The 143,442-nt window shown below is 44.3% G+C and overlaps 7 protein-coding genes across 9 annotated transcripts; 6 read left to right on the top strand and 1 right to left on the bottom strand.

Moving 5' to 3' along the window:
- Positions 1-1,318: 1,318 nt before the first annotated feature.
- On the top strand, positions 1,319-16,361 carry LOC311123425 (FYVE, RhoGEF and PH domain-containing protein 5-like; the record flags this gene model as incomplete). Its single annotated transcript, XM_084197692.1, has 14 exons — positions 1,319-1,409; positions 1,971-2,021; positions 3,345-3,403; positions 3,625-3,696; positions 4,029-4,097; positions 11,817-11,900; positions 12,201-12,280; positions 12,565-12,661; positions 12,892-13,029; positions 13,196-13,298; positions 13,465-13,601; positions 13,876-14,001; positions 14,370-14,524; positions 14,766-16,361. Coding segments are annotated over 14 exons (1,299 nt in total), but the record flags the coding sequence as incomplete, so codon positions are not given.
- An 11,662-nt stretch (positions 16,362-28,023) lies between these two features.
- On the top strand, positions 28,024-56,797 carry LOC311123427 (protein kinase C delta type-like). Its single transcript, XM_084197693.1, has 18 exons — positions 28,024-28,156; positions 46,050-46,185; positions 46,459-46,658; positions 46,750-46,819; positions 47,483-47,639; positions 48,176-48,207; positions 48,409-48,494; positions 48,970-49,099; positions 49,178-49,278; positions 50,094-50,193; positions 50,377-50,507; positions 50,760-50,933; positions 51,172-51,263; positions 53,468-53,530; positions 53,815-53,953; positions 54,845-55,033; positions 55,154-55,282; positions 55,546-56,797. The coding sequence occupies exons 2-18, from the start codon at positions 46,071-46,073 to the stop codon at positions 55,702-55,704; spliced, it is 2,067 nt and encodes a 688-aa protein (XP_084053819.1). The 5' UTR covers positions 28,024-28,156; positions 46,050-46,070; the 3' UTR covers positions 55,705-56,797.
- Positions 56,798-62,026: 5,229 nt separating this feature from the next.
- Positions 62,027-69,009, top strand: LOC311123430 (man(5)GlcNAc(2)-PP-dolichol translocation protein RFT1-like). The gene is made up of 10 exons (XM_084197697.1): positions 62,027-62,312; positions 62,661-62,746; positions 63,179-63,295; positions 63,424-63,715; positions 64,075-64,209; positions 64,420-64,680; positions 64,819-64,963; positions 65,157-65,262; positions 65,345-65,594; positions 67,647-69,009. The coding sequence occupies exons 1-10, from the start codon at positions 62,250-62,252 to the stop codon at positions 67,809-67,811; spliced, it is 1,620 nt and encodes a 539-aa protein (XP_084053823.1). The 5' UTR covers positions 62,027-62,249; the 3' UTR covers positions 67,812-69,009.
- Positions 69,010-69,740: 731 nt separating this feature from the next.
- Positions 69,741-80,044, top strand: LOC311123429 (scm-like with four MBT domains protein 1). 2 transcript variants are annotated; one of them, XM_084197696.1, is made up of 21 exons: positions 69,741-69,830; positions 70,913-71,008; positions 71,092-71,183; positions 71,311-71,554; positions 71,722-71,810; positions 71,965-72,208; positions 72,441-72,535; positions 72,617-72,718; positions 72,848-73,007; positions 73,099-73,181; positions 73,475-73,601; positions 73,819-73,932; positions 74,918-74,960; positions 75,099-75,163; positions 75,252-75,385; positions 75,570-75,679; positions 77,426-77,601; positions 77,874-78,034; positions 78,232-78,465; positions 78,558-78,686; positions 78,799-80,044. In XM_084197696.1, the coding sequence occupies exons 2-21, from the start codon at positions 70,984-70,986 to the stop codon at positions 78,937-78,939; spliced, it is 2,568 nt and encodes an 855-aa protein (XP_084053822.1). In that variant the 5' UTR covers positions 69,741-69,830; positions 70,913-70,983; the 3' UTR covers positions 78,940-80,044. The 2 variants fall into 2 exon arrangements, with proteins under 2 accessions (XP_084053822.1, XP_084053821.1); XM_084197695.1 differs by having other exon boundaries at positions 69,753-69,830; positions 75,249-75,385.
- Positions 80,045-82,825: 2,781 nt separating this feature from the next.
- Positions 82,826-84,680, top strand: LOC311123431 (musculoskeletal embryonic nuclear protein 1-like). The gene is made up of 3 exons (XM_084197698.1): positions 82,826-83,139; positions 83,318-83,447; positions 84,486-84,680. Exons 1-3 carry the CDS (start codon positions 83,131-83,133, stop codon positions 84,581-84,583), a joined length of 237 nt encoding a protein of 78 aa, XP_084053824.1. The 5' UTR covers positions 82,826-83,130; the 3' UTR covers positions 84,584-84,680.
- An 816-nt stretch (positions 84,681-85,496) lies between these two features.
- On the bottom strand, positions 85,497-104,203 carry LOC311123428 (ruvB-like 1). 2 transcript variants are annotated; one of them, XR_014612587.1, is made up of 12 exons: positions 103,912-104,203; positions 103,641-103,727; positions 103,344-103,476; positions 100,633-100,784; positions 100,458-100,547; positions 99,327-99,476; positions 99,155-99,218; positions 98,744-98,942; positions 98,008-98,624; positions 97,760-97,862; positions 97,535-97,626; positions 85,497-85,984 (listed from the first exon to the last, which is right to left on the bottom strand). XR_014612587.1 is itself a non-coding variant. In XM_084197694.1 (11 exons), the coding sequence occupies exons 1-11, from the start codon at positions 104,050-104,052 to the stop codon at positions 85,825-85,827; spliced, it is 1,371 nt and encodes a 456-aa protein (XP_084053820.1). In that variant the 5' UTR covers positions 104,053-104,203; the 3' UTR covers positions 85,497-85,824. The 2 variants fall into 2 exon arrangements, 1 of the variants encoding a protein (XP_084053820.1); XM_084197694.1 differs by lacking the exon at positions 98,008-98,624.
- A 126-nt stretch (positions 104,204-104,329) lies between these two features.
- LOC311123424 (selenocysteine-specific elongation factor-like) lies at positions 104,330-126,283 on the top strand. The gene is made up of 7 exons (XM_084197691.1): positions 104,330-105,146; positions 106,529-106,736; positions 108,503-108,599; positions 109,590-109,754; positions 111,771-112,442; positions 114,271-114,427; positions 125,424-126,283. Exons 1-7 carry the CDS (start codon positions 104,843-104,845, stop codon positions 125,603-125,605), a joined length of 1,785 nt encoding a protein of 594 aa, XP_084053817.1. The 5' UTR covers positions 104,330-104,842; the 3' UTR covers positions 125,606-126,283.
- The last annotated feature ends 17,159 nt before the right edge of the window (positions 126,284-143,442 follow it).

The following is a 143,442-nucleotide window of genomic DNA, read 5'->3' as shown; positions in this document are numbered from 1 at the left end:
CATCTCCCTTATCAAATCAACATATTACTCTGCCAGGACTTGATTTGTGATCCATGCAATATGTGTGGGTAGTATGAAATAGTGTGTGCGTGTTTTTGTGTGTTTGTGTGTGTGTGTACATGCTTGTTTGTGTGTGTAAGAGTACAAGTGTACAGGGATGTTTCTGCAGGGGACTGTGAACGCTGAACGCTGAACGACGACAAAGCCTATTCCCCCTCAGGAGACTAAAAAGATTTGGCATGGGTCCTCAGATCCTCAAAAAATTCTACAGCTGCACCATCGAGAGCATCCTGACTGGTTGCATCACCGCCTGGTATGGCAACTGCTTGGCCTCTGACCGCAAGGCACTACAGAGGGTAGTGCGTACGGCCCAGTACATCACTGGGGCAAAGCTCCCTGCCATTCAGGACCTCTATACCAGGCGGTGTCAGAGGAAGGCCCTCAAAATTGTCAAAGACTCCAGCCACCCTAGTCATAGACTGTTCTCTCTGCTACCGCACGGCAAGCGGTACCGGAGTGCCAAGTCTAGGTCCAAAAGACTTCTCAACAGCTTCTACCCCCAAGCCATAAGACTCCTGAACAGCTAATCATGGCTACCCGGACTATTTGCACTGCCCCCCCACCCCATCCTTTTTACGCTGCTGCTACTCTGTTAAGTATTTATGCATAGTCACTTTAACTCTACCCACATGTACATATTACCTCAACTACCTCAACTAGCCGGTGCCCCCGCACATTGACTCTGCAACGGTACCCCCCTGTATATATAGCCTCCCTACTGTCACTTTATTTTACTGTATATATAGCCTCCCTACTGTCACTTTATTTTACTTCTGCTCTTTTTTTCTCAACACTTTTTTTGTTGTTGTTTTATTCTTACTTTTTTTGTTTAAAATAAATGCACTGTTGGTTAAGGGCTGTAAGTAAGCATTTCACTGTAATGTCTGCACCTGTTGTATTCGGCGCATGTGACCAATAAAATTTGATTTGATTTGATTTGATTTGACAAGCACTCTTGAGCACTCTGTTGAGCACTCTGTTGAGTTATTGGTCCTGGCTCGCCACTTAAGTGGCTTTGGATTCTGCTGAAATATCTCCTCCCACCCTCTCTTTTCTCTGTTTTTCTTTCTTTTCTCTGTCTCTATACTTTGTCTGTCAGTGCAAAAGCTCATAATTTGGTCAATGTTTCTCTTAGTGTAGCAGTGAAGACATTTCGGGATGATATGGACATAGGAAAGAGTTTTGTGTGATGTGTAGGTTATCAGTAATGTGAGTGAAGTGAGGCCCATTACTGAGTGTGTCTGTCTGTCTTTCCCAGCAGCAGAGTCCAGCAGGGGACAATGTCTCTCTCAAACACCAGCTTCTGCAGGTCATCGTACGGGTGGCTCAATACCGCTTGCTCCTCACTGGTAAGTGTTTGTGTGTGTGTGTGTGTGTGTGTGTGAGTGGGTGGGTGGGTGTGTGCGTGCGTGCATGGGTGTTTGTGTGTGTGTGTGTGTGTGTGTGTGTGTGCGTGAGTGTCTCCCGAGTGGCGCAGTGGTCTAAGGCACTGCATCGCAGTGCTAGCTGTGCCACTAGAGATCCTGGTTCGAATCCAGGCTCTGTCGTAGCCGGCCGCGACCGGGAGACCCATGGGGCGGCGCACAATTGGCCCAGCGTCGTCCAGGGTAGGGGAGGGAATGGCCGGCAGGGGATGTAGCTCAGTTGGTAGAGCATGGCGTTTGCAACGCCAGGGTTGTGGGTTCGATAAAATAATGTATGTGCTAACTGTAAGTCGCTCTGGATAAGAGCGTCTGCTAAATGACTAAAATGTGGGTGTGGGTGGGTGTGGGTGTGTAATAGTATGTCAAGACTTACACATTTATACATCAGACATTATGTCTGATCTTACCGTGGTTCAATCAATGGTCATGTGTCTTTCACTTTGAGTCTTTTCTCAGTTGCTGCTGTTTGTTTTCCTCCTCCTCCAGATTACCTCAACAACCTCTCCCCAGACTCCAAAGAATATGAAGACACACTGGGTACAGTAGAGCTCTGCTATAAGCACTAGTACCTATTTGCTCTGTATTGTGTTATTCACCAGAGGGCCATGTCAGTTATGTTTGTATGTGTTTATAAGGAATGTATTTGACATTCTGAGTAGTTGACTAGGGACCCATTCTGTCTCGGTTTTTCTGTGTGTTTGTGGGTAAATCACTAGGGAAGCCACTTCCAGCCCAGATGGTGAGTGAGTGAGTGAGTGAGTGAGTGAGTGAGTGAGTGAGTGAGTGAGTGAGTGAGTGAGTGAGTGAGTGAGTGAGTGAGTGAGTGAGTGAGTGAGTGAGTGAGTGAGTGAGTGAGTGAGTGAGTGAGTGAGTGAGTGAGTGAGTGAGTGAGTGAGTGAGTGAGTGAGTGAGTGAGTGAGTGAGTGAGTGAGTGAGTGAACTAGAATGCTATTTGGCCCTAAACAGAGAGTACACAGTGGCAGAATACCTGACCACTGTGACTGACCCAAACTTAAGGAAAGCTTTGACTATGTACAGACTCAGTGACCATAGCCTTGCTATTGAGAAAGGCCACCGTAGGCAGACCTGGCTCTCAAGAGAAGACAGGCTATGTGCACACTGCCCACAAAATGAGGTGGAAACTGAGCAAAAACAATTTTGATAAACTCCCTTATCTACTGGGTGAAAAACCACAGTGTGCCATCACAGCTGCAAGATTTGTGACCTGTTGCCACAAGAAAAGGGCAACCAGTGAAGAACAAACACCATTGTAAATACAACCCATATTTATGTTTATTTATTTTCCCATTTGTACTTTAACTATTTGCACATTGTTACAACACTGTATATATACACATAATGTGACATTTGAAATGTCTTTATTCTTTTGGAACTTCTGAGTGTAATGTTTACTGTTAATATTTATTATTTATTTCACTTTTGTTTACTATCTACTTCACTTGCTTTGGCAATGTTAACATACGTTTCCCATGCCAATAAAGCCCTTAAATTGAATTGAATTGAATTGAGAGAGAGAGAAAGAGAGAGAGAGAGAGAGAGAGAGAGAGAGAGAGAGAGAGAGAGAGAGAGAGAGAGAGAGAGAGATGGAGAGAGAGATGGAGAGAGAGAAGGAGAGAGAGAGAGAGCGAGAGAGAGAGAGAGAGAAAGAGAGAGAGAGGAGGAAAATTGTAGGGGATGTTATCTCTCTGTGTGTATATGGGGGACAAGGCTGGAATGAACACCTCATGAAGGATGAGAATAGTCTCTGGTGAACTCTGGTTCTCTGTGTGTCTGATGTTTTTTATTTTGCTTTAACGACAACTCTTTACTTCTCTCATGTCACTGTCTCCTTGCTCTCAGCTGCTCTGGTGGTAGTGTCAGACATTGCAGATCAAGCCAATGACAGTTTGAAACATGGGGTGAGTTTCAAGAGTGAAGACGAGTGTTTTCCAACATAGTGTGTGCCTGCCTTTGTGTGTTTGTTGTGTGTGTGTGTGTGTGTGTGTGTGTGTGAGTGCTTGTAAGAGAGGCAGAGTGCACACACGCAGTGTTGTTGTGGGATGCACAACCGTTTATTTGGTAGCCATTGTAATTTCTCAACATGGCATGTCTCCCCCCTCTCTCTCTCTCTCTCTCTCAGGAGAACCTGCTACATCTTGTCAACATAGAGTACAGTGTTGGAGGCCAGAGGGATCTGCTCCAGCCTGGCAGGGTAAGCGCCGTCCTGCCTGCCTGCCTGATAACACCATTGTTTCTGCCCAGTGCCCCGGGCAAGGGTACACCCTCTCCCCCCTCCCCCCTCCACCTCTCCATCCCGCCTGTGTCGCCCTTTATATAACCAGTCAGCTGGGAATCCCCTGGTCCTCTCTCTGTGTCTGGGTGGAGTGGAGAAGAGCGGGCACACACACTCTTAAAGGACCCTTTAAAGCCCTCTCTCCAACTCTCTTGCTTCTCATATGTGGCACGCTGTCCTCAATTGCCATTTAATCTACTTTATGTCTGACCCTGTGTGTGTGTGTGTGTGTGTGTGTGTTTTGTTCTCAGGTGTTTGTGAAGGAGGGTACTCTGATGAAGGTCAGCAGGAAGTGCAGACAGCCACGCCACCTGTTTCTGGTAAATGTCACTTCCTGTTTGGAGGGAGGGTAGGACACTCACCGCCACAAACCTATAGATAACGGACAGAACAAGCAATGGCTAAAAATAAAAAAAAGCATTCACAATTTTCTCAAATTTGAACATGGTCACCGGGCTTGTCATTATGACTACACAACTATGCATCATCTTCAAATCAAATCAAATCAAATTGTATTTGTCACATACACGTGTTTAGCAGATGTTATTGCGGCTGTAGCGAAATGCTTGTGCCTCTAGCTCCGACAGTGCAGTAATATCTAACAAGTAATATCTAACAATTTCACAACATGTACCCAATACACACAAATCTAAGTAAGGAATGGAATTAAGAATATATAAATATATGGATGAGCAATGACAGAGCGGCATGGACTAAGATACAGTAGAATATTATAGAATACAGTATATACGTATGAGATGAGTAATGCAAGATATTTAAACAGTATTAAAGTGACTAGTGTTCCATTTCTTAAAGTGGCCAGTGATTTCAATAGGCAGCAGCAGCCTCTAATGTGCTAGTGATGGCTATTTAACAGTCTGATGGCGTTGAGATAAAAGCTGTTTTTCAGTCTCTCGGTCCCAGCTTTGATGCACCTGTACTGACCTTGCCTTCTGGATGATAGAGGGGTGAACAGGCAGTGGCTCGGGTGGTTGATGTCCTTGATGATCTTTTTGGCCTTCCTGTGACATCGGGTGCTGTAGGTGTCCTGGAGGGTGGGTAGTTTGCCCCCGGTAATGCGTTCGGCAGACCGCACCACCCTCTGGAGAGCCCTGCGGTTGCGGGCGGTGCAGTTGCCGTACCAGGTGGTGATACAGCCTGACAGGATGCTCTCAATTGTGCATCTGTAAAAGTTTGTGAGGGTTTTAGGTGTCAAGACAAATTTCTTCAGCCTCCTGAGGTTGAAGAGGCTCTGTTGCACCTTCTTCACCACACTGTCTGTGTGGGTGGACCATTTCAGTTTGTCAGTGATGTGTACGCCAAGGAACTTGAAGCTTTCCACCTTCTCCACTGCGGTCCCGTCGATGTGGATAGGGGGTGCACCCTCTGCTGTTTCCTGAAGTCCACGATCATCTCCTTTGTTTTGTTGACGTTGAGTGAGAGGTTATTTTCCTGGCACCACACTCCCAGAGCCCTCACCTCCTCCCTGTAGGCTGTCTCGTCATTCTTGGTAATCAAGCCTACTACTGTTGTGTCGTCTGCAAACTTGATGATTGAGTTGGTGGCGTGCTTGGCCACGCAGTCATGGGTGAACAAGGGAGTACAGGAGGGGGCTGAGCACACACCCTTGAGGGGCCCCAGTGTTGAGGATCAGCGAAGTGGAGATGTTGTTTCCTACCTTCACCACCTGGGGGCGGCCCGCCAGGAAGTCCAGGACCCAGTTGCACAGGGCGGGGTTCAGACCCAGGGCCTCAAGCTTAATGATGAGCTTGGAGGGTACTATGGTGTTGAATGCTGAGCTATAGTCAATTAACAGCATTCTTACATACGTATTCCTCTTGTCCAGATGGGATAGGGCAGTGTGCAGTGTGATGGCGATTGCATCGTCTATGGATCTATTGGGGCGGTAAGCAAATTGAAGTGGGTCTAGGGTGACAGGTAAGGTAGAGGTGATATGATCCTTGACAAGTCTCTCAAAGCACTTCATGATGACAGAGGTGAGTGCTACGGGGCGATAGTCATTTAGTTCAGTTACCTTTGCTTTTCTTGGGTACAGGAACAATGGTGGCCATCTTGAAGCATGTGGGGACAGCAGACTGGGATAGGGAGAGATTGAATATGTCCGTAAACACACCAGCCAGCTGGTCTGCGCATGCTCTGAGGACGCAGCTTGGGATGCCCTCTGGGCCGGCAGCCTTGCGGGGGTTAACATGCTTAAATGTCTTACTCACGTCGGCCATGGAGAAGGAGAAGGAGAAGGAGAAGGAGAAGGAGAAAGAGAAGGAGAAGGAGAAGGAAAGCCCACATTCCTTGTTCTCTTGCTGCAATGTAAATTACATGTAAATGTAATTTGAAAAGGAGAAGCAGCAGGTCTGTTCTATGGCTATATCTATGGCCCTCCCAGACCCTGCTATTGAGAGCAGGGTTTCCTGGCAGGATGTTTCTGAATGGCAGCTTCCTGAGCTGCTCTTTACTGACTGAACGGGGAAGGTCAGGAACGCTCCTCATACACCCCCCCACACACTACACCTGGTTCTCTCTCTGTTGAATACAGCCACACACACTACACCTGGTTCTCCCTCTGTTGAATACAGCCACACACACTAGACCTGGTTCTCTCTGTTGAATACAGCCACACACACTAGACCTGGTTCCCTTTCTGTTGAATACAGTCACACACACTAGACCTGGTTCCTTTTCTGTTGAATACAGCCACACACACTAGACCTGGTTCTCTCTCTGTTGAATACAGCCACAGACACTAGACCTGGTTCCCTTTCTGTTGAATACAGCCACACACACTAGACCTGGTTCTCTCTCTGTTGAATACAGCCACACACACTAGACCTGGTTCTCTCTCTGTTGAATACAGCCACACACACTAGACCTGGTTCCCTTTCTGTTGAATACAGCCACACACACTAGACCTGGTTCCCTTTCTGTTGAATACAGCCACAGACACTAGACCTGGTTCTCTCTCTGTTGAATACAGCCACAGACACTAGACCTGGTACCCTTTCTGTTGAATACAGCCACACACACTAGACCTGGTTCTCTCTCTGTTGAATACAGCCACACACACTAGACCTGGTTCTCTCTGTTGAATACAGTCACACACACTAGACCTGGTTCCTTTTCTGTTGAATACAGCCACACACACTAGACCTGGTTCTCTCTCTGTTGAATACAGCCACACACACTAGACCTGGTTCTCTCTGTTGAATACAGCCACACACACTAGACCTGGTTCCCTTTCTGTTGAATACAGTCACACACACTAGACCTGGTTCCTTTTCTGTTGAATACAGCCACACACACTAGACCTGGTTCTCTCTCTGTTGAATACAGCCACACACACTAGACCTGGTTCTCTCTCTGTTGAATACAGCCACACACACTAGACCTGGTTCCCTTTCTGTTGAATACAGTCACACACACTAGACCTGGTTCCTTTTCTGTTGAATACAGCCACACACACTAGACCTGGTTCTCTCTCTGTTGAATACAGCCACACACACTAGACCTGGTTCCCTTTCTGTTGAATACAGCCACACACACTAGACCTGGTTCTCTCTCTGTTGAATACAGCCACACACACTAGACCTGGTTCCCTTTCTGTTGAATACAGCCACACACACTAGACCTGGTTCCCTTTCTGTTGAATACAGCCACAGACACTAGACCTGGTTCTCTCTCTGTTGAATACAGCCACAGACACTAGACCTGGTACCCTTTCTGTTGAATACAGCCACACACACTAGACCTGGTTCTCTCTCTGTTGAATACAGCCACACACACTAGACCTGGTTCTCTCTCTGTTGAATACAGCCACACACACTAGACCTGGTTCTCTCTCTGTTGAATACAGCCACACACACTAGACCTGGTTCTATCTCTGTTGAATACAGCCACACACACTAGACCTGGTTCTCTCTCTGTTGAATACAGCCACACACACTAGACCTGGTTCTCTCTCTGTTGAATACAGCCACACACACTAGACCTGGTTATTAATAACTCTAAATTAAGCATATAGGAGTACCTATTTCTTTATTAACCGCTCAACACAAAATAGCCGCATGTGCGCACTCACTCAAATCGTTTGGAGAAAATATCCTTTCTATATTATTCAGCTTTGTTCAATTGTATTCTTCATACTATAAAATAATATAAAATAATGGCAAGGAATTCTAAGCAAATCTTTTCTGCTAAATAAACTAGGGTAGCCCACAGCCATATGGCATAGCCAGATCAGGACCTAAGAAATGGACAACTCAGAGTATGCTACTCTGTTCTTCTGAAATAGACTACATTTTCTTCATATCATGTTTCTTTACACCTGTCTAAATAAATAATGGATTTATTGTGATGGTTTAGGCTATATTACATGGATTTATTAGACTTTCTTAAATGTAGATGTTCCAAAGGTCTGCATCAGTGGCTTGTAGGCTACAGTATGTGTGGAAGCCAGGAGATGCTAAATGTGTTTATGTTAATTAATGGTCAATTAGACCAACAGTTATTTGCTTGACAATCACCGGCTGATGAAATGTCATGACCGCCACAGCCCTATGTGTGAGCAAATGAAGTGTGTGTGTGTGTGTGTGTGTGTGTGTGTTTGTGTGTCTATGTTGGAGTGTGTTGGAGTGTCAGTGTGAGTGTGTGTAGAGTCCTGTAAGTGTGCATAGAGTCAGTCCAAAAATACAAATAAAATAGAAGGGTCAATGCAGATAGCCCGTATAGCCATTTTGTTAGCTATTTAGCAGTCTTATGGCTTGGGGATAGAAGCTGTTCAGGAGCCTGTTGGTGTCAGACTCGTTGCTCCGGTACCACTTACCGTGCAGAAGCAGAGAGAACAGTCTATGGCTTGTGTGGCTGGAGTCTTGAAAAAAAATGTTGGGCCAATTTTACGGGCCGCCTGATATAGAGGTACTGGATGGCAGGGAGCTCGGCCCCAGTGATGTACTGGGCTGTCCGTACCACTCTCTGTAGCACCATGCGATCGAGGGCGGTGCAGTTGCCATACCAAGCAGTGATGCAGCCAGTCAAGATGCTCTCAATGGTGCAGCTGTAGAACCTTTTGAGGATTTGATGGCCCATGTCAAATCTTTTCAACCTCCTAAGGGGGGGAAGAGGCGCTGTCGTGCCTTCTTCACGACTGTGTGCGTGTGTGTGGACCATTTGAAGTCCTTAGTGATTTGGACACCGAGGAACTTGAAGCTCTCGACCCGCTCCACTGCAGCCCCGTCGATGTGGATGGGGGCGTCCTCGACCCCCCGTTTCCTGTAGTCCACGATCAGCTCCTTGGTCTTACTGGTGTCGCCGGTGATCAGGCCTACCACTGTCGGGTCATCAGCAAACTTGATGATGGTGTTGGAGTCATGCGTGGCCACGCAGTTGTGGGTGATCAGGGAGTATAGGAGGGTACTAAGCACATACCCCTGTGGGGCTCCCGTGTTGAGGGTCAGCGTGGCAGAGGTGATGTTGCCTACCCTCACCACCTGGGGTCGGCCCATCAGGAAGTCCAATATCCAGTTGCAGAGGGAGGTGTTCAGTCCCAGGGTCCCAAGCTTGGTGATGAGCTTGGAGGGGACTATGGTGTTGAACACTGAGCTGTAGTCAATGAACAGCATTCTCACATAGGTATTCCTCTTATCTAGGTGGGTGAGGGCAGTGTGGAGTGCAATTGAGATTGCGTCGTCTATGGATCTGTTGGGGCGGTATGCAAATTGGAGTGCGTCTAGGGTGTCTGGGATGATGGAGTTGATGTGTGCCATAACCAGCCTTTCAAAGCACTTCATGATTACAGATGTGAGTGCTACAGGGCGGTAGTCATTGTGAGGATTACAGACTGGGAGAAGGAGAGGTTGGAAATGACCGTGAATATGCCTGCCAGCTGTTCTGCGCATGCTCTGAGAACGTGCCCTGGAATACTGTCCGGCCCCGCGGCGGTTCCCTTTCTGTTGAATACAGCCACAGACACTAGACCTGGTTCTCTCTCTGTTGAATACAGCCACAGACACTAGACCTGGTACCCTTTCTGTTGAATACAGCCACACACACTAGACCTGGTTCTCTCTCTGTTGAATACAGCCACACACACTAGACCTGGTTCTCTCTCTGTTGAATACAGCCACAGACACTACACCTGGTACTCTCTCTGTTGAATACAGCCACACACACTAGACCTGGTTCTCTCTCTGTTGAATACCGTCACACACACTAGACCTGGTTCCCTTTCTGTTGAATACAGCCACAGACACTACACCTGGTACTCTCTCTGTTGAATACAGCCACACACACTAGACCTGGTTCTCTCTCTGTTGAATACAGCCACACACACTAGACCTGGTTCTCTCTGTTGAATACAGCCACACACACTAGACCTGGTGAAAACTCTGTTTAAACCTCATGTTAGTTTGTCCAATCATAACTGTATTTAGAGAGATATTTTGTATGTAGATCAGTAGATATTCACCTGGATGTCCTACTATTGTTTTACCATGCCATGTTAATCTAAAATTGTTTCATTACTAATTTCTAAAATTAAACCAACCTCCCCCACCTAGATTCTGTCATCTTTTAAAAAAAAGAACATACCCGTCTTTAGCAACCCCACAAACACACTCAGGATATGGTGGTAGGGGTGACATGTCTGAGGAGGGAGAGGGAGAGGAGGAGGAGGGGGGTGTAATTTATAAAGCCATAAGTCTAGACAGAGTAACGACTTCAGACAGGCCATTCTTTAGCGGCCTGGCAGTGAAAGCCCCCTCTGTAACTATGCCAACAGAACACTCTGACACACTCTGCCATCTCAAAGTGAGAGAGAGGGATGTAGGCAGAAGAGGAAGAGAAAGAGCATAAAACAAGGAATGGGTTAATATGATGGAAAATTACAGAATTAAAGGGGACTTCCTTATTTTTGAAATGTTCAGCCCTCTCAGTGATGGTGAACGAAGATCGACAAAAGAGTTAAAGAAAGACAAATCTGTTATCTGAAAATGAAAAGATAATCCCATTGGCCTATTCTTGAACGACCAATGACCTTTGTTTACATCTACCCAGAATTCAACTTTAAGGTTTTCTAGGTCACTGTTGTCCAACTACAGGGATTTGCACTAAGACGAGTCACTTAATCATATTTTGGAAATATTATCCAACCGGATAAAACGTAATTTAAAATATTATTCGAAAAGCTATAGGAACGGCTTGTAGGAAATCACTTTAACATTTAAGAATAAAACACTGAGGCTATATGCAGTCAGTCCACTCATGATCACACACAACTATAATCCATTTAGTTTTTTTCTCTCACTCTCTCCAGGAGGTGGAGTTACGGTATGTTTAGGGCCCCAGTGGAATGATGAGTAGGGCCCAGAGTTTTTCCTGGTCAAGTCATGCAGTCAGAAAAACAGGGAGAAATCTTGATTTGTGACATTGAGACACATTTAACTGTCAAATCTGATGAAATTATGATCACCAAAACAGCCCAACTCCTCCTTGAGGAACTGATAGTTTCCTCTTCGTTTAGGGCACCACCATGTGGTCATTTAGCATGCAGGAATAATGTCAAATGTATTTTTTATCAAATCAAATTTTATTTGTCACATGCGCATTTACCTTACAGTAAAAAGCTTACTTACGAGCCCTTTCCCAATGATGCAGAGTTAAATAAGACAAAATTAAAACACACAAGAATGAAGCTATATACAAGGAGTACCATAACCATATCAATGTGCAAGGATATGTGGTAATAGAGGTAGATACAGTATGTACATGTCGGCAGAGGTGAACTGACTAGGCATCAAGATATATAACACTAAGTAGCATGCTACTTGGATTGGAGAGTACTGAGAATAAGTATATGTATGCATTTCACATTGTTTCATTTCTCCATGCACTTGTTCTATCCGACAGCTGAATCAGTGAAATGTTTGTATACAGTATTATCTTGTTCATTGGTTCTGAGGATACAGAATGAAAGTATGTGTGATTCTGAGGTTTGTTAGTGAATTCTGAGTGTGATTGTGTCTTAACAGATGAATGATGTGCTGCTGTACACCTACCCTCAGCAGGATGGGAAATACAGACTGAAGAACAGCCTCCCACTCACTGGGATGAAGGTCAGAGTCCTCCCTCTCCTGTTTTTTTTTCATCACCATTTACCAAATTTCTCTCTTCTCTTTGTCTATATCACTCACCCCCCCCCCTCCCTTCTCCATCCCCCCTCCCTCTCCCTTGTCCTCTCTATAACTGTGTCTTTATCTCTATCTTACTCCCTCACTTTTATATCTCTCATTCTTTTCCTCTCTCTCCCTTTCTCCATCCTCTCGTTCTCTCTTTCCCCTTCTCAAACCTATCTGTCCTCTCTCTCACTTTCCTGATGGGTCTGTGTAATGTGCTATTGATGATTGATGTTCCAGGTCAGTAAACCCGTCATAGAGAATGTGCAGAATGCTCTGAGGATCGAGGGAGCAGACATCTCCATCACCTTGGCAGCCAGGTGGGTCACACTAACACACCTTGGGTGGCATGGTCGGTATAATGATCGTAGTTCATAGTTCCCATGGTTACCAATTGCGCTGTTTCAACAGTGAATGAGGTATAGTAAAGCTTCTCGTGCCAGGCTTTTTGGACCTTTTATAAGTAGTGTCAGTGTTGTTTTCCTGACCATGTATCTAGACCACTCTGGGCCATTTATAGCCCTAAAAGTAGTGTAGTCAAACAGGTATATGAAAAGTATGATGAGAGGGCTTAATGACCTGTGCTCTGTGTGTCCCTGTGCAGCTCCTGTAGTGAGAGGGAGGACTGGTTCCACACTCTGAGTCGGACAGTGTCTGACCACGCCAGAGGACCTGCGACATTCAGCAGCTGCTCTGGAGAGGTGAAGAGGACTTTGACTGGGAGACAGAGCATACATAAAATCAATGTTAGCAATAACATAACAATGCTCCCCACTCAATGACAATAGCAAACCAATACTCATACATTTACTGAGCTTATATTAACATTGCAGAGGGTGTATTTTCTCTTTTAAGTTGAGTATGAGTCACTGAGTATTACTGTGAAGTCTAGTGCCGTAGCCGTAGCTATATTGTCCTGTCTCTCTTCCAGGCCAGAGAACGTCTGTGGCTGTCCCTGGGGGAGAAGGCTCCTACTCTGGTGCCTGTGTCCCATGTGATGATGTGTATGAACTGCACCTCAGACTTCAGCCTCACACTGCGCAGACATCACTGCCACGCCTGCGGGAGGGTGAGTCTCTCTCTCACACACATGTGCTTCTAGGTGACAATGCATGGCTCTGTCACCTAGAAGCATAGTTTTGTGCAGTATGATGTGGCTGGAGTCTGTTTTCCATAGTCAGGCCTGACCTGTGTGTGTTGGGTGTTCTGACGTGTCCTGGTCCTGCTGTACTCAGATTGTGTGTCGGAGCTGCTCCAGGAACAGATACCCTCTGAAGTACCTGAAGGACCACATGGCCAAAGTGTGTGACCACTGTTACAGTGAGCTCAAGAAGAGAGGTGCATAACTCCTCCTCCTTTCCTTTCTTGTACTGTATTGTATTGTACTAAACTGTACTATACTATATTGTATTGTACTGTACTGTATATGCCGCTCTTGACTACTGGAGCATATTGAATGTGTGTGAGTCCAGGTGTTAAGGTCAGGTGTTCTCTGTCTCCATAGGAGGGAATGTGTCTGGGGCGAGTGGTACTGACAGTCCTCGTTCTAACCGCCGCTCCATCCGCCCGCTCTCTGCCGTCTTCCAGAACATTCACCCTCCCAGCCTGTGGAGACGCAAGGGCACTGCCTCTCTGACCCAGGTAATCACACACACACACATACACACACACACACACACACACACACACAAAACACTAATCTTATTTTAATGGTAAAAGCTATTGTCCAAAAACTAAACTTACATTTTAATGGAAACATACATTTTCCTCCAAAAGTGGCTCTTAGACGTTTTGTTCTTCAGCTTGATCTTCAATTGATGCAACTTGGTTGTACTGAGGTAGTGACAGTATACATTTCCCTTTGCACTGTTATGTATCTAACTAATCTCTCTGTGTGTTCCTGTGTTGTCTCTAGGTGGGTGTGTCAGAGGAGGGCTCTATGAGTGGGACTCTGCAGCGCAGTAAGAGGAGCAAGAGGAACTGGAAGAGGCTGTGGTTCCTCCTCAAAGACAAGGTGCTTTACACCTACCAGGCCCGCGAGGTGAGGGGGAACACACGCTCCCCTTAAACCTGAACCCTCACACACACCTCTACCCAAAACACCTATCCCTGTAACTCTGAGCATAGAGTTTCCCTAGTAAAGCTAATTCACCCTCTCTACTTTTTTAGTCAGCAAAACCTCCACAAACTGCATCCTTAAAACTATGCAGGTCAATGATCACTGTGTATTTCTCTCTCTGTGTCTGTCTCTCTTCCTCCTCTCTCTCTCCCTCTCTCTCTCTCTCTCTCTGTATGTGTCTCTCTCTGTCTCTCTCTCATCCTCCTTCTCTCTCTCTCTGTCTCTCCTCCTCATTTCCCTCTATTTCTCTCTCTCTATCTCTCTCTCTCCTTGTCTCTCTCTGTCTCCAGGAGAAAGTGGCGTCTGAGAGTTTGCCTCTGTTGGGCTTCACAGTGAAGCTGCCTGATAGGCCAGATGGAGAGGAGACTACCAACGTCTTTGAGCTGTACCACAAGAAGACCCTGTACTACACCTTTAAGGCTGAGGACAATCACACTGCTAAGAGGTGAGCCCTGCACTGCACCTTTAAAAAATATATATCACCACATGATCTGACCAAGACTAACTCTGGGCCCTAGTTGTAGCCTTTAGCCTTTTACGTGGTGAGGTAAAACTCCTGGCCCCACTTACAGGCCTCATTAAGCCACCTCATAGGCATGACTCACATTGACAACAGCGTCAACACAACAATCAGATTGTTATTATAATGTATTACAATTACAGTCAGCACTTTTCTTTCTACCCAGATGGGTGAACGCCATGGAGGAAGCCACAGTTTTATAGCAGTGGCCATCTTGGGTGGGTTGTTGAGACTGTATCTTTGGATGTGCATCATTCACCTTTCAGACTTACCCTGGGGACCTCGCTGCCACTCTCCTGCTACACATAGCCGCCCTCAGAATGCCTGAATATAAAACAAAAAGGGAAGAGGAAGAAGATGTTAATTTTGCCTTTAGTCAGCTGTGACGGTTGTGTCTTACTGTGTGTGGACCGAGAGAGGAGGGAAGGAAACATGGTGTTCTTAAAGGAGGGGACACGCTCGCCTACTTTGTCACCCTTCAATGTCTCCGTCCCGCTGCTACAGCAGGTGTGACGCCCAGAGCCAAGAGAAGAGCTGGCCCAGATATGTACCATTCTGGAAAATTCCACCAAGGCTACCTATGACTCCCCCTCCAATTTTTCATGGAATGAATTACTCTGGATTACTTCTAAAAATGGAAGGAAAATGACATGCAAAATAAATACTGGATTTTATTAAAGCAAAGAAGAATATGGTAATTGATATCAAGCTATCACTACATTTACATGTTTTTGACACTAAGAGTCCTGACAAGGGGACACATTTGGGGATAAAGAAGATAAAACAGAAAAGGAACAATAGCAGTAAATGTGTTTAAACTGCATGTCCTACTAGTGTGTAACCTACATCCAGAGGTTATGAAAATGATGAATCTGTTATTAATACATGTTCACCACATGCCAACGTGACTGTAGTCTTAATGTGATGTCAGAAGCATGAGAGTGGATCTCCATGTATTATTACACCATCCACCAAGGTCTGAGGTGGTGGGTTCATTCACCCCCTCCCATTAGACCTAATATGTGCTGTCATGTTCACAGTACAATACAGCCTTTCTAAACCAATATGACGGTACTTTAAAAGATCTCCCTATATTTACTGAATGAACTCTCTATTTCTTTCGTTTTATCAGAACACGTTCCTGCACTGGACTTAGCCAGCTTCACGTGCCTGACATTTTGAAGCACAGGTTCTGCTCAAAGTATGACTATTGTCTTGTATTGTTTTGCATTTAATGTGTTTCTTAGCTACGTATTTTCATCATGTACCGTATTTTCTGAAATGGCCTTGCATACAGCAACTAGTTAATGTAAATACATATGTAGAGATTTTGATAGGCAAAAATAATTTTGCTTTATTTTGCACTGATAAAAAGAGAAAGGAATTGAAAGAGTAATGTAGTCAAGTGCACTCTTCTTCTAAATGTTATTCTTTGATCATGTGTCTTGGTCAGCCTGTGCCAAACTCACTAAGCCCAGTGCCTGGAGTTCGTTCTCTGTGTTAGCAAACCATGGATATATCAACTATATCAGATCAATGACAAAAAATATGCTCATCCTCAACGTTAAGTTGCATAATATGTGAAATTCCTATTTGTACCAAGCCTCAGCTCTGACTTGTGTGTCCGCCTTATAATGGGAGTGGTTTCCCTGTTGTGAAACACTGCTATCAGCCATAATCACTGTAGTGGACTTTGAAATGGATGAGTTATTTATTTCAAACGGTTGGAGTTTCTCAAACAAGTAAAGTGACTAAGGTTGGATATCCTTTGTGTGTATCATTTTGTGTGATTTCTTCTCACTACCCTGTGCTATTCCTATATTGGTCACTAGATGGCATATACGCTGAACGCATTTTACTGAGTTACAGTTCATTTAAGGAAATCAGTCAATTGAAATGAATTCATTAGGCTCTAATCTATAGATTTCACATGACTGGGCAGGGGCGCTGCCATGGGTGGGCCTGGGAGGGCATAGGTCCACCCACTTGGGAGGCAGGCCCACCCACTGGGGAGCCAGGCCAAGCCAATCAGAATGAGTTTTTCCACACAAAAGGGCTTTATTACAGACAGAAATACTCCTCAGTTTCATCAGCTGTCCAGGTGGCTGGTCTCAGACGATACCTCAGGTAAAGAAGCCTGATGTGGAGGTCCTGGGCTGGCGTTGTGAGGCCGGCTGGACGTACTGCCAAATTCTCTAAAACAACGTTGGATGCGGCTTATGGTAGAGAAATTAACATTCAATTATCTGACAACAGCTCTGGTGGACATTCCTGCAGACAGCATGCCAATTGCATGCTCCCTCAAAACTTGAGACATCTGTGAAATTGTGTTGTGTGACAAAACTGCACATTTTAGAGTGGCCTTTTCCCCAGCACAAGATGCACCTGTGTAATGATCATGCCGTTTAGACAGCTTCTTGATATGCCACACCTGTCAGGTGGATGGATTATCTTGGCAAATGAGAAATGCTCACTAACAGGGATGTAAACAAATTTGTGCAGAAAATCTGAGAGAAATAAGCTTTTTGTGCATATGGAACATTTCTGGGATATTTTATTTCAGCTCATGAAACGTGGGACCAACACTACATGTTGCGTTTATATTTTTGTTCAGTATAGAATCTGCAGGATTGGGGACATTCAGACTGACTGACATCTGTCATGTCTGTATCACGAGGGTACAAGAGAGTACTGTAGATAGTTACAGTACATGGACATCAGTGCACTGCTATCCAAACATGCAAAAATCAACAAGCACAGCAACAGTTGAACAACAGTTGATTGATACGATATGAATGTCACATATTTACTGTTTGTGATGAAAGACCAAACCAAGTGTGAGAACACTCTCTGGCTGATGTAGACTACCACCCTTATTTCCACTGTGCCTAACTGGGCACTAATTAGGCAGAATTTGTAATAGTACAAGTTTCCTTCTTGTCATGTCAGTCATTGCATACCGTAGAGAGCTATTTATAACTTGTCAACCATGTCAGCTAACAGTTTTTTTAGCTAGGGTTTTTAGCCCATAGATTTTGTTGTAAAGTTTGAGTCACTCAAATATCACATGAATACAAATTAGACATGGCAAAATATATAGAATTGCAAGAAAATGAGCTTTAAAATTGAAAAATTATCTGCACCCCATGACTAAATGTGTAGAATTGCAGGAAATAAGCTTTAAACCTGTAAAATGTTCTCTCAGACAACAAGAGGAGTGTGAATTTAGATTGTCTTAGATTACTGTGAAGGCTGCAGCAGTAAATCAAATCAAATCAAATGTTATTTGTCACATACACGTACGTGTTTAGCAGATGTTATAGCGGGTGTAGCGAAATGCTTGTGGTTCTAGCTCCGACAGTGCAGTAATATCTAACAAGTAATATCTAACAATTTCACAACATATACCTAATACACACAAAACTAGTAAGGAATGGAATTTAAGAAAATATACAGTGAAGGAAAAAAGTATTTGATCCCCTGCTGATTTTGTACGTTTTCCCACTGACAAAGAAATGATCAGTCTATAATTTTAATGGTAGGTTTATTTGAACAGTGAGAGACAGAATAACAACAAAAAAATCCAGAAAAACGCATGTCAAAAAAGTTATAAATTGATTTGCATTTTAATGAGGAAAATAAGTATTTGACCCCTCTGCAAAACATGACTTAGTACTTGGTGGCAAAACCCTTGTTGGCAATCACAGAGGTCAGATGTTTCTTGTAGTTGGCCACCAGGTTTGCACACATCTCAGGAGGGTTTTTGTCCCACTCCTCTTTGCAGATCTTCTCCAAGTCATTAAGGTTTCGAGGCTGACGTTTGGCAACTCGAACCTTCAGCTCCCTACACAGATTTTCTATGGGATTAAGGTCTGGAGACTGGCTAGGCCACTCCAGGACCTTAATGTGCTTATTCTTGAGCCACTCCTTTGTTGCCTCGGCCGTGTGTTTTGGGTCATTGTCATGCTGGAATACCCATCCACGACCAATTTTCAATGCCCTGGCTGAGGGAAGGAGGTTCTCACCCAAGATTTGACGGTACATGGACCCGTCCATCGTCCCTTTGATGCAGTGAAGTTGTCCTGTCCCCTTGGCAGAAAAACACCCCCAAAGCATAATGTTTCCACCTCCATGTTTGACGGTGGGGATGGTGTTCTTGGGGTCATAGGCAGCATTCCTCCTCCTCCAAACACGGCGAGTTGAGTTGATGCCAAAGAGCTCAATTTTGGTCTCATCTGACCACAACACTTTCACCCAGTTCTCCTCTGAATCATTCAGATGTTCATTGGCAAACTTCAGACGGGCATGTAATGTGCTTTCTTGAGCAGGGGAACCTCCTTCACGGCGTAGTGTGTTACCAATTGTTTTCTTGGTGACTATGGTCCCAGCTGCCTTGAGATCATTGACAAGATCCTCCCGTGTAGTTCTGGGCTGATTCCTCACCGTTCTCATGATCATTGCAACTCCACGAGGTGAGATCTTGCATGGAGCCCCAGGCCGAGGGAGATTGACAGTTCTTTTGTGTTTCTTCCATTTGCGAATAATCGCACCAACTGTTTTCCCCTTCTCACCAAGCTGCTTGGCGATGGTCTTGTAGCCCATTCCAGCCTTGTGTAGGTCTACAATCTTGTCCCTGACATCCTTGAAGAGCTCTTTGGTCTTGGCCATGGTGGAGAGTTTGGAATCTGATTGATTGATTGCTTCTGTGGACAGGTTTCTTTTATACAGGTAACAAACTGAGATTAGGAGCACTCCCTTTAAGAGTGTGTTCCTAATCTCAGCTCGTTATCTGTATAAAAGACACCTGGGAGCCAGAAATCCTTCTGATTGAGAGGGGGTCAAATACTTATTTCCCTCATTAAAATGCAAATCAATTTATAACATTTTTGACATGCGTTTTTCTGGATTTTTTTGTTGTTATTCTGTCTCTCACTGTTCAAATAAACCTACCATTAAAATGATAGACTGATAATTTCTTTGTCAGTGGGCAAACGTACAAAATCAGCAGGGGATCAAATACTTTTTTCCCTCACTGTACATATATGGACAAGCAATGACAGAGCGGCTAAGATACAGTGAATATTATAGAATAGAATGCAGTATATACATATGAGATGAGTAGTGCAAGATATGTAAACATTATTAAAGTGACTGTAAACATTATTAAAGTGACTAGTGTTCCATTTCTTAAAGTGGCCAGTGATTTCAATAGGCAGCAGCAGCCTCTAATGTGCTAGTGATGGCTATTTAACAGTCTGATGGCCTTGAGATAGAAGCTGTTTTTCATTCTCTCGGTCTCAGCTTTGATGCACCTGTACTGACCTTGCCTTCTGGATGATAGCAGGGTGAACAGGCAGTGGCTCAGGTGGTTGATGTCCTTGATGATATTTTTGGCCTTCCTGTGACATCGGGTGCTGTATGTGTCTTGGAGGGCGGGTAGTTTGCCCCCGATAATGCGTTCGACAGACCGCACCACCCTCTGGAGAGCCCTGCGGTTGCGGGCGGTGCGGTTGCCGTACCAGGTGGTGATACAGCCCGACAGGATGCTCTCAATTGTGCAGTAGGGCAACAGGGCCTGGGTGATTCAGACAGATAGACAGACAGGCAGCAGTATGCAGTACAGGAGAGTAGGGCAGGAGAAAGGGCAGCACTGCTCTGTTCCTTACCTCTCCCCTGAGGTTTCCTGACCCAGAATAGTAAGGGGGAAAGTTTGTTTTCTGGGGTACCTGAAAGTTGCAGACACCTTGTTCTATATAGGTTGGATGATTCATCATCCAGTGTTTTCTATCTCCCAGGCTCCCTATCTTTCTATTTACTGTCTTCAACAGCATCCGTCAGTCTTTCAACCCCTCCTCATTATTTCTGTCTTGCTCTCTTTGTGTTTCACAACGTATCCTGTTTCTCAGTTGTAAGGCTGTTGGTTAAGTCCTCTTTAGTTCATGCAGGTCTCATCCTATTTGTAGTTAGGTATTATAGGTAGCTTACTTAGGTAGTTATTGTAGGTTATTGCAGGTAATCATTGTAGGTAAGTATTGTATTCGGCGGACCCCGGCGAAGCATGAGGCTAGCTAACCCACTACTTGGACCAACAAAGCTAGCTAGCTAGCGGGTAGCTACTGGTAACTTTTAGCAACTGTGGTTAGGTGTTTCCAATGTTATTTCACGCTTAAGAGCACCTGTGATTGAGCCAGCTAGCTGCCAACCATTCAACTGTGTTTCTAACCTCATTATCCGAGGCATTAACGTTAGGTGGTTGGTAGCTGCTGTACTTAATTACAGCTACTGATTGCAGTCTGCCACCCAGACAGCTAAGTTTGGCTTTATACATAGCTTGGGCTTTGTCGAGTAAGGCTTAAACTATGTATTTAGATTGTAGTTAGGTATTATAGGTAGGCATCGTGGGCTGTATATTATTAGGTATTATAGGTAGGCATCGTGGGCTGTTGTGGGTAGTTGTTGTATGTAGTTATTGTAGGTTACTTTTGTATTCGGCGGTGCCGGGTGTAGCACGAAGCTAGCTAGCTAACTCACCTCCTGAACTAGCTGGCGAGTAGCTATTAGCAACGGTAGCTACTAAATACAATATCCTTTTAGCCAGCTACATTCGTTCGCAGCGACGCCGTTTTTCAAACAAAGTCAACACAGCAGCCATTGCTAGCTAGCCAACACTACCAGCCAGCTGTACTGTAGTAGCTAAATACAATATCTTTGTGCTAGCTAGCCAACGTTTAATTATTGCTGCGTTATGAAAGAACTAGACACGGACACGAATTATCTGTTTAGTGTGTTAACACACTATTGGTAGTTTGTTGTAACCAAGTATTGGTGCTAAACTGTGTGTTATTGGATGCTAGCATGCTAGTTAGCTATGGCGTCATAGTTAGCTAGCTGAATAAAGTAAGTTGAGTCCATTCCTTGAAACATTGAACCGCTGTAGTTTACAACAATTCTAATTTCTAAAGTGGAAGTTGGGAGAGTTTTATTCGGGTGGTTCAGTGAAACAATTATAGTTTCTGAGGTGGAAGTTGGGAGAGTTATATTTTTTTGGTGAGGGAGGCCCTGCTCTCTCCTTTCCCAGATGTTTAGTTCATTTCATTCCGATCTCCTCTGCATTATTGTAGCCATCTGCTACAGCCTGTCAACTATGCCTCTGCCTATCCCTGTTCTCTCCTCTCTGCACAGGCTACACAAACGCCTCACACCGCGTGGCTGCTGCCTCTCTAACCTGGTGGTCCCTGCACGCACCACACACCTGGAGTTCCAGGTCTCAGGCAGCCTCTGGAACTGCCGTTCTGCTGCCAACAAGGCTGACTTCATCCCAGCCTATGCTACCCTCCAGTCCCTCGACTTCCTGGCGCTGACGGAAACATGGATTACCACTGAAAACACTGCTACTCCTACTGCTCTCTCCTCGTCTGACCATGTGTTCTCGCATACCCCGAGAGCATCTGGTCAGAGGGGTGGTGGCACAGGAATCCTCATCTCTCCCAAGTGGTCATTCTCAATTTTTCCCCTAACCCATCTGTCTATCTCCTCATTTGAATTCCACGCTGTCACAGTCACTAGCCCATTTAAGCTTAATATCCTTGTCATCTATCGCCCTCCAGGTTCCCTTGGAGAGTTCATCAATGAGCTTGACGCCTTGATAAGTTCCTTTCCTGAGGATGGCTCACCCTTCACAGTTTTGGGGGATTTCAACCTCCCTACGTCTACATTTGACTCATTTCTCTCTGCCTCCTTCTTTCCACTCCTCTCCTCTTTTGACCTCACCCTCTCACCGTCCCCTCCTACTCACAAGGCAGGCAATACGCTTGACTTCATCTTTACTAGATGTTGCTCTTCTACCAATCTCACTGCAACTCCCCTCCATGTCTCCGACCACTACTTTGTATCCTTTTCTCTCTCGCTCTCCTCCAACACTACTCACTCTGCCCCTACACAGATGGTAACGTGCCGCCGCAACCTTCGCTCTCTCTCTCCCACTACTCTCTCCTCTTCCATCCTATCATCTCTTCCCTCTGCTCAATCCTTCTCCCTCCAATCTCCTGATTCTGCCTCCTCAACCCTCCTCTCCTCCCTTTCTGCATCCTTTGACTCCCTGTGTCCCCTATCCTCCCGGCCAGCTCGGTCCTCCCCTCCAGCTCCGTGGCTTGATGACTCATTGCGAGCTCACAGAACAGAGCTCCGGGCAGCTGAGCGGAAATGGAAGAAAACTAAACTCCCTGCCGACCTGGCATCTTTTCACTCCCTCCTCTCTACATTTTCTTCATCTGTTTCTGCTGCTAAGGCCACTTTCTACCACTCTAAATTCCAAGCATCTGCCTCTAACCCTAGGAAGCTCTTTGCCACATTCACCTCACTGCTGAATCCTCTCCTCTGCTCTTGTCCTTCTAGACCTGTCTGCTGCCTTTGATACTGTGAACCATCAGATCCTCCTCTCCACCCTCTCCGAGCTGGGCATGTCCGGCGCGGCTCACTCCTGGATTGCGTCCTACCTGACCGGTCGCTCCTACCAAGTGGCGTGGCGAGAAGCTGTCTCCGCACCACCTGCTCTCACCACTGGTGTCCCCCAGGGCTCAGTTCTAGGCCCTCTCCTTTTCTCCCTATACACCAAGTCACTTGGCTCTGTCATATCCTCACATGGCCTCTCCTATCATTGCTACGCTGACGATACACAACTAATCTTCTCCTTTCCCCCTTCTGATAACCAGGTGGCGAATCGCATCTCTGCATGTCTGGCAGACATATCAGTATGGATGACGGATCACCACCTCAAGCTGAACCCTGGCAAGACGGAGCTGCTCTTCCTCCCGGGGAAGGACTGCCCGTTCCATGATCTCGCCATCACGGTTGACAACTCCGTTGTGTCCTCCTCCCAGAGTGCGAAGAGCCTTGGCGTGACCCTGGACAACACCCTGTCGTTCTCCGCTAACATCAAGGTGGTGACCCGATCCTGCAGGTTCATGCTCTACAACATTCGGAGAGTACAACCCTGCCTTACACAGGAAGCGGCACAGGTCCTAATCCAGGCACTTGTCATCTCCCGTCTGGATTACTGCAACTCGCTGTTGGCTGGGCTCCCTGCCTGTGCCATTAAACCCCTACAACTCATCCAGAATGCCGCAGCCCGTCTGGTGTTCAACCTTCCCAAGTTCTCTCACGTCACCCCCCTCCTCCGCACACTCCACTGGCTTCCAGTTGAAGCTCGCATCCGTTACAAGACCATGGTGCTTGCCTATGGAGCAGTTAGGGGAACGGCACCTCCGTACCTTCAGGCTCTGATCAGTCCCTACACCCAAACGAGGGCATTGCATTCATCCACCTCTGGCCTGCTGGCTCCCCTTCCTCTGCGGAAGCATAGTTCCCGCTCAGCCCAGTCAAAACTGTTCGCTGCTCTGGCACCCCAATGGTGGAACAAGCTCCCTCACGACGCCAGGACAGCGGAGTCACTCACCACCTTCCGGAGACATTTGAAACCCCACCTCTTTAAGGAATACCTGGGATAGGATAAAGTAATCCTTCTACCCCCCCCCCCCCCAAAAAAATAAAAATTGTAAAGTGGTTATCCCACTGGCTATAGGGTGAATGCACCAATTTGTAAGTCGCTCTGGATAAGAGCGTCTGCTAAATGACGTAAATGTGCCCTTGAGCAAGGCACTTAACCCTAATTGCTCCTGTAAGTCGCTCTGGATAAGAGCGTCTGCTAAATGACTAAAATGTAAAATGTAAATGTATAGGGCCAGGAGTTTTTCATGATCTGACTAGGAAAAACTTCAGGTCCTACTCATACCGCATACCACTCCAGCGATGCCTGCTCTTCTTGACTAATGGCCATTAATTTGTTCCAATCCTCTCCTTCTCCAGAGACAAGCTGGTACCTGCCTTCTGCACCTGTTCCTATTATCCAGCCTGGGATTTCTTAACAACTCTTCATTATCAGTCATACGCCATTATCCCATACTACCAAACTGTTTCAATGGAAACACTGAATGTGAGAGATTAGAAACAGAACTGGACAGGACAGGACAGTATGAAACAGGGAGATAGAGTGAGATATTAGAACAATTGTGGTGTCTGTACAAGTAAGAAATAGTGAGAGGAGAAGTGAGAACTAAAAATAGAGAGAAGGGAGGTCAGTTCTTCTCTTCCTGTTAGTTCTTCCCTGTGTCCTCATTACTGACACTGACTGAGTGTTGAGTGCACTGCTTGCTTTAGGATGGAGGTCGAGGGTGGGAGGATATGCTGTTATAGTGGGATGGTACTGTAACAGTGTCATAACCCTAACACACACACACCCCAGGCATGAGGCACAGAGAGTGAAGCATGCATCTCATCAATCACAAAGAACAGAACTGCTAAGTAAGATCAGCTGCCCTCAGCTCTAATTGTCTCTCAGGCTATTGTCTCTCAAATGCACAGCAAACTATTAAAGACTGCTCAAATATCTATAATGAAGTAAACTTATTCAACTATTCCTTCTGACCTCAGAGAATGACAAAGTGAGAGCTGCATTGTGTGAACTCTGCCTTACTCCCACGGCCAAATTCACACTGACACACACGTCATGGCAAGGATAAGCTATCTGACCCACTCAGAGGCGAAAGTGGCGTGTGTATGTGTGTATTAGCTTCGCTCTCAGTTCTGAAACTTGTATTGCCATTGGTTACCATATATATACACCCTCATCTTCTTGTGCATTAAGCATCACCCACAAACAGGTTTTTTCTGCTGCTTTATGTTCAAAAATGGAAAGCATCATCAATAGGGATGTAGGAGGTGGTTGAACCCATTCAGAGACTTAAAGAGTCATAGAACTGGATCCGTGACAGAGAAAGAGAAAGAGAGGAAAGAAAGACAACTAAATACTTCCTCATGACATTGGGTTGACATTTCTGGGTCTGCACCTTGTCTCGCAACTCAGTGGAGAGAGAGAGAGAGGAGAACAGGAGGGGGGAGAAGAGAAAAGGAAGGGTAGAGGAGGGTGGAAGAAGAGAGGGACAAGCTGTTATGTCCCATTTTTTTGCGACTCTGCATGCTGCCCACACTGACAAGTCACTCACTGTTACACTTCTTCCCCCTTCCTCCATACCTCCGTCCCTCCACCAGTCCACATTTAGAATCATCCCGCTCTCCCTCCCTGAAAATAAGTCATTCAACCCCCCGGCCCTGTGTCATATATACATGGAGAGTGTGCCATGGTTTCCATATTCTGTGTCATCAGTGTCGGTCTGCAGAGAGAGAAACATAAACATGCGAGCAGCACTGATGGACACCACTAAAGTCCAGCTCTGGGGATAGGCACCTGTGTCTGTGTCAATGGTTGTGTCCCAAATGGCACCCTATTCCCTAGTGCACTACTTTTGACCAGGGCCTGTTTAAAAGTGATGCACGATACCTGTATAGGGAATAGGGTGCCATTTGGGGCTCAAGCTGTCTGTCTGTAGTGGTGGTGGGTGGTATTAACTGTGAATCACTGATCACATTTACATTACATTTTAGTCATTTAGCAGACGCTCTTATCCAGAGCGACTTACAGGAGCAATTAGGGTTAAGTGCCTTGCTCAAGGGCACATTAACGTCATTTAGCAGACGCTCTTAGCCAGAGCGACTCGCAAATTGGTGCGTTCACCCTATAGCCAGTGGGATAACCACTTTACAATTTGGGGGGGGGGGGGTTAGAAGGAACACTTTACCATGTTACACTGAGCAGTTCTCATTAACTTACCAAAGACACTCAGTGTAGATACTCAGTAGTAGAGATAGATAGTAAACTAGACAGAGGAGTCAGGAAGTATCAGTGGAACATGTACATCATGGACCCTCTGGGTGAGCATGTTCTCATTAACCATGTATGTGTCCCAAATAGCACCATATTCCCTATATAGTGCACTACCTTTGACCAGAGCTCTATGGGGTGCCATTTGGGATGTAGTCGTACACTATCTACCTCCGGCTGCTGTGACCTCTGGCTGCTGTGACCGGCTACTGTAGCTGTGACCTATTAGAGCATTAGAGCCATTTATGTCAGTGCAGAGCTGGGAGAGTCAGCTGTGTGGAGCCAGATCCATCAGGAAGCCAGCGTTCAATGTAATCTCCACATGCTAAATTTACCTCCCCTCCATGTTCTGCACCCCAGGGGGCGAACAAACAGAGACAGGTCCATATTGCAGAGTCATACACCCACAGAGATGGAAGCAGTGGATTGTTGGAGCCAGAGGATGTTGGGTCCTGGCCCCACACTGTCAGTGGATGGTGGGATAGTTTTGGGGCAATAATCAACTTTGTGTGTGTGTGTGTGTGTGTGTATGACATAACAGATCCAGTGTAGTCACAGCCAAAGCCATGCAGCTAGTGAGCTGAACAATGTTGCAGTGTAGCTGTAAGTCCCCTGTAGCTCAGTTGGTAGAGCATGGCGCTTGCAACGCCAGGGTTGTGGGTTCGTTTCCCACGGGGGGCCAGTATGAAAAAAATTTATGCACTCACTAACTGTAAGTCGCTCTGGATAAGATTGTCTGCTAAATGACTAAAATGTAAAATGTAGCAGTGCTAAATCAAAAGTGCAGTCAGAAGCTGAGTTCCACACCCACAGGTGTGCAGAGTGGAGTCCTGCAAGATAAGGACTTCCCCAGTTCTGTCATGTGTCAGGATATCCCTGTTATGTAACCATGATTGGAGTAGAGCAGTGACCTACCTGCCCCACAGATGTCTTACCTTACAGCAGGGCGTACATACACACATAGCATCTATATGGCTAATAGACCTATTTCTACAGCGGATGTGCACTTAACTCTGGGATGAGCTCTTTAGTAGTGATTGTGCGGTGAGCCTATGTGTGCACTTGCTAGTGCACGTGTGGGGTGGATATATTTGCACAAGATGCCGAAACATTGGATGATGTTGAGTAATTTGCAGTTCTAGCGCCAGTTTAGCCTCAGGGACAGTGCTAGCAGCAGCCAAATCTACCACCTCCACACCCGCAGAGTTATGCTCAAACCCAGACTACCCCCACAGCCTAGCCGTGTGATCCAAACCCACACACATCAGCAATTTACTTAAAACTCAGCCCAAGTCTTCTCCCACATACAGAGTTTTAGGACAGACATACTCCCAGCACTGCACATACACTCAGCTCTAGCCTGTTTAGAAGACTGAAACAAGTCACAGTGAAATTCACAGAGGGAGTGGAGGCAGTTTTGACTAAGCATTTGCACTGTTGTAAAGTCAAAGGTTGAAGAGGGTAATCAATCATCGTCACCCATTGGTATAAATGTTTTATGATGTGTGTACAATATTAAGATCATTCAATGTTACACAGGAGAATAAAAAAATCTGTCAAACCAAACGAGGACACTTGAGCATAATAGCTAAGTTGCGTCCACAGTGCAGTGCAGTGTGTATGTAGCCTACCTGGTCGACGTCACATTGCCACAGTCTGCAGAGCAAGCGAGCAGTAGTCTTACTTCCTCGATCAACGGAATCACAGAACGAGAAACGGGAAGGAAGACAAGAAAAAATCAGTCACGAAACAATCAATAATCCGTACGTTTGCAAGACGAGGTAAGTCAACGGGAAAATACTTTCGGTCATTTTACCAATTGAGAAAGACGCATATACATTTGTAACTTATGTGTTGTTACGTTTTGCAACGTAGCTTAATACTTTTTTTGGGTTGATTATTTAAATAGCCTTTATTGAAGAAAACATTAGGCTACATACAGTGCAGTGGAAACTTTACGAAAACATGCGCGAATACTAGGAGGTTAGTATTTTAGTAACCCCCGAAAATGAAGAAAACGTGCCAACAGTAATGTTATCTGTTGATTGTGGCGTGCACTGAAATCCGCTACATTCCGGGTAAAACATTGTACAGTACAGTTTCATGTGCAAGGGACGAATGAATTCTTCAAGAGAAAGTTGGCATTGTCGAATACTGGGGGAAACCGTGGTTGGTTTTCATACTTTTTACTAATTCGTGTATTTCTCAACACCATTAGGCTATATCTTTACAATACTATTTTCAATATTAGGAGAAAGACCAAGGTCTTGGGTTGAAATGGGGAACATTTGTATCCTCATATCTTATTCCAACATAGCGTTATAAGCCATTAAACACACCACTTGTGACAACCAGCCCCATCCAGGGTTGGTTGTCACACAGTATGGGCAAATATTTTTTATATCTAACCCAAGATAGACCACAGCCTGTCCTTTCCAATGGAAGCAAATGAATCAATGTGGGCAGAACAAGTAAGGAGGTGGGCAGAGACAAGCACGAGCTAGCGAGATGATTTTGGCACTTTCGTATCATGTATTTGCAAACTTCGCTTAGGGAACACCTAGTTTGTGAAGTGCAAGTGTGCACTCCTAAATAACAATACAAAATAAAATAAACTTTGGTAAAGATCTACACAACTTAGTCCACTCTGTTCGTAACAGATTTTAGTTTTGGAAACAGAAAACTGTATTGATATCAAATGTTTCATCGATGAGAAAATGTGCAAAATGTCAAAATCCATCTTCTCCCACTGCCGGCCACTGGGCTTCTTCTTATCACCATATTTGGTGGTGAGTGGAAACGCTAACCGGATGCTTCAGATTTATACATCCGGTGAAACATCTGGCTCATTGTTGTGGGATGGGGTTGGTTGGTGGGCGGCAGGTAGCCTAGCGGTTAGAGCTTTGGGCCAGCAATCAAAAGGTCGCTGGTTCAAATACCCGAGCCAACAAGGTGAAAAATCTGTTGAAGTACCCTTGAGCAAGGCAGTTAACCCTAATTTGCTCTATACTACTATGGCGGACACTGTAAAATAACACATTTCACTGCACCTATCCGGTGTATTTGACAATAAAACAAACAAACAAACAAAACATTGGGGGTGCAGTGAAAATGTATTCAACTTAGTTTAATATTTGCTTTGACATTGTAGTTCTTACTCCACTCAAAATCGTCATATCAACGCTTAATAAAACAAACAGTAACCATCGGATATTTGGATGAAAATGAAATATTTTGATAAAATGAAAAAGGTAAAGCTGTTTTTGTTGAAACAAGGAACACTTTTTCAAACAGGAACATGTGTGCATGTTTACGTGTGTGTGTTAATGGCGTGTGTGTGTGTGTATGTTGCTGACTCTCAGTCGGAGTCACATGACTCACAGTTTTGACAAGCAGGTCCGGACTGGACCAAATCTGAACCAATCATAGACGTCTGTGTTTCACAAGTTTGGACAGCACAGTATACAGTAGAGCATAGCAGAGTACAGTACAGTAAAGTAAATAAAAGTAGAATGTATTCAGTACAGTAAAGAAAAGTAGAGTATAGTTCAGTACAGTAGAGCACAGTAGGATACAGTACAGTAAAGTAGAGTATAGTTCAGTACAGCACAGTAGGGTAAAGTACAGTATAATGTACTGTATTGTGTCCTACTGTACTCGACTGTACTGTAGTGTACTCTAATTTACTAAATTAAACTAAACTGTACTGTGCTCTACTGTACTGGACTGTACTGTACTGAATTAAACTGTACTTCACTGTACTGTGCTGTCTAAACTTGTGAAACAGATGTATTTTCAACGTCCGGAAAATATGCATTCTAGGCATCTTTTCAACGTAATTTAGCATACGAATGTTTACTTTCACTCATGAAAAATTATAATATTCCTCTCACCTCAATGTTTTGTGATCCTGACCTGAATTGACAACATGGATGACCTCTCCTATAGAGGACACACATGTTTATCTTGAAATTATTACACAGTAATAATAAGCAGTGACAACCAATCCATGAGACAACCAACCGTGGTCTCCCCTACTTCACATTATTCTCAAATGTAAATGCCTGGGTCTTATTGTGAGCAGACTGTCAACACATTTAATTATATAAAGCCAGACCTTACTCAATTATGAGACAACGAGAGAAACCATTATTTTCCATTTGTAAGACCTTGCTTTCAAAGCACTCTGGGGTTTCTCAAGATCATGACATTCCGTGGGTTCATTGTGACATGCATGATGCAAGGCATTGCCATTGATGGAGAAACACTTATCCACACTGTTCAGTTTATTTCCCAATTACTTGACATGTCATGACCAGTTTTGCATGTTTGTTGTTCACTTTACTGTCAAACTTTTGTATGCAACTTTGCCCGCTAAGAGAAGCCCCTTTTTAAGTTGCATTGCATTTAAGAGTCACCACTGACTGTGTCTTATCATAATGCCAACTGGATTATGTGAACCACATCCACATCTGACAAACAGCACACAGATGAAGCAAGAACAAGACATGATTTCTGCACACCCACCCGTTAACCAACTTGAACTGATCTGATGATGATGTTGTGTTTGTTTGTGTGTGTGTGTGTGTGTGTGTATGTACAGGTACATGGAGTAAAGTGACCATTTAACTTCCTATTCCATTGTGTCCCACTATAAATACTGGACTGCGCATTGTGTTGCATCCTCCATCACAGGGTGGTCAGCTTTATCCATACACTACCAGGGTTCTTTCTGGATTAAAAAGGGGTTTAGGTGGTGGGCTTGACAAGTGCCGTGGCAATGGGCGCAGCCAGCGGACTGAATTTTAGGGAACATTTTAGAGGCCCCCATCTTGGTGTTTTCTGTTGTAATTGTAGCATTTTTAAGCCAATTTGTTTGTATTTGCACGGCTTAACGATCAGAAGATCATAGCTGCATTTTACATTTACATTTTAGTCATTTAGCAGACGCTCTTATCCAGAGCGACTTACAGTTAGTGAGTGCATACATTTTCATACTGGCCCCCCGTGGGAAACGAACCCACAACCCTGGCGTTGCAAGCGCCATGCTCTACCAACTGAGCTACAGGGGACTTACAGCTACACTGCAACATTGTTCAGCTCACTAGCTGCATGGCTTTGGCTGTGACTACACTGGATCTGTTATGTCATAGAGTAACAGCTGAATAATGGTCACTTTGAATGGCCCATTAGAGGTTAAGTCTGTGTTAGAAAGCTTGTAGTCATTACCGCTCTCTCTCTGTTCATCCCTCTCTCCCTTCATCTCCCTCTCTCTGTTAGATCATAAGTATTTGTTCTCTTCGTTGGTTTGTTAACAGACTTCAACCCTACATTTTACTATTGATAGTACAGTACACTACTGGCCCTAATCTCTCATGGACAGACTACGTAAACATAAATGGTAGTGTAGATCTGTCATGATACAACGGGATGCGTGCGATAACGAGCAGCATTAGTTCCGGTGGGTTTTTCGTCACTGGTTATTTGGACAAATCACGATTTCACAGGTGTTAGCATCTTTCAAATTTCAGGAGGGGACATTTGGCCCATAGACTTTACGTAACTTGCAAGAGAGTGGAGCTCTTCGTTCCGGTTCCGATCCTCGTTCTAACTCTTCTCGTAAAACGTATGGACCCAGAACTCAATCGAGCATCTGACCAATTACGCAATACTTTAGTTCTGGGTTAATCGAGATTATACTGGCCCAGGTACTTGAGTTATGAGGGAGGAGATTAGAGTCCAGCTCCTCTATAGTCTACTACAGGTCATGTCTCCTGCAGGGTCAACTAGAAGCCGTGAAACTGGGACAATGAGGAACGCTTCACCAGGTCACATTTAGAAATAAATGACTGACAGCCATAGACAGTAGGGGCTTGATGGACTGCTGTCTCACTAGTGTGTGTCAGGAAGGTTGTATGTGCTTCTTTAAGTTTACACTTGTGTGTCGCTCTCTCTCTGCTATAAGAAGAGTTGTTGGTGTGTGTGTGCTTATGTGTGTATGTGCTTGAATGTCTACTTGCATGAGTCTACCATTGTTGCGCTGTTTGATCTATGCAGGGTGATTATGCAATGATGCTTCACTTCCCTGTCCAGATCTGTATTCTCTACATCAAAGTTAGGACATTCACACACACACACACACACACACACACACACACTATTAGTGTTCGGTTTCAGACCCAGGTGATTTGATAGCATGTGTGATGTATCATGTGTTATGTTTATTTAGCTCAGTTTCTTTGAGCGTTCTAATAGAATCATCTACAGCCTTGTAAACACAACTGGCTACCAATAACAACTGACTAGTAACTAACACACTTTCCCAGTCTGAGATGGTCATTTATTACAGTAATGTTTTTATTGCTGTGGTACTATTTTCACCAGTATTTGGTGAATTTTCAAAACTCTTAGTACAAAACTCTGGTAACACTTGTACCGTAGTCTTACATTCAAAACTTTTCATTGTTCATTCATTTTGTTGGTAGACATCTTTCACCACACAACCATTGATCCAAAATATAAGTTTACTGGGAAATATAATGAATACATTGGTTTAATCACCAAAACACAACATAAAGATAATTTTAACAAATCAAATCAAATTTTATTTGTCACATACACGTGTTTAGCAGATGTTATAGCGGGTGTAGCGAAATGCTTGTGCTTCTAGCTCCGACAGTGCAGTAATATCTAACAAGTAATATAGCGGGGTGAACAGGCAGTGGCTCGGGTGGTTGATGTCCTTAATGATCTTTTTGGCCTTCCTGTGACATCGGGTCACATATGTGTCTTGAAGGGCGGGTAGTTTGCCCCCGGTAATGCGTTCGGCAGACCGCACCACCCTCTGGAGAGCCCTGCGGTTGCGGGCGGTGCAGTTGCCGTACCAGGCGGTGATACAGCCCGACAGGATGCTCTCAATTGTGCATCTGTAAAAGTTTGGGTTTTAGGTGCCAAGCTGAATTTCTTCAGCCTCCTGAGGTTGAAGAGGCTCTGTTGTGCCTTCTTCACCATTTACATTTACATCATTTAGCAGACGCTCTTATCCAGAGCGACTTACAAATTGGTGCATTCAACTTATGATAGCCAGTGGGACAACCACCTTTTTTTTAATGGGGGGTGGGGGAAGAAGGATTACTTTATACTATTCCAGGTATTCCTTAAAGAGGTAGGGCTTCAAGTGTCTCCGGATGGTGGTCAGTGACTCCGCTATCCTGGTGTCGTGGGGGAGCTTATTCCACCATTGGGGTGCCAGAGCAGCGAATAGCTTTGACTGGGCTGAGCGGAACTGTGCTTCCGTAGAGGTAGGGGAGCTAGAAGGCCAGAGGTGGATGAACGTAGTGCCCTCGTTTGGGTGTAGGGTCTGATCAGAGCCTGAAGGTAAGGAGGTGCCGTTCCCCTCACAGCTCCGTAGGCAAGCACCATGGTCTTGTAGTAGATGCGAGCCTCAACTGGAAGCCAGTGGAGTGTGCGGAAGAGCGGGGTGACATTAGAGAACTTGGGAAGGTTGAACACCAGACGGGCTGCAGCGTTCTGGATAGGTTTAAGGGGTTTAATGGCACAGGCAGGGAGCCCAGCCAACAGTGAGTAGCAGTAATCCAGACGGGAGATGACAAGTGCCTGGATTAGGACCCGTGCCGCTTTCTGTGTAAGGTAGGGTCGTACTCTGCGAATGTTGTAGAGCATGAACCTGCAGGATCGGGTCACCGCTTTGATGTTAGCGGAGAATGACAGGGTATTGTCCAGGGTCACGCCAAGGTTCTTTGCACTTTGGGAAGAGGACACAATGGAGTTGTCAACCATGATGGCGAGATCATGGAGCGGCCAGTCCTTCCCCGGGAGGAAGAGCAGCTCCGTCTTGCCGAGGTTCAGCTTGAGGTGGTGATCCATGTCTGCCAGACATGCAGAGATGCGATTCGCCACCTGGTTATCAGAAAATTGTGTGTTGTCTGCGTAGCAATGATAGGAGAGACCATGTGAGCATATGACAGAGCCAAGTGACTTGGTGTATAGAGAGAATAGGAGAGGGCCTAGAACTGAGCCCTGGGGGACACCAGTGGTGAGAGCACGTGGTGCGGAGACAGATTCTCGCCACGCCACCTGGTAGGAGCGACCTGTCAGGTAGGACACAATCCAAGAGTGAGCAGCGCCGTAGATGCCCAACTCATAGAGGGTGGAGAGGAGGATCTGATGGTTCACAGTATCAAAGGCAGCGGATAGGTCTAGAAGGATAAGAGCAGAGGAGAGAGAGTTAGCTTTAGCAGTGCGGAGAGCCTACGTGACACAGAGAAGAGCAGTCTCAGTTGAATGACCAGTCTTGAAACCTGACTGGTTTGGATCAAGAAGGTAATTCTGAGAGAGATAGCAGGAGAGTTGGCTAGAGACGGCACGCTCAAGAGTTTTGGAGAAAAAAGAAAGAAGGGATACTGGTCTGCAGTTGTTGACATCGGAGGGATCGAGTGTAGGTTTTTTGAGGAGGGGTGCAACTCTCGCTCTCTTGAAGACTGAAGGGACATGGCCAGCGGTCAAGGATGAGTTGATGAGCGAGGTGAGGTAAGGGAGAAGTTCTCCGGAAATGGTCTGGAAAAGAGAGGAGGGGATAGGGTCAAGCTGGCAGGTTGTTGGGTGGCCGGCCGTCACAAGTCTCAAGATTTCATCTGGAGAGAGAGGGGAGAAAGAAGTCAAAGCATAGGGTAGGGCAGTGTGAGCAGGACCAGCGGTGTCATTTGACTTCATGAATGAGGATCGGATGTCGTCAACCTTCTTTTCAAAATGGTTGACGAAGTCATCCACAGAGAGGGATGAGGGAGGGGGAGGAGGAGGGGGATTCGGCAGGGAGGAGAAGGTGACAAAGAGCTTCCTAGGGTTAGAGGCAGCTTGAAATGTAGAGTGGTAGAAAGTGGCTTTAGCAGCGGAAACAGAGGAAGAGAATGTAGAGAGGAGGGAGTGAAAAGATGACAGGGAGTCTAGTTTTCCTCCATTTCCGCTCGGCTGCCCGGAGCCCTCTTCTGTGAGCTCGCAATGAGTCGTCAAGCCACGGAGCAGGAGGGGAGGACCGAGCCGGCCGGGAGGATAGAGGACATAGAGTCAAAAGATGCAGAAAGGGAGGAGAGGAGGGTTGAGGAGGCAGAATCAGGAGATCGGAGGGAGAAGGATTTAGGGAAGAGATGATAGGATGGAAGAGGAGAGAGTAGTGGGAGAGAGAGAGCGAAGGTTGCGACGGCACATTACCATCGGAGTAGGGGCAGAGTGAGTAGTGTTGGAGGAGAGCGAGAGAGAAAAGGATACAAAGTAGTGGTCGGAGACTTGGAGGGGAGTTGCAGTGAGATTAGTAGAAGAACAGCATCTAGTAAAGATGAGGTCAAGCGTATTGCCTGCCTTGTGAGTAGGGGGGGACGGTGAGAGGGTGAGGTCAAAAGAGGAAAGGAGTGGAAAGAAGGAGGCAGAGAGAAATGAGTCAAAGGCAGATGTAGGGAGGTTAAAGTCACCCAGAACTGTGAGGAGTGAGCCATCCTCAGGAAAGGAACTTATCAAGGCGTCAAGCTCATTGATGAACTCTCCAATGGAACCTGGAGGGCGATAAATGACAAGGATGTTAAGCTTGAATGGGATAGTGACTGTGACAGCATGGAATTCAAATGAGGAGATAGTCAGATGGGTCAGGGAAAAAGAGAGAATGTCCACTTGGGAGAGATGAGGATTCCTGTGCCACTGCCCGCTGACCAGATGCTCTCGGGGTATGCGAGAACACATGGTCAGAGGAGGAAAGAGCAGTAGGAGTTTTTCTGTTTTCTGTGGTAATCCATGTTTTCGTCAGCGCCAAGAAGTCGAGGGACTGGAGGGTAGCATAGGCTGAGATGAACTCTGCCTTGTTGGCCGCAGAACGGCAGTTCCAGAGGCTGCCGGAGACCTGGAACTCCACGTGGGTCGTGCGCGCAGGGACCACCAGATTAGAGTGGCAGCAGCCACGCGGTGTGAAGCGTTTGTATGGCCTATGCAGAGAGGGGAGAACAGGGATAGACAGACACATAGTTGACAGGCTACAGAACTACACACTGTCTGCGTGGGTGGACCATTTCAGTTTGTTGGTGATGTGTACGCCAAGGAACTTGAAGCTTTCCACCTTCTCCACTGCGGTCCTGTCGATGTGGATGGGGGGTGCACCCTCTGCTGTTTCCTGAAGTCCACAATCATCTCCTTTGTTTTGTTGACGTTGCGTGAGAGGTTATTTTCCTGGCACCACACTCCCAGAGCCCTCACCTCCTCCCTGTAGGCGGTCTCGTCATTGTTGGTAATCAAGCCTACTACTGTTGTGTCATCTGCAAACTTGATGATTGAGTTGGAGGCGTGCTTGGCCACGCAGTCATGGGTGAACAGGGAGTACAGGAGGGGGCTGAGCACGCACCCTTGTGGGGCCCCAGTGTTGAGGATCAGTGAAGTGGAGATGTTGTTTCCTACCTTCACCACCTGAGGGTGGCCCGTCAGGAAGTCCAGGACCCAGTTGCACAGGGCGGGGTTCAGACCCAGGGCCTCGAGCTTAATGATGAGCTTGGAGGGTACTATGGTGTTGAATGCTGAGCTATAGTCAATGAACAGCATTCTTACATAGGTATTCCTCTTGTCCAGATGGGATAGGGCAGTGTGATGGCAATTGCATCGTCTTTGGATCTATTGGGGCGGTAAGCAAATTGAAGTGGGTCTAGGGTGACAGGTAAGGTAGAGGTGATATGATCCTTGACTAGTCTCTCAAAGCACTTCATGATGACAGAGGTGAGTGCTACAGGGCGATAGTCATTTAGTTCAGTTACCTTTGCTTTCTGGGGTACAGGAACAATGGTGGCCATCTTGAAGCATGTGGGGACAGCAGACTGGGAAAGGGAGAGATTGAATATGTCCATAAACACACTAGCCAGCAGGTCTGCGCATGCTCTGAGGACGCGGCTAGGGATGCCATCTGGGCCGGCAGCCTTGCGGGGGTTATGCTTAAATGTCTTAATCACGTCGGCCACGGAGAAGGAGAGGCCACAGTCCTTGGTAGTGGGCCTCGTCAGTGGCACTGTGTTATCCTCAAAGCGGGCGAAGAAGGTGTTTAGCTTGTCTGGAAGCGAGACGTCGCTGGTTTTCCTTTTGTAGTCCATGATTGTCTGTAGACCCTGCCACATACGTCTTTTGTCTGAGCCGTTGAATTGCGACTCAACTTTGTCTCTATACTGATGTTTTGCCAGTTGAATTGCCTTGAGTGGGTAGCTACACTGTTTGTATTCTTCCATATTCCCAGTCACCTTGCCATGGTTGAATGCGGTGGTTCGCGATTTCAGATTTGCGCGAATGCTGCCATCTATCCACGGTGTCTGGTTAGGGTAGGTTTTAATAGTCACAGTGGGCACAACATCACCTATACACTTCCTGATAAACTCAGTCACCGTCTCAATGTATTCATCTAAATTATTTTCGGAAGCTACCCGGAACATATCCCAGTCCGCGTGATCAAAACAATCTTGAAGCGTGGATTCCGATTGGTCAGACCAGCTTTGAATAGTCCTTAGCACGGGTATTTCCTGTTTGAGTTTCTGCCTATAGGAAGGGAGGAGCAAAATGGAGTCGTGGTCAGATTTGCCGAAAGGAGGGCAGGGGAGGGCCTTATAACCATCCCGGAAGTTCGAATAGCAATGGTCGAGGATTTTGGCAGCTGATTACTGAGTCGATATGTTGATAGAACTTCGGCAGCCTAGTCCTCAAATTTGCTTTGTTAAAATCCCCGGCTACAATAAATGCAGCCTCAGGATATGTGGTTTCCAGTTTGCATAAAGTCCAGTGAAGTTCTTTGAGGGCCATCGTGGTATCGGCTTGAGGGGGGATATACACGGCCGTGACTATAACCGAATAAAATTCTATTGGGAGATATTACGGTCGCCATTTGATTGTGAGATATTCTAGGTCGGGTGAACAAAAGGACTCGAGATCCTGTATGTTACTACAATTACACCATTAGTCATTAATCACGAAACACACACCTCCGCCCTTCTGCTTCCCGGAGAGATATTTATTCCTGTCTGCGCGATGAACTGAGAACCCCTCTGGCTGGACATATTTCGACAGAATATCCCAAGAGAGCCATGTTTCCGTGAAACAAAGTATGTTACAGGCCTTGATGTCTCTCTGGAAAGAAATCCTTGCCCGGAGTTCGTCAACCTTGTTAACCAGATACTGAACATTAGCGAGTAGTATACTTGGAAGCGGTGGGTGGTGTGCGCGCCTCCTAAGGCTAACCAGCAGGCCGCCTCGAGTGCCTATCCTCCGCCAGCGATGTTTTGGGTCAGCCGCTGGAATCAATTCAGTTGCCCTGGGGAGAGCAAACAAAGGATCTGCTTCAGGAACGTCGTATTCCTGGTCTTAATGCTGGTGAGTTACCGCCGCTCTGATATCCAATAGTTTTCCCCGGCTGTATGTAATGATACAAAACACTTTCTGAGCTAATAATGTAAAACATAATACATAAAAAAAACAAAATACTGCAAAGTTTCGTAAGAGCTCGTCTTCGTCGGCGCCAGGTACAACCAGTTAATCCAATAGCAAAAAATTTAAGACACATACAAATTGCCCTTTGAATGTAGTATGCTATAGTACTGTAAATTACAGTACATTACACTGTTTTCACATTAGGCAATACACTTGCACTACCCATTAAAATTGACTGAACATCAAATTTCCATAATTTCTATACCATGTGTGATCAAAGATATCATCCTGACTAACTTACCCTCGAAATACACCTCCGCTGTCTTCAACCAGGATCTCAGCGATCACTGCCTTATTGCCTGCGTCCGTAACGGGTCCGCGGTCAAACGACCACCCCTCATCACTGTCAAACGCTCCCTAAAACACTTTAGCGAGCAGGCCTTCCTAATTGACCTGGCCCAGGTATCCTGGATGGATATAGATCTCATTCCGTCAGTAGAGGATGCCTGGTTGTTCTTTAAAAGTAATTTCCTCTCAATCTTAAATAAACATGCCCCATTCAAAAAATACAGAACTAAGAACAGATATAGCCCCTGGTTCTCCTCAGACTTGACTGCCCTTGACCAGCACAAAAACATCCTGTGGCGTACTGCATTAGCATCAAATAGCCCCCGCGATATGCAACTTTTCAGGGAAGTTAGGAAAGCAAAGGCTAACTTTTTCAAACAGAAATTTGCATCCTGTAGCACTAACTCCAAAAAGTTTTGGGACACTGTAAAGTCCATGGAGAATAAGATCACTTCCTCCCAGCTGCCCACTGCACTGAGGCTAGGAAACACTATCACCACCGATAAATCTACAATAATCGAGAATTTCAACAAGCATTTTCCTACGGCTGGCCATGCTTTCCACCTGGCTACCACTACCCCGGCCACCAACTCTGCACCCTCTGCTGCAACTTGCCCATGCCCCCCCCCGCTTCTCCTTCACACAAATTCAGACAGCTGATGTTCTGAAAGAGCTGCAAAATCTGGACCCCTACAAATCAGCTGGGCTAGACAATCTGGACCCTTTCTTTCTAAAACTAGCTGCCGAAATTGTCGCAACCCCTATTACTAGCCTGTTCAACCTCTCTTTCGTAACGTCTGAGATCCCCAGAGATTGGAAAGCTGCCGCGGTCATCCCCCTCTTCAAAGGGGGTGACACTCTAGATCCAAACTGTTACAGACCTATATCCATCCTGCCCTGCCTTTCGAAAGTATTTGAAAGCCAAGTTAACAAACAGATCACCAACCATTTCGAATCCCACCGTACCTTCTCCGCTATGCAATCCGGTTTCCGAGCTGGTCATGGGTGCACTTCAGCCACGCTCAAGGTCCTAAACGATATTATAACCGCGATCGATAATAGACAGTACTGTGCAGCCGTCTTCATCGACCTGGCCAAGGCTTTCGACTCTGTCAACCACCGCATTCTTATTGGCAGACTAAATAGCCTTGGTTTCTCAAATGACTGCCTCGCCTGGTTCACCAACTACTTCTCAGATAGAGTTCAATGTGTGAAATCGGAGGGCCTGTTGTCTGGACCTATGGCAGTCTCTATGGGGGTGCCACAGGGTTCAATTCTTGGGCCGACTCTTTTCTCCGTGTTTATCAATGATGTCGCTCTTGCTGCTGGTGACTCTCAGATCCACCTCTACGCAGACGACACCATTTTGTATACATCTGGCCCTTCATTGGACACTGTGTTAACAAACCTCCAAACGAGCTTCAATGCCATACAACACTCCTTCAGTAGCCTCCAACTGCTCTTAAACACTAGTAAAACTAAATGCATGCTCTTCAATCGAACGCAGCTGGCACCCGCCCACCCGACTAGAATCACCACTCTCGACGGGTCTGACCTAGAGTATGTGGACAACTACAAATACCTAGGTGTCTGGTTAGACTGTAAACTCTCCTTCCAGACTCACATTAAGAATCTCCAATCCAAAGTTAAATCTAGAATCGGCTTCCTATTTCGCAACAAAGCCTCCTTCACTCATGCTGCCAAACATGCCCTCCTAAAACGGACTATCCTACCGATCCTTGACTTCGGCGATGTCATATACAAAATAGCCTCCAACACTCTACTCAGCAAATTGGATGTAGTCTATCACAGTGCCATCCGTTTTGTCTCCAAAGCCCCATACACTACCCACCACTGTGACCTGTACGCTCTTGTTGGCTGGTCCTCACTACATGTTCGTCGTCAAACCCACTGGCTCCAGGCCATCTATAAATCACTGCTAGGCAAATCCCCGCCTTATTTTAGCTCATTGGTCACCATAGCAGCACCCACCCGTAGTCTGCGCTCCAGCAGGTATATCTCACTGGTCATTCCCAAAGCCAACACCTCCTTTGGCCGCCATTCCTTCCAGTTCTCTGCTGCCTATGACTGGAACAAATTGCAAAAATCTCTGAAGCTGGAGACTCTTATCTCCCTCACTAACTTTAAGCATCAGTTGTCAGAGCACCTTACCGATCACTGCACATGTACACAGCCCATCTGAAATTAGCCCACCCAACTACCTCATCCCTATATTGTTATTTATTTTGCTCTTTTGCACCCCAGTATCTCTATTTGCACATAATCTCTTGCACATCTAGCATTCCAGTGTTAATACTAATTGTAATTATTTTGCACTATGGCCTATTTATTGCCTTACCTCCATAACTTGCTACATTTGCACACACTGTATATATATTTTCTGTTGTATTTTATGACCTTATGTTTTTTTACCCCATATGTAACTCTGTGTTGTTGTTTTTATCGCACTGCTTTGCTTTATCTTGGCCAGGTCGCAGTTGTAAATGAGAACTTGTTCTCAACTGGCTTACCTGGTTAAATAAAGGTGAAATAAATAAAATAAAATAAAAAAGGTGTGATCATTGAAGAAATTAAATTAACAATGTTTAGCAGGCACTAGTTTGCATCAAGCCTGTCTTGAGCATTTGACCATAGGTTCCCATCGAAATTGCAGTGAATATCCTCATTGTTCATGCACCTGGGGAAAAACCTTTTGGCATGGCGAATCCAAGCCATGCATCATCCATGGCCTGAAGGAGGGTGGAACGCTCATGGGGATGACAGTCATACATGTTCCACTGGGGTCACATACCAAAATGTGTGGACTGTTGTCACTTTGGATTAAAGCGTCTGCTATGTAAATGGCATATATTACAGTATTACAGCACTGTATTGGCCAATGCAATTTTAGTAAAGCAGTATGAGTCCCGCCCCCCAATTGATATTGTATTACTGCACTGTAGGAACTAGAAACACAAGCATTTTGCTGCACCAGCTGTAACATCTGCTAATCTGTAGCAGACAAACCAGTTTACAGTATTGACTTTGACTTCACTTTTACCAAATGTTTAAGTGATCATCAATTAAGAGCAGTTGGATTAAGTAATAGTAAAATATATTTTAACAAAAGAGAAGAGAATCATGTCAAAAGTAATGTGAGCATTGCATTGTGAAAGGCAATTACTTTATATGAACATGTATTTACATTTTACATTTTAGTCATTTAGCAGACACTCTTATCCAGAGCGATTTACAGTTAGTGAGTGCATACATTTTCATACTGCCCCCCCCCCCCCCCCCCCCGTGGGAAACGAACCCACAACCCTGGCGTTGCAAGCGCCATGCTCTACCAACATTGCAGTGTGAAACATGTATCTAGATTAAACACTTATTAAGTTTGGTGAAAAAGTGACTGTATGATTTTGTGTGATGTACTTAGTCAATTGAAAATGTCCTTAGAATTTTGAAACAACTGCCTTATTGATCTGTTTTGGGTTTTGTACTAAGAGTTGTGAAAATTGCACCGAAGCGATTAAAAAAACTGTACGAATCCCTTCCATGGTTTGACAGACCACAGACACGCAGTGTAAACAGCTCTCTGACAGAGAGTGGGATCTATTTTCGGCTGCTGTTAAGGCAGCGCTCGTGTCAAACGCGCGTTAGTTTCAATTTCGTCATGTAAAAACTGGCGCACTGGCATTTTCCAGCTCTAACGCCAGGTTCGGCAATTTACCTGTCTAACATCAGCACGCTTGCGCTCAGATGGGAGAGGTGGAAATATTTTAGCTGTGTCCTTAAAAACATGATCCAAAGTGCTAATTTCAGGGAGCGCTGATAGGGATATTTAAGACCAACCAAAAGCTGGTTTGAGCGTTAACACAGTTTTTGACAGCGGAAACTCCGACTATCCAGCCGTGACGCACGCCGCCCATATGCCCATTGAACAAGAGTAGCATAATGTGCTTTTGGTGCCTGTATTTAGAAACATAAAAACCTGATGTTTTTTTCCTATTTCATTAAATTTAATTAAAAACCAAGTATAGCCTCACCTCCTCTCAATTAAGGCTTTTTTTTTTGTCTACCCAATGCAATTGTGAAGTAGTCAAGACTGTCGATAAAGGGTTTGGCTCCTGAAACCTCTTGGAAATAAATCTCATTCACCAAAGCTTTATTCAATGATCAAGTTTGAGAGGAGTAAAACAGTGAGCTGACATTCCGATTATGTTCATAAAACATAGGCCTATTTGGGAGCAGTATAACGGTGTGTGGACATTCTCCCCTTCTATTTATATTGGATCTTTGTCCAGCTACTGTGAAAAGTTTGGATGTGCGTAAAACCCTCAATAGTCTGCGTTGTTTTAATATTATATACCCATGGGGAGAAATTATGGTGCCTCTAAGTGTGACAGCCGATTTAAAACAAGTTGTTGTTTCAATTTGATTAGGATTATTCGTTCTCTTTTTAGGCCTTATCAATCATTAATTTAATCTTGCTTATTGACAACGTTTGGCATGTCCATGCTCAGCCAAAATGCAATTTACAGTAAGCCTAGCCCCTATATCAGTGCGAATTCTATGTATATATTTTCACAATAAAACCAAGCAATTACTTAACGTATTTAGCAAAGATAGGTCTACATTTTGTTATTTAGTTTCTGTAAGTCATTTAACAAACTATAACGGACTAACATTGGAATTGGAGTTGATTCCATGGCAATACATAAAAGACTGTAAATACACAACTTGAAGCAACCACATATTTCGCCATTGCGCACGCTCTGATTGGCCAGTGAGAGACCAAGCCTCGACACACCCACAACTTGTTTATTCATCAAAACCAAGTGCGCCAATAATTGTGATAGTGAAAATAGCAAAAATATTTCTGACACACCCCTGAACCAATAACAGTTGCCTGCAGTTGATTTACCATTGTGTTAGATTTGTTCAAATAGAGACAGATGTCATTGTCTGAGGTGCTGTCAGTCAGCTGTCTGTGAGTCAGAAGGGGAAGATGTACGAATGCATGTCTGCATGGGACAAAACAATAAGAAAGAAAGATAGAGAGAGATATGAAAAGGAAGGGATTATGAGCTCACAGCGACATTGGGTCCTTGAAAAGCGCTATATAAATAGAATGTATTATTGTTGTTATTATTATTATTATTATTAGGTTCAATTGCTACAACATATACTGTACAGAGCGAGAACTAACTGGTGGACAAGATTAGTTAACAATGGATCTAGAACATAGAAAGAGTCCCTCGACCTTGTCAACCAAGGCTATGATCTGATAGGTAATCAATATCAATCTCTGTGATTCCCTGGTAATGCACAGGCATTCACGCAGGCACACACACACACAGGCACGCACACACACACACACACACACACACACACACACACACACACACACACACACACACACAGAGTTTATTATTGAGCAACACCCGAAAGCAGCACAGCTCAAAGCTTGAACACATGGACACCTCCTTTAGTACACACTGCATGACATTTCTCTGTCTGTCTCTCTTCCGCTTCTTTTCTGTCCTCTCTTACTTGTTCTTTTTTTCTTTCCTTGTTTTTGCCACCATTTCCTTGTCTCCTGACTTATTGTTGATGTGTATGGGTGGTGGTGTAGAGCTGGTGAACAGAAACACTGGTATGTTGTTGAGGAACTCTCTTTAGACTTTGGACATATTGAGACTTGCTCCATCCCAGGAATGCAGGGAAATACCTTCACTCCCAGAGCTACACCCAGAGAGAATCACACACACGCACGTGCACATTCTTCAATAACTGCTACTATAGTTTCACACCATACATACATTCTCACGGACAAAATGACGAAAGCAGCTGTCATTGACAGAAGTGCATAAATACCATGCCTTTCTGTGTTCCTACTGTAGCCTATGTGTGTGTTGGTTTAGATTAGGATTATCCTAATGTGAGATTGAACCGTCAGTGTCAGTTTAAGTTTAATGACACTGTGAACTACCGGTTAAAGTCAGAGTCTACATGTTACAGTATGTGAGAAGGGCATTGTTTCTCAGCTCTCTGGTTTTATCATTAGTTAGTTCAGTGATGGATATCAGGCCTATTTCACAGAGAGAGAGTTTCTGCTTGTTTAGGTGACTCATAGAATCTCTTTCTTTCTTTCTCACACACACACCCTCTCACTCACACACACATACACACTCACACGCACACACAAACACACACACACACAAACACACATACACACACACACACACAATCTCTTTCTGTCATATGACTCAATTATAGGACTGATATCTAATCTCTTCTCCCTTTCTCTCACTCTTTCCTCCTTTCCCTCTACCTTATACATTTTTCTTGTCATCTTTGAGTGGATACATATCACACAGGCTTTGCTTATACTTTTACAATGATCAAACAATGAATGAAACAAATATCCATATTAGTAGCATGTGACTGATGGGTGTGTGTGTGTGTATGTGTGTGTGTGTGCGCATGTGTGTATAGCTCTCATCACCGATGGTGAAGTTCAGATGCCGTATCTTAATTTGATAATCCTGTTGCAGGAAAAATTTCAAGTGGTGTATTCAAGGTTTAAAAAGGCTTATACATTTTGTAATTTCCACTTAAAAATGTCAGACTTGAAAAATTTATCAACCCCTACAAAAAATGTCAGTTAATTATAATCCACATAACAATTGACATTTCCTGTTGCTGCAGGATTATTTTCCTGCTGAAGCAAACTGACTCAAATTAATAACCTACATCTAACTGAATCACGGCTGTCATGTGCGTATGAACAGAAGGCTGAGTGATGGACTGTTACTACAAATGTGTTGCTGTGGTTACATTCTGCTTGGTCATGTCTTTGAACAGGTGGCCCAGTGACACGTCACCATGGCGCCCTTCTTGCGGATCACCTTCAACTCCTACGACCTGGGTGTTCTGTCCCCCCTGGCCCCTTCTGAAACCCCCTTCTGTGCCATCAAGATGAAGGAGGCCCTCACCACCGGTGAGAATCTGACTATTACTATAGTTACTAGTGTGTTATAGTAGGAATATATTAGTCCCATTGTCCCATACAGTTATATTGTAACCCTGTCATTAAATACTGTATACTGTATGTCCTATGAAAGTCATGCACGAGGACCAGTGTGGTACAGATATGCAGGTTTTTAGATTGCTAGACAAGAGTATGAAAGAAATCAATCTCTATCTAACCTCTCTTTCTAACCTCTATCTAACCACTCTCTCTCTCCTTCCCTCTCTCCCTCCTTCTCTCCAGAGCGTGGTAAGATGCTGGTTCAGAAGAAGCCCACCATGTTCCCAGCCTGGAAGGCCAGCTTCGACGCTCACATCTACGAGGGGCGTGTCCTGCAGGTGCTGCTGATGAAGACCGCCGAGGAGCCATTGGCCGAAGTCACAGTGGGCGTGTCTGTCCTTGCCGAGCGCTGCAAAAAGGCCAACGGCCGCGCTGAATTCTGGGTAAGAGGGACTGTGGCTACAGTGTGATTCTCTACTGTCCTGCATGAATTGTGTGTCTAACTTTCAGATGATTGTGTGTGTGTGTGTTCAGGTGGACCTGCAGCCCTCAGGGAAGGTGATGATGGCAGTGCAGTACTTCTTGGAGGGAGCAACTGATACAGGTGAGACTCAGGAGATGAAGCCCACCTCTCATCTTCTCATCCTCCTCTGTTCCCCTCCTATCTGGTCTGTTTTTGATGTATATTTAAAATGTAATGTTTGTCACTCTGAAGCTGTCTGTCTGTTGCCTTGGTTCTCATCTGTTCAATGCTAATTTTTGGAGTACAGACGGAGCAAGAGGTAACAGAGCAGACTGTTTGTTTGTGTGTGTGTGTCAGAATGGACAGAGAGGACTTGGAGAGATTGGGAGTAAATGTCCACTGCATTGAATCATATCTACAGAATAAGCCCCAGAGTCCCTGGTCCCCTGTTCTAAAGTCTTTATCTTTTTTTCAACCTCTACTGTGTGTACGTGCTATCTATTCCCCTCTCATTTGTCTCACTCAAGCACACATACACACACACACACATACACACACACACACACAGAAACACACACACACACATTATTGCAGTCATGTATAGGTCTTGTATATGAAAACCTGTCTGTTGGGTTTTCTAAACATAGTTCTCTAACTGGCTGCTCTGTAAGGTTTTGCCTGTTTTCTCATACCAACAGTGGACCAAGCACTCCAAATGTTGTCACTACTATTCCTAACGCAACAGTAATGGTTCTTAACCATAACGCTCTGCTGTTAGCCTGACTCTCTCCCTGTCACCCATAGAGGGCAAGCCCACGAAGGAGGAGGAAGGGGGTCCCACCATAAACCGCAGACGAGGAGCCATCAAACAGGCCAAGATCCACGAGGTCAAATGTCACGAGTTCATCGCCACCTTCTTCAGACAGCCCACCTTCTGCTCCGTCTGCAGAGAGTTTGTCTGGTCAGTTATTCAATCTGTCCAGCCGTCTGTCCTCATGGCTCTTTACTCCTAGCTCTACTTTCTGTGGCTTCATGCTAACCGAAGTGATTCCGTATTTACAAGTTGTATTATCAGTTCCAATCTAATTTAAGTGGCAATGTCTTGGTCGGTCTACTTTATACTGAGAGACTGAGTGGAGCGATAAGATAAGGCAATGTCTTAGTATAGCCTCTGATCTCCTCCTATCTATCTAACTTTAGGGGTTGGTGTCTCGGGGAGCGGGTCAGAAGTCCTGCATTGTCTGGAAATAACCACACAATATCAACATTTAGCACTGTATTTGCAAAATCAGCACAGCTTCCACTACTAGTCATTTATTTTCAACCTGTAGTGTGTTCTACTAGAACAGGTTGTGTCTGTAGAGAGGGTGGAAGAGTCTCTGTGTGCTGCTGTATTAACATTAGACCTGTCATCTATATACTACATTCTCACATTGTCTCCGTTCATCCTCACTGGCCCTCCACAATCTCTCACTCCCGTACCTTTGTATTCTACAGGGGGCTCAACAAGCAAGGGTACAAGTGCAGACGTAAGTGTACAATAATGTGGACAACCTACTGCTATACAACCACATACACACAACTTCATAGATCCACATCTATAAAAACTGTAGTTATAAACACTACCTCAATGCAGAGCAGATTATACAGCCCTACCAGTGACTTCAATATCTGCCTGTATGAACAGTGCTCACCTGCCATTAATGTACTCCTTATCCCTTCTCTCCCAGAATGCAATGCAGCTATTCACAAGAAATGCATCGACAAGATCATCGGCAGGTGTACGGGCACGGCAGCCAACAGCCGGGACACTGTGGTACGTTGGGACTACTAATTAATTAATTAATTAATAAACGTATTTACTTGTCCATGTGTCAATCCAATGTGGAGTTTACTCCCTATGAGTTTTCTGTTCCATTCAAACATGAGGGAATCTCCATTCACGCTAACGTAAGGGGTGTGTTCTGAGTGAGAGAGGGGCTTATATAAGGTCCTCTCTAGACTAGAGAGAGCAGGAGAGGAGACCAAGAGAAAGTGTGCCTGTCAGTCTATGGAGAGAGAGAGAGAGAGAGAGAGAGAGAGACTCCCTCCCAGGTGTCGCCCCACTCCCTCCCAGGTGTCGCCCCCTCTCTAGACTAGAGAGAGCAGGAGAGGAGACCAAGAGAAAGTGTGCCTGTCAGTCTATGGAGAGAGAGAGAGAGAGACTCCCTCCCAGGTGTCTCCCCCCCCCCCCCCCCCCCCCGGTACTGATGGATCTGGTTGTTGATGAGTTGTGTGTGCCTCCATCACAGTTCCATAAGGAGCGCTTTAAGATTGACATGCCACACCGCTTCAAGAACCACAACTACATGAGTCCCACCTTCTGTGACCACTGTGGCAGTCTGCTGTGGGGCCTGGTGAAGCAGGGCCTGAAGTGTGAAGGTAAGGAGCTGTGTGTGTGTTGTGTCTGCATTGTCATTGTATTTAACTGGATACTGTAACTCTTCTATGCTCTCCTAGATTGTGCCATGAATGTGCATCATAAGTGTCAGGATAAAGTGGCCAACCTTTGTGGAATCAACCAGAAACTACTGGCTGAAGCACTTACTCAAGTTAGCCAGGTGAGTGAGGGAGCTGGTTGTGTGTATGTGCAAGCGTGCAGGCATGTGTGTGGAAGTGTGTTCTTGCAAGTGTGGGTGTGTGTGTGTGTTAGTGCATGTATGTATATTTGTGTGTGCGTGAATGTGTGTGTGTGTTGACAGATGTTACTGAATGTGTGTGAATGACACCTGACCCAGATCTAGCTGTATGGCTATGGGAACCTGAGCTTCTTGTCCTGGGCCCAGTTTTAAAAAAGTTCCGGATTTCGGCTATCGGATAGGATTAAATGCATAGAAAAATAATGAATAGACCGGGGGTCCCCATTAAAGTCAATGATTTGTCCGTTCCATTCATTCTATTTCTATGCATTTAATCCTATCCATCGGTGAAATCCAGATAGATAACCTTTGAAAAACTAAGCCCTGGTGTGTTTAAGTTCAGGAAGACTTGTTGAGGTGCTGAGGCATCCAATAACACTAATGCTCCTTATCATGGCCCTGTCTAGCCAATAGCAATCAATAACTATCTTCCCCTGGACACTATGTTTAACTATCATGTTATGACTATGGTCTGACTGAATAAGCTGCTATGTCATTCTTATGTCAGCATTATGTAGGCCTTATAACAGTGTGGTCAAATGAAATGCTCAATAACCGTCAACTACAGTCTTTTACAGCACTGTCCCTGTGCCAATCATATCCCCCATACAGTGTATGCATCTTGGTTTATGGGTATCTGTCAATGGTGACAACGAAGGTGTATTTATTTGTTTCTCCCTCTCATCACCCTTCTGTATGCATATTATCTCTCCCTTTATCTCTTTTATGTCTTTCAGAAATCCTCCACTCGGCGCTTGGACCCAACCCTACCTGACCCAGATATAGGGGTCTATGAGGAAGTCAATAGGAATTCCACTAGTGGTCTGGATGTCAATGGTCAGTCTGTGTGTGTTTGATTTCATGAACATATTTGATGAGGTGTTATGTTAAATTCACTGAAATCAAGTTTGTGTGGATGCTTTGGAGTAAAATATGTTTTTATATATAACGTTCATTATAATGATGATGATGATGATGACCATTGTGATGATGACCTTATAACCTGTGTGTGTTCCCCAGACGGCCCCCCTTATGGCAGGCTGTGGGAGGGCTCCAGCCCGCGCCCCCCATCTCGCCTCACCCACCTGACACTCATCAACGTAGACAACTTTGTCTTTCACAAGGTCCTAGGCAAGGGCAGCTTTGGCAAGGTAAGCCTGGTACAGCAGACATTCAGGATTCCAGAGCAGTAAAGGTCACCACAGTACAGTTCACATACAGGAAAGCAGTAGGGACAACAGACTTTTAATATTACCACCAATATAATATTGAATCAGGCTCTCCCCTCTTCTTTTGTTTTCTCTTCTTTTCCTCTCTTCTTTCCTTTATTCTGTTCTTATCCTCTCTTCTCATGTTCTTCCCTCTACTGTCCCTCCTCTCTTCAACCCTCCCTTCTCTCCCAGGTCCTGCTGGCAGAGTTGAAAGGTCAGGGGGAGTGGTTTGCGGTGAAGGCTCTGAAGAAAGACGTAGTGCTGATGGATGATGATGTGGAGTGTACCATGGTGGAGAAGAGAGTCCTGGCCTTGGCCTGGGACAACCCCTTCCTCACACACCTCTACTCCACCTTCCAGTCCAAGGTACGGACTGTAACCCTACACCCACTCCTCGCTCCCCTTTTTGTGTGTCATTCTTGTTATTTTACACCGTTTTTTTCTGATTAGCATTAGTAATACCGATAAGGGTCTACAAAAGCTGTCTCCAATAAGAAGTGATGTAAACACATCAACTCGCTATCATAGCTTATTACACTACTACTGTACTAGGTAGCTTTACAGTATGTGTTATGATGCCTGACCTTGACCGTGTTTTCCACAGGAACACCTGTTCTTTGTCATGGAATATCTGAATGGAGGAGACCTGATGTTCCATATTCAGGAGAAGGGACGCTTTGACCTCTACAGAGCAACGTGAGTTTCGCCAGTCACACAGACAGAGATCAATACACACCCCTAATGTCACTATTACTCATAGAGACACAGACACTCACCACCAATACTCTGATGGAAACCAGACAGCCATAAAGCAAAGACGGTGTTTACACAGTGTGAGACTGTGGCTGTGTGTTATGGGGTTATGGGCTTTCCCTGCTACATACAGGGAAATGGTGCATTGGTGGATTTTGGGTTAGTCACCGTCCATGGGTAGCTGTTCGCCAATGCGAAGGAGTGTGTGTGTCTCTGTCTGTCAGTGTGACTGTATTTGTTTTTGCAGGAGTCCCACAAGAGAAAGACTGATGTGTATAGATTCAGATAGTTTGAGTGAGGTCAAACACAGAGGAGGTACAGAGTCTCGTGGCTGTTGAGCCCTTCTGAGTGTGGATCTGAAACGGGATGTTAAACTAACTGGTGCTTAGTTATAGTGGTGTTCAAGTTTTTCAGTCGTTAGGCGCCTCTATCCCCTCTATGCTCAGGACAGGTGAGATGACAGGAGACATTCACTTCTCCACTGTTGCCAGCTATACCTGATCCAGCATTGGCATCTGCTCCTACTGTCCTCACACACTCTCCCTGGTCCTCACCGACAGTTTCAGAGTGGGAGAGAGATGTTCACCTCTCTGCTCTTGTTTTATTAATCATTAACTAATTGTGTGTTTGTGTGTGTGCGTGTGTGCATTTGCGCACCACACAAGCTGGCAGCGCAGAATGGAAAGTCTTGTGGGTTTGGTTTCCTGGTTATGTAATATTTTTCCCTGGGCAGATTGGTAAACTGCTGAGTTTCCAATGAGTCCCACTATCACAGAACAATAAACCTGTTCATGTATCCACTAATTGACCTCTTAACCCAATGGCACAAAGACAGTGGGCGACGCCCTAAACACACTTAACACACAACAGTAAAACCCAATACACACTGTTTCTTACTGAGTTGCCTCTTCACCATTTGGCATACTATTGTGTGGTTCCCCCAGAATAGTACAGTGTGTGTCTACATGCATATGTGTGTGTGAGTGTATATGGGTCATTCCACCAATAGAGTGCCTTTTGGGTAGTGTAATTTGGTTTAAAACAATTAAAGTTTAACCTACTTTTAACATACGGTCATAAAGACCACATGTTCTTCATAAAAAACATGTTTTCCCATCTCAAGAGGTTAAATAAAAAAAGTACTTTAGTAAGTGCCAAATAAAGTAACAGGGTTGACCCTAACACGGTTGATGTTTTCAACGATAAATCCCCTTGTGACAGAGGGAATGGAAGCTTGTTGTGTGCAACACGGAGGGGCAATTAAAAGTTCTGTTCACGTAACAGGGTTGACCTTAAAATGAGGGACAGACATAAATAAATCACTAATCACATGAAATAAATAATAATCTTCAGAAATGACTTTGTCAAAGCAACAAAATAACTAGGGCTTTACAATGATGGTGAACATTTGGGGGTTAAGTGTGTTAAAATCTTCCAATAAGTCAGAAAAACATGGTATTTTAACACGTTTTTATTCATATAAAAAATCGGATTAATTGATTTTCCATGTGGTTCATATTAAAGGGCACATCATTTAATATAACAGGCTTTTAAAAATCAATATTGGTGCACAATTTCAACTTAAAATATCAAAGGTACTCTATTCGTGGAACAAACTACCCATATGATGGTGTGTGTGTAGCCGTTTGATACCAGGACATCTTAGATACGGCTGATGCGTGTGATAATACCTACTTGTGTGTGAGTGAGAGTCAGACGAGAAACCTGTCTGGACAAAGCTTACTTCCTGTCAATCATTTAATCTCTCAATCCCAATCAATCATCAGCAACAAGAGCATACAGAGTCTCTCTCCACCCATGCAAGAGTTGAAAAGAGAAGCAGGTCAGAGATACTGTAGGCTAATCCTTCAGCTGTGGCTAGGCTGGGGCCCACTGGGCCAGGAGCACCTCTCAGGTTTCACCCTACAGTATGAGGCCATTGTTCAGCTGTCTTCTCTGAGCACCACTCTATACAAAATGGCCTCTTCAATAATGCAGTTATCTACACACTGGACTGGAGTCGTCAGGGACAGACAGCAGTGTTCAGGGACCAACTCAATAGGAAAGTAGATAGAGTAGTACTCTGCTGCCAGCTAGCTGGATCTCTAGAGTGTGTAGTGATGTTTCTCTCTTTTTCCTCCCTCCAGGTTCTACTCTGCTGAGATCATATGTGGCCTTCAGTTTCTGCACTCCAAAGGGATCATTTACAGGTAAATCGCAAATGCCATCATCAGCACTCTAATGTACACTCACTAACTTCTTACTCACTCAATCACATTACCATACAGATAAAAGAAAATGGCCAGAGCCCTTCCACCAAGGATTGATATAGTGATAGTGTCACGTTGTGGGACAGTGAGTATGTGATTATTAGCTGTGCTTTTCTATACTGTCACAACTCTAGTCACCCTCTCAACCTTTCGACACCACACATTTCTTCCCATCCTGTCTTCCCTCCAATTCTCCCTCACCTGTTTTGTCTTTCTGCCCTCAGAGACCTGAAGTTGGACAATGTGATGTTAGATCATAGCGGCCATGTAAAGATAGCAGACTTTGGCATGTGTAAGGAGAATGTGTTTGGAGAGAGCATGGCCACAACCTTCTGTGGGACTCCTGACTACATCGCTCCAGAGGTATGGGACACAGACATACACTTTTAGAAAAAAGGGTTCCAAACGGTTTCAATGGCTGTCCCCATTTTGAGAATCCTTTTTGGTTCCAGATAGAACCCTTTTTGGTTCCAGGTAGAACTATTTTGGGTTCCATGTAGAAACCCTCTGTGGAAAGGGTTCTACATGGAACTCGAAAGGGTTCTACCTGGAACCAAAAAGGGTTCTTTAAAGGGTTATCCTATGAGGACAGCCGAAGAACCCTTTTAGGTTCTAGATAGCACCTTTTTTTTCTAAGAGTGTACTGTATACATGGCTGCATCTCATGACACCCTATTCCCTATTTAGTACCCTACTATTGACCAGAGCCAGAGTAGTGCACTTTATAGATGGGTTAGGTGACAACATCACAAAAACGATGCGCACACTTCAATAGGGCAGAAGTCTGTGTCTGTGTTTTGATTCTGGATGGCCAGATAGCTAGCAACAATGACAAGAAGCTGCCATGTGTGGAATCGTAGGTGGCTCGTTTCAGATAGTTTTATCTTGTTCTTGTCTTGTTTTGAGGTGTTTGGCTGATGTCAAGTTTATGCTAATATAGCAACATTTTGGAAGCTAGCTAACCAACAACTGTGATGATGTATTTGAGAGACAAGTGCTCATTGTGCAAATGTATTTATGTTTTCAATAAACATTGGAGACTAAGTACAGTTTACATGTTGTCAACAATCTAAGCCAACCCGGTCTGTTTTGCCCCATAGTTGCGCACGCGGCGGTTTTAATGCTAAACAACCAACCTGTCTATAGGAAATAGGGTATTATTTAAGAAGCAATCACTGTGAGTATATCTTTGCGAGTGTCTCACTATGATGATGTCACTGACCGTGTCTTTCTATCTGATGACGTCACTTTTAGATCCTGCTGGGTCAGAAGTACTCCTTCTCCGTGGACTGGTGGTCGTTCGGGGTGCTGCTGTACGAGATGCTGATTGGTCAGTCACCCTTCCATGGTGATGACGAGGACGAGCTTTTTGAGTCTATCCGCACGGACACGCCACACTACCCTCGCTGGATCACCAAGGAGGCCAAGGACCTGATGGAGAAGGTTTGCTCACCCCCATTCCCTCCTCCCATACAGTGTTCCTATTCTGCCTCGGAGTCTGTTTCTCTCCTCCATTGTGTGTTTTTATCCCTTACTCACTGTTTCTTTCCTCCACCGCTGCAGCTGTTTGAGAGAAACTCCACTCGCAGGCTAGGCATCGTTGATAACATCCGTGTCCACCCCTTCTTCAAGACCATCAGCTGGCCCGCCCTGGAGAGGCGGGAGGTGGAACCCCCCTTCAAACCCAAAGTGGTACGGTCTAGACATGAGGTTTTATAGTAATGATATAAAACAGTTGTAATATATAGGCCTACCATAATATAACACACAGTATTTGGGGTAGTTTCAAAGAGGAGAAGAGCCATTCATGTATCTAATCAAAGTTCTACAGTAATTCAACTACTGAATGCTCAGTAGAAATCAGGCATGTGCTGTTCATAATTTGATTAATCACTGATTGTCTCCATGTATCACTTGTCCTCCCTACTGATTGACATCTCTCCTGCCAATCACAGAAAGCCCCCAACGACTGCAGCAACTTTGACCGGGAGTTCCTCAGTGAGAAACCCTGCCTTTCCCATGGTGACAAGAACTTCATGGATTCCATGGACCAATCAGCTTTCGCCGGGTTCTCCTTCATCAACCCAGAGATGGAGCACCTCCTGGAAAAGTGAGGGAGGGCCTCTCAGCCAATCCCCATGCTCTTAGTTCTCAGTGACATTACTGGGGTCATAGGGGAAAGCCAGGGATACATTACTACTGGGTTGTTCCATGAAATGGTTGCCTTTTGGACATGCAAACTTTTAAGAAATTAATTTCAAAATATATTTTCTTTCAACATTCAATTGCATTCAATGTGATCAAACCCTCAACTTGAGTGAGCTGTTCAATGTTCAGTATTTGTGACTGTAATAGAAGCACAAGCAGTCTCCTATGGAAAAACACTTTTTCCCATCTCAGGCATAAAAATCCTATGAACTAAGAGCATTTTATCTGCACTTGTACCACACTTATATAACTGCCTAACTATTATTTAAAAGCATGTTTGAGATAAATCCAACATTTTCTCATTGATCAAATATCCCTTGAACAAATAACTCCCATATAATATCAAACTGATAAAGTTACCGTTGGGCCTCTAACTGGGTTGACGATAACAGGGTAGAGGATTTAGGTAAAGATCGGCCATTACTCCTCATGTGTTGAAGAACATGGGACCACATGGTGTTCATGAAATTAGGAACTATATACAGTGGGCTCCAAAATTACTGGCACCCCTGACTGGCAATGCACAAACAATACTTTAAAAAATATAAACAATATAATTATAGAGAAACTCAAAATACCAACATGTGAGAAATACTGTACTAAATTAATGTTCCAATGGAACCCACCAAAAATCATTTATTGATTAAATTAAAAATCAATGTCCTCCAAATCAAGGTTTCACAATTAATGGCACCCTTAAAGATTATTGTAAATAACATCTACCAAAATTAAACCAGGAATTAAATTCCACTTATTTAAGTTTATCTAAGTCTTAAGGAACTATATTGAGCCATTACACATCACTTCCTGTTTCACTAGGGTATAAAAATGAGGTAACACACATGCAATATCCCTTTGGCATCCAACACCATGAAGAAAACAAATGAACTGGCAGTTCAAAAGAGACAGATGGTTGTAGACCTTCATAAATCTGGTAATGGGTACAAGAAGATCCACAAACTATTGAATATACCACTGAGCACTGTCAGGGCAATATTTAAAAATTAAAAAGATATGGAACAGTTGAAAACCTCAGGATAGGTAGGAGGATGGTGAGAGAAGCAACAAAATCCACAAGAATAACTGTGAAAGAATTGCAGGCCTTGGTGGCGTCTTGGGGTCACCAGGTTTCAAAAAGCACCATCAGACGCCACCTCCACAACCACAGGCTCTTTGAAAGGGTTGCCAGAAGAAAGGCCTTTCTGACCCCAAGACACAGACGCAAACGCTTGGAGTTTGCCAAACGTCATTTAAATTATGACTGGAAGAAGGTGCTCTGGTCAGATGAGACCAAAATTGAACGTTTTGGTCAGATACAGCATCGGCATGTTTGGCGTCGAAACAGAGATGCATACGAGGAGAGGTACCTCATACCCACGGTGAAATATGGTGGTGGGTCAGTGATGTTTTGGGGCTGTTTTAATTCCAGCGGTCCAGGGGCACTGGTTAAGATTGATGGCATAATGAATTCCACCAAGTATCAGGCAATTTTGGCTGACAATCTGGTTGCCTCTGCCAGAAGGCTGGGACTTGGCCGTAGGTGGACTTTCCAACAAGACAATGACCCAAAACATACCTCAAGATCCACACAGAAATGGTTCTGTGACAACAAAATCAATGTTCTGCCATGGCCATCTCAGTCGCCGGACCTCAATCCAATCGAAAATCTGTGGGCTGAGTTGAAGAGGGCAGTTGATAAGCGCAAACCCAAGAATGTGAAGGATCTTGAAATGATCTGCATAGAGGAATGGTCCAAAATCCCTCCAAATGTGTTCCTTAACCTTGTTAAACATTACAGGAAAAGACTCCATGCTGTTATCCTTGCCAGAGGTGGTTGCACTAAGTACTAAATGATGAGTGCCAATAATGATGAAACCTTGATTTTGGTGACATTTATTTTGTATTAAATAATTGTATGATTTTGGTTGATTCCATTGAAACATTAATAAAGTACAGTATTTCTCACATTTTTATTTTTATTTAACCAGGTAAGCCAGTTGAGAACAAGTTCTCATTTACAACTGCGACCTGGCCAAGATAAAGCAAAGCAGTGCGATAAAAACAACAACACAGAGTTACATATGGGGTAAACAAAACATAAAGTCAAAAATACAACAGAAAATATATATACAGTGTGTGAGAATGTAGTAAATTATGGAGGTAAGGCAATAAATAGGCCATAGTGCAAAATAATTACAATTTAGTATTAACACTGGAATGATAGATGTGCAAGAGGTGATGTGCAAATAGAGATACTGGGGTGCAAATTAGCAAAATAAATAACAATATGGGGATGAGGTAGTTGGGTGGGCTAATTTCAGATGGGCTGTGTACAGGTGCAGTGATCGGTAAGGTGCTCTGACAACTGATGCTTAAAGTTAGTGAGGGAGATGAGAGTCTCCAGTTTCAGAGATTTTTGCAGTTCGTTCCAGTCATTGGCAGCAGAGAACTGGAAGGACTGGCGGCCAAAGGAGGTGTTGGCTTTGGGGATGACCAGTGAGATATACCTGCTGGAGTGCATACTATGGGTGGATGTTGCTATGGTGACCAATGAGCTAAGATAAGGCGGGATTTGCCTAGCAGTGATTTATAGATGACCTGGAGCCAGTGGGTTTGGCGACAAATATGTAGTGAGGACCAGCCAACAAGAGCGTACAGGTCACAGTGGTGGGTAGTATATGGGGCTTTGGTGACAAAATATGGGGCGGCAGGTAGCTTAGTGGTTAAGAGCGTTGTGCCAGTAACCGAAAGGTCGCTGGTTCTAATCCCCGAGCCGACTAGGTGAAAAATCTGTCGATGTGCCCTTGAGCAAGGCACTTAACCCTAATTGCTCCTGTAAGTCGCTCTGGATAAGAGCGTCTGCTAAATGACTAAAATTTAAATGTAAAACGGATGGCACTGTGATAGACTACATCCAATTTGCTGAGTAGAGTGTTGGAGGCTATTTTGTAAATGACATCGCCGAAGTCAAGGATCGGTAGGATAGTCAGTTTAACGAGGGCATGTTTGGCAGCATGAGTGAAGGAGGCTTTGTTGCGAAATAGGAAGCCAATTCTAGATTTAACTTTGGATTGGAGATGCTTAATGTGAGTCTGGAGGGATAGTTTACAGTCTAACCAGACACCTAGGTATTTGTAGTTGTCCACATACTCTAGGTCAGACCCGCCGAGAGTAGTGATTCTAGTCGGGTGGGCGGGTGCCAACAGTGTTCGATTGAAGAGCATGCATTTAGTTTTACTAGTGTTTAAGAGCAGTTGGAGGCTACGGAATGAGTGTTGTATGGCATTGAAGCTCGTTTGGAGGTTTGTTAACACTGTCCAATGAAGGGCCAGATGTATACAAAATGGTGTTGTCTGCGTAGAGGTGGATCTGAGAGTCACCAGCAGCAAGAGCGACATCATTGATATACACAGAGAAAAGAGTCGGCCCGAGAATTGAACCCTGTGGCACCCCCATAGAGACTGCCATAGATCCAGGCAACAGGCCCTCCGATTTGACACATTGAACTCTGAGAACTGAGAAGTAGTTGGTGAACCAGGCGAGGCAGTTATTTGAGAAACCAAGGCTATTTAGTCTGCCAATAAGAATGCGGTGGTTGACAGAGTCGAAAGCCTTGGCCAGGTCGATGAAGACGGCTGCACAGTACTGTCTATTATCGATCGCGGTTATAATATCGTTTAGGACCTTGAGTGTGGCTGAGGTGCACCCATGACCAGCTCGGAAACCGGATTGCATAGCGGAGAAGGTACGGTGGGATTCGAAATGGTCGGTGATCTGTTTGTTAACTTGGCTTTCAAAAACTTTCGAAAGGCAGGGCAGGATGGATATAGGTCTGTAACAGTTTGGATCTAGAGTGTCACCCCCTTTGAAGAGGGGGATGACCGCGGCAGCTTTCCAATATCTGGGGATCTCAGATGTTACGAAAGAGAGGTTGAACAGGCTAGTAATAGGGGTTGCGACAATTTCGTCTGCTAATTTTAGAAAGGGTCCAGATTGTCTAGCCCAGATGATTTGTAGGGGTCCAGATTTTGCAGCTCTTTCAGAACATCAGCTGTCTGAATTTGTGTGAAAGAGAAGCGGGGGGGGCATGGGCAAGTTGCAGTGGAGGGTGCAGAGCTGGTGGCCGGGGTAGTGGTAGCCAGGTGGAAAGCATGGCCAGCCGTAGCAAAATGCTTGTTGAAATTCTCGATTATTGTAGATTTATCTGTGGTGATAGTGTTTCCTAGCCTCAGTGCAGCTGGGAGGAGGTGCTCTTATTCTCCATAGTGCTACAGGATGTAAATTTCTGTTTGAAAAAGTTAGCCTTTGCTTTCCTAACTGCTTGTGTATATTGGTATTTTGTGTTTCTCTATAATTATATTGTTTATATTTGTTAAAGTATTGTTTGTGCATTGCCAGTCAGGGGTGGCAGTAATTTTGGAGCCCACTGTATATGTTCCACACATAATTAAAGTTTAATCAAATAAAAATGTTCCTAGCATTAATTGAGCGAACAGAGTTAATGTGTTGAGATCGACCTCCTCAGTCAAATATGATAAAACAATTATAAATAGACCAAAAAGAGAGAGAATACTTACTTCCCTTTCCACCATGTTGTTCAGAAGACCCAATCGACGTCAACTGCTGTAAATCATTTAAGTTGGTGGAATGGTCCATTATTTTAAAGGGGTAATTTGTTTGCATAAGGGTTGGCCTTAAAAATGAGGGACAGATGTGAATGCATCACTAATCACATGAATATACATAATCATCTTCAGAAATGACTGTCAAAGCAGCAAAAATAACTAGACCTTTACAATGATGGTGAAACTTTGAGATATTTTTGGATTAAGTGGGTTGAAATCTTCCTAGAAGTGGAACAGGGTTGATGGAGGGACATGTCAAAATGCTGAATTTTGGAACGTTAGCAAGCCTTTATTCATCTAAAAAATCTGATTTATTGAATTCTCGTTGTGGTCTAAATTAAAGTGCACTTCATTTACAGGTTTTTAAAATGCAATATTGGTGCATCATTTCTACTTAAAATATCAAAGGGACACAAAAGGCACCCATTTCGTGAAACGACCCTAGGGTCAGGGTCAGTTCGTCAAGGTGTCCTCATTCATGTGATCAAACCCTCAACTTGAGTGAGCTGTTCTATGTTTAGTATTTGTGACTGCAATAGAAGCACAAGCAGTCTCCTTTGGTACTTACTTAGAGAAATTATAGGAATTAAACTTATACAGGAATGAGCCTCTGTTGTACAGATATACTGTAGGTGTTACTGTTTTTGTGTGCATGCTAGGGTGTCCAGGTGTACATGGGGGGCCTTATATTTTAATGGTCTGACTTGTATTAGGGTTGGAGGGTGTCTGTGTATGTGTGTGCGTGTTTGTGGCTGTGAAAGGGAATGTCAATGCAGGGGGTTTGTGAGTGAGCTGTCTGCATGTTTAAAGACCTCATACCAACACCAACCACCTCTCAATCTCAACAACCTCTTAAATGTGTCACATATTCTTGAAAGATTGACTTAATCCAATGTCCAGTTCGTCACTGCATGGGGAGCCTTTGCCTCTATTGTGTGGTCATTTGGACTGTGTGCCATGTAGTGTTAAGAAGACCCAGTTCAGACTGAGCAACTACAGGTATCCCTGCCATTACATGTAGCCTCATATGGGACAGGGAAAGATTTGGTGTATGATTATTGTGCTTATTGTGTATGATGCTACATGAATGTCTTTATTTGAATGGAATTTATTGAGATGCTGGATATAGATATATATCTATATGTATATTGTTGTAACATGTATATTATTGGTGTGCTAAGGATGTGCTTTTTTTACTGTCTCCATCTTTTACATCTTAATAAAAAATCATCAACTCCTAGTGTCTTCAGTCACTCTACCATATAAAACGCTTTAGATATCAGGGAGTAACGTTTTATACACCACGCTCTCACTGCACTCATGAAGAAATGGCCTTTGCATTCTACAAATTGTGAACAGACACACAAACGCACACAATTGGCACAAAAATGTAATGTCCATTCTAAAATGAAATATTTGCATTTGTATGCGATGTTGAATGTAATATTGCAGTATTCCCATGAGACTTTAATTTCTTATTTACAGCAGTTCCTGCATCCAAAACTCAACGTTGGTGTGACCACGCCACCTAGCGGGCCACTTGCATAATGTACACAAATCGTTCTGGTGACGTAGATAGTGACTTTCCATGTGTACGGAAGTTGACTGCATGAAGCAGACATCTCTAAAGCTGTATGTAGTGAGGTCTGGTCATACGAGCCACCAGAAAAGACAAATGGCACTAAAATTAGTACAGATTCATACTTCATAACGCACTTACTGTATGTATCTGTGAGTCTGCTCCTTTTCACAGTGCACCTTCTGGAGGAAACTTGTCATACAGCCAGTAACCCTCAAATGAGGAGGGCTAGCTAGCTAGCTGCACGATGAGTTCCCAAGATATGTTGAAGAATGCCTCCACTCTCGCATCATACAATGTCTTGCTTCAGGTAAAGTAGCTAGCTATTATAATTAGCTATGTCATACTCATTTTTGCACTTGATGACAATAGTGTCCTTGCTAAAATTCCTTATATCCACACCCTCAGAGTAACATGTGGAGGACATGCTTTTAAGGTAGTTGTAGAAGAAATATCCTTTTATGTAGCAATTTTTCTGAATGCCTAGATTGTGTAGCAGTTGTTAATTAGATTAGTGTGTGTGTGTGTTGTCCTAAGGCATTGAGTAATACAATATTCAAGTAGCAGAAAGACATCCACATGTTACATGACTGATTACATTTCTACCCATTGCATATCTATCTATGTGCATAGTGAATATGTTCCTGGTGATTTTTAGGTCATGTTTCGTGTGCTCACCTTTTTGCTGAACGCATTCACGCTGCGCTTTGTGTCCAAAGAGCTGATTGGCGTGGTCAACGTCAGGTAAGATTGTTTTACTCTTGGGCAATTCCATGATAAGAGTGATGCTGGGATTCAGATTTTTCACTTTAAAATGTATGCCAAACAAAAAACAATGATATCAAAGTTAAACAAACCATACAACTCTATGCACAAGGACGACTTTGAACAATTTCCACTGAAACTTTTACAAAAACACATTTACTTGAAGAACAGTGCAGAAGCAAAGTTTAGTGAGTTGTGTGGTTTGTTTAACTTTGCAATCATTGGTTTTGGTTTGACATACATTTTAAAGTGGAAAATCTGAGTCTCAGCATCAGTCTGTTACTGTGGAATTGCCTTCTGTTTAATATTACACCTGCTGCAATATGAGCTGTCCAAACCTGCAGTTAAACAAAAACTAACACCACTACATACTGTGTGTGCATGTGTGTTTGCACGTGTGTGTGTGTGCAGGTTGACACTGCTGTACTCCACGCTGGTCTTCTTGTCCAGAGAGGCCTTCAGGAGAGCCTGTTTGAGTGGCGGAACAGATCACAACTGGAGACAAGTAATCAACCTGCTATGGCTGACGTGAGTGTGACTATAGGGGAGCAACTGCTGCACAGTGTTGAATGGCTCTGGTCAGAACATACACAGTTGGGTCTTTCATCAGCACTATCTACACAACTTATGATTGTGTGTGTGTGTCATCCTCCCAGGTTGCCGCTGGGTGTACTATGGGCATCTCTCCTGGTGTGTGTGTGGCTGTGGCTCCTGGAGGTTCCAGATCCCCTGACTATCCCCCACTACGGCCCCGCTGTGGGGCTCTTTGCCCTGGCCGCACTGCAGGAGCTGCTGGCTGAGCCTCTCTGGGTCCTGGCTCAGGCCCACATGTTTGTCAGGCTGAAGGTGGTTGCTGAGAGCCTGGCCATGGTGGCTAAGTGTGTTCTGACAGTGGTGCTGGTGGTCTCTGCTCCTCAGTGGGGGCTCTACATCTTCTCTGCTGCTCAGGTACATACGCACACAGCCCCGTCCTTTACACAATGATCTTATGTTTGTCTATTTAGCGCAAGCGGTTACCCACCTTTTGCAGAAAAAATGCATTGAAAGTATAGGCAGCATTACTTAATTCACCGCAATCAGTATTTACCCACTTTTTTTTAAAACCACTACATCACTGGTTACAAGGGAGTATGGTTAGAGGGTGTGTGCATAGATGGTATTGTCAAAAAGATGAAGTGGTCACGGAGTAAGGTTGTGTTAGTAAATATTAATCTGTATATGTGGAGATGGTATTGCATGCAATCCTCATAAATCACTGTGGACGAGTGTCTACTAAGCTAACTGTTATACTGGCCTGTCCTTCGTAGCTGGTGTACACAGGGTTCCTGGTGCTGTGCTACATTGTCTACTTCCTGCGTTTCCTGGGCTCTGGGGAGGCCAACAGGAAGTTCTTCCCCCTGCGGCGTGTGGCAGACCTGCTGCCCTCCAGAGTTGAAGGAGAGGTAACATTCACCACAACAGCCATAACCCTGTCACTCACAGCATATACTCCTCACTGAGCTAGTATACAGTATACCCGAAAGCAATTGGTCGTATTAACTGACATAAATAAATTATAAATTGATTGTTTGGTTAATTCATTCATTCTTCCATATACTATGTCAGGTCACAATTGTGTGTGCTATGTCATACCGCTGTGTGTGTGTCTGTAGCCTGTGATTGACTGGACGTTGGCCAGGCTGACGTGGAGCTTCTTCAAGCAGTCGTTCCTGAAGCAAATCCTGACGGAGGGCGAGCGTTATGTCATGACCTTCCTCAACGTGCTGAGCTTCGGGGAGCAGGGCGTGTACGACATTGTCAACAACCTGGGCTCAATGGTGGCCCGTTTCATCTTCCTGCCCATCGAGGAGAGCTTCTATGTCTTCTTCGCCAAAGTCCTGGAGAGGGGGCGGGACGTCAGGCAGCAGAAACAGGTCAGAGGGAAGAGTCAGGCAATCAAAACATGTCACTCATTTCACCATTTGTCAGTGGCCAATGATAAATAAAGTTGTCTGACACACACACGATAGCTCATGCAGGTGCATTGATGCCGCTTGCTGATTGGTCTGCAGGATGAGGTTGCCATAGCAGCTGAAGTTCTGGAGTGTCTGCTGAAGCTGGTGCTTGTGATTGGCCTGATCATCACAGTGTTTGGTTACGCCTACTCTCACCTGGCTCTGGACATCTATGGGGGATCTCTACTGAGCAGTGGTGCAGGTGAGTCAACTAACCAAGTGAGTCAACCACCATAGTATAATATAATATATAATAATATAATATAGTCAACTGAATCACTGGAGTTATAGAGAGATAAAGGAACTCATTCAGCAATTATTTGAATAATCTAATTCCTCAAGCTATTGGTTTTATGTGAGTGGTTGTGTGTAATGATATGTGTGTTAAATTGAAGGGCCCAGTCTGTTGCGATGCTACAGCTCCTATGTGCTCCTGCTGGCCATTAATGGAATTACTGAGTGCTTTGTCTTTGCTGCCATGAGCAAGGAAGAGGTTGACAGGTGAGAGAAGGCAGGTACACACACACACACACACACACAGTGTGTATCAGGTTGCTAACGTTGCTCTCTCGTCTGTCCCCAGGTATAACCTGGTGATGTTGGCTCTGTCTATCTCCTTCCTGCTCCTATCCTACATGCTGACGTGGTGGGCAGGGGGCATTGGCTTCATCCTGGCTAACTGTCTGAACATGGGCCTGCGTATCCTCCACAGCCTGTTCTTCATCCACCGCTACTTCCTGTCCAGCCAGTGGACGCCTCTGCGCGGCCTGAGGCCCTCCCCTCTTCTGCTGCTGGCTCTGGCTCTCAGTGCAGTCCTCACTGCCATCTCTGAGGTACCACACTATAACTGCTCTCCTCACTGCTTTACTGTACACACCAGAGGAGGCTGGTGGGAGGAGCTATACGAGTATGGGCTCATTGTAATGGAATAAAAGGAGCGGAGTCAAACATGGTTTCCATATGTTTGATGTGTTTGACACGTTCCATTAATTCCATTCTAGCCATTACAATGAGCCTGTCCCCCTATAGCTCCTCCCACCAGCCTCCTCTGGTACACACCACATACTGTATACACCAGCCAATCACATGTCAGCCAATCACACTTAAGTCTGTCACTCACATTTAATAAAACAGTTATTGTTTCTCCCTTACAATCATAGAAATGGGAGTTAGGATACAAACTATACAGTGGGGGAAAAAAGTATTTAGTCAGCCACCAATTGTGCAAGTTCTCCCACTTAAAAAGATGAGAGAGGCCTGTAATTTTCATCATAGGTACACGTCAACTATGACAGACAAATTGAGATTTTTTTTCTCCAGAAAATCACATTGTAGCATTTTTAATGAATTTATTTGCAAATTATGGTGGAAAATAAGTATTTGGTCACCTACAAACAAGCAAGATTTCTGGCTCTCACAGACCTGTAACTTCTTCTTTAAGAGGCTCCTCTGTCCTCCACTCGTTACCTGTATTAATGGCACCTGTTTGAACTTGTTATCAGTATAAAAGACACCTGTCCACAACCTCAAACAGTCACACTCCAAACTCCACTATGGCCAAGACCAAAGAGCTGTCAAAGGACACCAGAAACAAAATTGTAGACCTGCACCAGGCTGGGAAGACTGAATCTGCAATAGGTAAGCAGCTTGGTTTGAAGAAATCAACTGTGGGAGCAATTATTAGGAAATGGAAGACATACAAGACCACTGATAATCTCCCTCGATCTGGGGCTCCACGCAAGATCTCACCCCGTGGGGTCAAAATGATCACAAGAACGGTGAGCAAAAATCCCAGAACCACACGGGGGGACCTAGTGAATGACCTGCAGAGAGCTGGGACCAAAGTAACAAAGCCTACCATCAGTAACACACTACGCTGCCAGGGACTCAAATCCTGCAGTGCCAGACGTGTCCCCCTGCTTAAGCCAGTACATGTCCAGGCCCGTCTGAAGTTTGCTAGAGTGCATTTGGATGATCCAGAAGAGGATTGGGAGAATGTCATATGGTCAGATGAAACCAAAATATAACTTTTTGGTAAAAACTCAACTCGTCGTGTTTGGAGGACAAAGAATGCTGAGTTGCATCCAAAGAACACCATACCTACTGTGAAGCTTTGGGGCTGTTTTTCTGCAAAGGGACCAGGATGACTGATCCGTGTAAAGGAAAGAATGAATGGGGCCATGTATCGTGAGATTTTGAGTGAAAACCTCCTTCCATCAGCAAGGGCATTGAAGATGAAACGTGGCTGGGTCTTTCAGCATGACAATGATCCCAAACACACCACCCGGGCAACGAAGGAGTGGCTTCGTAAGAAGCATTTCAAGGTCCTGGAGTGGCCTAGCCAGTCTCCAGATCTCAACCCCATAGAAAATCTTTGGAGGGAGTTTAAAGTCTGTGTTGCCCAGCGACAGCCCCAAAACATCACTGTTCTAGAGGAGATCTGCATGGAGGAATGGGCCAAAATACCAGCAACAGTGTGTGAAAACCTTGTGAAGACTTACAGAAAACATTTGACCTGTGTCATTGCCAACAAAGGGTATATAACAAAGTATTGAGAAACTTTTGTTATTGACCAAATACTTATTTTCCACCATCATTTGCAAATAAATTAATTAAAAATCCTACAATGTGATTTTCTGGATTTTTTTTCCTCGTTTTGTCTGTCATAGTTGACGTGTACCTATGATGAAAATTACAGGCCTCTCTCATCTTTTTAAGTGGGAGAACTTGCACAATTGGTGGCTGACTAAATACTTTTCTTCCCCACTGTATATCTATTCTTATCACATACTCAGAGAGAATAGTGAGACAGATTGTCTTATCTCTTTATGTATTTATTTACCATAAAATTGGATTTCCCATCTGTCTGTACTCTGCTGTTTCAGGGTGTGTTCTGTTGTGACGGAGGATGGTTACTGAGGCTGGTTCACATCGCCGTGGGGGCCTGGTGTCTACTGGGTGTACTTGTCACTGTCATTCTCACAGAGACAAAACTCGTTCAGTTTGTTCGGACTCAGCTCTTACCTCGCTATGGGAAGAAACACACCTAAACCTGCCCAGCAGAGGAGTAACCTGCCAGCTATAATGGCAGAGAGGAAAGGAGAGAGAGACAGAATGAACAGAATGGTAGAAGGATAGATAGAGCTGAAGATAGTGACTTGGAGGGGAATGTGGAAACCGCTGCAATCCTAAGTGACCCTGTCATGGACTGAGGGTGAAGTTGGAATGAGCAGCTCACTGGCCAAAAATGGTTTACCGGTAATTGTTTCTGAATGTGTGTGTATCTCTGTGTGTGTGTACAGTCAGGTCAAAAAATATTGGCACCATTGATAAAGATGAGCAAAAAATACTGTATAAAATAATAATTACAAATACTGAGCTATATTGTATGCCCACATTTTTGGGAAAATTATATAATAATACAATTGCTCAGAGAAAGAGATTTTGTTTAACAATGGGTTTTTTTCTCAAAGAGATTGTGGTCAATACTCCAGCACCCTCCCCTTGCAAGGATTATGGCACTGAGTAATTTTCTAAAATGTTTTATGAGATTGGGAGGAATCTTAGACCATTCCTCCATACAGAATCTTTCCAGATCCTTGATATCCTTCATCTGCTGTTATGGACTGCCCTCTTCAATTCAAGCCACAGGTTTTCAATGGGGTTCAAGTCTAGAGACTGAGATGGCCATTGCAAAATGTTGATTTAGTGTTCAATTAACCATTTTTATTGTGGATTTTGATGTGTGCTTGGGGTTATTGTCTTGCTGGAAAATCCACTTGCAGCCAAGTTTCAGCCTCCTGGCAGAGGCAACCAGGGTTTTGGCTAAAATGTCCTGGTACTGGGTGCAGTTCATGATGCCGTTGGGGCCCCAGAACCAGTGGAAGCAAAATAGCCCCATAACATCAATGATCCACCACCATATTTTACAGTAGATAAGGGGTTATTTTCTGCAGATGCATCTATCTTTCGACACCAAACCCTCACTGGTGTGCGTGGCCAAAGAGCTCTATTTTCATCTCATCTGATCATAGCACTGGTTCCATTCTAAATGCGTTTAGCAAACTCCAGGCGTTTACATTTATTGGATGACATGAAAATAGAGCTCTGTGTGTCAGTGTGTGTACAGTATGAGCAAACACTGAAACACTGTTAAACCTGCACATTATTGTTTTTATTTTTTATGTAACCTGCTTGAGAGGTAGGCTATTTTAGATTTTGATAAATAAAAACACAGGTGGATTTTGACTAATTGTTAATTGTAGCCTAGGCCAGATTAGTTACAGTGTATTAGGGCATCTTGTCCCATATCATTGTGTAAAAAACATTGCTAATTTACACTACATGGCAGCGAATATTGTCTAGTATCAATTAATCATTGAAATTCAATGGAAGTAATTGCATCGCGTTTCCCGCCACCCCACATGCATCCTTTTGCATGTTGTTGCCATGGAAACGGAGCAGTCAGACCTACTTACTGCAGGAGCCCACACTGCGAGGAAAAAAGGCTATGGAATCCAAAAAGTCCAACCTGGTCTTTTGGCCTACAAAATTAGACTGATAAAAAAAAAAATGGGAACCTGCTCTTTTGGCCTACACAATTAGACTTTGATTTAAAAGAACATGGGGGGGGGGGGTACAGACGAAAAGTTGCAATTATGATAGAGAATTAATGCAGAAAAAAGATCTCTAGATAGTTCTGTATTGAATTGCATTTTTTCAATTAACTAGTGCTTTATTGCATGGCTCACGACGACTGGCTGTGTAGGCCTGTTTTCTTTATGCTTTATCCTTGACCGGTCCGCGCGTCGTTGTTTGTGGCAGGATATAAATTGAATTGATTTAGATATGCTTTTGTAATTTAAACAAAGACAACACAATGTTTTCCCTCTAATCGCTCAAATACATTAACAAGTCCATCGGTGCGGGACGCCTCTTGACAGCCCCAGGTTGAGAAAGTGAATGATCGAGCATGCGCAGTTGAGGTTCGTGCCATATTGGAACGAGGCAGAGGACAGGAGAGCGAGACGGGGGCAACGTTTTAAATTTACTAGGAAGAACTAGAAAAGGTGAGATTCACGTACGTGGACGAAATACTTAGCTATTATTTATTATGTACTATTTTCAGCTGCCTTGGTGGCTCCCGTGTGTTTTTTCCTGGTGTCAAATAAGCTGTTTAGTGCTCGATTGAGTAGGCAGCGCCATACCCATACTTGACATTTCAGTTGTTAACTTGCTCGTGGTCAGTGGAAACGGTGCACCAGCTTCGCGCGCCCGATCAATTTCCTAGCACTGACTTTTATATCCACGATCAACATTGTAAACCCGTCATTGGCAAGACAGATTTTGTTATTCTCCTCTTCTCTTTTAAATGTTGTCAATTCAATTTTACTTGACCCCAATATAACATTGAAAGTTGGGGTGGGCGCATGATGCCTTTGCCTGCAAGATTGTGTCAACAGTAGATTGCAATATTGCTGATGCTGACAAACTATCATAAGTCTGACTAGCTTTTTCTAGATTAGTGTTTTATCTGATGTTTGTTTAGCTTGCCATTGGAAGCAACCTGATGTAACGTTGTAAACATTTGTAACATTGTAGCTATTACACAGTATAGCCTATTACACTGTTTCACTGTAGTCTGTGGCTGGCTATATGTGACCAATGAAATCATTGTATGTGACCAATACTATATTTACTGTTTTTTACAGGACTTTTCACAACCAAATATTAAGATATTATGTGTAGGCTGGCATTAGCATTTTTGTGCTGAGTCTGACATGGTCAACCAACCCCTTTTCTGAGATAGGAAGAAGATCTCTTTCAGCTACTGGCGGGAACACCTGTTGAGAGGCAGAGGCTGCTAGGGGTGCAATTTATAACCTCAAAAGTGCAGACTCCACACGCATTGCAATCACATCCCATGGTCATTTGATATGACTTCCTAAGGATCCCACATGGGAAAGGGACAGCTTTCCAAATGCAACTCCTCTTAACCTACCAAAATCTAAATGATTGCTAACCTTTTTTAGACTTGGAACTGTATAAGTGTGTAATATGTGAGATCTAAAGGCCACTGAGTACCAGGCCCTAAACAGATGTAGTTCTACAGAGGTGTTTATTTAACGTCCTGTCTTTGTATCTTTTTCAGTTGGATCAAAGTGGTTTTAGCTACTGCTAATACAGTCTCCTGGGTGGTGTTGGGAACACAGTGGGGGCATCATGAACCCCAAGACACAGGAATCTGGTGAGTCTCACAATGGTTGAATGGCAGAGGTGTATTCAGATTATATTTCTGTCTTTGTAAATTAGTTTGTGTTTGTCTTTCAGAAGAGGGCTCTGAACTGGAGTCTGACTTCAACTGGGATGAATATCTGGAGGAGAATGGAGTATTGGCGGTTCCACATCACGCCTTCAAACATGTATGTCTTATTTCACTGTATCAGGGCCCATTTGCAGATATGGTACTTATATTTAGGGCCCAGAGCTTTTCATTGTCAGGGCCCTATTTATTGTATATCCACATACACACCCTTCCCTCCCTCTCAGGTGGACCATAGCCTGCAGACAGGGCTGGCCCCAGGGATGAGTCTGGAGGTGTGTGTGCGTTCGGAGGCTGACCAACCCTACTGGGTGGCCACCATCATCACCACCTGTGGCCAACTGCTGCTGCTGCGATACGAGGGTTACCATGATGACCGACGAGCAGACTTCTGGTGTGACATCATGACCTCTGACCTACACCCTCTGGGCTGGAGCAGGCAGCACGGGCAACCAATGAGACCGCCTGAGGGTGAGGAGGGGGTGACATAGGGGTTGATGGAAATATGCGTTTGTGTTGCTGTAGACCGGTTGGGCGCTGTGCTCAAATAAATGCATTGGAATACTCTGTTAAAGCTTTTCATACAGGAATTAACAGGATATAGATGTACAAAATGTATAAATGTGATGTGTGTACAGGTGTCCGTGAGAAACATGCTGACTGGGAAGCTGTCCTAGAGGAGGCTCTGGCTCAGGGAGGGAGCGCACCAGCACACCTACTGGAGGGGGTGAGTCTGGGGGAGGGAGGAGTGGGGAGGGTGGGGACACTACGACCATAACTATAGTTGGGACCTATTCAACATTACTAATCATTTCAGAACAGCTTGATTGTTTAGTATCAATAAATGTCAATATTTTCTAACATTCTCTGTGTGTGTCCAGGCCCAGACAGGAGGAGACCTGTTCCCCCCGGGGTGGTGTGTGGAGCTGCAGGACAGTGTGGACCCGGGGGTGGCCTGGGGGGCCCAGGTGGAGGACAACGTAGGGGGCCGTCTGTGTCTGCGCTACACTGGGACGGAGGGGCTCACCCAGTCACAGGCCAGGCGCTGGGTATTCTACCTGGACCCCCTCTTACACCCACCTGGCTGGGCTGAGGAGAACAGCTTCTCTCTCACCCCACCTACTGGTAAGGAACATAACTGCCTCTGCACCTTATGGCGCTGTTGACCAACCCTGGACCTGGAAAACTACAGAGTAAACACAAATACACCTCAATCAATGAATCATCAAGATCTTGTTGAATAAGATGTGTTAATGCTGGGCTGGTTGCCTGGTGACCACTGTTGTAGTGTGTTTGTTTGGGTGCTTGTGTAAGTATTAGTGAAAGTTAGTGATAATGTCATTGTGCTGTGTTGCAGTGCTTCGTGGTTTGCGCAGTGAAACAGAGTGGGAGGAGGTGAGAAAGAACATTAGACCGCCTAAAGAAGAAGCCATCAATGAAGACTTCTTTAAGGTATTCTCTCTCTCTCTGTCTCCCCAACCCTCTTTCTGTCTCCCTCTCCCTCTGGCATATCTCCTGTGTGTGTGTTTGTAGGACAGGCCAGTCCTCTCTCCTCACTGCTTCTCTGAGGGGATGAAGTTAGAGGCAGTGGACCCCGCTGCCCCCTTCAACACCAGCCCAGCTACTGTCACCAAGGTAACGCTCACATGTCACCACAGTAACACCCCGACCTCACCTCACCTCATCCACACAGCATCCGTCATGTGGTAGGTTGCCCCTAGATGTATGGGGCTGTAACAGTGATGTCATCATTGTGTTCCCCAGGTGTTGAGCGACCAGTACTTCCTGGTGCAGATGGACAGTCTGCAGGGAGAAAGTGAGGGGGCGGGGCCTGGCTTATCCCTACTCTGTCACTATGGGAGCACCGGAATCTTCCCTGCCCAGTGGAGCCTTAAAAATGGGGTACCCCTCAGTCCCCCTCCAGGTAGGGCAGAATACACACACCTCAGGCACTCTACTGCTCCAGTGAAATGGATCACAGAGTTTACTGTGTCCCTGGGTGTGTGGATGTGTAGGTTACCAGGGTCAGAACTTTGACTGGGCGGATTACCTGAACCAGTGTGGAGCAGAGTGCGCACCAGAGAGCTGTTTCCCTGTGGTGAGACACACAACCACACACACACACGTTTGTTTTAATATCCTTGTTGGGACCAAACAGTTGATTCCCATTCAAAATCCTATTTTCCCTAACCCTTATCCTAACTCCTAACCCTAAACCTAGCCCCTAATTCTAACCCTAATTGTAAAACTAAGCCTAAAATAGCCTTTTTCCTTGTGGGGACCAGAGAAATGTCCCCACTTGTCCGAATGTTCCTTGTTCCTTGACTTCAACCAAAAACACACACACACACACCACTCCAACTGATATGATGACAGGTGTTTTCCCCCCAGGGGCTGAGTGATCATGACTTTGTTGAGTCCATGAGGCTGGAGGCAGTGAATCCTGTCTCTCCTGAGCAAGTCCACGTGGCAACTGTAACCAGGGTCAGAGGTCAGCACATCTGGTTGCATCTGGAAGGTGAGAACAGAACAGCTGGAGGAGAGAGAAGAGGGCTGGGTTGGAGGGATGTAAGGTTTTGGGGGAGGGACAAGAATGTTGTTATCATTACGACCTATTCAATTTTGGGTGTCAATTTCAGTTACCTGAATACTCAGTGTTATTCTATTTACATATTCAATTTAGCCACATGTTCAGCCACTCATAACCTCCCCTCTGCTCTGTGTGTTCTCCCCAGGGTTGAAGCAGCCTCTGCCTGACATCATCACTCATGTGGATTCCCTGGACATCTTTCCAGTCAGCTGGTGTGAGAGTAATGGCTATCCCCTCCAGCACCCCTCCAAACCTAGAGGTCAGGGTCCAAACAAGAACCTCCTGACCATTTTGATGGTTGGTCTACACTACCGGTCAAAAGTTTTAGAACACCTACTCGTTCAAGGGTTTTTCTTTAAATAAATGTCAGACAGTGTCACCAGCAAAGTACCCCCACACCATAACACCTCCTCTTCCATGCTTTACGGTGGGAAATACAAATGTGGAGATCATCCGTTCACCCACACCACATCTCACAAAGACACGGCGGTTGGAACCAAATATCTCCAATTTGGACTCCAGACCAAATGACAAATTTCAACAGGTCTAGTGTCCATTGCTCATGTTTCTTGGCCCAAGCAAGTCTCTTCTTCTTATTGGTGTCCTTTAGTAGTGGTTTCTTTGCAGCAATTCGACCTTGAAGGCCTGATTCACACAGTCTCCTCTGAACAGTTGATGTTGAGATGTGTCTGTTACTTGAACTCTGTGAAGCATTTATTTGGGCTGCAATCTGAGGTGAAGTTAACTCTAATGAACTTATCCTCTGCAGCAGAGGTAACTCTGGGTCTTCCATTCCTGTGGCAGTCCTCATGAGAGCCAGGTTCATCATAGCGCTTGATGGTTTTTGCGACTGCACTTGAAGAAACTTTCAAAGTTCTTGAAATGTTCCGTATTGACTAAAATGTAAGAAGGCACACCTGTTAATTGAAATGCATTGGTTGAGAGAATGCCAAGAGTGTGCAAAGCTGTCATCAAGGCAAAGGGTGGCTATTTGAAGAATCTCAAACATAAAATATATTTTGATTTGTTTAACACTTTTTTGGTTACTACATGATTCCATATGTGTTATTTTATAGTTTTGATGTCTTCACTGTTATTCTACAATGTAGAAAATAGTAAAAAATAAAGAAAAGCCCTTGAATGAGTAGGTTTTATAAACCTTTTGACCGGTAGTGTATATCAGTGTTTTATCTGAATGTTACTGGCAGGTGTAGATGTTGACTTTTGTACCTCTTCTGTTGCAGCTCAGAGGAAGAGCCGTGTGGCCGTGGTGCAACCAGAGAAGCAGTGAGTTTTGCAGACCTTGAATATTACGGAGAGAGGGAATAGAAATCAAAAGCTAAACTTACCTCTACTGTTAACCAACTTTGTGACGTGTTAGTTTATTTTTAACTGTATGTTTATTTGGGTTTGATCTGATGGCAGATCTCCACTTAAAGCCACGCCCCCTGATACAGCAAGGCAGCAGGATCTGAGCCAATTGGAGAGCGGTGAGTGTAATTCCTTGTGAAAAATAATTGGTACAAAAATAATGCAAATGAGAAAATCTTACGTGTGTGTGACTGTCTATGTCAGCAGCTAACGGGAAGTATAGCTGCCCAAAGATCTACTTCAACCACCGCTGTTTCTCTGGCCCCTACCTGAACAACGGCCGCATCGCTGAGCTGCCCCAGAGCATCGGCCCCGGCAACTGTGTCCTGGTGCTGAAAGAGGTGAACAAGAGAGCAGCACACCTCTACCAGCTCCTCTCTATCTTACACTCGCACAACTGTAGATGACAACTCACTGTTATCCACATACAGATACATATTCTATTTAATGATGTGCTGTATCCTACCATATAATCTTCAATGTCTTTCTAACCCCCCCTGTATCCTCTCCTGTCCTGTGGTCCAGGTGTTGACTCTGCTGATCAGCTCGGCCTACAAGCCCAGCCAGGTGCTGAGGGAGCTGCAGCAGGACCCAGAGCTCAGGGGGCACGGCCAGGGAGAGACACTGAAGGCCAAGTCAGTCTACCCACCACACTATAACACCATAATAACGCTACGTTAATAACACTCACCTTATATGATGATATGGATGATATACACTCGCACTGCTTCATAGGGATCATTAGCTATAAGCAGAGCCAGGGAACAATGCTTTAGGCCAAGTCAGTGTTATTATTAACACCTGGACCACAGGACAGGAGAGGATACAGGGGGGGTTAGAAAGACATTGAAGATTATATGGTAGGATACAGCACATAATTAAATAGAATATGTATCTGTATGGGGATAACAGTGAGTTGTCATCTACAGTTGTGCGTGTGTAAGATAGAGAGGAGTACTTCGGTGTTGTTATGGTGTATACTCTGGTATGTCCACTGACTTGGCCTAAAGCATTGTTCCCTGGCTCTGCTTATAGCTAATGATCCCTATGAAGCAGTGCCCTAGCCCTAGCCCTAGCCCTCACCCTCCGATCCAACAGGTCCCAGACGTGCTCAATGGGATTGAGATCCGGGCTCTTCGCTGGCCATGGCAGAACACTGACATTCCTGTCTTGCAGGAAATCACGCACAGAATGAGCAGTATGGCTGGTGGCATTGTCATGCTGGAGGGTCATGTCAGGATGAGCCTGCAGGAAGGTACCACATGAGGGAGGAGGATGTCTTCCCTGTAATGCACAGCGTTGAGATTGCCAGCAATGACAACAAGCTCAGTCCGATAATGCTGTGACACACCGCCCCAGACCATGACAGACCCTCCACTTCCAAATCGATCCCGCTCCAGAGTACAGGCCTCGGTGTAACGCTCATTCCTTCGACGATAAACGCGAATCCGACCATCGCCCCTGGTGAGACAAAACCGCGACTCGTCAGTGAAGATCACTTTTTGCCAGTCCTGTCTGGTCCAGCAACGGTGGGTTTGTGTCCATAGGTGACGTTGTTGTCGGTGATGTCTGGTGAGGACCTGCCTTACAACAGGCCTACAAGCCCTCAGTCCAGCCTCTCTCAGCCTATTGCGGACAGTCCGAGCACTGATGGAGGGATTGTGCGTTCCTGGTGTAACTCGGGCAGTTGTTGTTGCCATCCTGTACCTGTCCCGTAGGTGTGATGTTCGGATGTACCGATCCTGTGCGGGTGTTGTTACACGTGGTCTGCCACTGCGAGGACGATCAGCTGTCCGTCCTGTCTCCCTGTAGCGCTGTCTTAGGTGTCTCACAGTACGAACATTGCAATTTATTGCCCTGGCCACATCTGCAGTCCTCATGCCTCCTTGCAGCATGCCTAAGACACATTCATGCAGATGAGCAGGGACCCTGGGCATCTTTCTTTTGGTGTTTTTCAGAGTCAGTAGAAAGGCTTCTTTAGTGTCCTAAGTTTTCATAACTGTGACCTTAATTGTGTACCGTCTGTAAGCTGTTAGTGTCTTAACGACCGTTCCACAGGTGCATGTTCATTAATTGTTTATGGTTCATTGAACAAGCATGGGAAACAGTGTTTAAACCCTTTACAATGAAGATCTGTGAAGTTATTTGGATTTCTATTAATTATCTTTTTTTGCTGAGTTTATTTCTGTATGCTGTAGATTTGCTCTGTTCTTGGTCACTATGTATAACACCACAGTATATGGTAGTAGTCGAGTGACACTGAGGATATACATTCTCTCTGCTGCATAAACATCATACTGGAAGAGATGCTCCTTACCACATTGGTCTCTGACAGACAGTAATGGATCAGATTCTGCTCTGGACCATGTTGTGGTGTGTAGGTACAAAGGGAAGAGTTACCGGGCCACTGTGGGGATTGCCCGTACAGCTGACCAGGTGGCTGAGTTCTGCAGGAAGATGTGTGTGAGGCTGGAGTGCTGCCCCAACCTGATCGCACCTCACATGGTGCTAGAACACTGCTCGGAGAACTGCTCCCTTCTCACCAAGACCAAATACAGTACGTGCTACCAAACACGCACACACACATACATATTTGCATACTTACACATGTGTATGCATGTACAGTACACACACACAGACACAAACACATGCAGACTTAGATTGTATTTACAATGTACTTATCAATATTTATCTATACAATACGTAAAAATTTATGCACATATGACTAAGTCGCTTTGGATAAAAGCGTCTGCTAAATGGCTAGCACTCCTGTTATTATTTTTGTGGGTCTAAAATAGTTTGCTTGGTGTATGTCTGTGTGCTCTATAGCTTATTACTATGGTAAGCAGAAGACCAAGCGAATCAGCCATCCCCCTGGCGGTCTCACTAACATGGAGAGCAGCACGAAGCAGGGGAGCAGGAGGAAGAAGAGAAAGCCCCTGTTTGTCCACAAGAAGAAACGCCTGTCTACCCCTGCTGGCTCCCCACTGGTACTGCACATTCTTACATCATTCAACTCATTCAACTGCCATTAACTTGGTCATCACAGAGAAGCTAGAAGTAGTTGCCCCTAACCATTGGTCCAGCATGCAGGGCAATCTGATTCTAGATCTGATGTTACGGGGAACTTTTATATGGAAGGAGCCAGTAATCAAACTCATAACTGTCCCCTTTCTTCCCACCCCAGGCTAGTGGAGAGGAGGAGGACCTGGATGAGGACTACTCTCTGAGTGAGGACGACTCAGGCTCAGAGCAGCAGAATGACTCTGAGGTGTCAGAGAGGAAGTCCCAGCCCCCCTCTCCCTCCCCCTGTCCCACCCCTACAGAACCTCGCCCCCGGGACAGACCCTGTCGCCAGCGTAGGAAACCCGCCCGCTCACCCTCCTACTCAGATGATGAGAACCAGCCCACCTTACCTAAGGTAGTGGTGGTTACATAATTATACACACACACACACACACTGATCCTGGAACTATATATGTGTAACCCCCCTGTGTGTGTGTTCTGTCTCAGAGTGGGAGGGTGGAGGTGCAGGAGAAGCTGCATCTGGACAGCAGTCCTCTGGGCTGGAGCATCACTGACGTGACCCGTTTCATCAGAACTACTGACTGTGCCCCGATGGCACGCATATTCAGAGACCAGGTAGGAGTGACACACACACACACACAGCAGAAAACACACACACTTACATACTCACATACACACACGCACAGTGTGCTAATTTTCTGAGTCATGTTGTTGTGTGTGTTGACAGGAGATAGATGGCCAGGCCCTGCTGTTGCTGAGCCTGCCCACAGTACAGGAGTGTATGGGGCTGAAGCTGGGCCCTGCCATCAAACTGTGCCACCTTATAGAGAGGGTTAAACTGACCTTTTACCAGCACTTTGCCAGCTGAGGAGTGTGTGTGTGTGTGTGTGTGTTTGGTCTCAAGCTCATTACTAAACCAAGCCATATCATCACAACCAGCGTTATTGTAATGTACAGTATGTGCTGCTCCAGGATGGACACAGCTTATAGCCTCAGCTGTTCACCCTGGAATGTGACTGGATTCTGTATCTTTCAGGGATTTCATGTTTACAGTGCCTTCAGAAAGTATTCACACCCATTGACTTATTACACATTTTGTTGTTACAGCCTGAATTCATAATGGATTTAAAAAAAAATAATAATCTCACCCATCTACACACAATACCCCATAATGACAAAGTGAAAACATGATTTTATATCTAATTTACTTAAGTATTCACACCCCTGAGTCAATACATGTTAGAATCACCTTTGGCAGCGATTACAGCTGTGAGTATTTCTGGGTACGTCTCTTAAGAGCTTTCCACACCTGGATTGTTCAATATTTGCACATTATAATTTTTTTAATTCTTTGAGCTCTGTCAAGTTGGTTGTTGATCATTGCTAGACAGCCATTTTCAAGTCTTGCCATAGATTTTCAGGCCCACTTCAGTCAAAACTGTAACTAGGCCACTCAAGAACATTTAATGTTGTCTTGGTAAGCAACTCCAGTGTATATTTGGCCTTGTGTTTTAGGTTATTATCCTGCTGAAAGTTGAATTTGTCTCCCAGTGTCTGTTGGAAAGATGACTGAACCAGGTTTTACTCTAGGATTTTGCCTGTGCTTAGCTCGATTCCATGTATTTTTATTGCAAAAAGAACGTCCTTGCCGATGACAAGCATACCCATAACATGATGCAGCCACCACCATGCTTGAAAATATGAAGAGTGATGTGTTGTGTTGGATTTTCCCCAAACATAATGCTTTGTATTCAGGACATAAAGTGAATTTATTAGCCAAATTTTTGCAGTTTTACTTTAGTGCCTTATTGCAAACAGGATGGATGTTTTAGAATGTTTTTTTTTTCTGTACTGGCTTCCTTCTTTTCACACTTGTCCTTTAGGTTAGTATTGTGGAGTAAATACAATCTTGTTGATCCAGCCTCAGTTTTCTCCTATCACAGCCATTAAACTCTGTAACTGTTTTAAAGTCACTATTGGCCTCATGGTGAAATCCCTGAGCGGTATCCTTCCTCTCTGTCAATTGAGTTAGGAAGCACGACTGTATCTTTGTAGTGACTGGGTGTATTGATACACCATCCAAAGTGTAATTAATAACTTCACCATGCTCAAAGGGATATTCAATGTCTGCTTTTTTTTTTTTTTTTTTACCCATCTACCAATAGGTGCCCTTCTTTGCGAGGCATTGGAAAACCTCCCTGGTCTTTGTGGTTGAATCTGTGTTTAAAAGTCACTGCTCGACTGAGGGACCTTACAGACAATTGTATGCGTGGGGTACAGAGATGAGGTAGTCTTTCAAAAATCATGTTAAACACGTATTGCACACAGAGTGAATCCATGCAACTTATTATGTGACTTGTTAAGAAAATGTGTACTCCTGAACTTATTGAGGCTTGCCATAACAAAGGGGTTGAATACTTAATGGCTCGAGACATTTCAGCTTTTCATTTTTAATTAATAAAATATATATATATATAAAATCATAATTCCACTTTGACATTATGTGGTATTGTGTGTAGGCCAGTGACACAAAATTTCAATGTAATCCATTTTAATTTTAGGCTGTAACAACAATAATATATGACATTAAGCAAACGCTTTTATCCAAAGTGACTTAGTCATGTATGCATACATTTTACGAACCCAAAACCCTGGCGGTGCAAGCCTCATGCTCTACCAACTGAGCCATACAGGACCACAAAATGTGGAAAAAGTAAAGGGGTGTGAATACTATATGAAGGCACTGTATGTGTTTGTTTACCATTTGTTTGTGTATGATCAGATACATAGTGGAGAGGAATTGAAAAGCACAAGATAATTGTATGGAGTCATGATGGAAATTATTTTTCATCCATCCATGACTGAGCTGTTCAGGGTATAATGAACACCCAAGGTAAAGCATGTCAACAAAATAGATCTGGATACCTGTTTAGGTACTAGTTCATCTCTTATTAATACTAAGTCCCCTCATTATGAAACAGTAAATATATGTGAATAACAAACAGCACCTGATGTGGGGAGACACATTTGCACTATCATAGCTAGGTTTTTACATTGGTCTACAGGGTTAGGGTTATCAATTTGACTGACTTCTTCTACTTGAATATAAATAGCAGCTCAGACTTTTGGGTCCGGTTTCCCACACACAGATTAAGCCTAGGCCTAGACTAAAAAGCATGTTCAATTAAGATTCTCCATTGAAAGTGGTTCTTAGTCCAGGACTAGTCTTAATCTGTCTTTGAAATCGGCCCTTGGATTGTGATTCATTGCTTTTTAAATGCATCCTATTAGATTCTCAAGGGGTTAGGCTGTTCTTAACCTTTTCTCTTTATGATGACTGATGATTGTCACTTTAGTTGTGTGTACTATAGTAAGCCACTCGTTCTGTGTGGTCATCAGGTGTACGACAGCGTTATAAGATGGTCCTGACAATTATTGACGTCTCGGTTCATACAAATATTTGTTCAATTGTTGGGGACCTGTCTGTCCTCATTTTACCTCTTGTAAATTGCAGCTTGATCAAAGTATAAATGGACGTTTTTACAGGTATTTCTAAAGATTGAATATAAACTGCTCGAAAGCTTTTTGCAGATTGCTTTGAGTAGACTAAAACATGTCTTGATTCTTTTTTTAATGTAATGTTTTTGAGGATAATATGATACACTAATGCTATATCTAAAAAACGAACGGTACTGAAGGCAAAACTGAAGTTTTGTTAAATGTAATATTACATTTTTGTTAGTACTGTATATGGTTCAGGTTGGTTTTGTTGAAAAGAAATGTTGTGCCATGTTTGAGACATTCTCTGTTATTTATGTTAAATATCTGTTTTCACATTCCACATCCGATTGGTTTGATGGTCAATGAAAGTCTTCGTGTTTCTATTCTCGTTCACATTATCAATTACACTTGATTTTACATTCCTGTTGCTCATGTTGAAAGTAAGTGTTGGTCGTTAAAGTAAACTAAAGGGGATTCTCATGAAACAATCAAAAATGTAAATGGTTATTATTGGTTTGTGGATGTTTCCAATGTGAATATGTTTCCAGAATGATCGTTAATTAAAGTTATTGCTTTTAATACTCATAAGATGATAAACTGTGATTTTATCTTATATTTCCCGTATTGTGTAATTTGTTTAATCCCAGGAAGCTATCTTCACTGAATGATCTCATTCATATTTAGTGAAGTTAGGGTCCATCTTTGAAAACCATTGCCTAGCAGCACTGAGAATGATAACATTAGTATATTGTATTGGCTCTCAAATGGCCAGAGGGAGATGTAAGGTGGAAACAACCTCCTGTTGCTCCAGCTGTTCTCTCCATGATTCACAGTGTTAATTAAAGGTCCTACTAGGTTTTATATGGGACTTCTGTCACCGCCCCCCCCCCCCCCCCCCCCCCCCCCCCATTCTGAAGAGGGACAGAAGGGAAGGGAAGAACACCTACCTCTGTTGCCATGTAAGTCATTTCTCTGCCAATGTTATTTCTTTGCCCATTGAATGATTGAGATATGGACACATACATGGTTAAGTGTTGCTCTATGTTTGACTGTATTGGTTCTCTTCCTTCCATTGATGAGTGTAAGGGTGAGATTGGTTCCTTAGGTTGTTATTGTTGACGACAGAAAGATGTCTTGAACTCATTTCCATTTTGGCCTAGTGACAGGAGAAAAGGAGGAGGGCCATGAGAGAATGTTGTCATAGTGGAGGAGGAGTTGAGTTTTAGACTTTGATTTGTGAGCTTTTATTAGTCCTTGAGGAGTTGCTTTAAAAGAAGGCCAGATCGTTCCAACAGTAGAGCAGATCACGTCATTCACTCCCTAATGATACACTCCACCCTGAGAACAAACAGAACCAGGGAATGTGAGAGAGAAGAAAGAAGGGAGGAGTCCAGTGACCCACTGAGTCATCATCTACTGGGTCTGCGAACAGAGTTATAGCCCACTGGAGAGTTACAGGGTGTGTGTGTGTTGGGCTGGACTGTAGAGAGGGAGCAGTCATTCTGACCACAACAGCCTTTATCCAGGAGGATCATCCACTACTTCACAGTCAGTCACCATGTCTCAGGTAAGACTACAGTGCTGGACTAGGGAGGGACATGTAGAGTTATGACATGATCTCACCAAAGAGCTCACTGAAACTTGCCTAGAAAGTTTCTGCCTAGGAAACCTACTGGAGAACTCTATATGGGATTTTTTTTCCCCTCTTTTTCGGCTTTCCATTTCTTCCATCTCTTCTTCTCCAGCCTGAAGACGGGGAGGAGGGACAGCTGAAGCGTCCTGAGGTGAGCGAGGAGGATCTGATCGGAGCGAAGGATAAGCTGATCTCCAAAGGAGAGCTGAAGGGCAAGACCATAGAAGTGATGGAGGAGTGTGGTGAGCAGAGTGCCGCTTTTATTGGCATGACAATGGGATTAGGGCAGCATTTCCCAAACTCGGTGCACAGCTGATAAAAATTATCAAAGCTTGATGATTAGCTGATTATTTTAATCAGTTGTGTAGTGCTAGGGCAAAAAAACAAAATATGCACCCTTTGGGGTCCTGAGGACAGAGTTTGGGAAACCCTGGGTTAGGGGGTTAAGAATATTGGGCAGGAGTATGTAGTTAAAAAACCTCTGAAATCTGTTTGTCGTTTTTGTCGCTGATTTAAAGCGGCAATCAACAGTTGAAACTATAACAAAATATACTCCCCGCCCGTTTCGGTAAAAAGGCTGAGGGATGGGGCTGGAGAAATGTAACCAATCTCAAATTCATATACAGAGCTATGGATGCGAGGACTGGCTATCAAAATTATAGTTTGAACCATGTTGAGGCTAAATAGTGTTTGTTTACATTTATTTGTTTACAAACATTTGAATAGGACAAACTTATATTATGGGTTATTATGGGATACGACAGTTTAATTAAGCTTGTGAGGCATTTATAAGTTATATTCTTCAAGAATCAATGGGTACATATTAATTAATAAGTTCAAGAATGGATGTAGCAACTGCTGATTGCCCCTTTAAGATTGGAAACACAAGTGTACATATAGAGAACCTGAGCTGCATTTAGACAGGTAGCTCAATTCTGATATTTCTTCCACTAATTGTTCTTTTGACCAATCAGATCTGATCTGTCAAAATACCAATTAGTGAAAAAAAAGATCAGAATTGGGCTGCCTGTCTAAACACAGCCAGTGTTATAGAACAAAAGAGGGAGTTAGAGAGTAGAGGGGGCGTTCCTTACCGTGATGAAGTTTCCACTCCATATACAGCACAGTTGAGGATGGTCAAGACAAGAGGGAGACTCACTGAACTGTCAAACACAGTGACCCTCTCCCTGCGGCATAAACTATGGATGTTTAGACATATCTACTGTATTACGTAGCTCTTCCACTTCAGAGTGATGGATGGATCTGTGTTGTGTTCACAGAGCGTGCGGGTAAAGTCGCCCCGTCTGTGTTCAGTGGAGTGCGTTCAGGGAGAGAGACCGCCTTCAACAAGCCCCAGGCTCGACAAATCAAGAAGTAGCAGAGGCAGCAAAGCCACTTCTTATACTCCAGCCTGGTCCATATTGAAAACCACACTGGTGTGACTAAATGTGCCTTTTATTAAAATCTTGAACCCTCATTCTGTCAGGAGTCTGATTGTCAAGAAAGGAGTTTAAGTGGGCATTAACTGGACCTCAGTTGAGTAGGCTGTATTGGTTCTGTGTGAATATATTTGAGCTGTTCAGCTATACACCTTTGGTGCTCATTTAGAAGTGGATGTTCTCATCATTATGCTAAGAAGCATCTCTTTGCCATTTCCAGTCCTTTACTGTATCAGTTAGCTCTAGCTAGTGCAGTCCAGTTAGTCTAACTATTCCAGCCTTTACTGTATCAGTTAGCTCTAGCTAGTGCAGTCCAGTTAGTCTAACTATTCCAGTCCTTTACTGTATCAGTTAGCTCTAGCTAGTGCAGTCCAGTTAGTCTAACTATTCCAGTCCTTTACTGTATCAGTTAGCTCTAGCTAGTGCAGTCCAGTTAGTCTAACTATTCCAGCCTTTACTGTATCAGTTAGCTCTAGCTAGTGCAGTCCAGTTAGTCTAACTATTCCAGTCCTTTACTGTATCAGTTAGCTCTAGCTAGTGCAGTCCAGTTAGTCTAACTATTCCAGTCCTTTACTGTATCAGTTAGCTCTAGCTAGTGCAGTCCAGTTAGTCTAACTATTCCAGCCTTTACTGTATCAGTTAGCTCTAGCTAGTGCAGTCCAGTTAGTCTAACTATTCCAGCCTTTACTGTATCAGTTAGCTCTAGCTAGTGCAGTCCAGTTAGTCTAACTATTCCAGTCCTTTACTGTATCAGTTAGCTCTAGCTAGTGCAGTCCAGTTAGTCTAACTATTCCAGCCGTGTCTATTTGTGTATCTGATAGAATAAGTCCGCAAGCAACAATGACAAACATCTAATTTTCTGTTTTCCTTTTTATTGAACAAAATCACATTTTATTAACAACAAGCAAAGAACCGTAAAACATTTTTTTGATCAGAACATACACTACTACAGTCGATGAGGCACAGATGTGGCAGCTTGAGGGGGTCTCTGAACAAAAGGATGAGACGGCTGGAAAGAGGGATAAAATAAAGAAGAGCAGGATGAACTTTACATGAAGGAGAACGGGGAGAGAAAAAGAGACTGCCAGGGTGATGACTTTACAAACATGAGACGCTAGCCTTAAGGAAGAAAGTGAGGATGGAGGGAGGTAGAGAAGGGTGGAGGAGGGGTGTTAGTTCTTTATTTCATGAATTTGTGCTGCTGGTCCTGGAGGATCTTAGCGGAGGACTTGGCATCGTAGAAGAGTTCGTTGATCTCTTCCACCTGCTCCCGCTCTACTCCCTCCTTCCCCTGGACTCTGCCTAACAGACTGGCTGGAGTCAGCAACTGCGCCGCATACCTGACAGAGGAGAGCGGTGGGTGAGTCAATACACACACTAGAGCAGGGGTCTCTCCAACCTTTTCTAGCATGAGAGCTACTTTAAAATTATGAAAGATGTCACGAGCTACTCCATTTTTTCCCTAGCATTCAAATAGGCACTCTTTATTTTCCTAATTCCGTTTTCTCAGTTTAATTTTTCCTGGTTTGGGATTTTTGGGGGGGATTTTCACTCAAAATTACAATTATTCATAGAGAAACAATGAAATTGGATTTTTGGAATCCATGTCAATGCTTAAATCACATCAGAATACACATTTTGAGGGCTGAAAATTGCTCATTTTGCAAGAGAAGAATGTGCTGGTCTAGTGATGTCTTTGCTGCTGCATATGTCATGACAGTTTGCAAAACAAAAGTCCAGCCGATTGATACAAATAATCATGATATACACTGAGTATACAAAACATTAAGAACACCTGCTCTTTCCCTGACAGACTGACCAGGTGAATCCAGGGGAAAGCTATGATCCCTTATTGATGTCACTTGTTCAATCCACTTCAGTGTAGATGAAGGGGAGGAGAAAGATTAAAGAGGATGTTTAAGCCTTGAGACATGGATTGTGTATGTGTGCCATTCAGAGGGTGAATGGGCAAGACAAAAAACATAAGTGCCTTTGAACGAGGTATGGTAGTAGGTGCCTGGCGCACCAGTTTGTGTCAAGAACTGCAACTCTGCTGGGTTTTTCATGCTCAACAGTTTCCTGTGTGTATCTTGAATAGTCCAGATAAAAGACAGATAAAACAGGATGCACTCTCACAGCTTGATGGTGGATAGATTATACACTGCTCAAAAAAATAAAGGGAACAATTAAACAACACAATGTAACTTCAAGTCAATCACACTTCTGTGAAATCAAACTGTCCACTTAGGAAGCAACACTGATTGACAATAAATGTCACATGCTGTTGTGCAAATGGAATAGACAACAGGTGGAAATTATAGGCAATTAGCAAGACACCCCCAATAAAGGACTCGTTTTGCAGGTGGTGACCACCGACCACTTCTCAGTTCCTATGCTTCCTGGCTGATGTTTTGGTCACTTTTGAATGCTGGCGGTGCTTTCACTCTAGTGGTAGCATGAGACGGAGTCTACAACCCACACAAGTGGCTCAGGTAGTGCAGCTCATCCAGGATGGCACATCAATGCGAGCTGTGGCAAGAAGGTTTGCTATCTGTCAGCGTAGTGTCCAGAGCATGGAGGCGCTACCAGGAGACAGGCCAGTACATCAGGAGACGTGGAGGAGGCCGTAGGAGGGCAACAACCCAGAAGCAGGACCGCTACCTCCGCCTTTGTGCAAGGAGGAGCACTGCCAGAGCCCTGCAAAATGACCTCCAGCAGGCCACAAATGTGCATGTGTCTGCTCAAACGGTCAGAAACAGACTCCATGAGGGTGGTATGAGGGCCCGACGTCCACAGGTGGGGGTTGTGCTTACAGCCCAACACCGTGCAGGACGTTTGGCATTTGCCAGAGAACACCAAGATTGGCAAATTCGCCACTGGCGCCCTGTGCTCTTCACAGATGAAAGCAGGTTCACACTGAGCACATGTGACAGAGTCTGGAGACGCCGCGGAGAACGTTCTGCTGCCTGCAACATCCTCCAGCATGACCAATTTGGCGGTGGGTCAGTCATGGTGTGGGGTGGCATTTCATTCAGCCCTCCATGTGCTCGCCAGAGGTAGCCTGACTGCCATTAGGTACCGAGATGAGATCCTCAGACCCCTTGTGAGACCATATGCTGGTGCGGTTGGCCCTGGGTTCCTCCTAATGCAAGACAATGCTAGACCTCATGTGGCTGGAGTGTGTCAGCAGTTCCTGCAAGAGGAAGGCATTGATGCTATGGACTGGCCCGCCCGTTCCCCAGACCTGAATCCAATTGAGCATATCTGGGACATCATGTCTCGCTCCATCCACCAACGCCACGTTGCACCACAGACTGTCCAGGAGTTGGCGGATGCTTTAGTCCAGGTCTGGGAGGAGATCCCTCAGGAGACCATCCGCCACCTCATCAGGAGCATGCCCAGGCGTTGTAGGGAGGTCATACAGGCACGTGGCGGCCACACACACTACTGAGCCTCATTTTGACTTGTTTTAAGGACATTACATCAAAGTTGGATCAGCCTGTAGTGTGGTTTTCCACTTTAATTTTGAGGGTGACTCCAAATCCAGACATCCATGGGTTGATAAATTTGATTTCCATTGATACTTTGTGTGATTTTGTTGTCAGCACATTCAACTATGTAAAGAAAAAAATATTTAATAAGATTATTTCATTCATTCAGATCTAGGATGTGTTATTTTAGTGTTCCCTTTATTTTTTTGAGCAGTGTATAAGGCTACTATATGGTGAGTCAAGAGCAAAATAATCCACATGATTTAGGCTACATCACTGACAATCTGAAATGGTCCACCCACACAGACAGTGTGGTGAAGGCGCAACAGCGCCTCTTCAACCTCAGGAGGCTGAAGAAATTCTGCTTGGCCCCTAAGACCCTCAAACTTTTATAGATAGATGCATCATTGAGAGCATCCTGTCAGGCTGTATCACCACCTGATACGGCAACTGCACCGTCCGCAACCGCAGGGCTCTCCAGAGGGTGGTGCGGTCTGCCCAAAGCATCACCGGTGGCACACTGCCTGCCCTCTAGGACATCTACAGCACCCGATGTCACAGGAAGGCCAAGAAGAGGACCTCAGCCACCATGGCCTGTCCACACCTGTACTGACCTCCAGAAGGTGAGATCAGTACAGGTGCATCAAAGCTGGGACAGAAAGACTGAAAAACAGCTTCTATCTCCAGGCCATCAGACTGTTAAATAGTCACCACTAGCCAGCCTCCGCCCAGTACCCTGCCCTGAACCTTAGTCACTGTTACTAGCCAGCTGTCACCCGGTTACTCAACCCTGCACCTTAGAGGCTGCTGCCCTATGTACATAACATGGAACACTGGTCACGTTAATAATGTTTACATACTGTTTTACCCATTTCATATGTATATACTGTATTCTAGTCAAGGCCATCCTACTTAACTATTGCTGTACATATACTATTCTATCCACGTATTCTTCAGATATACTATATATATTCTATCAATGTCTATACATCCCATCATACATATATTTATACGCCGGACTCTGACATTGCTTGTCCTAACATTTCTATATTTCTTAATTATATTATTTTACTTTTTAGATTTGTGTGTATTGTTAGATATTACTGCACTGTTGGAGCTAAGAACACAAGCATTACGCTACACCTGCAATAACATCTGCTAAATATGTGTACGTGACCAATAAAATTAGATATGACATTGTTGCATGCTAAATGTTTCTGATCAGTGATGGATGAGTATAAATGAGCTACCACCTCCACTTGCCCAGCCAGAGATCAATTAACCAAATATACAGATGGAGATTCAGTGAAACAAAATCACATTGATCGATTATCAGACATGTCACAGGCATTTGGTAAGAAGGACAGGCTACTACAGTTGAAGTCGGAAGTTTACATACACCTTAGCCAAATACATTTAAATTCCGTTTTTCACAATTCCTGACATTTAATCCTAGTAAAAATTCCCTGTCTTAGGTCAGTTAGGATCACCACTTTATTTTACATTTACGTCATTTAGCAGACGCTCTTATCCAGAGCGACTTACAGTTAGTGCATACATTATTCTTATTTGTTTTATTTTATTTGTATTTTTAAATTTTAATTTTTTTCATACTGGCCCCCCGTGGGAATCGAACCCACAACCCTGGCGTTGCAAACGCCATGCTCTACCAACTGAGCTACCTCCCTGCCGGCCATTCCCTCCCCTACCCTGGACGACGCTGGGCCAATTGTGCGCCGCCCCATTGGTCTCCCGGTTGCGGCCGGCTACAGCAGAGCCTGGATTCGAACCAGGATCTCTAGTGGCACAGCTAGCCTTAGACCACTGCGCCACTCGGGAGACAGAATACACATGTTTTACGAATGTGAAATGTCAGAATAATAGTATAGAGAATGATTTATTTCAGCTTTTATTTCTTTCATCACATTCCCAGTGGGTCAGAAGTTTACATACAGTCAATTAGTATTTGGTAGCATTGCCTTTAAATTGGTTAACTTGGGTCAAACATGTTGGGTAGCCTTCCACAAGCTTCCCACAATACGTTGGGTGAATTTTGGCCCATTCCTCCTGACAGAGATGGTGTAACTGAGTCAGGTTTGTAGGCCTCCTTGCACGCACATGCTTTTTCAGTTCTGCCCACACATTTTCTATAGGATTGAGGTCAGGGCTTTGTGATGGCCACTCCAATACCTTGACTTTGTTGTCCTTAAGCCATTTTGCCACAACTTTGGAAGTATCCTTGGGGTCATTGTCCACTTGAAAGACCCATTTGCGACCAAGCTTTAACTTCCTGACTGATGTCTTGAGATGTTGCTTCAATATATCCACATAATTTTCCTTCCTCATGATGCCATCTATTTTGTGAAGTGCACCAGACCCTCCTGCAGCAAAGCACCCCCACAGCATGATGCTGCCACCCCCGTGCTTCACGGTTGGGATGGTGTTCTTCGGCTTGCAAGTACCCCCTTTTTCCTTCAAACATAAAGATGTGTGTCACGTGACTTCCGTCTCGCTTCCGCATTGTCTCCGTGCTGCTCTGCTGTTTGTTGCTACTTGGCTACCTGCCAAACTATTCACGTTTTACTTTTAATAAACGTTTAATCAATCTCTGTGTTCAACAAATTTACCAACTTTTTAGTTTTGTCCTCACTCATCTTTTTTCGTTAAACTTTTTCACCCCGGACGTTTATCCCGAGACAGAAGAGTCATTTTCCTGTGCGTTTTAGCTGCCAACTTTACGTTATTTTCCTTTTTTCCATCGCAACTTTTTTCCCTTATTCAACTTTTTCACTCCGGACGCTTTATCTGGACATGGTTCATCAACATCTTCAACAGCCGAAGCTAAGTAGTAACATTAACATGATGTCTTCTAATTGCAGTCGCTGTACTCATAATATACAGGAGAACGATCGCCTTACGGCGAGAATAGCTGTGCTACAAGCCCAGCTTCAGACGCAATCGTTAGGCAAGGGTAATATCAGTGTAGGAAAGAATGAAACAGCGTCTGTGCCACCAGTAAGTACAGACAGTAACGTCAGTATAAATCCCCCCGCACAGTCCCCGCAGCCGGACAACTTTCTCATGGCTTCTGGAGGGAAATACTGTTGGAATGCTCAACCGGTGTCGCTCATTCAGCCGACAGAAACCTTCAACCGGTTTTCCCCATTATGTAGCGAGTCGGAGTCTGAGTCTGAGTCTTCTCTAGTCTCTACTCCTCCCGTTACGGGGTCTGAGACTCCGAAGGCTCCCACCATTAGCTCTGACAAATTGAAAACCCTAGTCATTGGCGACTCCATTACCCGCAGTATTAGACTTAAAACGAATCACCCAGCGATCATACACTGTTTACCAGGGGGCAGGGCTACCGACGTTAAGGCTAATCTAAAGATGGTGCTGGCTAAAGCTAAAACTGGCGAGTGTAGAGAGTATAGAGATATTGTTATCCACGTCGGCACCAACGATGTTAGGATGAAACAGTCAGAGGTCACCAAGTGCAACATAGCTTCAGCGTGTAAATCAGCTAGAAAGATGTGTCGGCATCGAGTAATTGTCTCTGGCCCCCTCCCAGTTAGGGGAAGTGACGAGCTCTACAGCAGAGTCTCAGCACTCAATCGCTGGTTGAAAACTGTTTTCTGCCCCTCCCAAAAGATAACATTTGTGGATAATTGGCCCTCTTTCTGGGACTCACCCACAAACAGGACCAAGCCTGACCTGCTGAGGAGTGACGGACTCCATCCTAGCCGGAGGGGTGCTCTCCTCTTATCTACCAACATAGATAGGGCTCTAACTCCTCTAGCCCCACAGTGAAATAGGGTGCAGGCCAGGCAGCAGGCTGTTAGCCAACCTGCCAGCTTAGTGGAGTCTGCCAATAGCATAGTCAGTGTAGTCAGCTCAGCCATACCCATTGAGACTGTGTCTGTGCCTCGACCTAGGTTGGGCAAAACTAAACATGGCGGTGTTCACCCTAGCAATCTTATTAGGATAAAGACCTCCTCCATTCCTGCCATTATTGAAAGAGATCGTGATACCTCACATCTCAAAATAGGGTTACTTAATGTTAGATCCCTCACTTCAAAGGCAGTCATAGTCAATGAACTAATCACTGATCATAATCTTGATGTGATTGGCCTGACTGAAACATGGCTTAAGCCTGATGAATTTGCTGTGTTAAATGAGGCCTCACCTCCTGGTTACACTAGTGACCATATTCCCCGTGCATCCCGCAAAGGCGGAGGTGTTGCTAACATTTACGATAGCAAATTTCAATTTACAAAAAAAAAAATGGCGTTTTCATCTTTTGAGCTTCTAGTCATGAAATCTATGCAGCCTACTCAATCACTTTTTATAGCTACTGTTTACAGGCCTCCTGGGCCATATACAGCGTTCCTCTCTGAGTTTCCTGAATTCCTATCAGACCTTGTAGTCATAGCAGATCATATTCTAATTTTTGGTGATTTTAATATTCACATGGAGAAGTCCACAGACCCACTCCAAAAGTCTTTCGGAGCCATTATCGACTCAGTGGGTTTTGTCCAACATGTCTCTGGACCTACTCACTGCCACAGTCATACTCTGGACCTAGTTTTGTCCCATGGAATAAATGTTGTAGATCTTAATGTTTTTCCACAAAATCCTGGACTATCGGACCACCATTTTATTACGTTTGCAATCGCAACAAATAATCTGCTCAGACCCCAACCAAGGAGCATCAAAAGTCGTGCTATAAATTCTCAGACAACACAAAAATTCATTGATGCCCTTCCAGACTCCTTCTGCCTACCCAAGGACGTCAGAGGACAAAAATCAGTTAACCACTTAACTGAGGAACTCAATTTAACCTTGCGCAATACCCTAGATGCAGTTGCACCCCTAAAAACGAAAAACATTTGTCATAAGAAACTAGCTCCCTGGTATACAGAAAATACCCGAGCTTTGAAGCAAGCTTCCAGGAAATTGGAACGGAAATGGCGCCACACCAAACTGGAAGTCTTCCGACTAGCTTGGAAAGACAGTACCGTGCAGTACCGAAGAGCCCTCACTGCTGCTCGATCATCCTACTTTTCCAAATTAATCGAGGAAAATAAGAACAATCCAAAATTTATTTTTGATACTGTTGCAAAGCTAACTAAAAAGCAGCATTCCCCAAGAGAGGATGGTTTTCACTTCAGCAGTGATAAATTCATGAACTTCTTTGAGGAAAAGATCATGACCATTAGAAAGCAAATTACGGACTCCTCTTTGAATCTGCGTATTCCTCCAGGGCTTAGCTGGCCTGGATCTGCACAGCTCTGCGAGGGCCTGGGATCGGGAGAGACACTTAAGTGTTTTAGTACTATATCTCTTGACACAATGATGAAAATAATCATGGCCTCTAAACCTTCAAGCTGCATACTGGATCCTATTCCTACTAAACTGCTGAAGGAGCTGCTTCCTGTGCTTGGCCCTCCTATGTTGAACATAATAAACAGCTCTCTATCCACCGGATGTGTACCAAACTCACTAAAAGTGGCAGTGATAAAGCCTCTCTTGAAAAAGCCAAACCTTGACCCGGAAAATATAAAAAACTATCGGCCTATATCGAATCTTCCATTCCTCTCAAAAATTTTAGAAAAAGCTGTTGCGCAGCAACTCACTGCCTTTCTGAAGACAAACAATGTATACGAAATGCTTCAGTCTGGTTTTAGACCCCATCATAGCACTGAGACTGCACTTGTGAAGGTGGTAAATGACCTTTTAATGGCGTCAGACCGAGGCTCTGCATCTGTCCTCGTGCTACTAGACCTTAGTGCTGCCTTTGACACCATCGATCACCACATTCTTTTGGAGCGACTGGAAACCCAAATTGGTCTACACGGACAAGTTCTGGCCTGGTTTAGATCCTACCTGTCGGAAAGATATCAGTTTGTCTCTGTGAATGGTCTGTCCTCCGACAAATCAACTGTACATTTCGGTGTTCCTCAAGGTTCCGTTTTAGGACCACTATTGTTTTCACTATATATTTTACCTCTTGGGGATGTTATTCGAAAACATAATGTTAACTTTCACTGCTATGCGGATGACACACAGCTGTACATTTCAATGAAGCATGGTGAAGCCCCAAAATTGCCCTCGCTAGAAGCCTGTGTTTCAGACATAAGGAAGTGGATGGCTGAAAACTTTTTACTTTTAAACTCGGACAAAACAGAGATGCTTGTTCTAGGTCCCAAGAAACAAAGAGATCTTCTGTTAAATCTGACAATTCATCTTGATGGTTGTAAAGTCGTCTCAAATAAAACTGTGAAGGACCTAGGCGTTACTCTTGACCCTGATCTCTCTTTTGACGAACATATCAAGACTGTTTCAAGGACAGCTTTTTTCCATCTACGTAACATTGCAAAAATCAGAAATTTTCTGTCCAAAAATGATGCAGAAAAATTAATCCATGCATTTGTTACTTCTAGGTTAGACTACTGCAATGCTCTATTTTCCGGCTACCCGGATAAAGCACTAAATAAACTTCAGTTAGTGCTAAATACGGCTGCTAGAATCCTGACTAGAACCAAGAAATGTGATCATATTACTCCAGTGCTAGCTTCCCTACACTGGCTTCCTGTTAAGGCAAGGGCTGATTTCAAGGTTTTACTGTTAACCTATAAAGCGTTACATGGGCTTGCTCCTACCTATCTTTCCGAGTTGGTCCTGCCGTACATACCAATACGTACGCTACGGTCACAAGACGCAGGCCTCCTAATTGTCCCTAGAATTTCTAAGCAAACAGCGGGAGGCAGGGCTTTCTCCTATAGATCTCCATTTTTATGGAACAGTCTGCCTACCCATGTGAGAGACGCAGACTCGGTCTCAACCTTTAAGTCTTTACTGAAGACTTATCTCTTCAGTAGGTCATATGATTGAGTGTAGTCTGGCCCAGGAGTGTGAAGGTGAACGGAAAGGCTGGAGCAACGAACAGCCCTTGCTGTCTCTGCCAGGCCGGTTCCCCTCTCCACTGGGGTTCTCTGCCTCTAACCCTGTTGCAGGGGCTGAGTCACTGGCTTGCTGGTGCTCTTTCATGCCGTCCCTGGGAGGGGTGCGTCACTTGAGTGGGTTGAGTTACTGACGTGATCTTCCTGTCTGGGTTGGCGCCCCCCCCTTGGTTTGTGCTGTGGTGGAGACCTCTGTGGGCTATACTCGGCCTTGTCTCAGGATTGTAAGTTGGTGGTTGGGGATATCCCTCTAGTGGTGCGGGGGCTGTGCTTTGGCGGAGTGGGTGGGGTTATATCCTTCCTGTTTGGCCCTGTCCGGGGGTTTCTTCGGATGGGGCCACAGTGTCTCCGGACCGCTCCTGTCTCAGCCTCCAGTATTTATGCTGCAGTAGTTTATGTGTCGGGGGGCTGGGGTTAGTTGGTTATACCTGGAGTACTTCTCCTGTCTTATCCAGTGTCCTGTGTGAATTTAAGTATGCTCTCTCTAATTCTCTCGTTCTCTCTTTCTCTCTGAGAACCTGAGCCCTAGGACCATACGTCAGGACTACCGGGCATGATGACACCTTGCTGTCCCCAGTCCGCCTGGCCTTGCTGCTATTCCAGTTTCAACTGTTCTGCCTGCGGCTACGAAACCCCTACCTGTCCCAGACCTGCTGTTTTCAACTCTAAATGATCGGCTATGAAAAGCCAACTGAGAGACCTGAGCCCTAGGACCATACGTCGGGACTACCGGCCGTGGTGACTCCTTGCTGTCCCCAGTCCGCCTGGCCTTGCTGCTATTCCAGTTTAAACTGTTCTGCCTGCGGTTATGGAACCCCTACCTGTCACAGACCTGCTGTTTTAAACTCTAATGATCGGCTATGAAAAGCCAACTGAGATTTATTCCTGATTATTATTTGACCATGCTTGTCACTTATGAACATTTTTGAACATCTTGGCATGGTTCTGTTATAATCTCCACCCGGCACAGCCAGAAGAGGACTGGCCACCCCTCATAGCCTGGTTCCTCTCTAGGTTTCTTCCTAGGTTTTGCCTTTCTAGGGAGTTTTTCCTAGCCACCGTGCTTCTACACCTGCATTACTAGCTGTTTGGGGTTTTAGGCTGGGTTTCTGTACAGCACTTCGAGATATTAGCTGATGTAAGAAGGGCTATATAAAATAAAATTGATTGATTGATTGATGGTCATTATGGCCAAACAGTTCTATTTTTGTTTCATCATACCAGAGGACATTTCTCCAAAAAGTAAGATCTTTGTCCCCATGTGCAGTTGCAAACCGTAGTCTGGCTTTTTTATGACGGTTTTGGAAACGTGGCTTCTTCCTTGCTGAGCGGCCTTTCAAGTTATGTCGATATAGGACTCGTTTTACTGTGGATATAGATACTTTTGTACCTGTTTCCTCCAGCATCTTCACAAGGTCCTTTGCTGTTCTTCTGGGATTGATTTGCACTTTTCGCACCAAAGTACGTTCATCTCTAGGAGACAGAACGCGTCTCCTTCCTGAGCGGTATGACGGATGCGTGGTCCCATGGTGTTTATACTTGCGTACCATTGTTTGTACAGATGAATGTGGTACCTTCAGGCGTTTGGAAATTGCTCCCAAGGATGAACCAGACTTGTGGAGGTCTACAATTGTTTTCTGAGGTCTTGGCTGATTTCTTTTGATTTACCCATGATGTCAAGCAAAGAGGCACTGCGTGTGAAGGTAGGCCTTGAAATACATCCACAGGTACACCTCCAATTGACTCAAATGTTGTAAATTAGCCTAGCAGAAGCTTCTAAAGCCATGACATCATTTTCTGGAATTTTCCAAGCTGTTTAAAAGGCACAGTCAACTTAGTGTACGTAAATTTCTGACCCACTGGAATTGTGATACAGTGAATTATAAGTGAAATAATCTCTGTAAACAATTGTTGGAAAAATTTCTTGTGTCATGCACAAAGTAGATGTCCTAACCGACTTGCCAAAACTATAGTATGTTAACAAGAAATTTGTGGAGTTGTTGAAAAACGAGTTTTAATGACTCCAACCTAAGTGTATGTAAACTTCCGACTTCAACTGTACATGAGTGAAGAGCAAAGTCCACTTATTAAAGGAAAACTCCACCCAAAAACTATATTTTGTTGTTTGTTTCATTAGTCCATTGTTGACATAGTCTCAAACTGTTTTGCTTGTCAGCAATCAAGTTTACGATACTGTATGTAACTTTCAAAATACAGAAATCATCCCCATATGATGCATACGGGGATGATTTCTGTATTTTGAAAGTTACATATCTTGAAAACTTGATTGCTGACAAGCAAAACAGTATTTTCTGAATTATTTGGCGAGCTACTCATAGGTGGGCTGCGAGCTACTGGTAGCTAGTGATCTACCTGTTGGAGACCCCTGCACTAGAGACAATGGAGTGTGTGCACAGAGTAACCGACTGGTGAGTGTTACCGGAGTGTGGTCTTGGTTCCGATCTCTCCCAGGTGACTGAGTGCCTCCTCACTGATGTTGATCCCCTCAGTCTGAGCACGAATCTTAATGATCTACAGAGAACACACACGCTCTCAGCATCACGCCACAGTGACCACATACTTAATATATTAACATACCATCACTCACACACACACTTCATATGTAGGAATGCCATCTCAGATGTGATAACACACACACACACACCTGCTTCATCTCCTGTGGTGTGTAGAGCATGGTGCGGATGATCATGACTCTGTCCAGCAGGTCCAGAGGAATGCCATGGGGAGAGCTGATGTCCTCTGTCCCCCTGATAACCAACCAACCACACAACAGAAAGGCTAGTAAACAGAGTAATAGGTTGCTATAACCATTAAAATGTTTCAAATCAAATTTTATTGGCCACATGCGCCGAATACAACAGGTGCAGACATTACAGTGAAATGCTTACTTACAGCCCTTAACCAACAGTGCATTTATAAAAAAAAAAAAAAAAAAAAGTAAAATAAAACAACAAAAAAGTGTTGAAAAAATAAAACACGTAAAGTAAAATAACAGTAGGGAGGCTATATATACACGGGGGTACCGGTGCAGAGTCAATGAGCGGGGGCACCGGCTAGTTGAGGTAGTTGAAGTAATATGTACATGTGGGTAGAGTTATAGTGACTATGCATAAATAATTAAACAGAGTAGCAGCAGCGTAAAAATATGGGGTGGGGGGTGGGGGGGCAGTGCAAATAGTCCGGGTAGCCATGATTAGCTGTTCAGGAGTCTTATGGCTTGGGGGTAGAAGCTGTTGAGAAGTCTTTTGGACCTAGACTTGGCACTCCGGTACCGCTTGCCGTGCGGTAGCAGAGAGAACAGTCTATGACTAGGGTGGCTGGAGTCTTTGACAATTTTGAGGGCCTTCCTCTGACACCGCCTGGTATAGAGGTCCTGGATGGCAGGAAGCTTGGCCCCAGTGATGTACTGGGCCGTACGCACTACCCTCTGTAGTGCCTTGCGGTCGGAGGCCAAGCAGTTGCCATACCAGGCGGTGATGCAACCAGTCAGGATGCTCTCGATGGTGCAGCTGTAGAGTGTGCAACTTTATTTATTTTTATAGCTTCCAAAACAGACAGTCACAGTAACTCACATTCAAACTGACTGGGAGAGGCAATCCCCTGCATGCACATTAGCACACCCACCCACCTAATGAGGCAGTTGCCCCTATTGGAGGCGAACACTACGATGGGTGCGATGGTGCTCTCCAGGGCTCGGTGGAGGTAGGTGAAACACTCGATGTCCAGCATGTGCACCTCGTCCACAAACAGCACCCCGGGGACCAGCTCAGCCACACCCTGGTCAATGTAGCGGTTTACTACCTTGTTGATCTCAGCTCGCAGCTTGTCTAATGGACAGCAGGAAGGGCCAATGAAGAGCCAGGGATCAGGCAAGGGAGCCAATCAAAAGGCAAGGACAGAGCAGAAAGGGTGGGGTTCTTTTGAGTGATGTTTATTGGGGGGAGGGGTTGGGATTTTGAAAGTACAACCTGCTATTACTCCAAGGATATAACTAGGGTTGTGGGTTTTAAAATGTTAGGCTACATGCTTCAGGTCTTACCTGTGATCTCTGTCTTCTTGGGCTTCATCAGTTGTCCCATCATAGACAGGATATCTTGACCTCCCTGCGAGGAGAGTAACCTCACTGCATATATATTTTCTAAGTGTATATCTACAGTGCAGTCTCATATTCACTTGAATCAGGGTCTAGGGGAGACTGTGTGTGTGTGTACCTGTGGTCTAGCGTTGGCAATATCCAGGTCATGTAGTGTGACGTCTTGGATGATCTCTTTCTTCTTGTGGACGTCCCCCTTAGGCAGCGGCACGTACTCCTCAGCCTCCAGGTCAAACTCTGTGGCAAATGTGTCACACCGACCTTGTCTCTGACCACACCCCACACAGACACATGGAAGGAACGGTTCAACACAGAACACAGGCATCAAATATTAACCCAATCCCATCAGAGGTGGTCAGGTGGCTGAAACTAGGCCAATCCCATCAGAGGTGGTCAGGTGGCTGAAACTAGGCCAATCACTTCATAGGGGAACAAAAAGAAGGGATGGGAGGAGGAGGGAGAGCAGGTGTATGACTCCATGCCAACTCAAGGAGGGCATGAAAGAGGTGGGGGGATGAAAGAGTAAGAGTCAGGGAGGGTCCTCCGGGGGCTGTCAACAGCATCAAATATAAGGACCATCCCTCCCTCCCTCACCTGCCCACCTACACCCTCGGCCCCCCCAGCCCACCTACACCCTCGGCCTCCCCAGCCCACCTGCCCCCCCAGCCCACCTACACCCTCGGCCCCCCCAGCCCACCTACACCCTCGGCCCCCCCAGCCCACCTGCCCCCCCAGCCCACCTACACCCTCGGCCCCCCCAGCCCACCTGCCCCCCCAGCCCACCTGCACCCTCGGCCCACCTGCACCCTCGGCCCACCTACACCCTCAGCCCCCCCAGCCCACCTACACCCTCGGCCCACCTGCACTGATTTAAAGAAGCCGTCAACACGCGTCAAACTAAGCCATGAGGCCCTTCCACCAGAACAGAGGGAGCGGAGGAGAGATGGAGAGATAGGGGGAATAAAATCTGGGGGCAATGAAGAGATGTAGGAATGCCTACAGTAGAGAGATGAAACTGGGCCAGGAGGAAGGCGCACTGTGTTCTTTTAGTGTCGTTTTTTTTGTTGTGTATTCTTAGTTTGTGTACTTGTTTGTTAGTTTATCTACTTACTACTTTGTATAGTATGTGTACAATTACTTTGGACTTAAATGTTTGAGCCATTGCAAATGTGTAATTTGTGTATGGGAGCCTTTTCAAAGCGAGTGTTTGTATAGAAGTGTACTGTAATAAGTGGAAGTGTACTGATACTTTGACGGCGCCACTGTTTGCTTCAATGTAGATGACATCTCCCACTTCCACACGCTCCTTCTGCAGGCTCTCATAAATACTGGGGTCCAGCTAAACAAACAACACAGAGACACAGACAGTGAGACACATGGGCAACTCCTATATGGACTGGTCTAGCCTCTGACTCGTGCCTGACCTTGAGCTGCTTGGTGCCCTTGCCGGTCTTCAGTCCGATGATGACGTGACTGATGGTCTTCCCGTAACCACCCATGGGGTTCTCCGTCTCACAGGGGGTCAGCTCTGTAACCTCCCCCTCATACACCTCCTTGGTCTCCTTAATACGCAGCCCTGGAGGAGGGAGAACAGGGTCAGGGTCACACACACTGAATGAACTATGTAAAGCCTTTATTCTCTTGAATCAATAAAACCGCCACATCCTTTGGTCTACCTGGCGGATAATTTATTGGAGAATGTGAGACAGTGTGTGTGTGAGTGTGTGTACAGTGCATGGTCCTCTCTCGTGTAATGTGATCACACTGTAGCCCTTGTTCCTCCTGCATACAGCCTCTCGGTGTGTGAGTGGCGGGGGGGCTGGGAGTGAGAGACACACTTCTGAGGGAGAGGCCGTCTGTCAGAGTGCTCTTATCAGGGGGGTGTCGACAGGCTCAGAATGTACCACGCCCTTTTCCTCCATCGTAATGCTTGTGTGTTCTGTCCTGGGGAGGGGTGAGGGTGCGGACCACCACTCCGCTCTCAACCCACGCTCCATTTCCTTCTCTGTGACAGGTAATGTCAACACTCCAACAAACCCCTTCCCCCAATCCCTCTCCAAGGCCTTCCTCCCCAGTGTCAACAGCCACACTGATACCCTCCCCTTGTCCTGCTTCTCAGCCCAGTAGGAGGAGTGTGGAGGAGAACACCTGGTTCTGGAGTCTATTCTGATGGTGGTGCAGCAGGTGAATGAAGGGTGCAGCTTTATCTGGTCTCCAATTGACCCAAGCTTATGAGCGTGTGTTAGTGCTGAGCGATCAACCACATTTTTTTGTTTGTCTGTTTTTTAAACAACTAATTGACCGACGTCGGTTCAATTATTTTAATTCCATTTTGTTTTTGTTTTTCTGTGGGCTCATTGCGCAGTTTCTCGAGATAAATCAGATCAAGCCCAAACTGTGCGATGTAGTAGGGAATTGTAATTTCCAACAGGCCAATATTCTACATATACTGAACAAAAATATAAACGCAACATGTAAAGTCCCATGTGTCATGAGCTGAAATAAAAGATCCCAGAGATGTTCCATATGCACAAAAAGCTTATTTATCTCAAATGTTGTGCAGAAATTTGTTTACATCCCTGTTAGTGAGCATTTCTCCTTTGCCAAAATAATCCATCCACCTGATAGGTGTGACATATCGAGAAGCTGATTAAACAGCATGATCGTTACACAGGTGTACCTTGTGCTGGGGACAATAAAAAGCCACTCTAAAATGTGCAGTTTTGTCACACAACACAATGCCACAGATGTCTCAAGTTTTGAGGGAGCGTGCAATTGGCATGCTGACTGCAGGAATGTCCACCAGAGCTTTGTCAGATAATTGTATGTTTATTTCTCTACCATAAACCGCCTCCAACGTCGTTTTAGAGAATTTGGCAGTACGTCCAACCAGACTAAATACCACAGACCACGTGTAACCACGCCAGCCCAGGACCTCCACATCCGGCTTCTTCACCTGCGGGATTTCACCCGGACAGCTGATGAAACTGAAGAGTATTTATGTCTGTAATAAAGCCCATTTGTGGGGAAAAACTCATTCTGATTGGCTGGGCCCCTGCCCAGTCATGTGAAATCCATAGATTAGGGCCTAATTTATTTATTTCAAGTGACTGATTTCCTTATATGAACTATAACTCAGTAAAATCTTGAAATTGTTGTATGTTGCATTTATATTTTGTTCAGTATAGTTTCACACATTAAACGTGGTAATTAACTACAATGACCATAATCCATTGCGCGTCTACTTGTCTGGTCTGTGTTTCTTTTACGCCTGCTACGTAAAAGAGAGAAGAATGCATAACCGAGAGGGCTAGAGAGCAGTTACTTCGAGGTATCTCTGCCTCAAAATACATGATCTAAGTCATTGTTAGTTGGTATTCTGCAGTAATTAAAGTATGGCTTACTTACTTTGATTAACTACTAAAATAGTGACTTTGTCAGACAGCAGCTCTATAGAGATTATATGATGACTTGGAATTAAATAATAAAGTCATCAAATAAAACAAACGTAATAATAATATTTTATTAAAGTAATGTGAATAAATGATGGTTAATAAGTGATTAGCAGTAATGGGCAGTCACTACCATCATGGGACTTTTATTAATTGTTTTATTCTGTGTTGTTACAGCATTTAACCCATATAATGAATTTAAAGGTGCAATATGCAGAAATCGCAACGCCATTTCCTGGTTGCTAAAATTATAATAGCCCGCCTTTATGTGACAAAACAAGCAATGTATAGTGTAGAGAATCATCGTACCATCTAAACCGCTGTGAAATGTATTTTCAATAACCAACAATGTTGTATTTTCAGTAAAAGTAAGACACAAAAACAAAACTTAAGAACGGGAAGCATAGAAATAGCGCACATAGAATAGATCTACCGCTTCTTAGACTTGCTTTCAATGAGAATGATAGGACTATAACACATTACTATGTGCATTTAGTCGGGTCGCCCAAAAGGTGACATATTGCAGCTTTAAAATAAAAAAATAAAAATTGAAAACGAAATCAAAAACCGGGATAAGTTTTTTTATAATCTAACCAAAACTACCTCAAAAAGCACAACTCGCTCAGCACTAGTGTGTGTGTGATCCATTCCCAGTGGCCCTGTGTTTGTGTGTGGCCCCTCACCTATGGCCCTCCTGAAGTTCTCCATCAGCACTTCTGTTTTCTTGATCTCAGAAGAGTAGACCTCACTGCCCACCATGGGGCAGAAGGGCACCTTGTTGCCGAGCTCCTGTGCCATAGCCAAAGCCAGGGCGGTCTGCAGGGGGGAAAGAGATGGAGCAAAGTAGGGTTGGTCAAAGTCTCTCAAGTCTTGTATTCTTTCTACTACTGTGGAGGCCAGGAGACACAGTAAGCATATCAGACATTTCACAATTAAGACTTCGGTGTATCATTTAAGTACTGCAGTAACATTTTGTCTACCTTTCCTGTACCGGGGGGTCCAGCAAGTAAAACTGCCCTTCCCGACATCTTCTTTGAGCGGATCAGTTCCACAATAATACCACAAGCCTGTTGACAGATTATTATTATTATTTTTAAAGAACATACCAAGCCCAGTTGGTAGTTGTTTTATTGAAAATGAGAAATATAATAATAAAGAATAAATCAAAGAAAAATGCCCTTCAAAGTAACGTGATTTCTTAAAAACAGTGGCTAAAAGTTAGCTTGGCATATAGCTTGCTGGTTTTCCTACCTCTCTTGCGGTCTCCTGTCCGACAAGACCTGACGCATTTTGCTTTGCGTTCCCGGCCTCGTCCAGCCCGAGTCCTTTCACATGGCTGTGAGACGCGATGCGCTGGGTTTTCGTGGTACTTTTGACTTCCTCGATCTTCATGGCTGTGTTTTTTTATGAACGTCTTATAAGAAAGCAATAAAAGCAAACAAAAATGCCCCCTTGATCGTTATTTATTCACCTTTAGAAAAGGCGCAGTAACTCAAAACACACAGAAGCGATCTGTTTCAATGTGGGTTACCAAGGAAGTACCACCCGAAAGTTAAATGTTTTTGCTCTAAGAGGTACACTATTGGACAATTATGATCTTCTGTTATAAAGCGATTGGATAGAAGCACTGTCAATCTCACTCATGCACAAGACCGCCACGCCTCTTTGTGTCTTTTATTTCTGCTTGTGTTCACTTCACTTTGACTTTACGGAAACTGGTACATCATTTGAGATTGATTCCTGCCTTTGAGATTGAATTTTGTCGCCTACAATCTCTTTGCTTAGCAATATAATTAGTGTTGAACTCTAGACGGATATTTCTTCACACCTCATGATTTTGTAGCCTCTACTTGTGAGAGGGAATAAAACGTTACTCACACTGGCATAATTTCCAGAGGACTGTTTTTACTGATACGCAGGAAGAACATTTGAAAGAAACGTTTTGTGTAGTTCGACAGTTAACATTAGTGTTTAGCTACCTATATTTCATTAAACATATGAATGAATTGTAACGTAAGGAGTTCAATTAATGAACTTATTGAATGAATGTTAGTTTAACGTAAAGGTTGTCAATTGTGTCATTACTGAACGTAACTAGAGTTCAAGGTCCAGCCAGTAACGCTAACGTTAGCTGCTGAAGTTGCGACAGGAGCAGAAAGCTAACGTTAGCTAGCTACCCGTCATGGCAGACTCGAGCAACAACCACCCGAAGACCCTCAATTTTAATGTGGGGGTACTTGGGCATGTCGACAGCGGGAAGACGTCGCTTGCCAGGGCGCTCAGCAGCACAGCGTCCACTGCTGCCTTTGACAAGAACCCCCAGTCCCGAGAGAGAGGCATCACCCTGGATCTCGGCTTCTCCTCCTTCACCGTGGACCTCCCCGAGCAGCTGCGGGAGGACTCCGGGGGCTACGGCTACGACAACCTGCAGTTCACGCTGGTGGACTGTCCTGGACACGCGTCCCTCATTCGCACCATCATTGGGGGTGAGAGAAGTGAATGAAGAGAATATCATATTACTGCAGAGATAAATCGATAACCTAACCATAGTGGCAAGAGAGCAAATGCACAGGTGTTGACACCTGTGTAACGGTGGAGATCCCATCACTCACACTAAATGACTGTACATATTTAAACTGGCCAGTCAGCTGTCTGACAGCTCCTGGTACTCTAGCCCTGAGTTTGACTGCCAGCTTCAATAATGGCAAGTGGGAACATACAATGACTTAATCAGATATGGATATGGCTAATTGATTGCGGGTGTAAAAAAAGAGTTTAAACTCTAGACTCAACCAGCAGAGGGCGACTGGAACTGCAGAATAAAGACTACACATACACCCCATACAAATATACTTTATTTCTCGACTCAACTGTGTAAGATAGCCATTACATGGTTAACCCACACTGACTGACTGGCCCCTCCACTAGCCTGTGGCTTGGCAAGGAAGAGGGAGAGAGAGGAGCAATGGGTTGAAGTCTCCAGGAGGACGAAAGAGACCTCCTTACCCTTACGCCCCAGCTGAACCCTGCTTACTCATTCCCCCTCTCTTTCTTGCTACTATCTCCCTTCTTTCTCTCTCTCCTCACTCCTTAGGAGTGTTTGTAGGGTTGATCCACTTTTCTATTATTAGTTTTATTATTTCTAGGTAAGGAATTGACTATATGTATCCTGGAAGAGGAGACTGCTTTAACAGGGCTGAGAGGTGAGGGTATGCATTGGTGGGAGAAGAAGATGGGAGTTGAAGGAAATCAGGATAAGGGGAGCACACACAGTGGCAGTGTGGCCTGAGTCAGTGTACATGGCTGGTAGTTTGCTATATAAAGCCATGGCTGGTAGTTTGCTATATAAAGCCAGTGTGTCCCTGTGGATGGCACATCCTGTCGATTTAGGGCGGAAGGAAAGTGTGGGGATCAGGGTATGTAATAAACTTCCTCTCCTGTCCCTAATGGGGAGAGCACAGGAAATAAAGAGCGCCAAAGAGAGGCAGATAAAATAGGGGAGCACAGGAAAGAAAGAATGCCAAAGAGAGGGAAAGAAAAGAGGGAGAGGAAAGACAACCAAGTGAGCTGGGGCTCAAATTTCAGCCCTCTAGCCCTTCTCCCTTTTTTACATCCCTCTCTACCCTTTGTACCCTCCATCTTCTCTCTCTCCCTCTCTTCTTATGTTGTTATTCTTGGTTGTCTGTTGCTGTTTCTCCATTGGTTGCTCAACTTATGACTGGTCATATGGGCCCTGTGTAGATAAGCTGTAACCATGCAGTGCTGAGTGGTCACAATCATTTAACTGCAGTAGTTTTGGACTGGGGTGTTATTATAGACAAGCCATATAGCATACATAAAAGTCTAATTGTGAGTGTGTGTGTTCCAGGGGCTCAGATCATAGACCTGATGATGCTGGTGGTAGACGTGGTGAAGGGGATCCAGACCCAGACAGCAGAGTGTCTGCTGATAGGAGAGCTGACCTGCCCCCACATGGTGGTCATTCTCAACAAGACTGACCTGCTGCCGCCCAACAAGAGACAGACCGTCATCGACAAGATGACCAAGAGACTGCACAAGACCCTGGAGAACACCAGGTAACACACACACCAGGCCCCCAGTGTCCTTTCTGGAGCGTGAAGTCACCAGATCTGCTGGTCGGCTACTGTGTAGCCACCTAGCACTGCCAAAAGCCCTGGGCTTGTATCCACAAAGCGTTTCAGTGTAGGAAATTGGTCGTAAGTGCTGAGAATAGAGACATCTTACTCCTACTCTTATGGGTAGAAATAAAAGCTATGCAGGAAGGGCTTTAGTCATAAGAGTCCCACCAAGTCGACAGATATTTATGACACCTCATAAGCTGTCCTAACCAGTTAATAGTTACCAGCAGGTGTCTTGATAATAGAAAAATGCAGCGAGTCAGTGGTTCCTGTGCCACATGCAACTGCTTTGGAGTTGTTCAAAGAATGTTTTGATATTTCTATACGATCAATCTATAAATAATCTAGACCTACATGCTACAGTATCTCTTGTGTCTTTGACAATGATTTCACATGAGGCCTATTTCATATGATATGCCTAAATACGTATAACTAATAAATAAACACGTTTTTCTTTTGATTATTTAATTACCTACATTATGTTATTTCAAGCTATTCATTTGGAGCGCAACATCACGTTGTTAAAAAATATGTCTAATTGGACATGTCTACAAGTTGGGAAATTGAAGGCATCTAGGGCTTATGTTAACTTTGATTGTTTTCGATGAAAATGATAGACCTTTTAAACGTTGTATGCAACTTTATCTGCAAATGACTTGATGCCTTCTGTGCCAAATCGATTTAGATTTGTTAAACAGGAGTGACAAGTGTGTTGATATAATGGTAATTGTCAAAATTCCGCTTTTAACAACCATCAGAATTGGTTAAAAAAGTTTATGCATGCCAACATATTAAACAATAATTAAGAGTAGGCACATTTTCGTGTCAGTCAAATTATATAAAACATTTTATCATTGCAACATTTGATGTACAGTCACATTCACCGTAGTTGTCTGAAGCAACGCGTGCTATAGAGTTCACAGCTGGTGATGCCCTCATCGTGATTGGTTATTCCCAATCATTTACAACATGTCAATGAGCATCATCACTATCTTTCCTTTGCGGTACCTCAACTGTTGTGATTACCAGCTGAGATACATTTTTATGAGTTGATTTTACTTCTGGCTCAGAGTTTGTCTGAGCAGTGACTTAACATCATCCTAAAACCTACTCTGAGCTGGGATTTATTTTTGTCTTTAAACAGGTTTTAACAGGATTCTAAGAACTTTTCTGAGATGCTTTGTGGATGATCGCCAGTACTGCCAAACACATTTTGTTTAGACTGCCGTTTTGGGCTATAAAATGTGTTTATTATGATCAAGTTCGATCCCCACTGTGAATTATTTTAAAGTTCGCTACAAATCTAGATATTGAATTAAATAGTGATACATTCTGACTACTACATTTGTCGTCACACAGGACCAGGTGCTGACACAGACCAATCATGGCCGGCAGGCTACGAGGAGGCTCCATAGACATTAAGGTTGACTCTCTCAGGCAGGATGAGAACGACTACATCGACCATGATCCTTTGCTAGTTACGGCCACTTTGACTATGATCGTTAGCGATTTTTTGGGGTGCCATTCAGCCCCATTCAGCAATAATAGCGTGCTTCAAATTCAAATATTACCAACTTCATGTGCCATCGGGAGTTTTCCATAGGAATACATGGATGACGTCAACGCTATCACTATCTGCTGGTTTTAATGTCTATGACACACACACAGTAAATCTAACCCTCGTTTCATCCCCTGTTGGACAGATTTAAAGACTGTCCTGTGATTGCCTTGGCAGCAAAGCCTGGGGGTCCTGAGGCCCCTGAATCAGAGGAGCCCCATGGAGTGCCTGAGTTAATAGAGGTAAAGACCCTGAACACACTGGTGCCCCAGGATGTGCCTGAGTTAGAGGTAAAGAACCTGAACACACTGTTGCCCCAGGATGTGCCTGAGTTAATAAAGGTAAAGACCCTGAACACACTGGTGCCCCAGGATGTGCCTGCACTATTAGCAGTTTGGGTTAATATTCTGACTGGTGTGTAGAAGTCTTCAATGATACATACAGTATCATACAGTAAAAGGTCGATCTTACAGAACAAAGAGGTATGACAGATACTGTCAGGTCAGGGGGTTCTGCCATATGATTAAAACACAAGAGACACTGTCAGGTCAGGGGGTTCTGCCCTATGATTAAAACACAAGAGACACTGTCAGGTCAGGGGGTTCTGCCCTATGATTAAAACACAAGAGACACTGTCAGGTCAGGGGGTTCTGCCCTATGATTAAAACACAAGAGACACTGTCAGGTCAGGGGGTTCTGCCCTATGATTAAAACACAAGAGACACTGTCAGGTCAGGGGGTTCTGCCCTATGATTAAAACACAAGAGACACTGTCAGGTCAGGGGGTTCTGCCCTATGATTAAAACACAAGAGACACTGTCAGGTCAGGGGGTTCTGCCCTATGATTAAAACACAAGCGACACTGTCAGGTCAGGGGGTTCTGCCCTATGATTAAAACACAAGAGACACTGTCAGGTCAGGGGGTTCTGCCCTATGATTAAAACACAAGAGACACTGTCAGGTCAGGGGGTTCTGCCCTATGATTAAAACACAAGAGACACTGTCAGGTCAGGGGGTTCTGCCCTATGATTAAAACACAAGAGACACTGTCAGGTCAGGGGGTTCTGCCCTATGATTAAAGAGACACTGTCAGGAAGTGTTTATGAAACCACAGGATACACACTCAACACTAATATATGGCTCTCTGTGTGTATGACTCTGAATCACACTCATGCCTACAATGACCTTACAATGTTATGACAGCAGTTTTGACTTTGGTGTGTGTGTCCTAGCTGTTGAAGAGCCAGACGTACCTTCCTCACAGAGACCCGGGGGGAGCCCTACTGATGGCCGTGGACCACTGCTTCTCCATCCGTGGTCAGGGCACAGTCATGACCGGAACCATCCTACAGGGGGCGCTGGCTGTCAACGACACTGTGGAGATCCCAGCGCTCAAGGTACGGTCACTAACCACAGAACACTGATGTACATGACCACTGAAAGAAGTCTTGGTCAGTGGTTCTCAACCTCAATCCCCCATGTCTATGGACCAGAAACCATTCTTTGTGATATTGCAGAACATTACAGTGCATTAGTCAATTTAATTTGTTCTAATTGTAGTTAATGTGATCCTATAAAGAGACTATAGCATGATGGTAGTCCCTGCTTCCAGAAGGGTTGAGAATCATTGATGTAGTAGAATAACCCTGATTCAGATGACCTGGAAGGCTGCAGTAGAAGCTAAAAGCTACAGAGTTTTTTTGGGGAGGGAAGTTCAGAAGTTGACTGCAAGAGGAGAGAGGGAGGGATGGTAGTGTGGGGGTGGAGGATGTCTGTGTGTGTTTTTTGGGGAGGGCAGGATGGGGAGACTGGGGAGAAGGGGTGGGGGATTGGCAGTACAGGAGCTGGCTAATTTAGACCAGATGCAGTCACTCACACTTGTAGGCCAGCCTAGTCTAAACACCAGTTTATTATCTTGAACCTTACTATCAACTGGTGTCGTCATAACATCCTCCATCGGGTGGCGGCAGAAGCCTGGATAAACCAGCAGGTAGTCTCAGCATTCAGTGTCAGAAAAAAATGGTGGTTAGGCCACACCGACCATACTCACCCACTCTCCCTCACACAATGAACACAAAATAAAAACAACACTCAAAGATTATTCTGAACACTGAACACACTGAACACAAATATAAACGCAACATGTAAAGTGTTGGTCCCATGTTTCATGAGCTGAAATAAAATATCCCAGAAATGTTCCATACGTACAAAAATATTATTTTGCTCAAATTTTGTGCACAAATTTGTTTACATCCATGTTAGTGAGCATTTCTCCTTTGCCAAGATAATCCATCCACCTGACAGGTGTGGCATATCAAGAAGCTGATTAACATCATGATCATTACACAGGTTCACCTTGTGCTGGGACAATAAAAGGCCACTCTAAAATGTGCAGTTTTGTCACACAACACAATGCAACAAATGTCTCAAGTTTTGAGGGAGCGTGCAATTGGCATGCTGACTGCAGGAATGGCCACCAGAGCTGTTGCCAGAGAATTGAATGTTCATTTCTCTACCATAAGCCGCCTCCGTTGTTTTAGAGAATTTGGCAGTACGTCCAACCGGCCTCACAACCGCAGACCACATGTAACCACGCCAGACCAGGACCTCCGCATCCGGCTTCTTCATCTGTGTATGGCGTCGTGTGGGCGAGCGGTTTGCTGAAGTCAACTTTGTGGCTCATGGTGGGGTTATGGTATGGACAGGCATAAGCTACAATGAACACTGCATTTTATCGAGCCATTTGAATGCACAGAGATACCATGACGAGATCCTGAGGCCCATTGTCGTTCCATTCATCTGCCGCCATCACCTCATGTTTCAGCATGATAATGCACAGCCCAATGTCGTAAGGATCTGTTCACAATTCCTGGAAGCTGAAAGTGTCCCAGTTCTTCCATGGCCTGTATACTTACCAGGCATGTCACCCATTGAGCATGTTTGGGATGCTCTGGATCGACGTGTACGACAGCGCATTCCAGTTCCCGCCAATATCCATCAACTTCGCACAGCCATTGAGGACTATATTCTAAGGAGATGTGTCACGTTGCATGAGGCAAATGGTCATGACACCAGATACTGACTGGTTTTCTGATCCACGCCCCTACCTTTTTTAGGTATCTGTGACCAACATATCTGTATTCCCAGTCATGTGAAATCCATAGATTAGGGCCTAATGAATTGACTGATTAATTGACATAGATTAGGGCCTAATGAATTGACTGATTTCCTTACATGAACTGTAACTCAGTAAAATCATTAAGTGTTGCATGTTGCGTTTATTTTTGTTCAGTGTATATTGTACATGTTCATACTTCATAATCTGTCAATTGCATACCTAACCTTGCACAAACAAACAATAGAGCTGATGAGTTAGTTTGATAGTCTCTCTGTGTTTGTCTTTTAACCGCTAGGTGACCAAGAAAGTGAAGTCAGTTCAGATGTTCCGGCGGCCGGTGGAGAGGGCCATGCAGGGTGACCGGGTGGGCGTGTGTGTGACCCAGTTTGACCCTAAACTTCTAGAACGGGGGGTGGTGTGTACCCCTGGTTCCCTACACACCCTCCATGCAGCCCTCATCTCCGTCAGAAAGATTGGCTACTTCAAGGGTTCCCTGGCCACCCGCGCTAAGTTCCACATCACCGTGGGCCACGAGACCGTCATGGCCAGGGTCACCTTCTTCGGTCTGCCCCCTGGAGAGACCCACCAGACCTCCACCACGGACCCCCAACTACCCCCCTCAGACCCCCACGCCCCTGAGCCAGACCCCAGACCCCTGGACACACCCTTCTCCTTTGACCGGGAGTACTTCCACCAGGACGAGTATGTGATTGGCCAGCGGGAGGCCGGAGGGTTGGGACAAGACCCGGAGCAGTGGGCGCTGCTGGAGTTTGAGCGTCCGGTCACATGTCCCACTCTCTGCCTGGTGATTGGCTCCAAGCTGGACACAGACATCCATGCCAATGCGTGCCGACTGGCGTTCCAGGGGCGTCTGCTGGAGGGCTTTGAGGAGAAGAGCTACTCTGAGACTACACTACCCAGACTACATATCTACAAGACCAAATACAAGGAGGGACAGGTGGAGAGGGTGAGTGGACCCACTGCCACACACAGACACATCCTCCACCCCCACACTCCCCGAATAGTCTGCACACACACCCTCCCCTCCCATCGGTCTTCATGCTTGGATCTCTGTCCTTGTTCCTCTGCCCTCTCTCTCACACCTTTCCCTCTCTCCTTCCTGTCTTCTGGTCCTTGTTTGGATGTTTCTCGTTGCTGGTGGCACTGGAGAGTTTTTCAGGGACTGAGCTCCCATTGTGTACACACATACACATACGGAGTCCCGGTGGCATGGAGAAGTATGCGGGGCCTTTTCGTGTGCTGGGCTGTGACACAAGCGTGTGGCCCCCTGATGCCAGCGGCAACAGCCAGACAGCCAGACTGGTGCTGTTTGGACCTGAGTGGCACAGGAATATACCCACATCCACATGGCTCTCTGCATTCCCCCCGGCCCGTACTCTGGCCCCTGCTCTCTGCTCTCTCTCTGTCTCTCTGCCTCTGCTCTCTCACTCTCATCTCTCTTTTTCTCTCTCTCTCTTTGTGTCCTCAATCTGTTATGGTTTTTGATCTCTCCCTGGCTCGATCGCACTCTTGTAATATCTTCAATGACTTATTTTGTCATTTAATTCAACACATTTTCTCTGGCTCTTCTGTTGTTCCTCAGTTTGTCTTCCCCTTTTTTTCTCATAAGAGTCTTATCTGCCTCGTTGCTCCTGCCTGTCAGTCTGTTTGAGTGTTGTCTGCAGCCACAGTACACACCCTCTCTCAGGATCACTCACAGGTCAGCGGTCAAGTGTGTGGACAAGTTTTACTGCTGTTAGACTGTTACACAGAGGGCGTTGACCGTGAGGTTGATCCTATCCCTGTGAGGTCAGACTCAGGTCATGTGATGTGGGTGTGGGTTCCCCTCCCAGAATGAGGAAGTCCTATTTGTTTAGTTTTTTTTTCTAAGAGGACAAATATCTGAGATGGAGTTTGAATGTTTGAGATATGACAAAGTAATATATTTGAGTCATGCCTTAGTCACTGTGTTATTTTAGTTATTTTATTAGGATCCCCATTAGCAGTTGCAAAAGCAGCAGCTACTCTTCCTGGGGTCCACATAAAACACAACACATGACCTAATACAGAACAAAAATAGACAAGAACAGCTCAAGGACAGAACTACATACATTAAGAGTATAATTGTAACCAACTGTAGCTTATCAGCGGTCACGCATCAGTCAGAACTGAACATCAGCGCGAGAGAGGGAAGGAATGGACAAAGGGGGAGAAGTAGCGAGGGACAGAGTGCTGCCCTCCCTTTATCGGATCAGTGACGGGTGAAAGAGTCTCAGTGATGGACAGATGGGGGGGGGGGGGAAATACAAACAAACAGAAGAAAAATGCGAAGAGGAATGAAAGAGAGGACAGACAGACGAACGGCAGTCCTAGGGGAATGTGGCTCATGGTTGGGTTGGGACAGGGTACAAAACAGTGTCGTGGTGGGGTCAGCCACACCCCCCCCACCCCACCCCTCACTATGGCGACAGTGGTAGCATGGCAACACACGAGATGTGTGTTAGATCAGAGAGAGGAACATGAAAAACAAACAAACACTGACCTTTCTTATACTGTCTGCCTCAATAAATCATTAAAGGATATGCTGGAACATTAGTTAATAATGTTATTATTTGTATGATATTTTCCACTTTCTTGTGCTATTTGCTTGTATTCGTTACTGGAAGTTGCTCATTTAATAATAATATTATTTAGGCGTATTACATTAGAAAAATATATTTTCCAGTTTATTTAATTATTTTGTTGTATCTGTCATTGGTGCCTCTCAAGTCTCCTTCTTCCTCTTCTCTGGTCAGGTGACAGACAACTACACTGTGATTGGCCGAAACCTGTTCAAGAAGGAGACCAACCTGCAGTTGTTTGTGGGGTTAAAGGTCACGCTGTCGACCGGCGAGGCGGGGGTCATCGAAGGCGGCTTTGGACAGAGCGGGAAGTTTAAGATCCGGGTGCCAGGTACGTAGTGATGGGGCTGTATGAATGTGTTAAGGATAAAACAGACCACGCCGACGATTGGTTAAAAGCAGCGTATGGGTGTATGATCACATATGACCATCAGATATCATCAGACCATCACATATCAGCCATCATTTTATATTAATTTCCTGGCATTTCTACATGTTGAAACGCCTCCCTTCATTGACACCCAGCAGTACTGCACACGGCCGACGTTCATTATGGTTTGTCTTTCCTTCTTATATTATTAACAGTCAAGATAAGGACTGTACTATTTGGATTTCTTACTGCATTTGTCAGCAATACATATTCCATTTGTTTATTCGTCAGAATGATGCAATTACATCTAGTAGAACCGAAGCATGAAAGGGGCCTTCTCTTTTCTCCTCTATCTTTCCTGCTCTCTCTCTTTCTCTCTCTCTCTCTGGTTCCCGTGGTTGTCCGTGGTCCATTCTTTGTCAGGATCAGGATGTGGTGTGCTGGGAATCCCACTCCAGCATTCCCAGGATTCCTCTGAGGGTAGCTCTGGTTCCGGGGGAAGTCTGCACCCTGTTTATTTTACCTTCTGTCGCTCCACTCCCCTCCGACACACAGATAGGCTCCACACTGGGCCCGGCGGGAAGACATTTAGAAAGAGAACCCTACCTACATCCTCTCAACTCACTCACACTGACGTACACACTCACACATGCTCTTACATATACACTGACATACTTGGCTAGTCACTTAAGACATTCAGCATGCTCATTCACTCTCATAGTATGCCCCCTGCTGTGTGTTCATCTGACCTCTCGCTACTCTGGGTGTGTTTGTGTGTGCTCCCTTTCTCTCATTGTTGTTCGCCCCTTCAGAGGACATGATTCAAAATGGAGAAAGTGAGGGAGAGAAATTAAAAGAGCAGGGCTAGTTAAATTTGAGTGAGTCTTTGAAGGCCCCCCAGACCCCTCCACAACCTCCCCCGCCCACACAGACACTACTGTCCAATCCCCCCCCGCCACCGCCCTCCCCTGGCCCTGACCCAAACTCATCCCCTACAAGCCCCTTAGGGCCACCAGCCTGGCACTAGACACTTATTCTAGAGGAAAGAGATGGAGGGACAAATGGAGGGAAAGGAGCAGAGAAGAAGAGGGGGGTAGATGTCCTTTAGACTTTGAAGGAAAGGTCTTCTCATCTCCAAAAAGTTGGACCCGGACCCGAGGACAATCCGACCCAGATCAGAACAGACCCGCTAAAAAAAGAAAAGGGGGACCCGGACCTGAACGGACCCGAGAACAATCAGACCTGAACCCAAATGGACGCGATGACAACCAGACCTAGACCTGGCCCGTAACCGATTGGGCCGAGTGACAAAAGAATTATCTTTATCAACCAAGTTGATCTTCTGGTTAACAAATACAGTGAGGGGAAAAAAGTATTTGATCCCCTGCTGATTTTGTACGTTTGCCTACTGACAAAGACATGATCAGTCTATAATTTTAATGGTAGGTTTATTTGAACAGTGAGAGACAGAATAACAACAAAAAAATCCAGAAGAATGCATGTCAAAATGTTTATCAATTGATTTGCATTTTAATGAGGGAAATAAGTATTTGACCCCTCTGCAAAACATTACTTAGTACTTGGTGGCAAAACCCTTGTTGGCAATCACAGAGGTCAGACGTTTCTTGTAGTTGGCCACCAGGTTTGCACACATCTCAGGAGGGATTTTATCCCACTCCTCTTTGGCAACTCGAACCTTCAGCTCCCTCCACAGATTTTCTATGGGATTAAGGTCTGGAGACTGGCTAGGCCACTCCAGGACCTTAATGTGCTTCTTCTTGAGCCACTCCTTTGTTGCCTTGGCCGTGTGTTTTGGGTCATTGTCATGCTGGAATACCCATCCACTACCCATTTTCAATGCCCTGGCTGAGGGAAGGAGGTTCTCACCCAAGATTTGACGGTACATGGCCCCGTCCATCGTCCCTTTGATGCGGTGAAGTTGTCCTGTCCCCTTAGCAGAAAAACACACCAATGGTGTTCTTGGGGTCATAGGCAGCATTCCTCCTCGTCCAAACACGGCTAGTTGAGTTGATGCCAAAGAGCTCGATTTTGGTCTCATCTAACCACAACACTTTCACCCAGTTCTCCTCTGAATCATTCAGATGTTCATTGGCAAACTTGCGACGGGCCTGTATATGTGCTTTCTTGAGCAGGGGGACCTTGCGGGCGCTGCAGGATTTCAGTCCTTCACGGCATAGTGTGTTACCAATTGTTTTCTTGGTGACTATGGTCCCAGCTGCCTTGAGATCATTGACAAGATCCTCCCGTGTAGTTCTGGGCTGATTCCTCACCATTCTCATGATCATTGCAACTCCACAAGATGAGATCTTGCATGAAGCCCCAGGCTGAGGGAGATTGACAGTTATTTTGTGTTTCTTCCATTTGCGAATAATCGCACCAACTGTTGTCACCTTCTCACCAAGATGCTTGGCGATGGTCTTGTAGCCCATTCCAGCCTTGTGTAGGTCTACAATCTTGTCCCTGACATCCTTGGAGAGCTCTTTGGTCTTGGCCATGGTGGAGAGTTTGGAATCTGATTGATTGATTGCTTCTGTGGACAGGTGTCTTTTATACAGGTAGCAAACTGAGATTAGGAGCACTCCCTTTAAGAGTGTGCTCCTAATCTCAGCTCGTTACCTGTATAAAAGACACCTGGGAGCCAGAAATCTTTCTGATTGAGAGGGGGTCAAATACTTATTTCCCTCATTAAAATGCAAATCAATTTATAACATTTTTGACGTGCGTTTTTCTGGATTTTTTTGCTGTTATTCTGTCTCTCACTGTTCAAATAAACCTACCATTAAAATTATAGACTGATCATTTCTTTGTCAGTGGGCAAACGTACAAAATCAGCATGGGATCAAATACTTTTTTCCCCTCACTGTAGGTCCTCATATGTTGGCTATATGCTATGGGTCCACTCGGGTCTATCAGTTGTAGTTGCATAGACCCGATTACAATCAAACAGGACCCGACCTGGAACCGAGGGGAAAGTTAGAATTATGGATCCAGACCTTCTCGGGTATTCGGTTCAGTCGGACCCTTGAAGACCTCTACTTTGAAGACCCTTGATTTCTGCATTTGGGCCAGTTGTGTGGTTTGTGTATGTGGTGTGTATGTTGTATGTTATATGTCAGCCTGAAATTACAATGATAAAATACATGTGTTCATTATGTGGTTTTATGCAACAAAACAACTTGTTATACATTTGTGGTGGCAGCTTTAGGAGGATAATTCAGTGTCTTTTGTAATTATCCTGAATAAGGTGGGTGTGTTTGTGTGCTGACTGGATTTCACAGTTTTATTTGAAATTACATCACACTGATTCATTATAGTTTGTATTTATTGGTATTTATCTAAGTGCTTCCCTTTGTGTGTTTGTGTGTGAAACAGAGGTTGGTTAAGGCCAAGCGAGTTCTGTTGATCGGCGATATCCGTCAGAGCATTCTGCCTGGCCTGTAACCATAACAACCCTCACGCTGGCATAACCAAAACAACCGTCTCAGTGGCGCCATGTGATGCGGGTAGGTGAGGTCAGCCAGTGCAGAGGTTTGCTCAGGGAACATTTCTCACCTCCTTGAGCGGAACAACAAGCAAACAAACACGTCACACACACAGGAAGAGATGCCCCAGGAAGAGATGCCCCAGGAAGAGATGCCCCAGAGGAATCCACAGCACGCGCCCAACCGCCTGAGGACCGCCAGACACCAGTGTAAATGTCAGATGAGACATCACCATGGAATAGGCAGGACTGTGACCCTTGTCTCCACTCTATCAGCAGCAGGATCAGGAGGCTGAGGTTGGCGATCCAGTTCAGGTTCAGCAGACCGCAGTGGCTCCAGCACTGTTACTCTAAGTAGAGCAGAGAGAGGATCACTATCTATCTGTTCTCCCTCTCATCTCCTCTATCTCTGTCATCATCAGTGTAAAGAGCAGATGTACTGTTGACCCTGAGTCACCACTGTAGAGCAGTAAGAATGGGACTAGTGGTGTGGAGGTTTTTAAAAGTCACTTGTGTGGTTTAGCGGTCAAAGCTGCTGCCTCCAGATCACATACACTGCGTATACCAAACATTAGGAACACCTTCCTACACTGAACAAAAATATAAACGCAACATGTAAAGTGTTGGTCCCATGTGTCATGAGCTGAAATAAAAGATCCCAGAAATATTCCATACGCACAAAAAGCTTATTTATCTCAAATTTTGTGCACACATTTGTTTACATCCCTGTTGGTGAGCGTTTTCTCCTTTGCCAAGATAATCCAGCCACTTGACAGGTGTGGCATATCAAGAAGCTGATTAAACAGCATGATCATTACAAAAAGGCCACTCTAAAATGTGCAGTTTTGTCACACAACACAATGCCACAGACGTCTCAAGTTTTGAGGGAGTGTGCAATTGGAATGCTGACTGCGGGAATGTCCACCAGAGCTTTTGTCCGAGAATTTAATGTTAATTTCTCTACCATAAGCCGCCTCCAACATCGTTTTAGAGAATTTGGCAGTACGTCCAACCAGCTTCACAACCGTAGACCACGGCCCCATGTCGCAAAGATCTGTACACAATTCCTGGAAGCTGAAAATCCATGGCCTGCATACTTACCAGACATGTCACCCATTGAGCATGTTTGGGATGCTCCCAATATACAGCAACTACGCACAGCCATTGAAGTGGAGTGGGACAACATTCCACAGGCCACAATCCTCTGTAGCTCAATTGGTAGAGCATGGCGCTTGTAACGCCAGGGTAGTGGGTTCGATCCCTGGGACCACCCATATGTAAACATGTATGCGCACATGACTGTAAGTCGCTTTGGATAAAAGCGTCTGCTAAATGGCATATTATTATTATTATTATTATTATTATTATTATTATTATTATTATTATTATAACTCTATGGGATGGAGATGTGTGGCCACACCAAATACTAACTGGTTTTCTGATCCACGTCCTTACTTTTTTTTAAAAGGTATCTGTGACCAACAGATGCATATCTGTATTCCCAGTCATGTGAAATCCATAGCTTAGGGCCTAATTTATTTATTTCAGTTGATTGTTTTCAAATTGTATTTGTCACATGCGCTGAATTAAACAGGTGTAGACTTTACCGTGATATGCTTACTTACAAGCCCTTAACCAACAATGCAGTTTTAAGAAAATATTGTTAAGAAAATAACGTAAAAATAAATAAATAAGTAACACTATAAAATAACAATGATGAGGCTATATACATAGTGGGGAAAAAAAGTTTTTAGTCAGCCACTAATTGTGCATGTTCTCCCACTTAAAAAGATGAGAGGCCTGTAATTTTCATCATAGGTACATGTCAACTATGACAGACAAAATGAGGAAACAAAATCCAGAAAATCACATTGTAGGATTTTTAATGAATTTATTTGCAAATTATGGTGGAAAGTAAGTATTTAGTCAATAACAAAAGTTTCTCAATACTTTGTTATATGCCCTTTGTTGGCAATGACACAGGTCAAACGTTTTCTGTAAGTCTTCACAAGGTTTTCACACACTGTTGCTGGTATTTTGGCCCATTCCTCCATGCAGATCTCCTCTAGAGCAGTGATGTTTTGGGGCTGTCGCTGGGCAACACGGACTTTCAACTCCCTCCAAAGATTTTCTATGGGGTTGAGATCTGGAGACTGGCAAGGCCACTCCAGGACCTTGAAATGCTTCTTACGAAGCTACTCCTTCGTTGCCCGGGCGGTGTGTTTGGGATCATTGTCATGCTGAAAGACCCAGCCACGTTTCATCTTCAATACCCTTGCTGATGGAAGGAGGTTTTCACTCAAAATCTCACGATACATGGCCCCATTCATTCTTTCCTTTACACGGATCAGTCATCCTGGTCCCTTTGCAGAAAAACAGCCCCAAAGCATGATGTTTCCACCCCCATGCTTCACAGTAGGTATGGTGTTCTTTGGATGCAACTCAGCATTCTTTGTCCTCCAAACACGACAAGTTGAGTTTTTATCAAAAAGTTCTATTTTGGTTTCATCTGACCATATGACATTCTCCCAATCCTCTTCTGGATCATCCAAATGCACTCTAGCAAACTTCAGACGGGCCTGGACATGTACTGGCTTAAGCAGGGGGACACGTCTGTCACTGCAGGATTTGAGTCCCTGGCGGCGTAGTGTGTTACTGATGGTAGGCTTTGTTACTTTGGTCCCAGCTCTCTGCAGGTCATTCACTAGGTCCCCCCGTGTGGTTCTGGGATTTTTGCTCACCGTTCTTGTGATCATTTTGACCCCACGGGGTGAGATCTTGCGTGGAGCCCCAGATCGAGGGAGATTATCAGTGGTCTTGTATGTCTTCCATTTCCTAATAATTGCTCCCACAGTTGATTTCTTCAAACCAAGCTGCTTACCTATTGCAGATTCAGTCTTCCCAGCCTGGTGCAGGTCTACAATTTTGTTTCTGGTGTCCTTTGACAGCTCTTTGGTCTTGGCCATAGTGGAGTTTGGAGTGTGACTGTTTGAGGTTGTGGACAGGTGTCTTTTATACTGATAACAAGTTCAAACAGGTGCCATTAATACAGGTAACGAGTTGAGGACAGAGGAGCCTCTTAAAGAAGAAGTTACAGGTCTGTGAGAGCCAGAAATCTTGCTTGTTTGTAGGTGACCAAATACTTATTTTCCACCATAATTTGCAAATAAATTCATAAAAAATGTGATTTTCTGGATTTTTTCTGGTACCTATGATGAAAATTACAGGCCTTTCTCATCTTTTTAAGTGGGAGAACTTGCACAATTGGTGGCTGACTAAATACGTAGCAGCAGTGTAAAAACAAAGGGGGGGGGGGAGTCAATGCAAATAGTCTGGGTGGCCGTTTCATTAATTGTTCAGCAGTCTTATGGCTTGGGGGTAGAAGCTGTTAAGGAGCCTTTTGGACCTAGACTTGGCGCTCCGGTACCGCTTGCCGTGTGGTAGCAGAGAGAACAGTCTATGACATGGGTGACTGGAGTCTTTGACCATTTTTTGTGTTTTCCTGTTACACCACCTTATATAGGCCCTGGATGCAGGAAGCTTGGCCCTGGTGATGTACTGGGCCGTATGAACTACCCTCTGTAGTGCCTTACGGTCGGATGCCGAGCAGTTGCCATACCAGGCAGTGATGCAACCGGACAGGATGCTCTCGATGGTGCAGCTGTAGAACTTTTTGAGGATCTGGGGACCCATGACAAATCTTTTCAGTCTCCTGAGGGGGAAAAGGCTTTGTCGTGCCCTCTTCACGACTTTCTTGGTGTGTTTGGACCATGATAGCTTGTTGGTGATGTGGACACCAAGGACCTTGAAACTCTCGACCCGCTCCGCTACAGCCCCGTCGATGTGAATGGGGGCATGTTCGGCCCTCCTTTTCCTGTAGTCCCCGATCATCTCCTATGTCTTGCTCACGTTGAATAACATCAGATTGATCAGAAATACAGTGTAGACATTGTTAATGTTGTAAATGGCTATTGTAGCTGGACACGGCTGATTTAATAAAAATGGAATATCTACATAGGCGTACAGAGGCCCATTTATCAGCAACCATCAGTTCTGTGTTCCAATGGCACGTTGTGTTTGCTAATCCAAGTTTATCATTTTAAAAGGCTAATTGATCATTAGAAAATCCTTTTGGAATTATGTTAGCACAGCTGAAAACTGTTGTGCTGATTCTAGCCTTCTGGAGACTAGTTGTGTATCTGTAGCGTCTGCAATTGTGGGTTCGATTACAGGATAAAAATGGCCAGAAACAAATAACTTTCTTCTGAAACTCGTCAGTCTATTCTTGTTCTGAGAAATGAAGGCTATTCCATGCGAGAAATTGCCAAGAAACTGAAGATCTCGTACAACGCTGTGTACTACTCCCTTCACAGAACAGCGCAAACTGGCTCTAACCAGAATAGAAAGAGGAGTGGGAGGCCCCGGTGCACAACTGAGCAAGAGGACAAATACATAAGAGTGTCTAGTTTGAGAAACAGACGCCTCACAGGTCCTCAACTGGCAGCTTCATTAAATAGTACCCGCAAAACACCAGTCTAAACATCAACAGTGAAGAGGCGACTCCGGGATGCTGACCTAGGCAGAGTTGCAAAGAAAAAGTCCAGTGTCTGTGTTCTTTTGCCCATCTTAATCTTTTATTTTTATTGGCCAGTCTGAGATATGGCTTTTTCTTTGCAATTCTGCCTAGAAGGTCGGCATCCCGGAGTCGCCTCTTCACTGTTGATGTTTAGACTGGTGTTTTGCGGGTACTATTTAATGAAGCTGCCAGTTGAGGACCTGTGAGGCGTCTGTTTTTATATATATATATATATAGCTCTCTGGTCTTGGCCATTGTGGAGAGGTTGGAGTCTGTTTGATTGAGTGTGTGGACAGGTGGCTTTTATACAGGTAATGAGTTCAAACAGGTGCAGTTAATACAGGTAATGAGTGGAGAACAGGAGGGCTTCTTAAAGAAAAACTAACAGGTCTGTGAGAGCTGGAATTCTTACTGGTTGGTCAATTGATCAAATACTTATGTCATGCAATAAAAAGCAAATTAATTACTTAAAAATCATACAATGTGATTTTCTGGATTTTTAGATTCCGTCTCTCACAGTTGAAGTGTACCTATGATAAAAATTACAGACCTCTACATGCTTTGTAAGTAGGAAAACCTGCAAAATCGGCAGTGTATCAAATACTTGTTCTCCCCACTGTTTGTGTGTATGTATGTATAATAATATAATATAATATGCCATTTAGCAGACGCTTTTATCCAAAGCGACTTACAGTCATGCATGCATACATTTTTGTGTATGGGTGGTCCCGGGGATCGAACCCACTACCTTGGCGTTACAAGCGCCGTGCTCTACCAGCTGAGCTACAGAGGACCACAAGTATGTATGTGTGTATATATATATATTACAGTGAGGGGGAAAAAGTATTTGATCCACTGCTGATTTTGTATGTTTGCCCACTGACACAGAAATGATCAGTCTATAATTTTAATGGTAGGTTTATTTGAACCGTGAGAGACAGAATAACAACTAAAAAATCCAGAAAAACGCATGTCAAAAATGTTATAAATTGATTTGCATTTTATTGAGGGAAATAAGTAATTGACCCCCTCTCAATCAGAAAGATTTCTGCCTCCCAGGTGTCTTTTATACAGGTAACGAGCTGAGATTAGGAGCACAATCTTAAAGGGAGTGCTCCTAATATCAGTTTGTTACCTGTATAAAAGACACCTGTCCACAGAAGCAATCAATCAGATTCCAAACTCTCCACCATGGCCAAGACCAAAGAGCTCTCCAAGGATGTCAGGGACAAGATTGTAGACCTACACAAGGCTGGAATGGGCTACAAGACCATCGCCAAGCATCTTGGTGAGAAGGTGACAACAGTTGGTGTGATTATTCGCAAATGGAAGAAACACAAAATAACTGTCAATCTCCCTCGGCCTGGGGCTCCATGCAAGATCTCACCTCGTGGAGTTGCAATGATCATGAGAATGGTTAGGAATCAGCCCAGAACTACACTGGAGGATCTTGTCAATGATCTCAAGGCAGCTGGGACCATAGTCACCAAGAAAAAAATTGGTAACACACTACGCCGTGAAGGACTGAAATCCTGCAGCGCCCACAAGGTCCCCCTGCTCAAGAAAGCACATATACAGGCCCGTCGCAAGTTTGCCAATGAACATCTGTATGATTCAGAGGAGAACTGGGTGAAAGTGTTGTGGTCAGATGAGACCAAAATGGAGCTCTTTGGCATCAACTCAACTCGCCGTGTTTGGAGGAGGAGGAATGCTGCCTATGACCCCAAGAACACCATCCCCACCGTCAAACATGGAGGTGGAAACATTATGCTTTGGGGGTGTTTTTCTGCTAAGGGGACAGGACAACTTCACCGCATCAAAAGGACGATGGACGGGGCCATGTACCATCAAATCTTGGGTGAGAACCTCCTTCCCTCAGCCAGGGCATTGAAAATGGGTCGTGGATGGGTATTCCAGCATGTCAATGACCCAAAACACACGGCCAAGGCAACAAAGGAGTGGCTCAAGAAGGAGCACATTAAGGTCCTGGAGTGGCCTAGCCAGTCTCCAGACCTTAATCCCATTGAAAATCTGTGGAGGGAGCTGAAGGTTCGAGTTGCCAAACGTCAGGCTCGAAACCTTAAAGACTTGGAGAAGATCTGCAAAGAGGAGTGGGACAAAATCCCTCCTGAGATGTGTGCAAACCTGGTGGCCAACTACAAGAAACGTCTGACCTCTGTGATTGCCAACAAAGGTTTTGCCACCAAATACTAAGTCATGTTTTGCAGAGGGGTCAAATACTTATTTCCCTCATTAAAATGCAAATCAATTTATAACATTTTTGACATGTGTTTTTCTGGATTATTTTGTTGTTATTCTGTCTCTCACTGTTCAAATAAACCTACCATTAAAATTATAGACTGATCATGTCTTTGTCAGTGGGCAAACGTACAAAATCAGCAGGGGATCAAATACTTTTTTCCCTCACTGTACAGTACCAGTCAAAAGTTTGGGCACGCCTACTCATTCAAGGGTTTTTATTTATTTGTACAATTTTTTTAGGGTGGCTATTTGAAGAATCTCAAATATAAAATATATTTGGATTTGTTTAACACTTATTTGGTTACTACATGATTCCATATGTGTTTTTTCATAGTTTTGATGTCTTCACTATTATTCTACAATGTAAAAAATAGTACAAATAAAGAAAAACCCTTGAATGAGTAGATGTGTCCAAACTTTTGACTGGTAGTGTGTATATATATATTTAATTCCTCTGTCCTATCCAATAAACAAACAATATGAGAGGACTGGGACTGCCCCACTCCTTTTTTTCTTTAAAGGTGGGAGATATGACTTGTATAAACTAACAGAAATTCTAATGCTAATATGAATTCTTTATCTCTCTCTCTTCCCCATTCCCTCTTTCTTCTCTTCAGAGGGTCTCAGTCAAGAGACCATGCAGCTCCTCTCCTCCTCTGCCAAGAAGAAAGGAAAGGGTGGGGCTAAGGGGGAATCAGCCAAAGAGGATGATGCCAAGACAGACTTTCAGCCAATCTGCATCAACCTCCGATTCAAGAGATACGTCTTTGACCCCCACAAGAAGATGGTTCAGATCTGACCTCTGCAGCAGCAGCTATAGGATGAGACCAGTGATGTAGTGTTTAAAAAATAAATTTTAAAAAAAGTCTCTGTTCACGGTGAAAGTATTGCTCACTATATTTTCAATGCATTTTTCTGCGATCGGTGTGCGTTTACCCTCCACTATACCACTGGATAAGACCATATTACAGTGATGATAGATAGAGAATAGAGAGGACAGTGTTTCAGAGACCGTGTAGAGCCTGGCCTCTGTATCTGGGGTACAGATGCTTCCATCCTCTCTTCCACACAGACTGAGGACCTAAAGAGCTCACCTGAATGCCCATCATAGTGGGCTGCTGAGAAGCCTGAGCGAAAAGCAGAGAATATATGATGATACGTGCTTCTATGTTTAAACCACATTTTCCCAGTGACTGTAGTGACAGCCTAGGTTTTTTGTCTCATGTTACTCCCCAGAGTTATCGCAGACACCACCCCCTCGTTGTGTTGTTGGCTGACCAGAAAGTTGCTCATGTATGATGTGGCAAATATAATGTAGTTTATGATGGTTCAATCAGTAAAGCAGGTCTGAATAGCTAGCTCTCTTTAACTTCATACATCGTTTCCTATTCTACGGCGTGGTAGAATCTAGCTCCGGGGATCTTCCCTCGAAGACGAGGCCACTCCCCAAACTATTTTAATAAACTTTCATATTGCATTTAGTCTCTGTTGTTAATTCAGTTAAGCCTTAAACTCGATTGAACTGAATATCCTGACTGTCTCTCTTGCTCTCTTTCTTCGCCTATCTATTTCCCATTTTCTCTCTGCCTTTATAGGCATGACCACATTAGCTAGTGTTGCCAAAGCAATCATCCGTTTTACAAACGTAACACATCACCAACTCTCCGCTCTGCTCTCTCTGCCCTGATCTCACCCTCATGTTGGGGTGAAAGGTCACCTCTCTCTGGGTTTGGACCCGTTCACTCCTCTCATGTGATTTCAATTTTCATTTTTCAATACATACACCCCTCAGAGACAGTTCCCAGTGGTAAAGATGATGACATGATTGTGATTGACATATGACTCATGAGCATGACTATGGGATATGAAATCTGTATTTGGTTGGACTGGGCGTTTGTAAGGTAGAGGGATGTCATTATGGTGGGCTCATTCTGATTGGCATCAAATGACTCTTGTCCAAGGACATCATCATGATTGACAGGTGACAGAGTAGGCATGGGTTGATTCCGTTTGATTTTAGCTGTGTGTGTACTGTGCCTACAGAAAGTATTCACACCACTTGACTTTTTAGACATTTTGTTGTGCTACAAATTGGGATTAAAATGGATTTAATTGTCATTTTTTTTGGTCAATGATCTACACAAAATACTCTTTCAAAGTGGATTTTCTAAAATTCGGTCGGATGCCGAGCAGTTGCCATACCAGGCAGTGATGCAACCGGTCAGGATGCTCTCGATGGTGCAGCTGTAGAACTTTTTGAGGATCTGGGGACCCATGACAAATCTTTTCAGTCTCCTGAGGGGGAAAAGGCTTTGTCGTGCCCTCTTCACGACTTTCTTGGTGTGTTTGGACCATGATAGTTTGTTGGTGATGTGGACACCAAGGACCTTGAAACTCTCGACCCGCTCCGCTACAGCCCCGTCGATGTGAATGGGGGCATGTTCGGCCCTCCTTTTCCTGTAGTCCCCGATCATCTCCTATGTCTTGCTCACGTTGAATAACATCAGATTGATCAGAAATACAGTGTAGACATTGTTAATGTTGTAAATGGCTATTGTAGCTGGACACGGCTGATTTAATAAAAATGGAATATCTACATAGGCGTACAGAGGCCCATTTATCAGCAACCATCAGTTCTGTGTTCCAATGGCACGTTGTGTTTGCTAATCCAAGTTTATCATTTTAAAAGGCTAATTGATCATTAGAAAATCCTTTTGGAATTATGTTAGCACAGCTGAAAACTGTTGTGCTGATTCTAGCCTTCTGGAGACTAGTTGTGTATCTGTAGCGTCTGCAATTGTGGGTTCGATTACAGGATAAAAATGGCCAGAAACAAATAACTTTCTTCTGAAACTCGTCAGTCTATTCTTGTTCTGAGAAATGAAGGCTATTCCATGCGAGAAATTGCCAAGAAACTGAAGATCTCGTACAACGCTGTGTACTACTCCCTTCACAGAACAGCGCAAACTGGCTCTAACCAGAATAGAAAGAGGAGTGGGAGGCCCCGGTGCACAACTGAGCAAGAGGACAAATACATAAGAGTGTCTAGTTTGAGAAACAGACGCCTCACAGGTCCTCAACTGGCAGCTTCATTAAATAGTACCCGCAAAACACCAGTCTAAACATCAACAGTGAAGAGGCGACTCCGGGATGCTGACCTAGGCAGAGTTGCAAAGAAAAAGTCCAGTGTCTGTGTTCTTTTGCCCATCTTAATCTTTTATTTTTATTGGCCAGTCTGAGATATGGCTTTTTCTTTGCAATTCTGCCTAGAAGGTCGGCATCCCGGAGTCGCCTCTTCACTGTTGATGTTTAGACTGGTGTTTTGCGGGTACTATTTAATGAAGCTGCCAGTTGAGGACCTGTGAGGCGTCTGTTTTTATATATATATATATAGCTCTCTGGTCTTGGCCATTGTGGAGAGGTTGGAGTCTGTTTGATTGAGTGTGTGGACAGGTGGCTTTTATACAGGTAATGAGTTCAAACAGGTGCAGTTAATACAGGTAATGAGTGGAGAACAGGAGGGCTTCTTAAAGAAAAACTAACAGGTCTGTGAGAGCTGGAATTCTTACTGGTTGGTCAATTGATCAAATACTTATGTCATGCAATAAAAAGCAAATTAATTACTTAAAAATCATACAATGTGATTTTCTGGATTTTTAGATTCCGTCTCTCACAGTTGAAGTGTACCTATGATAAAAATTACAGACCTCTACATGCTTTGTAAGTAGGAAAACCTGCAAAATCGGCAGTGTATCAAATACTTGTTCTCCCCACTGTTTGTGTGTATGTATGTATGTATAATAATATAATATAATATGCCATTTAGCAGACGCTTTTATCCAAAGCGACTTACAGTCATGCATGCATACATTTTTGTGTATGGGTGGTCCCGGGGATCGAACCCACTACCTTGGCGTTACAAGCGCCGTGCTCTACCAGCTGAGCTACAGAGGACCACAAGTATGTATGTGTGTATATATATATATTACAGTGAGGGGGAAAAAGTATTTGATCCACTGCTGATTTTGTATGTTTGCCCACTGACACAGAAATGATCAGTCTATAATTTTAATGGTAGGTTTATTTGAACCGTGAGAGACAGAATAACAACTAAAAAATCCAGAAAAACGCATGTCAAAAATGTTATAAATTGATTTGCATTTTATTGAGGGAAATAAGTAATTGACCCCCTCTCAATCAGAAAGATTTCTGCCTCCCAGGTGTCTTTTATACAGGTAACGAGCTGAGATTAGGAGCACAATCTTAAAGGGAGTGCTCCTAATATCAGTTTGTTACCTGTATAAAAGACACCTGTCCACAGAAGCAATCAATCAGATTCCAAACTCTCCACCATGGCCAAGACCAAAGAGCTCTCCAAGGATGTCAGGGACAAGATTGTAGACCTACACAAGGCTGGAATGGGCTACAAGACCATCGCCAAGCATCTTGGTGAGAAGGTGACAACAGTTGGTGTGATTATTCGCAAATGGAAGAAACACAAAATAACTGTCAATCTCCCTCGGCCTGGGGCTCCATGCAAGATCTCACCTCGTGGAGTTGCAATGATCATGAGAATGGTTAGGAATCAGCCCAGAACTACACTGGAGGATCTTGTCAATGATCTCAAGGCAGCTGGGACCATAGTCACCAAGAAAAAAATTGGTAACACACTACGCCGTGAAGGACTGAAATCCTGCAGCGCCCACAAGGTCCCCCTGCTCAAGAAAGCACATATACAGGCCCGTCGCAAGTTTGCCAATGAACATCTGTATGATTCAGAGGAGAACTGGGTGAAAGTGTTTTGGTCAGATGAGACCAAAATGGAGCTCTTTGGCATCAACTCAACTCGCCGTGTTTGGAGGAGGAGGAATGCTGCCTATGACCCCAAGAACACCATCCCCACCGTCAAACATGGAGGTGGAAACATTATGCTTTGGGGGTGTTTTTCTGCTAAGGGGACAGGACAACTTCACCGCATCAAAAGGACGATGGACGGGGCCATGTACCATCAAATCTTGGGTGAGAACCTCCTTCCCTCAGCCAGGGCATTGAAAATGGGTCGTGGATGGGTATTCCAGCATGTCAATGACCCAAAACACACGGCCAAGGCAACAAAGGAGTGGCTCAAGAAGGAGCACATTAAGGTCCTGGAGTGGCCTAGCCAGTCTCCAGACCTTAATCCCATTGAAAATCTGTGGAGGGAGCTGAAGGTTCGAGTTGCCAAACGTCAGGCTCGAAACCTTAAAGACTTGGAGAAGATCTGCAAAGAGGAGTGGGACAAAATCCCTCCTGAGATGTGTGCAAACCTGGTGGCCAACTACAAGAAACGTCTGACCTCTGTGATTGCCAACAAAGGTTTTGCCACCAAATACTAAGTCATGTTTTGCAGAGGGGTCAAATACTTATTTCCCTCATTAAAATGCAAATCAATTTATAACATTTTTGACATGTGTTTTTCTGGATTATTTTGTTGTTATTCTGTCTCTCACTGTTCAAATAAACCTACCATTAAAATTATAGACTGATCATGTCTTTGTCAGTGGGCAAACGTACAAAATCAGCAGGGGATCAAATACTTTTTTCCCTCACTGTACAGTACCAGTCAAAAGTTTGGGCACGCCTACTCATTCAAGGGTTTTTCTTTATTTGTACAATTTTTTTAGGGTGGCTATTTGAAGAATCTCAAATATAAAATATATTTGGATTTGTTTAACACTTATTTGGTTACTACATGATTCCATATGTGTTTTTTCATAGTTTTGATGTCTTCACTATTATTCTACAATGTAAAAAATAGTACAAATAAAGAAAAACCCTTGAATGAGTAGATGTGTCCAAACTTTTGACTGGTAGTGTGTATATATATATTTAATTCCTCTGTCCTATCCAATAAACAAACAATATGAGAGGACTGGGACTGCCCCACTCCTTTTTTTCTTTAAAGGTGGGAGATATGACTTGTATAAACTAACAGAAATTCTAATGCTAATATGAATTCTTTATCTCTCTCTCTTCCCCATTCCCTCTTTCTTCTCTTCAGAGGGTCTCAGTCAAGAGACCATGCAGCTCCTCTCCTCCTCTGCCAAGAAGAAAGGAAAGGGTGGGGCTAAGGGGGAATCAGCCAAAGAGGATGATGCCAAGACAGACTTTCAGCCAATCTGCATCAACCTCCGATTCAAGAGATACGTCTTTGACCCCCACAAGAAGATGGTTCAGATCTGACCTCTGCAGCAGCAGCTATAGGATGAGACCAGTGATGTAGTGTTTAAAAAATAAATTAAAAAAAAAGTCTCTGTTCACGGTGAAAGTATTGCTCACTATATTTTCAATGCATTTTTCTGCGATCGGTGTGCGTTTACCCTCCACTATACCACTGGATAAGACCATATTACAGTGATGATAGATAGAGAATAGAGAGGACAGTGTTTCAGAGACCGTGTAGAGCCTGGCCTCTGTATCTGGGGTACAGATGCTTCCATCCTCTCTTCCACACAGACTGAGGACCTAAAGAGCTCACCTGAATGCCCATCATAGTGGGCTGCTGAGAAGCCTGAGCGAAAAGCAGAGAATATATGATGATACGTGCTTCTATGTTTAAACCACATTTTCCCAGTGACTGTAGTGACAGCCTAGGTTTTTTGTCTCATGTTACTCCCCAGAGTTATCGCAGACACCACCCCCTCGTTGTGTTGTTGGCTGACCAGAAAGTTGCTCATGTATGATGTGGCAAATATAATGTAGTTTATGATGGTTCAATCAGTAAAGCAGGTCTGAATAGCTAGCTCTCTTTAACTTCATACATCGTTTCCTATTCTACGGCGTGGTAGAATCTAGCTCCGGGGATCTTCCCTCGAAGACGAGGCCACTCCCCAAACTATTTTAATAAACTTTCATATTGCATTTAGTCTCTGTTGTTAATTCAGTTAAGCCTTAAACTCGATTGAACTGAATATCCTGACTGTCTCTCTTGCTCTCTTTCTTCGCCTATCTATTTCCCATTTTCTCTCTGCCTTAATAGGCATGACCACATTAGCTAGTGTTGCCAAAGCAATCATCCGTTTTACAAACGTAACACATCACCAACTCTCCGCTCTGCTCTCTCTGCCCTGATCTCACCCTCATGTTGGGGTGAAAGGTCACCTCTCTCTGGGTTTGGACCCGTTCACTCCTCTCATGTGATTTCAATTTTCATTTTTCAATACATACACCCCTCAGAGACAGTTCCCAGTGGTAAAGATGATGACATGATTGTGATTGACATATGACTCATGAGCATGACTATGGGATATGAAATCTGTATTTGGTTGGACTGGGCGTTTGTAAGGTAGAGGGATGTCATTATGGTGGGCTCATTCTGATTGGCATCAAATGACTCTTGTCCAAGGACATCATCATGATTGACAGGTGACAGAGTAGGCATGGGTTGATTCCGTTTGATTTTAGCTGTGTGTGTACTGTGCCTACAGAAAGTATTCACACCACTTGACTTTTTAGACATTTTGTTGTGCTACAAATTGGGATTAAAATGGATTTAATTGTCATTTTTTTGGTCAATGATCTACACAAAATACTCTTTCAAAGTGGATTTTCTAAAATTATTTTTATTAATGGAAAATAAAACATATATTTTGATTTGATAAGTATTCAATCCCCTGAGTCAATACATGTTAGAATCACCTTTGGCGCAGCGGTCTAAGGCGTCACTACAGACCCAGGTTCGATCCCGTGCTGTATCACAACCGGCTGTGATCGGGAGTCCCATAGGTCGGCGCACAATTGGCCCAGCGTCGTCCGGGTTAGGGGAGGGTTTGGCCGGGGGGGCTTTACTTGGCTCATTGCGCTCTAGCGACTCCTTGTGGCGGGCCGGGTGCCTGCAGGCTGACCTAGGTCGTCAGGTGAACTGTGTTTCCTCCAACACATTGGTGCGGCTGGCTTCCGGGTTAAGCGGGCGGGTGTTAAGAAGCGCGGTTTGGCGGGTCATGTTTCGGAGGACACATGATTTGACCTTCACCTCCCGAGCCCGTTGTGGAGTTGCAGCGATGAGACAAGATCGAAAAAAAATTATCAACTTTTGCAGCGATTACAGTTGTGAGTCTTTCTTGATAAGTTTCTAAGAGCTTTGCAAACCTGGATTGTACAAAATGTACCCATTATTTTATTTTTTATTCTTCAAGCTCTGTCAAGTTGGTTGTTGATCATTGCTAGAAGCCATTTTCAAGTCTTGCGGTTGATTTTCTAGCCGATTTAGGTCAAAACTGTAACTAGGCCATTCGGGAACATTCAATGTCGTCTTGGTAAGTAACTCCACTTACTGAGCATACAAAATATTAAGAATACCTGCTCTTTCCATGACATAGACTAACCAGGTGAATCCAGGTGAAAGCTGTAATTCGTTATTGATGTCATTTGTTAAATCCACTTCAATCAGTGTAGATGAATGAGAGGAGACCGGTTAAAGAAGGATGTTCAAGCCTTGAGACAATTGATGAGGAATCGAAAAATGATGGCAAATAATGAATGGCAAATAAGTCTGGCGGCACAACCGATTGGCAAACGTATTGCAAATTGAAAAATCATGACTAAACTAAATAAAAAGAAGAAGAAACTATACTATGAAACAAATATAAAATATATAAAGAATGATAGTAAAAAGCTCTGCACCTTAAATTACATTTTCATCACAAAGTCCACTGATATTGCTAATTATTTTCATATATTTTCATTGGGAAGATTAGCAAACTTAGGCATGACATGCCAGCAACAAACGCTGACACTACACATCCAAGTATAACTGATCAAATGATGAAAGACAATTGTAATTTTGAATTCCGTAAAGTGAGTGTGGAAGAGGTGAAAAGATTATTGTTGTCTATCACAATGACAAGCCACCGGGTTCTGACAACTTGGATGGAAAATTAGAGGATAATAGCGGACGATATTGCCACTCCTATTTGCCATATCTTCAACTTAAGCCTGCTAGAAAGAGTGCCCTCAGGCCTTGACGGAAGCAAAAGTCATTCCGCTACCAAATAACAGTAAAGCCCCCTTTACTGGCTCAAATAGCCAACCAATCAGCCTGTTACCAAAAAATGTGTTTGACCAGATACAATGCTATTTTACAGTAAACAAATGGACAACAGCAACAACAACAAGCACAGCACTTACACAAATGACTTATGATTGGCTCAGAGAAATTGATGATAAAAAGATTGTGGGGGCTGTTTTGTTAGACTTCAGTGTGACTTTTGACATTATCGATCATAGTCTGCTGCTGGAAAAACGTATGTGTTATGGTTTTACACCCCCTGCTACAGTGCATTCGGAAAGCATTCAGACCCCTTGACTTTTTACACATTTTGTTACGTTACAGCCTTGTTCTAAAATTGATTTGAATTGTTATTTACCCTCATCAATCTAACAAACAGGTTTTTAGAAATGTTTGCTAATTAAAAAAAATATATATACTGAAATAAACATTTACATAAGTACTAGACCCTTTACTCAGTACTTTGTTGAAGCACCTTTGGCTGTGATTACAGCCTCAAGTCTTCTTGGGTATGACGCTACAAGCTTGGCATACCTGTATTTGGGGAGTTTCTCCCATTCTTCTCTGCAAGTCCTCTCAAGCTCTGTCAGGTTGGATGGGGAGCGTCGCTGCACAGTTATTTTCAGGTCTCTCCAGGAATGTTAGATCGGGTTCAAGTCCGGGCTTTGGCTGGGCCACTCAAGGACATTCAGAGACTTGTGCAAAACCCACTCCTGCGTTGTCTTGGCTGTGTGTTTAGGGTCGCTGTCATGTTGGAAGGTGAACCTTCACCCCAGTCTGAGGTACTGAGCGCTCTGGAGCAGGTTTTCATCAAGGCTCTCTGTACTTTGCTCCGTTCATCTTTCCCTCGATTCTGACTAGTCTCCCAGTCCCTGCCACTGAAAATCATCCCCACAGCATGACGCTGCCACCACCATGCTTCATCGTAGGGATGGTGCCTGGTTTCCTCCAGACGTGACGCTTGGCATTCAGGCCAAAGTGTTCAATCTTGGTTTCATCAGATCAGAGAATGTTGTTTCTCATGGTCTGAGAGTCATTTAGGTGCCTTTTGGCAAACTCCAAGCGGGCTGTCATGTGCCTTTTACTGAGGAGTGGCTTCCGTCTGGCCACTCTACCATAAAGGCCTGATTGGTGAAGTGCTGCAGAAATAGTTGTTCCCACAAAGGAACTCTGGAGCTCTGTCAGAGTGCCAATCAGGTTCTTGATCATCTCCCTGACCAAGGCCCTTCTCCCCCGATTGCTCAGTTTGGCAGGGTGGCATACTCTAAGAAGAGTCTTGGTGGTTCCAAACTTTGTGTTGTTAAGAAGGCAGAGCAGTGCATTCGGAAGGTATTCAGACCCCTTGACTTTTTCCACATTTTGTTACGTTACAGCCTTATTCTAAAATAGATTAAATAAATAAAAAATCCTCATCAATCTACGCACAATACCCCATTATGACAAAGTGAAAACAGGTTTTTAGACATTTTTGCTAATGTATTAAAAATAAAAAACAGATACCTTATTTACATAAGTATTCAGACCATTTGCTATGAGACTCGAAATTGAGCTCAGGTGCATCCTGTTTTCATTGAGCATCCTTGAGATGTTTCTAAAACTTGATTGGAGTCCACCTGGGGTAAATTCAATTGATTGGACATGATTTGGAAAGGCACACACCTGTCTATATAAGGTCCCACAGTTGACAGTGCAAAAACCAAGCCATGAGGTCGAAGGAATTGTCTGTAGAGCTCCGAGACAGGATTGTGTCGAGGCACAGATCTGGGAAGACTACCAAAACATTTCTGCAGAATTGAAGGTCCCCACGAACACAGTGGCCTCCATCATTCTTAAATTGAAGAAGTTTGATACCAAAAAGACTCTTCCTTTTATTTTCTTATAAATTGCAACAATTTCTAAAAACCAGTTTTTGCTTTGTCATTATGGGGTATTGTGTGTATATTGATGAGGGGATTTTTTTTTTACATCAATTTTAGAATAAGTCTGTAATGTAACAAAATGTGGAAAAATGAAGGGGTCTCAATACTTTCCGAATGCACTGTACATGATTTTGGCTTTCGCCAGGACTGGTAAACCAGTGGGGTATTGAGCATGTAGTGTGTGATGTCAGCAAAGCGTCTCTGTGGACCGTTCCTATATCTAAGCTGGAATCAGTGGAAATAGGAGAGCGAGAGCGAGGGAGGAGAAGGGGACACTACTAGGATTGTTCCTCCGACTGACAGTCCTTTTAGTCTTATCTCCTCCAGTTCCTCTTATAGAAAACCAGACGGAGGGGAAAAAACCCTGTTCCTCCTTATTCCTCTCTTTCTCAAATTTCTCCCCTGCTCCATCGTCTCTCCATCCTGCTTTTTATTTTGGCCTGTTTCTGCCTGTCTGTCACTCTCTCATCCCCTTGTCACGCTGTGCCTTCCTATTTTCCCACGCTCTCATTCTGTCTGGTTTTCCTCAGTAGCACCTCACTTATCTTTGTGTGAAACCTCTCTCCTCTCACACAGATTGTATCATATTATTCTCTGTGTTGAAGAGTTAACTAAAAGGCTTTACCAGAAACAACAAAACAGGGATGCATATGTTCATGTACACATTATTTGCACAGCTGTGTATATTTAGTGCATACGTGTGTGTGTGTGTGTGTTTGTACACAGATCCATGTGCATGTGCCAGCTAATGTTTGTGTACATACCCAATAACGTGCAGATCATGTGTCATTGTCATTTCCTCAGACGGAGACAGTGCGGCTCAAGAAGTATTTTGGGAATGTGGAAATGTCAAAATATTTTTGCTAAAGAAAATTGCACCAATATATTGTCTTATGTGTTGCTTTTTATCTGTGAGGTAATGTGACTGGGTGTTACTTCAGATACAAGCCTTAGATATGAGCACACCAACTAGACAGAGATGAACTGTGTTAAAGGAGTAACAAACCATTCTGTCATTGGCCGTCAGAGACTGTCTCCATCATCCTTCCTATTAGCTCTTCTCTGTAGTCCTGCTTATCACGCAGACTTATCAGTCAGTTACATCTATACGAACAGGGGGTTTTCCCTGTAGCTCAGTTGGTAGAGCATGGCGCTTGCAACGCCAGGGTTGTGGGTTCGTTTCCCACGGGGGTCCAGTATGAAAATGTATGCACTCACTAACTGTAAGTCGCTCTGGATAAGAGCGTCTGAGAAATGACTAAAATGTAAATGTATATATAATCTATAAGCCATACTGGATAGATCTTAAATATTCACACCACCTAAACTATGTTTTCTGTGTTTTTGGAAAGCAAGACAAACTGTACAGAACTTAGAGAATGTGGTTGTTTTTTGTTTAGGGGGTAGATCAGCTTTAATATTGCTGATAGATTGTGGCTTCTATCAATGTAACTGTCTGCATCATTTCCAATCCCCCATATATTTTTTTTATATATATACTGTATACATATATGTACACTACCAGTCAAAAGTTTGGACACACCTACTCATTCAAGGGTTTTTCTTTATTTTTACTCTTTTTTACATTGTAGAAAAATAGTGAAGATATCAAAACTATGAAATAACACATATGGAATCATGTAGTAACCCAAAAAGTGTTAAACAAATCAAAATATATTTTATATTTGAGGTTCTTCAAATAGCCACCCTTTGCCTTGATGACAGCTTTGCACACTCTTGGCATTCTCTCAACCAGCTTCACCTGGAATGCTTTTCCAACAGTCTTGAAGGAGTTCCCACATATGCTGTGCACTTGTTGGCTGCTTTTCCTTCACTCTGCCGTCCGACTCATCCCAAACCATCTCAATATGGTTGAGGTCGGGGGAATTCATAGTTTTGATGTCATCACTATTATTCTACAATGTAGAAAATAGTATATGTACAGTGGGGGAAAAAAGTATTTAGTCAGCCACCAATTGTAATTTTCATCATAGGTACATGTCAACTATGACAGACAAAATGAGAATTTTTTTTCCAGAAAATCACATTGTAGGATTTTTTATGAATTTATTTGCAAATTATGGTGGAAAATAAGTATTTGGTCAATAACAAAAGTTTCTCAATACTTTGTTATATACCCTTTGTTGGCAATGACACAGGTCAAACGTTTTCTGTAAGTCTTCACAAGGTTTTCACACACTGTTGCTGGTATTTTGGCCCATTCCTCCATGCAGATCTCCTCTAGAGCAGTGATGTTTTGGGGCTGTCGCTGGGCAACACGGACTTTCAACTCCCTCCAAAGATTTTCTATGGGGTTGAGATCTAGAGACTGGCTAGGCCACTCCAGGACCTTGAAATGCTTCTTACGAGCCACTCCTTCGTTGCCCGGGCGGTGTGTTTGGGATCATTGTCATGCTGAAAGACCCAGCCATGTTTCATCTTCAATGCCCTTGATGATGGAAGGAGGTTTTCACTCAAAATCTCACGATACATGGCCCCATTCATTCTTTCCTTTACACGGATCAGTCGTCCTGGTCCCTTTGCAGAAAAACAGCCCCAAAGCATGATGTTTCCACCCCCATGCTTCACAGTGTTCTTTGGATGCAACTCAGCATTCTTTGTCCTCCAAACACGACGAGTTGAGTTTTTATCAAAAAGTTCTATTTTGGTTTCATCTGACCATATGACATTCTCCCAATCCTCTTCTGGATCATCCAAATGCACTCTAGCAAACTTCAGACGGGCCTGGACATGTACTGGCTTAAGCAGGGGGACACGTCTGGCACTGCAGGATTTGAGTCCCTGGCAGCGTAGTGTGTTACTGATGGTAGGCTTTGTTACTTTTGTCCCAGCTCTCTTCAGGTAATTCACTAGGCCCCCCGTGTGGTTCTGGGATTTTTGCTCACCGTTCTTGTGATCATTTTGACCCCACGGGTGAGATCTTGCGTGGAGCCCCAGATCGAGGGAGATTATCAGTGGTCTTGTATGTCTTCCATTTCCTAATAATTGCTCCCACAGTTGATTTCTTCAAACCAAGCTGCTTACCTATTGCAGATTCAGTCTTCCCAGCCTGGTGCAGGTCTACAATTTTGTTTCTGGTGTCCTTTGACAGCTCTTTGGTCTTGGCCATAATGGAGTTTGGAGTGTGACTGTTTGAGGTTGTGGACAGGTGTCTTTTATACTGATAACAAGTTCAAACAGGTGCCATTAATACAGGTAACGAGTGGAGGACAGAGGAGCCTCTTAAAGAAGAAGTTACAGGTCTGTGAGAGCCAGAAATCGTGCTTGTTTGTAGGTGACCAAATACTTTTTTTCCACCATAATTTACAAATAAATTCATAAAAATCCTACAATGTGATTTTCTGGAAAAAAAATCTCAATTTGTCTGTCATAGTTGACGTGTACCTATGATGAAAATTACAGGCCTCTCTCATCTTTTTAAGTGGGAGAACTTGCAAAATTGGTGGCTGACTAAATACTTTTTCCCCCCACTGTCGGGAGAACAAGTATTTGATACACTGCCGATTTTGCAGGTTTTCCTACTTACAAAGCATGTAGAGGTCTGTAATTTTTATCATAGGTACACTTCAACTGTGAGAGACGGAATCTAAAACAAAAATCCAGAAAATCACATTGTATGATTTTTAAGTAATTAATTTGCATTTTATTGCATGACATAAGTATTTGATACGTCAGAAAAGCAGAACTTAATATTTGGTACAGAAACCTTTGTTTGCAATTACAGAGATCATACGTTTCCTGTAGGTCTTGACCAGGTTTGCACACACTGCAGCAGGGATTTTGGCCCACTCCTCCATACAGACCTTCTCCAGATCCTTCAGGTTTCGGGGCTGTCGCTGGGCAATACGGACTTTCAGCTCCCTCCAAAGATTTTCTATTGGGTTCAGGTCTGGAGACTGGCTAGGCCACTCCAGGACCTTGAGATGCTTCTTATGGAGCCACTCCTTAGTTGGCCTGGCTGTGTGTTTTGGGTCGTTGTCATGCTGGAAGACCCAGCCACGACCCATCTTCAATGCTCTTACTGAGGGAAGGAGGTTGTTGGCCAAGATCTCACGATACATGGCCCCATCCATCCTCCCCTCAAAACGGTGCAGTCGTCCTGTCCCCTTTGCAGAAAAGCATCCCCAAAGAATGATGTTTCCACCTCCATGCTTCACGGTTGGGATGGTGTTCTTGGGGTTGTACTCATCCTTCTTCTTCCTCCAAACACGGCGAGTGGAGTTTAGACCAAAAAGCTCTATTTTTGTCTCATCAGACCACATGACCTTCTCCCATTCCTCCTCTCGATCATCCAGATGGTCATTGGCAAACTTCAGACGGGCCTGGACATGCGCTGGCTTGAGCAGGGGGACCTTGCGTGCGCTGCAGGATTTTAATCCATGACGGCGTAGTGTGTTACTAATGGTTTTCTTTGAGACTGTGGTCCCAGCTCTCTTCAGGTCATTGACCAGGTCCTGCCGTGTAGTTCTGGGCTGATAATTGCACCAACAGTTGTTGTAAACTAATGGACAACAACACTTAGGCTTCTACTTCCATCTTATACATACTTTATACATTTTACAGACACAGTAAATTTTACATTAGTCATCTTTTGTTTGTTTTTAGTCCCATCCTTCAGCTCCCCTCAACCCTTCCCATCTATCTCTGAACACCATCCAGTTTTGATTTCTGTTTGCCGTATATTTTTCAACTGCGCTGTAATGTTTCACAAAAGTTCTGAACCTTTCTATTCTCATAGTTTCTACAGATTGTAAATTAAAGATAAACATTTTTGCTAAGAGTATTATTATATTATTGATCGATTGACTATGACTTTTCAATTTGAGCAGTGTTTGTTGGGGCATAATGGAACAGTTAGAAAGTATATGGAGAAGTGATCCTCTTTCTTCAATCCCTCTCTTCATTCTGTTCTCCATCCTTGATAAAGATCTTCTTGCGGTTCATTAAGACAGACAAGCCAGTGTGTGCTCACTGCTTTCTTCAGTGTGTGTATTATAACATGCATGCTAATCCTGTTGGTGTGTGTGTGTGCTGGGAGCATCGCTGGAGCCCTATCTAGGTTTAGGTGAGGAGGGTTAAGGGGGGTCTAATCCGGTTTTAGAGCCATGGCTGATTGTGGCAGGAGGAGGAGGCAGACAAGAAGGCGATGTGACTGGGACTAGGGGTACATTCTCGCCCCAGCTCAGACACCCCTCTTTTAATACACCAGACAAACAGACAGACAGACAAGTAGGAGGAGAAGAGACAGACACCAGACAAACAGAACGATCAAACCTTTACTCTCAGACCAGCACACAGACACCCACACTCACTGCAGAAAGTGATATTATTAGATTACTTGTATCTATGCTCTCACACTGTATTTAACCACAATTAATCCATCCAGTGACTGAGACAATCTATTTGATGGAGAGGTTTTGCAAGGTCTTCTCTCCTCCACACGGAGATAATAGACAATCAATGACGTGTTTCAATTTAGGTCTACAGTGACCCTAGTATCGTTTCTGTCCACGACCTCAGGGTCCCGACAGGGCCAGGGGTCAACTGCTGAGCACCCACATTTACAGACAGAAGAGAGCAACGGTGAAGGACACAGACAGAGAGAGGCTATAGAGTGGTAAAAGAAAAGGAGATGAAGAGAGGGGAATGGTAGGAGGGTAATTGACACGGGAAAGGAAGAGAAAAGGAGAAAGTAGTGCGAGGAAGAAGGAGATTAAAAAGAGTAATTAGCAGGCGTTTGACTGATAAACGAGAGTGTGGTTAATTAACAGCCGTTTAACCAGTGGCCATGTGTTTAGGCTACTAACGTCCTCTCTGTTTCTCCTAACCCTTCCTCACTCTCTTTCTCACTCTCTGTCTTGTCCCCTCTCTCTCTAGTTTACTTTTGTAGTTCTGGTGTCATTCTTTTTACTCCATGATTGGTTTGGATCATGTGCGGATTCTTCTCAGTCAGTGGCTGCGTCTTTGGATCATGGTTTGCTCAGAAGATAGATGGGGTGAATGTTCCCCATTTGTTGTCAAGTGCGATGGCAGACCTATAGTACACAACCCTATTCTCAGAGTACTGTTGTCACAGCTCTGTATTCACATGAAGTCATCCATCCTGCTTTACAATATAATCTCCCTTTGTCATAGAAGAGAAACAACAATATTTATGTTATTGATGATATGAAGACGGAAATATAGTCGCTGTTTCTATTGAAAAGAAAACCCCTGCATTGTGTGAATGAGCATGAGTGATCAAATAATTAATGGGTGCAGATAGAATCACCCTCTAGCTCCTGTCCCTCTCCCTCTCGCCTTTCCCTCGCCCACAAATGTAATTAACTATGATTAAAATGGGCATTCTTTAATTAATGCTCCACCGCCTCTTTTCTCTCTCTCTCTCTCCATTTCCTGTCTCTCCTATCTCTCATCCCTCCATCACCCTTTTTCTTTCCCTTTTAGCTACTGTTTTATCTCCTTCTTTCCCTCTACTGCTTGGGTCATCCTCAACGTCGATGGATGTGAACATAAATGTACATGTGCAGATTCACAGTTTCTTCAAAAAAAATGGCTTAGAGATTCTCCAGTACTTTTGTATACTTTTTAGCCAGTAGTTCTGAAAATAGCGCTCACGAGCCAAAAGTGGTCCCTGAAAATTGCATAGTACGTTACATATGTGCAGATATGTGCACCATGTCATTGCTTTCTTTCTGTTCTGTGTGCATCTTCCTATCTGTCACTGAAATGGCAAGGGGCTGAAGCTCATTGGCTTGAATTCGAATTGATAGGGGGCTGGCCCATGCGGCGGAAATGTAGAGAAAATGGCACCGTGCGGCTTCCGGAAAACTAGGGATTTCATTACTAATTGAGGTAAGACAGTAATTCTGCTCATAGATTATGCATGTATGAATTACGCATTGACACATCCAGCCCAAAGTGGGAGGTTTAAAAAATACTTACTAGTCACCAGAGTTTAGGAAAGTCAGAATCTCCATCTCTCCTTCTCTCTTGTATGTTTGTCAACTTATACTGCATAGTTGACCAAAGGATGGATGGATCTAAATGCATAGGCTACAGTACAACAGTATACATGGGAATACATTTAAATAATGTGGTCATAGGATTGTTTTAACAAATAAATGTGGATGTTGCCATGGCCTCTGCCCTGCTAACAGGCCTAATGCCCCACAATGTTACTATGTCTCAGCAGAACGGGGTAGAAATGTAAGTCCTTTTGACTAAATGTATACATGAATATGGAAACTATGTTAAGTGGATTAGCTTTCTTAGGGAACATGAGAACAGAGTATGGTTTTAATAAAGCAGGGCACTGGTCGTCATGGGATCCAGCATTCTGCCATTTTCGCCCTCCCTCCTCCAAATCCTGGGTCTCAGAGTTGTGCTTTAAATGGGGGCGAAGAAGATTGGGGTTTGGGGTTTAGGTTCTGGTCCAAGTTAAATGGGAAGAATGACAGATGGGGGGACTCGGCAAGAGCTTTCAGTATTCTATTATAACTAAGATAGCTTCATATGAGCCATTCAAAGGGAGAGGTATCTTCACAGTCCATTTTTTTTAGGGGGTAGATCAGCTTTAATATTGCAGATAGATTGTAACTTGCATCAATGTAATTGTCTGCATCACTTCTAATCCCCCATATGTTTATT

The sequence above is a fragment of the Coregonus lavaretus genome (assembly GCF_964263955.1).
Source record: "Coregonus lavaretus genome assembly, contig: HAP1_SCAFFOLD_1070, whole genome shotgun sequence".
Taxonomy (NCBI): domain Eukaryota; kingdom Metazoa; phylum Chordata; class Actinopteri; order Salmoniformes; family Salmonidae; genus Coregonus; species Coregonus lavaretus.
Note: the sequence above shows the minus strand (reverse complement) of the source record. Positions and strands in the feature narration are given on the sequence as shown.

Coding starts and splice junctions, on each gene's coding strand:
- LOC311123427 (XM_084197693.1), top strand. CDS start 46,071: ATGGCGCCCTTCTTGCGGATCACCTTCAACTCCTACGACCTGGGTGTT. Junction 48,495..48,969: donor CCAACAGCCGGGACACTGTG/GTACGTTGGGAC, acceptor CCTCCATCACAG/TTCCATAAGGAGCGCTTTAA. Junction 50,934..51,171: donor ACTCCACCTTCCAGTCCAAG/GTACGGACTGTA, acceptor TGTTTTCCACAG/GAACACCTGTTCTTTGTCAT.
- LOC311123430 (XM_084197697.1), top strand. CDS start 62,250: ATGAGTTCCCAAGATATGTTGAAGAATGCCTCCACTCTCGCATCATAC. Junction 63,296..63,423: donor ATCAACCTGCTATGGCTGAC/GTGAGTGTGACT, acceptor TCATCCTCCCAG/GTTGCCGCTGGGTGTACTAT. Junction 65,263..65,344: donor AGCAAGGAAGAGGTTGACAG/GTGAGAGAAGGC, acceptor GTCTGTCCCCAG/GTATAACCTGGTGATGTTGG.
- LOC311123429 (XM_084197695.1), top strand. CDS start 70,984: ATGAACCCCAAGACACAGGAATCTG. Junction 71,811..71,964: donor CAGCACACCTACTGGAGGGG/GTGAGTCTGGGG, acceptor GTGTGTGTCCAG/GCCCAGACAGGAGGAGACCT. Junction 73,008..73,098: donor ACCCCTCAGTCCCCCTCCAG/GTAGGGCAGAAT, acceptor GTGGATGTGTAG/GTTACCAGGGTCAGAACTTT.
- LOC311123431 (XM_084197698.1), top strand. Junction 83,448..84,485: donor AGAAGTGATGGAGGAGTGTG/GTGAGCAGAGTG, acceptor TTGTGTTCACAG/AGCGTGCGGGTAAAGTCGCC.
- LOC311123428 (XM_084197694.1), bottom strand. CDS start 104,052: ATGAAGATCGAGGAAGTCAAAAGTACCACGAAAACCCAGCGCATCGCG. Junction 97,627..97,759: donor CACCACAGGAGATGAAGCAG/GTGTGTGTGTGT, acceptor TGTTCTCTGTAG/ATCATTAAGATTCGTGCTCA. Junction 85,985..97,534: donor GGAACCAAGACCACACTCCG/GTAACACTCACC, acceptor CTCCTCTGTCAG/GTATGCGGCGCAGTTGCTGA.
- LOC311123424 (XM_084197691.1), top strand. CDS start 104,843: ATGGCAGACTCGAGCAACAACCACCCGAAGACCCTCAATTTTAATGTG. Junction 112,443..114,270: donor AGGAGGGACAGGTGGAGAGG/GTGAGTGGACCC, acceptor TTCTCTGGTCAG/GTGACAGACAACTACACTGT. Junction 114,428..125,423: donor GTTTAAGATCCGGGTGCCAG/GTACGTAGTGAT, acceptor TCTTCTCTTCAG/AGGGTCTCAGTCAAGAGACC.